We start from the raw sequence: 144,179 nt of genomic DNA on the forward strand, positions 1-144,179 counted from the left end.
CAAGAGTCAATGCTGGAAAATTTAATTCAGTGAATGCCACTCATAAAACGAATTGCAGATTTTAATGCACCTTAATTTTCAAAGGAATTTAGTCTACGATACTTAGCTAAAAATAAAAATACAATAATATAATGGTGTAATTAGTTTTCTTAAATTATTATATTTTCTGTTTGGTGCCTGACAGAGGGGAAAAATGGCATTGTTGTACTTCAAAGACATTTTTCTTCATTCTGTCTTAGCAGGCAAAAGTTGTGGAGTTTTTTTTTAATAGTATTTACACATAATGAGATGGTTATCAAAATCTAAGCTTATTTTCAACATGTAAAGAAATGTTTTTGAGTGACGTTTGTGTGTTGTAAATTTAAGCAACCTTTCCTTAACTTTGAAATTTTTCAAACCTTTTATCTTTGAAAGGTTTCTGTTAAAAGCTGGAAACATCAAAATTAAGAAGCTGAACCCCCAAATTTCTGATTTTGAAGATGGAAAGCCATCTGAACTTTTACAGGATTCCAGCAGGGGGCAGTGGAATTCCACAGACGAATTTGATGGCTGTGCTGAAAAAATAGATGCCCAGAATGTAAATCTCTGAAGAGAAATCTGTCTTAACACAGCTACCTCAGGAAAGGGGGAATTATTGCACTTAATTAAAGTGTATTGACACCATATGTGGCCCCACCTCTCCTCTCCCACTCCCCTTTTTGGATTCATTAAGAATTAAAAAAAAAAAAATCAGAGACTAGTAAAGGCAATATTCCTATAGAGCCTGTGACTTAACCCTTAATCATTAATCCTATAAAAATTACACTTAAACAAAAAGCTAGTTAGTAAACAGAAGCCTTTCAAATTAGACAATTTATGTTCATTATCTCTATAACTCAAAGTCAGTCTTTGGACTGTTTTGTAAAATATTTTTCTCTTAATGACAGTTTGTATTTTCTTCTGTAATATTTTCAACAATTTTAAATGACAGCAAAGCTCTAATTATTTTTGCCAGTGAGGTTTACATAAAGATTTGAATGTTTTTAGATCATCTGAAAAGAAATAGAAATCATATTTGTGTGGGTCTCATTCCCCATATTTTTTAAAGTTCTTGCACTTTGAATAAAATACATCCGTTAGAGTTAAAAGTGAAACCTTTTTGTTATGACTTGGATACTGATTTAAAAATTAAGCTAAATTTGACTCTTTGGAAAAATGTGGCTAAAAAGTCCAATTTTAAGAAACCTTTCAATACATTGTCTTATTTATTCTCTTTTTTTTGTCGGAACTCTTGTGTTCTTTTATTTTTTTAACTGAGTTTTTACTTTACTTCTTCAAAATGCATTTGGAGGCAGAAATATATATTATCATCACATTTGAATTAGTTCTAGAATTAAGACCTAAAACCTGAATTTTTTATATTCTAATGAAATTGGTTTCTTCCTTATGTATTTTAAGATTATAATATTTTATTTAATATATTATTTTATTTTCTGATTGAAAAATAATAAATAAGATTGTAGAACATTTAGAAAACACCGATAACCAATATAAACAGCATTTAATGACCCATACTTCTACCAGACTGCTGTCAGAATGGTAATATTTTTCCCTCCTTTTTTACATCAGTATAAGAATATTTATTTAACATCAATATACATTTATTATAACATACACCTCACATATGTTGAGATACATTTTTTACATATTAATATATATTTCATATATCTGTATATATATACATATGTAATGTTGGATTATACCAGCTATAGAATTTTATAATTTTCTTATTTCTACCAAATATTATGCTTTGTAGACTTTCCCATCTTTAGGTTATCACTATAAGATTTTAAATGGGTACAAACTATTATATCATATAGATTTACCATAATTTATTTTTTTCCTTGTAGATAAATAATACATCTGAAAATATAGTAGCCTAGAAATTGAAAATTAATTCTAAAGTCAAAAGTGTTTCATGGTATCAATTGAGTCTTTTGACTTAAAAGCTCTGTCTTCGAAATTAGGTCCGTTCACTAATCTGAGTAAACAGCTAGTAGCTACAATTTAGAAGTCTTAAAAGGGAAGGAAGAATATTGACTGTATACTCTAAGGGATGAGATACATATTTTAATGACTATATTTTAATACCATAAAGAAAGGAAGGTAGAGTTTGAGACTCCTGTGATTATTACATGTGCATGCTTTTGCTTACAATGAAATCCTCTTGGTCCTTTTGTTAAGGTGAGACAGACTTTAGAATGAATGCCATTTTTCAATATTCATATGCCCCAAAATATTTTTAGATACTTTTTCTGCTACTGTACAAAACATAAAATATAAATTCAATATTTCATTATATTATTAATAATCATACATTTAGTAACTAAATTTGAAAGCTAAGTACAAAATACTTAAAAATCTCACAAAGTTCGGGGAAGCTAATATTAACGAAACGTCTTCTTGTGAGTGGAAGAAGTTCTTGCCACACTCCCATAAATTCTAGTTTTCAATAAGCTGTATACTGATTTATTTTATCATATTGATATAAGAACTTCGGCATGGCTTATAAGTTAACTATATATTTGACACCAAGTACAGAATGAATACAGAATTGATTGCATAGAGTAATTGTCCTAACCATTTTTTGGGAAAATATTTAGTTTAGGTAGCTATATAAATATCTATTCTACATATTTATAGACCTTAATATGTGTGAAAACTTAGAATTGGCTGAAATATTGGTTAACGTTGGTAGTTATTAGATCACCATGACATAGCATGCTGAGAACTGAATCCTCTTTGCAGATGCATGCCTTAGTGCTCACTCCACTGCAACATCACATGTTATTTTAAGCTAGTAAACCCTTCATATCTGTGTCTAAGTAACTGCATACATCATGCTTAATCTGTAAATATATTGTATATAAGTATAATATATATGTATACACACATATGTGTATGTGTGCGTATGTGTGTGTATATAGAGAGAGACAGGGAATACAAAGGAAGCATATAGAAAGTGTATACAAATGAAAACACCTAACTATATATACATTGAACTATTTTCAGCTCATAATTAGCCTAAGAAAAAATAAATAGTAAATTTAAGAATCCTACATTTCTTTACACTCTGGCCTGTGGATTATTTTTAAACAAAGAAGCATTTTCAGCCTTAATCATAGCTGTGAGTAAATGAAAGCGCTCCTGCACATTTGAATTTCACAGGTTTTGTATTTCACACTGGGAGTCAGGCTTTCACAGATTTTTAACTACCTTAAAACCTTGTTAACTTTCAGCTGAAATTGCTGTTTTACAATGTCATGTTCTTGTGGGAATACAGGATCTTTTAGAAAGCGGTTTTGAGGAACTCTATTCCCAGAGCAATCTAAATCCAAAGCTGGGTGGAAACAGTACTAGTTGGTAGAAGTTACTTTGGCTTAAAGGGCAAGCTATGTTTACAGACAAATGGTAAAATAAAACAAAGGTGAGTTTTCTTTAAAATCAAAATGCATGAGAATATTCTTCTCATTGAGAACGACAAGGACTAGCTCTGTTGCGGCTGTTATATTGGGGTATACCAGATGCTTGTAATGTCTTCTTTCTGCTATTGCTGCATGAGGAAGGTGCTGCAACTTACTGGTGACTCCTAGGTAGCCGATGCTCTCCATCTGCTCCCACGTGACACTTCCCTGGATAGCCACGTGCAATAGGGAGTGCCAGTCTGAGATTATCATAGTTAGCCTGCAGCTGTGAGCTCAGTCATAGTGTTGAAGGCTTTAATTCTAAGTGAAAATGAAAAGCCAAGCTGGGAACCACCTGAGGATTTCAATAGTTAGTAGGTAAGGAAAGGGGCTCAGGATGGTGGTCCTCTTTGAAGTCTACCAAATGGAGAACAAAAGGAAAGTGAAGGCTGAGTAGGAATCAGAACCATTAAGGATTTGAGAATAGGTATTTAGATCATGTGCATAAAATATCCTAGCACATAAGGACATGGCTTACAGATTATTTATTTATTTAGAGATGGAGTCTCGCTCTGTCGCCCAGGCTGGAGTGCAGTGGCACGATCTCGGCTCACTGCAAGCTCAGCCTCCTGGGTTCACACCATTCTCCTGCCTCAGCCTCTGGAGTAGCTGGGACTACAAGTGCCCGCCACCACACCCGGCTCATTTTTTGTATTTTTAGTAGAGACGGGGTTTCAACCTGTTAGCCAGGATGGTCTCGATCTCCTGACCTCATGATCCGTCCGCTTTGGCCTCCCAAAGTGCTGGAATTACAGGCATGAGCCACCGTGCCCCGCCGCCAGACTTTTTTAAAAAAAGAATTTTGTACTCTAACTTCCTTCTAAACCAGTCGTTCTTAACCTGGGAAGATTTTGCTCCTAGATGATAGTTGGCACTGTCTGGAGACATTTTTGGCTGTCATACCTGGCGGGAGAGGTGCTGCTGGCATCTAGTGAGTAGAGGCAAAAGATGTTGGAATCATCTTAAAATGGACAGAAAAGCCTGCCCCACAGGCCCACCCCGTGACAAAGAATTGTCCAGTCGAAAATGTCATAATACACAAGTTGAGAAACCCTGGTTTAAGCCCAATTTTCTGGTGATGTAACTGTGTCTACCAATTAAGAGCAGCTAGTTAATTGGAGAAATTATATCAAAATGGAAATACATAACTGACATACAAATTCTTAGACCTACAATAAAAGCATCGCGAGTGATTTAGTTATTTAGTTTTGTGAAGAGTCACGAGCAGAGTACTTCCTGTATTTGTCATGATGGTGTGTTTTTCAGGACTTTATCATCATTTATAAATGTTCACTGTAAAGAGAAAAAAAAAGTGAGCAGGAAATAAGAATGCGAATTTCCCTAAATAATAAAGGAAACAAAATAATAGAGAAGTTTCAAATTAAGTAAGGGCCAAAAAATAGCTGTAGAAATAAAATATTAGTGTGTCTGGTAATGTAATATAGGTTCCCCCCCCCCCGCCTATTTTTAAGGCACATATTGGACTATAAAGAAAAACGCATTTGGTTTGTCTGAGTTGCGCTGCATTCCTCATTACAGGCTTTCCTCTCCTAGAAAGCTTTCTAGACCTCTATGAAACAGACATTGTGGGGTGTGAAACTGTCAAATGCAGACAAAAGGCTTCCAAGGGGCCTAGTGTTGCATTAGAAGGCACTTGTTTTCCATCTCAAAATCGAGCTTGCATGTGATGAAGTCTGTCTTTTTCTAAAACTTGGCAGCAGCTGACCAGTAAAATTTGGTCTTTGCCGGAAGTCTTAGCTACAGCAGTGGCAAGGGTTAATATTAAACCCACCACAGCATTTTGCACAGTCTCCCAGGAGATCTTTCAATGGATTTCCACTGCCACTGGAAATAATGGCTCGCAGCTGCAGCAACCCATAGTAACACTTGATATTCCCGTCGCAAGCGGACCAGTGCTTTCAGTGGAAATGAGAAAATCACCAGTGCGGTGCTATACACTGTGCCTGGGGTCAAAGTTCCCAAGCTGCAACCTAAAATGACCTCTCAGCCCAACACTCAGCCTCGGTTGCTTCTGGATGTGTCTGTTATCTCCTTATTTCATGAAATGTACATATTGGCATGCGTGTATAAAAGGTAAAAGCCAATTAAGAGCCCTAGGGAACTTGACATTCCTGATATAAAGAGAATTGATTTCTGTGTTTTCACAGAGTAGTTTTCATCTACTTAAAGGGAATCTAGAGTTATTCTTCCAAGATTGTGGAGAAAATGTCCAAATATGTCATATAATTTAAATGCAAAAGAATGTTCCTCTTTTCCCAATCCTTCTAAGTACCTCTAATCCATCGGTCCCAGTGCTAAAAGTCCATCATCATTGGATATAACATTCTCTTGGGATAAAACTTTGAACATTAGAAACAATTGGTAAAACTAGAGCCACCTTCAGAGAAATATGACAAACTATTATTTAGAGAAATTCTCAAGCATGGCAGTTCCTAAGACTCTGGTACTGTTTGTACAGCTTCCCTGCTCTCCATCATCTAAGAGATCAACATTTACTCCAGCAATCATTGACTTATGTATTTAGGTACTTCTTTATTCAATCATTCCTTCACTATTCGTACATTCACTAGATAGACTGGTTACATGCCAAGACATTGCCACGCAAGGGGAAGAGTACATGGCCTATGCCATTTGTCTGGGCAAGTTCCTTATTTAGACCAGCTGCTCTGGAGAAGTGACCTCTCAGGCTCTCCTACATACTACAGTGATTTAAATCATGCACAACCTTCACTGCCCCCCTCCGCCCTTCCTCACATTGCAAATTATGTATCTGTATGTAATGTTTTGTTTTTATATTTTGTATGATATATTTTGAAATATTACATAGTATATACATCTACATAAATAGACATATATATGTATTTGAATGTGTGTAAGGGAGCTATGTGGAGACTGCTCTAGGCATCCCACAATTCTATGCCATACTGTAAATGGGCTGTGACAGAATTTTAAAGTATCAGAAAGCACTGGAGCTGCTCTATGATGTCATGGAGGTCCCTTGAGAAAATGTCATAAAGTGAGTTGCATGTGGTGATAAGAAGCCACTAAAATAAACAGACTTCTCTATAATTACTAAATTTCTCAGGAAAACAATTAGAGTGTTTGAGACATTTTGTATCTGTCTTCCACTGAGTTCAAAGTTTCCGCTCCACCCATTTTCTAAAAAGTGCCAGTTGAAATTGTGCAGCATAACCAAAGAAAAAAGAATTAGAGGCCCCTTTGGAGCACTTGACAGAAATTTTTGCTGTGATTAATTTTCTTTTAAACAGTTGGGAGCTCTGAAATAAAATGGAATAAGTGGACTTGTTCTATATGAAAAAACACAATCACTTTCAAATTATTTTGCATGATGTAAATTTTTAGTGTTATAATAATTAAACAGCAATCTTGTATTACAGTCATATATATGGGCGTGTTATATACTATATATCTACATTGTATATCATATTATGTTATTCACACTACACATACATATGTGTGTATGTATATATGTGCACACATGTGTACACTTATTATATATAAACTCTCATAATTAATTAACTTACATCTTTCCTCACAAGCCAAGCTTTTAGCACCTAAAATTGCAGGTTAAAAGTAATTCCCATGTCATCAGATTTTAGGAAAATCTTGAAATGGAACCACTAAGCTTTCACTGGAACGTAGTTTCATGTAAATTACATATAAAGGAAAAACGATTTTGATAGATTAAAGTTGCATTTTTATATGCAAAACTAAGATGATAGGTTAAAAGTGAGACCTTGACAACATTAGGGGCAGACCCAGGAGGGAGAAAGAAGCTGAAAGAAGATATTGGGGGACACCAATACCAAGGACACAGTCCACTGACTTCACAAGTTTGCTCCAGTCCTGCCTTCCTAACTGAAGTTCAAGAGGCTCTTTGAGTTAAACCCCAATCAGCTGTTCCCTGGTGTAAAGAAATAGTGTATTCCTGGACTCTAAGCTATTTTTTTAAAAAATAATTCTGTTCTTATTTATATATATGTCCACTCTGGAGAAGCTTGAAGCTTTATTTTAATTTTAAAGGCATAATAGAAGACTAAATTATATTATGTCAAATTGAGTTACATGACAGGCTCTCAATACTTAATGGCTTTGCTTTTTTTTTTTTTTCTTTTTTTTGCTGCCTCAGCAAAACCTCCTCAGGGACAGCTGCTGTCTTCTCCTCTACCCTAAAACACTTAGCTTCTATTTCTTTCTACTCAAATAGCATCCTGTTCTTTTGCAATCATAGCATATATTTCCACTTAGGTAGATTTTTATTTACACTTGTTTTTCCTCTGCCTTTAGAGAATGCACTTCCAGGAGACAGAGGTGAGATTGCATTTATCAAAGTAGCATCAGAATCCTCCGGCACCGAGTAGACACTCAATAAAATGTTGTGGAATTAATAAGCAAAAGGATAAGCGAATGGATCATTTCACTCTGACTTGTGGAATGTACGGGCATGTGTAACACCTGACTACAAAGGAGTTTTGCTTATGCTGTCTCAGCAAATACAGTCTTTAAGAGGCATGCTTGTAGCACATTATACATCTCTAAGGATACAGAGATGAAAAGGATGACCATTATCCTAGGATGTTGGAGGGAAATGGCTGAAAAACTCTCATTTTATAAATAATCTACCAAATTTAAACCTTGTTCAAATGTTTATAACAGAGAACATGTCTTTAGTGGTTGCAAGAGAGCAATGGCCTCTTGCATCTATTAATATTCTGCCAACTCTTGGTTACTAAATTTATCATCAGGGATGAATGTTATTTTCTGCACCATATAGAATTTTCTGCTAGAATTTAAGCTAAATTTAGAGAAATAGCATACAGAATTATGTGTAGGCTTCACTCATATGTGTATAAAAATAAATACTGTGTGTGTCTGTACTCATGTACTTGGGGAATTTTTAAAAAATGGATCAGCCTCTCTTATTTTCACTAGGATAGGAGGAGCAGAAAGATAGAAAATATTAAAAGGATCTATTGTTTTCTTGGGATGCATTACTAAATTTTAGTTTTTATTAATTTTAGTTTTTAGACATTTGTGTAGCTTTTGAAACCAACTTTAAGCAGTGATGAAGTCACCTTCCAGGTGAAGCTAATATAAAGTCCCTCCCATGTTGCCACTGAGTATCTAAACTTGTTCAGTGTTGGGAATAGAGAACATCTCTTTCCCTTAGAACATTACACAGCATCAGTTTATGGCTCAGATTTTCTGTAGAATTAGGACGTTAATTAAGAGTCTTGGTTTCATGACAATGCCCTCATAACAGTAGTCAAAATAGAACTTACAACGGTAGAAAGAGATGTGGACAAAACTGGGTCATAGAGAAGGTACTTTATTACATATTTTCTATTCCTTTCTAATCTTTTTGGTCTGAAAGCAGCTGCAGACCTCCCTAGGGAGCAGGCAAGGCTGACTGGCAGCTGGTAAGCACCTGTTGAAGTGGTTGGTGTCCATTCTGATTGGACAGGGCTTCTGTTTCTGATTGGTTGTTGCTCATGCTCTAACAGTCATTAAATATCTTCAATATCACCCCTCAGCATAGGCAACCATGCTATATTCTTGATACTTATACATTTGATTTGTATAGTAAAGACAGTTATCTTTATCAAAATTGCAATATAGAGGGGAAGGGTTATAAAGCACTTTGAAACAGGCTAGATGTCTAAGTTTTAGAATAGTTTTAAGAAAAATAGAACACGAAACAATGCAAGTTACTGATTAACAAATTTATCTTAACTAAGGCAGAAAATCCATTCATTACATGACTAATAGGCAAATGGATGCATGCTGTTAATGACTTAAAAAAGTTATGATTCCAACAGGAGATTGATATCCTTATTTAACTATGGATTTTCATTTCTAAGTCTTTTTCGTAGATGATATAAGTGAAATTTTATCTGCATCTATATTTACAAAGAGTAAATGAATGGAGTATAAATTAATGAGACTCATCCTATTTTCACTTCCTACTCTTGTCAAAAATATAAAATCAGGAAAAGCAGACAAGTATTAAGTGCCAGGAGAAAGAATGGTTATATCTTGGAGCAGAGCTGAATCTTCCACAGCTACCTGACATTCGACATTCACTTAAACAACTAAACAGAAAATGGTACTCCACAGCTATATAAAAAAAAAAGTCAAGCTGTAAAGGTACGCTTAGTGGCTAGACACAGCTGGAAATAATTGAGAAGCAGAGTACAGTGCAAAAGAGTTTAAAAACCACATGGTCTCAATGATATTTTCATAGTGCTCCAAGCAATTTTCTTCCACAAGTCAAATGGTTTCAAGACTCTCCAGCTCAAAATTACCTACAAAATATAAATGCCAAAAAAGGTAAACTGCAATGCATTAGGACAAAACAACCAGTAACCCTTGGGGAAATTCCTTGTCAAATTTGTGAATAGGACACTTCGTGGTGCAGACAGCCATGGCGAAGTCTTTAATCCAAACTGTCGATGTCCCTCGTCCACCCAGTGAATAGGATAAGTAGTGATTCACACAAAATCCTGAGAAACACACCTAAATCACCTGACTCTATTTGTTTCTGTAGTATGGAGTGGGGGGTCCTAGGAAGGGGCTTCTGGCAGTGTTCATATAGGTAAATTATTGTTTACTATGAGAGTGCTTCTGCCACAATATGCAAAGTCTTACTCCAGGTGACTTTGTGGGTTAATTGACCTGTAAGTGTTAGGACATCTTTCTCAATAAAGTGTATAACCAATATCATCACGAATCAAGTAACTATTATGAACAACCTAAATACCAAGAATTCAGGAGTTAAAAGTCTTATATCTAATTTGTGTCTCTAATTTTGCTCATAATTGGTATTGATAAGAAATTTTACCTAATGAGATTCTCTAAGGGGAGGATACCATACAATTTTTACTTTTAAAATGTCTAAAGACAAATTAGGGTTATGTCACCTATCACTCAATGATATGCCAATCTTTCTCTAGCTAATTAAATATGTTAGCAACCATTTACTCAGCATACTGCATGGAAAGAACTTTTTCTAAGCACCTTACATGTAAAATTCACTGACACATTTTAAAAATAATTTATTATTTCCATCTCACAGATAAGAACAGTAAGTTTCAGAGACAGTAAACAAATAGCATATGATCATAAAAGTCGCCTTTAGCTGGCCTGGGATGTTAAATTTACATTCTCTTTCCAAATTCATGGAAGACAGGCATTTCAGAAAACAGTAAACCTGGTACAGGAGTTATTTCTAAAGTTAAAACAACAAAAACATTGCTTTGTTGCAATCTGTCACTTATTTCCATGAAGGGGAAATATAAAATTCTAAATATTTCCCAAATTGAAATATATTCAGGTTTTGATATGGTGGAAGCAAGATTGAGATTTGGGACTGGATTCAAAAATCTGGAAACTGACAGTATCAGAGGAAAAGATTATGATGCATGTACCAGAAACTAGGACATTTAAAATGTGTCAGATTACGGTGAGTTTTTGAAGTATCACAAGTAATTATATGCAGAAACTTTCTTCTGTTAGGCAGTTGCCTAAAAAAGAACAATGTTTTAGGTTTCTTTCTAATAGCTCATACACCTATAGATGGTCATAATCTACTTCCTTTAGTTTTCAAAGACAGCTAAGAGAGGTTTTAGCTCTTTTTCTGTATTCTTGACACTTTAGATAAGGATGACTTAGACCACACGTTGGCAAACTGTAAATGGGTGCCATATTGGCTGTCTGCCTGTTTTTATAAAGTTTTATTTGAAAACAGCTAGACTCGTTCATATATATATTGTCTGTTGTGACTTTCATGCTACAACAGCAAAATTGAGTACATGTGACAGAGACTGTCTGGCATAAAAAGCCAAAAATATTTACTGTCTGGCTCTTTGCAGAAAGTTTGCCAACCCCAGACCTAGACGATTATAGCCTATGTTTAAAAAAAAAAGAAAAAGAAAGAAAGTCAAGACTATTGAGGCCTTGGTAGACAAAGGGAGACAGAGTTAAAATTTCGTGCTCCTTTCCAGACAGTAGTCTGGTCCCCGTGGCTTGTCATCTGTCATTGTACCATTACGACCATTATTGCAGAGGACATCTATTTGGCCTAATAGCAGTAGTGCCATAGACAGAATTTACAGAAAAAAAAATAAAAGTTGCCAGAGCCCATTAGTTTGAGACAAGATTTTATTGAATCTTCACCTTATTACAAAATTTCACTTGCCAAACTCAGTGTTTTTAGTAAGAGGTAATTATTTGTGTAGGGTTTTAAACAAATCCCAGTGGAATTCAAATATTTTTAAAGACTATCTTAGATAATATATTTTAGTATTGAATCAGTGTTGAGTTAGCTATACCACAAAAATATGTGAAGCTAGGTTGAAATGAGAGAAAAATCAGTAGTAGAGACCTATACGTGGTTCCTGGAAGCATCGTCTTTCACTATTTGAATTGTGGTACTAAAAGGTGACATAACATGAGTATTTGGGGTGCTTTTTCCCTAGCTGTGGACACGAATTAGTGCTCTATTGTCTAAGACTTAAAATAGACCAAGGAACTTCAAAAGCAAGATTTTAAAAATGAGGATCCGTCCAGCTGTGTTCTGAGCTTGCGCAGCACTGCGATCTGTTCTGTAAAGCACCACGGGGTCTCCACTGCACTCAGTTAGAAGTCAGCCACCTCCGAAGCCCAGGCACAGCGTCAGCCACCTCCGAAGCCCAGGCACAGCGTCAGCCACCTCGGAAGCCCAGGCACAGCGTCAGCCATCTTGGAAGCCCAGGCACAGCGTCAGCCATCTTGGAAGCCCAGGCACGTCAGCCACCTCGGAAGCCCAGGCACGAACGTCAGCCACCTTGGAAGCCCAGGCACGTCAGCCACCTCGGAAGCCGAGGCACAGCGTCAGCCACCTCGGAAGCCCAGGCACGTCAGCCATCTCGGAAGCCCAGGCACAAACGTCAGCCACCTTGGAAGCACAGGCACAATGTCAGCCACTTGGAAGAACAGGCACAAGGTATCAGGGTGTTTTCTAGAAAGGACGTAATCAACATGGCTGACTAGAGGCACCCAGCACTGGCCTCTTCTATAAAGAAAGACAAAAACAACAACCAGATCACCACATGTGGAATAGTCTAAGGAACAAAACTGGAGTTTAGCAAAGTAACACAGACCTTCTGAGGCCCAGCGACTCAGGATGGCAGCATAGAGAGGGAAGCAAGGCATCTGGCGGGGATCAGCTCAGAGCTGGGAAGAATTTCTCATTGCGGGTAAAGGTAAGAGGTGATCTGTCGAAGTACGCACTCTCACTACAAACTTCTGTAATCCTAGCTGCAAGACAGCCCACAGCCTCTGCGGACCCTGAGCCCAGTAGAGGAACTGCCTGGAGACCACATGACTGCATTGATCCAGAGAGGAATCGGTTTTCCCCAACCCCCGGGACTCAGACTGCATTCCCCTGGGGCTCAGTAGCCTCTGCATCTCCACACTCCCGGGACCCTAGGGACATCCCACCTCACAGAGGGCTAAAATATCACAACACCAGCTGGACCCAGCTGTGCAGCCATGTCCCCTTCTCTTGTGCCCGCACAACACATTGCATTTTGGGCACAGGCAGTCTCACACAGCAGGTATTCTGCCCCTAGGCCAGAGGCAGTTCATGTGCATGCCCTCCTTAACCTGAAAGCTGCCTTCCCAGGCCCAGTCACCAATGCTGAGAATTTCACTTCGTCTAGCAGTAAGGCTGGCTGGCACTCTCCAGGGGCCATAAGACTGGCCTTCCTGGACCCGGGGCAACCCTGTTCACTCCAGAACAAAACCCCATCACACTCATGTGTGCCGCACGGTGTCCCAAAGACTGGCATGCCTAGGGCATACCACCACTGTTAGTGATCTTGATTCCTTCAGTGCTGAAGCAGCTGTGTGCCCATGTTCTGGCTTCGGGGCTCCAGGGTCTAGCCAAATAAAGCCTGCTGCCACCAACATTTCCACCCTTGCTAGGAATGGAGCCTCCATGCACCTGTGGCACTCCTTCCCTGACCCCCAACAAAGCCTCACCACAGCCTCTTCAAATGACTGCAGCCTAGGCCACTGAGGCACTAGGAGACGCTGCAAACATTGATTACAGATGAAGAAATCATGAGGAGACTGCGTACTACATCCACCCAGAAGCAAACCCAAAGCACCCTACCCAGCAGACACTATAGGACATGTCTATAGGAGAAAGTCTTCCCTTAAAGAGCTACTCCATAAAATTGGAAGAAGTGACTGTTCCACAAAATACACAAATATCAATGTAGGAATATACAAGGAACTCAACACAATAGAAAACAATAACAAAAATCTGATTAAAAAATAGACAAAGGATCTGAATAGACTTTTCTCAAAAGAAGACATGCAAATGGCCAACAAGTATATGATAGATGTTCAGCATCATTCATCATCAGGGAAATGAAAATCAAAACCACAACGAGATATCGACTCACCCCAGTTAAAATAACTATTATGACTATTGTCAAAAAGAAAAAAAAATAACAGATGCTGGCAAGGATGCAGAAAAAAGGGAACTCTTAAACACTGTTATTGAGAGTGTAAATTATTACAGACATTTTAATGAACGGTATGGAAGTTTCTCAAAAGCTAAAAGTAGAACCACTTGGTATTCATCCAAAGGAGCTAAAATCACCATATCGCTAGGTATTTATCCAAAAGAATGGAAGTCAGTATACTAAAGAGCACCCCCATGTTTATTGCGGTACTATTCACAATAGCCGAAATATAGAATCAACCGAAGTGTCCATCAGCAGATGGATGGATAAAGAAATTGCAGTATGTATGCACAATGCAATACTATTTAGCTATAAAAACAAAGGAAATCCTATCATTTTCAGCAACATAAATGAGCCTGGGGGACTTTATTTTAAGGAAAATAAGTCAGGCACAGAAAGATAAGTACCACATGTTATCACTCATATGTAGGAGGTATAAAAGTTGATCTCATAGAAGTAGAGAGTAAACTGTGGCTATTAGGGGCTTGGAAGTGCACAGGAGAGAGGAGGATAGAGAGAGGCTGATTATGGGATACAAAATTACAGCTAGATGGGAGGAGTAAGTTCTAATGTTCTATAGCACCATAGGGTGAAGATAGTTAACAATAATTTATTGTTTATTTTCAAATAGCTACAAGAAAGAATTTTGAATGCTCCAAACACAAATAAATGATATTTAAGGTGACTACCCTGATTTGGTTATTTTACATTATATATATATATATATATATCAAAATAACACTCTGTACTCCATAAATATATATATAATTATTATACATTAATTAAAATTTAAAAAACATAAAATGAACGTTCCAGAATCCCACGGACTTTTGCTACTCCATACCAGTACGTAGCTTAATGTTCAAATACTTTAGCTACTAAACAGCTAAGAAAATTCTTGAGGAATGATACAATTATATTGGCACTTTGTTGTGTAGCCATTTCTGTTACTACAAATGTTAAAACTTTGTATGGTTCAAATCGTATTTCCCAAAGTATAAATATTTGATATAATGTGGCATGATCTATTAAAACATTGCCAACCGTGTCTGTAATAGCTGTTAAAGCAGACCCTGTATCATGTCTATAATGAGTAAACATATCTAAGCATAATTGCCTTCCACTCTCTAATCACTGTCTTTATATAACTTGTGTACCCCAAGTTTGACCTTTTTTAAAAAACAAAGTGTACTGAGAGGTGTTGACTACATTGCATCATTCAGGGCATTATGCTGAAAAAAAAGAAATTTAGGTTATCTGCTTCAATTAATAATTATTTCCTTCACCTATTTGGGCAATAAAACTGTTCAAGCATCAATAAGATACTATGCTGTGCAAATAGGTGCAACCTATGTTCTTTAAATCTAGTTTACACCAACATGAAATCAATTTAAGTTTTTTTCTGATGATAATAAATTTACCACATATAAGGCTATCAAAACATAAACGTGAATGAATGTAAAAATATACATTCTGATAAATGTATTCAAGTATGATGCTTTCATTAATTCTTAAATTTTAATCAAATAGTATTTGTGAGACAGAGAATAGAGCAGGTGATTCCATTAACAGTTTGGGTCTTTGAAGACACACTTGCAAATCAAGCAAAAAATTCAGAATCTTTGCCTCAACGAACACAACTTAAAAATCTGTCAGTTTTCCAGAAACAATTATGATGAGCTTTGGTTAGATGTTTCACTGACCACCCAGACCAAAGGAATTTATACAAATCTGAGATACACCCATCCATTAAAAGACCACAAAATAAAATGCCAACTAGCACATCCCAGTCAGCGTGGATACAGCCATGTCCTAGAAATTATTAAATGAATCATCTATTCCTGCTTTTGTGAATGAGCTATTCTGTGTTTCAGTTGCTCCTACTCTTAAAATAGAGACAAGCTGGTTCTTGGACTGGTTATAGATTCTATTCTCTGCCCTTTTTTTTTTTTTTCTTTCTGCACCTGGAGACTAAGCTGACAGTATTGTCTTAACTGGGCTTCCTGGTGCTTGAGCTTCCCATTGGGTCTGATGAAGGGAAGCACGGAGAGGAGAAGAGAAAGCAGGAGAGAAGGGTTCTATGTCCCCAGTATGTCACCAACGGGCTGCAGTATTGGCAGTATCTATGTCCCTCTACCTATGGCCACAGCTCCTAAAGGCAGCCCCTCTGCCATGGCTACAGCTCTCACTTGGAGCGAGTAATGCCTTTCTCTTGCTTTGCCCTTTTGCTCAGGGATGCTGTGTTAGTCAGGATTCTCTAGAGGGACAGAATTAATAAGATGGAGACATATATGAGTTTATTAAGGAGTATTAATTCACACAATCAGAAGGTCCCATAATAGGCTGTTTGCAAGCTGAGGAGCAAGGAAGCCACTCCCAAAGCTGAAGAACTTGGAGTCTGATGTTTGAGGGCAGGAAGCATCCAGCATGGCAGAAAGATGTAGGCTGGGAGGCTAAGCCAGTCTAGTCTTTTCACCTTCTTTTGCCTGCTTTATGTTCTAGCCTCTCTGGCAGTTGGTTAGATGGTGCCCACCCAGATTAAGGGTTAGTCTGCCTTTCCCAGCCCACTGACCCAAATGTTAATCTCCTTTGACTACACCCTCACAGACACACCCACGATCAATACTTTGCATCCTTCATCTAATGAAGTTGACACTCAGTATTAACCATCACACATGCCTAAGTGGTGTTCATCCATGGGTATTTCACCATCCCTGATGGCTCCTTTCACTCTACCCACACCCCTAAAAACTGATGCCTGCTCTTAATCAGTTCTGACTATTATTACATGGTATCATAGACTAGGTGACTTCAAAATTTATTTCTTGCAGTTCTGGAGGCTGGAAGTTCAAAATCAGGGTGACGGCAAGGTCAGATTCTGGTGAGGGCCTTCTCGTGTGCAGACTACCAATCCTCCTTGCATCTTCATGTGGAGGAAAGAAGCTGAGAAAGCTCTCTGAGGTCGCTTTTATAAGGATATGAATCTCATTCATGAGGGCTCCACCTCCGTAGTATGCATCTTTAATCTCTCCTCACTTAACCCTTTTGAGTACATCATCACTTCCTTCAGAAATCTGCCTAAAAGAGTTATTACCCCCTCATGATCTATTACTACAGATTTGCAAATATCTACACAACTAATTTGCCTTTGGCAGGTTTTCATTGAGGATTAAATTTAAAACAAATAAAGAGATGTGGCCTGGTGCAGTGGCTCATGCCTGTAATCCCAGCACTTTGGGAGGCGGAGACAGGCAGATCACTTGAGGTCAGGAATTCAAGACCAGCTTGGGCAACATGGTGAAACCCCGTCTCTACTAAACATGCAAAAATTAGCCAGGCATGGTCATGTGTGCTTGTAATTCCAGCTACTCAGGAAGCTGGGGTAGGAGAATCACTTGAACCTGGGAGGTGGAGGTTGCAGTGAACCAAGATTGTGCCACTGTACTCCAGCCTGGGCAACAGAGCAAGACTCCATTTCAAATATATATATATATGAGATGTTGTAGCTTCATACTTAGAAGGAATTTAGTTATAATGAAAGTAGTGTGCTTAGTGTGTTGATGGGACTACTGTGTATGACATTATTTTGGGATGATGGACAGTGTAAGTTCTACTTCTTAAGTTTTGAAGTCTGCCACTCAGGATTTCGGCTTCTCAATTATTCTAATGAATCTATTAGAAAGTGAAAGGCCACAAAAGTCAGTAGCAAAGCGCTACCTGCATGCAGAAATGAAAAGGGAGAATTGTTTATTGAGTTCATTTCAAATGATAACCAATATATGAGTCATTGAGAGTGTTATTTTATGTAATTTTGTATTTTTTGCAAGTTTATCAAGTATTTATTAATGAACTCATATTACAAATGAGCAAGTTGAGTCTTGAAAAAATTAAACCACTGACAGCTGATGCCTATCAGAGGTAATGCCATCTGGTTCTCTTTGCTATGGGCTAGTATCTACTTAGTTTGCTATAACCTCTGGTAATCAGACTATACGCCATGTCGTCAATCCTTGAAGCTTGGAAATCTTAGCTATGAGGTTCTCTTGGCTGCATTCCCCTAGGTCTCCATTATTCCATTCACAATGGGCTATAAACTTCTTTCTAGAGTAGGTCTCTTCATAAACATGCTAGGATGCAAAGCCTTGGATTCCTCTGTTTTAAATCACAGAATTTCAGTATGTCTCTCAGCCCAAGGATGCCAAGGTAGTGGGACACTTTTCAGAGAATGATTGCAGAGAAAATAAGCATATCTTCCTAGATTCTCCTCAGTCAGAGATTTCATTTGGAGGAAACTTTGTCACGTAGTTTTCTATGTAAGAACAATGCTAGCTTTTGCTCTTGATTTATATAGAAAAGTTAAAAGTTTTTTTTCTCTTTCTCAGGATCAATACTCTTGAAAGTCAACAGCATCTTTAGCTTATTGACACTGCTAATATTATATGATATTGTTTGAAATGTAAAATTTAGCAAGCATTTCTTCATTCTAGGAAGAATTTGACTCTTGTTTTGAAGCTATTAAAGTCATATTAGTGAATCACAAATAGCTAAGGACCACTAAAAATTACCTGGAAGAAATGCATTATTTATTGTTTCAAAGTATCCTCTCTATACCTAGACAAGTCTGTGACCGTGTCTATATCTGCTTCACATATGTCTTTTGATATAATATCCATGCGTGCATAAATCATGTCTATGTATCTATAAAATGGAGAGCTAGTGAATGGATTGCAAATTTATTGAGAACAGCAGTACAATAATAACTTTTCTGGTGGAAATACACCAAATATGATTACATCAGAATTTTCAGCTTCCAAAGACCCTGAGAGCATCATGTGGTAATAATGCTTGTCAATATTGCAAATGATACAGATTTTCAGATGATGACCTTATAAATCAGTTTCATTAAAAGTTAGATTGATTTGCTAGTTTTTTCATAAAATTAACCTTTCTATTCACAGTAAGATATTAAAACAAAACACTATTTTAGATATTTTGCCTGCTAGAAGTGCAAATTCAATGTGATTTGAGCTATTAACCCAAAAGAATTGTGATGCATAAAAATAAACAGTGAAAGGGTCGATAGTTTTGTAGCATTAGCATTTGTCATTATCGTAAGATTATATAAAATCTTAGTGTATGTTTTGTTCTTATTACATTAGTCACTCATCCCATTGCTAAAAGTAAAATGGTTACAAATGGGCTTCATCAAATATTATACCTCCTATTATCTTTAGTCTCTACCTTTACAAAAGCTCACTTAACCGATCAATTTGTAATTTTTACATTATTAAGAACATACTGTCTTTATACCATTGAGAAAACCATCTGTATATCATGTTCTCATTCCAGAAACATTGCCTTTGGCCAAAGCTTTCTTCTTAACAACATAAAAAGTAAAAAATGCAGAAAACAGTTAGTCCCAGAAAATTTGGTTTAAATGTCTAGCATTCCTTTAATAGAAATTGTAGGTAGAATTTCATCTGTGTTAGTCAGGGTTTTAGAATAGCAGGTAGTATGTGGATAACTGTCAAATTTTCTATGAGTAATTCAATTAATGTGGAATAAATTTGGTTATGTTTTTGTCTGCTTGGTATTTCAAAGTTTTTTATTTTTTCCCTTGTGGAGATGGGCCCAAATCTAAAAATCATTTGTTGTGGCAATTTTCTCCCACTGATGAACTAACCCTCATGTCTTCCTCATATCCTGCTTTACAAATCTACCATATATTATGGTTATATATGATGAATTGAACCCATTCATTCTTGTTTTCTTCCTCCCAAAACTCCACAAATAACAGTAAATGAATAAAAAAGACATGAATCCAAGTGGCCAGCCTTCAAGATGGTTTCCAATGATCTCCACCTCCTGATATTCACAACCTGTTTATTTCTGCCACATTGTACAAGAGTTGGTCCCTTTGACCCACATATGGCAGAAGTGATGGTATATCACTTCCGATATTGGGTTGTAAAATAATATGGGTTCCATCTCTTTCCCTCTCTCCATCACTGTCTCTCTCAAAGTGGTCAAGGTGGCTAATAAATACCTACAAATGAAAACTCAGATAAATAGTTTATTGATACCCAATAATGTTTTTCTTTTTATTCAAAATGCTCAATATCCTATTTATAGTAAATTACCTCTTTCCTTGCTCAATTACATTTACTTATTATTTATAGTTTCATTTTCTTTTAAATTATTTTTCTGATTTAGTCAATATACCACTTTTCTTTAAAACTTAAGCAGGCACTGGTTGTTTTCTGGTTTTGCCACCCATGTGTTGAACACGACTGTTCAGGGTCTAGCAATATTTGCTAAGGTCCAGTTTTTCACCAGCCAAGTGGTCAGAGTTATTTTCATATTGGGGAAAATGTTGGAATATACGACATGTGATGCAAAACATCCCTTCCACTCACTTATTTATGTATTTTTTCTTCCCTAAAGTATAGTACATGCCTAATGCCGTCTCACATGTATTAATTTAATGAAATGCCTCTTTATAAGAATTTCTTGCTAATGATAGGATTTGAGTTGTGGCAGGCAATATTTAGGATATTTATTTTTAAACAGGGATGTTGTGTGTATTTATGGGCAAATGATCCCATTTCCCCTAGAGAGTCAAGGACATTTTTAAAGGTTATTTTCTTATAAGTATAAGCTTCTTCATGAGTGTAGAGTCATTAAAAGTGAATCTAATTTAACTCACATTTAACATATCAAATATTTGCATTCATAATAATCTACTTTGTTTAACCAAAGGCTGGTAGTGTGGTTGGAATTCTATAAGCTGTGCATAGGATGAAGAAAAAAATTTACGAAAAACATTTGATGTGTTTTTATTAAAATAAAGTTTGGTCATTTCAAAAGCTAGAGCAGTAGTTTATGTTCGTTAAAAATAGTGTAAGGACCAGTGACTGTGACAAAGTGTATACTCCTGCCTTGTCTCTAAGGAAAGCATAATTAATCCTTCAGAAGGGATTTATTAACCGAGATGATGATTTCTCAATGTGGATTCCACCTGATGTACCTTTGAGTTAATATGTGTTGAATTCTGACCTTGGAGACACTACCTCATAAGGAGTAGACCAACAGTGTGTAAGTGACCAAAAAAGTCTCTGAATGTTTTACTGGGGATGAGCGCCATGGGCAGAGTAAGCCATAATGTTAAGGTCGCTGATGAGACACTGACTTGGCTAACCTTACCCCAACTTAACCAAGCATGAAAGCAGATCTGCAGCCAAGGCTGTCATGGTGGGTGAAGGAAATTTGGAGAAGTCTTCCCTCCACAGTTGGCTTTGAATGAGCAACAGTTGGTTAGCGCATTGTGTTTATGAGAATAAAACCATGGGCATCATCCCAGCTCAGCCCAGTTAACATCATTTATTTCCATGACCACCAAGTACACCATGAACCTTGCCAACAATATTATAAATGCTCACATTTGGTTTCCAGGACAATTGGGCAAAAAGCATCTCATCCTAAGTATCCTCCATGCTGTAGATAAAAGAGGCTTAGATGGCATGGATCCGCTATATCATATTTGCATTTATCTACTACATATGATCTTTTCTTACCTAGAACATATAAATACTGAATTTTATAATTTAAATTGAACTTGGATGAGAATGGCCCATACATTGGCAAAGAAATATTATAGGTAAATACATGGATTTTTGCCACAGTCACTCATAAAATGGTTCCTGGAATTTAGCATATAAAATCCTGCATTCAGCTTGCTTAGCTTTTCCAGTTAATGTACAGCTGAGCTACGGTGTGTAGGAGAATTTAAATTATCTAGTGGAGGTCAGTATCTCCATAGTCTTCATAATTTTCAAAAGTGAAGTGATTTCATTTATGGGAGTCATATTCCAAGTCTTGTCTTTTCTCTATTTTCCTGATATTTAAAACATAAAATGAATGTAAGTGATAAAACTTGTTGATACTTAGGTTCTCTTTTAATTAAGGAAATAGCAACTTGGAAACTGTAAAGTAACTTTACGAGTCATGTGGAAGTGCATGTGAGTTAGGGAACACAGCTGTTCCTTCTAGTTTCTTTGCTGATAAATAATGAGTCTAGAAATGGCAGCAATGGAGCTGTTGCAGTGGTGATTGGAGGTGACAGTGGAAATGATGGTGATGGGGGTACTGATGCTGAAAGGGGAGATGGAGGTGGTGGTAGTGATTGTGAAAATGGCAGTGAGAGTGCAAAGAAGGGAGAGGATTGTGAGGTTGTGTATAAAACAGATGGTGGTCTAAGTCATGATGGTGCCATTAGAGGTAGAGATGATGGTGGTAGAGATGGCAGTGGGGGAAGTTACGGTGATATAGTTATTGGGGGTGGATATATTGATGACATACTAGTAATTATGGAGGAGTCTTTGATGATGGTGGTAGTGGTGGAAGAGGAGATAGTATTGGAGGTGGAGGTATTTGAGTTGGATGTGGTGGAAGAGTTCAGTTGCTATCTTTTTAAAAAAGTCTTTTTTCCATGTGAAAAGGAGGAAAGGAAAAATAATACTTTATATATATATATATATACACACATGCCTATGACTAGTTTTCTATTGCTGCTGTTACAGATCACTACGGACTTAACAGCTTTAAGAAATCATCTCCTAGATCTGCCATTCAGAAGTCTAGGTTGGCTCAGCAGGCTTCTCTGTTCCAGATTTCACAAGAACACAATCAAGGTGTCAGTTGCCAGGGTTCTGATGCAGGTGCTTTGGGAAGAATGTTTTTCCAAGCTCATCCAGGTCACTGATCAAATGTAGTTTCTTGCAATGGTAGGATTGCAGTGCCCATTTCCTTGCTGACTGTCAGCAGGGGCTGGTCTTTCTTTTCATGTTCTCTAAGCAGACCCCCTTTAGTAATGAGGGTTCTGTCAAATGCTTATCATACTTCTGATCTCCCTTCCACATCTCTCCGAGTGACTTTTCTGCTTTAAAGGGGACTTATACTACTATTGGGCACCCAGATAACCTATAATATCACCCTACTTTCAAATCAGCTGATTAGTAACCTTAATTACATTTGCAAACTTCTTCATAGCAGTACCTGGCTTAGGTTAGTATTTGGTTGAATAACAGGAGATGGGAACCTTGGGGGTTCATCTTTAAAATTCTGCTATATACATGAAATCTCAAGTATCTGCTCTCAGTTTGCTTCAGTTTGCAAAACTGATGAGAAATTGAATGATCTCAATTTTCAACAAAGAGATTACCTTCCAAATGGTCTCCCTAGTTGCACTTACAAAGCAATGTAGTCAACAGTCTCTCCTGATTTCTATTCCCCTAGTATCTCCCTGTAGGATGATTATTCCTAAGGATTTAATTTCAGCATTACGTGCTTATGGTCATAAATCTTCACAATGTATTTGTCCTTTTCTGATTTCCTGTAGGACTTGTCTGCCTCATTCATTTTGAAACAAGCATATGCATATTTGTATTATCTATAGTGCATATATATTTGTCATGTCATATAGATTCTAATTTTCTAGGAATTGGAGTCATATTTTCTATTGTTTTCATTTTTTACTGAAGAGGAGAAAAGGAGGCAGTGTTGTCTTAATAACATTAGTATAATATTTCAATATCATTATATCATTTAAAATGTATCTGTATCTCATTTAAAATTAAAACAAATAATAGTAAATATACAATCTATAGCTAGTCCAGAAGAAAGAAGTTAAACAACAAATAAGACTACTGTCACAGCAAACAAACAAGGAAAAACAATTCAAAACTGAAAGCCCTACGACCTTCCTTATGTTTGCTTATAAATTTGTCTCCGTGAAAATAAAGCACTACTTCTTTACATCTTCTTTTGAGTGATGCCAGTGCCTTCCAGACAAAGACCACCAGAAGCACAGCTGTAGTTAAATTAGTTAGATTTACTTTTGGTTGCAAAAAGGAAGAACATGCACCATGGGGATCTGAGGATGTCTTCAAAAGAGGATTCTAGAGAGAACGTGATACAGAATTTACACTTTGGTTGAGTAATTTGGGAGAGGGTCTAAGAAATGAGTTTGCTCTAAGTTTAATGCTTCCAGAAAGCAGGACAATGTTATGACTATCTCAAAGAATCTTAACCATACAAAGAGGGGACTAAAACAAAGATAAAGCTATAGCTGGTAAAGTAGCAGCCTATCATTTAGAAGAGAGAGAGATGTTTGGTATTTTGTAGGTGGCACTGTGATTTTCTTTTATTTTTTAATTGATTCTTAGGCAAAATTATAAAGTAGACTTGTTTTATCTCTTTTGTCAAAGACTCAGGATAACCTTGTCTAAGTCTGGTATTTTGTGAGATCAGTTAAGCTAGATATAATGGCGTGGCCCAGGAAGGGTATTATGCCAACTTTCAAATGTCAGGATGGTCTTTTTCGATTTTCTTTCTCAGTGGTGTGCTAGATTTCAGTAGTGGCTTTATTTCTGTGCACATCTAAACAGTTTTTTGTTATAATAAAATAGTTCTTAACATAAATTGAATTAATCGATCTTAATACCAAAGTTCTATTTATAAATATAATCATGATGGTAATGAAAATGATGACAATAATAATCATAGCACCAATGAATGGAAAGGAGAGGATATGAGATGGGAGATGAGGAAAGGGTGAGGAGAAGACATCAATGAATGCTAACCTTGCCCCAAGGACAACCCTATCTTATTTGGTATACAAGTACTATTTGAGGTAGATATTGTCTCAGATAAAGACACCAAGGGACCAAAAGTTAAATGATTTGAGGGAGATAGCCCATAAGAAGGGAATGTATTTAGTTGTTATTGTATATGTGTGTGTGTGTGTGTGTGTGTGTGTTTTTCTACACCAGCTAATTCTCCAGTTGTCCAGACACCAGCTGAGTGTCTTGCAATCAACTCAATTCTGACATTATCTACTTGGAGTTAGTGTTGAATTCTACAAAGTGAAGGGCTCAGTCTCACTTTAAGATTGTTCTCTACTTCATGTGCCAGGCCTCGCATATTGCTGAACAACTGGATATAAATAGTGAGTTTCCATAACCCTCTCTTCAGGTTCAGAATTTGCTAGTCTGACTCACAGAACTCAGAGAAACACTTAATTGTGCTTGCTGGTTTATTATAAAGGGTACGGTAACAGATGAACAGCCAGGTGGAAGTACACAGGGAGAGGTTCAGAAGGATCCCTGTGTGGCAGATGCATCTGACAGTGGTAACTTAAGCTTACTCTGAGAATGACCCTATATGGCAGATGCACTTGAATATGTGTTTGGAGTTCTAAGCTATGGAATCCTGGAGCAGCAAACCTGGAGATTTATTTCTTTATCTATGAGGAGCATCTGAACCCCCAGCCCATCCTGTGGAACATGGGTCATACAGGAAATTGAGACCCTTTGTTTGGGGTTAAATGAAGGCTGCCAGGTAGAGATTGTTATATAAACTGCATGGTTTTAACAAGTGGTGGTGATTCCCTTCTACTGCCTGATGGCATTGGACCTCCCTGTATGTAAGTTCCTCTCAATAAACTCTATGTCTTGTTTGCTGGCTCTGGGTTTTTGTTTTTGTTTTTGTTTTTCCATGTTTATTGGCTTGCATATATGTGTCTTCTTTTTTTTTTTTTAATTATACTTTATGTTCTAGGGCACATGTGCACAACATGCAGTTTTGTTACATATGTGTACATGTGCCATGTTGATGTGCTGCACCCATCAACTCGTCATTTATATTAGGTATATCTTCTAATGCTATCACTCCCCCCTCCCCACACCCCACAACAGGCCCCGGTGTGTGATATTCCCCTTCCTATGTCCAAGTGTTCTCATTGTTCAATTCCCACCTATGAGAACATGCAGTGTTTGGTTTTCTGTTCTTGGCGATAGTTTACTGAGAATGATGGTTTCCAGCTGCATCCATGTCCCTGCACAGGACATGAACTCATCTTTTTTATGGCTGCTTAGTATTCTATGGTGTATATATGCCACATTTTCTTAATCCAGTCTGCCATTGATGGGCATTTGGGTTGGTTCCAAGTCTTTGCTATTGTGAATAGTGCCGCAGTGAACATACGTGTGCATGTGTCTTTATAGGAGCATGATTTATAATCCTTTGGGTATACGTCCAGTAATGGGATGGCTGGGTCAAATGGTATTTCTAGTTCTAGATCCTTGAGGAATCGCCACACTGTCTTCCACAATGGTTGAACTAGTTTACAGTTCCACCAACAGTGTAAAAGTGTTCCTACTTCTCCACATCCTCTCCAGCACCTGTTGTTTCCTGACTTTTGAATGATTGACATTCTAACTGGTGTGAGATGGTATCTCATTGTGATTTTGATTTGCATTTCTCTGATGGCGAGTGATGATCAGCGTCACTAGCAGTGGTGGTTCCCTTCTACTGCCTGCTGGCACTGGACCTCCCTGTATGTAAGTTCCTCTCAATAAACTCTATGTCTTGTTTGCTGGCTGTGGGTTTTTTTTTTTTTTTTTTTTTTTTTTAAACAGTCTTGCTCTATCCCACAGGCTAGAGTGCAGTGGTGCGATCTCGGCTCACTGAAACCTTTGCTTCCTGGGTTCAAGCAATTCTTATGCCTCAGCCTCCCGAGTAGTTGGGATTGCAGGTGCTGGACTAATTTTTGTATTTTTAGTAGAGATGGGGTTTCACCGTGTTAACCGGGCTGATCTCGAACTCCTGACCTCAGGTGATCCACCCACCTTGGACTCCCAAAGTACCGGGATTATAGGCATGAACCACCGCACCCAGCCTGCTCTGGGTCTCTTATTCAGCCTCTTGAGCCTGGTGGCATTCCTGCTGGAGTTGATAGGGGTCTGTCATGACACCCAGTGCAGAAGTTTCTGTCCCTGTGGAGCTGGAATGTGCCAGCCTCCCAGCACATGGATGTGTTCCCCAACCCAGAGGATCTTGTAACTCTGTGCTTTAGAGATTTTCATGAAGGTTTCATCATGTAGGCAAGATGGATTATTATTTTAATTGTAGCTCCTCTCCCCTTTCTGAAGATGAGGTTGGGGTAGAGCTGAAAGTTGCGCAGATTCTGATCATGGCCTGATATTTCTGGTGACCAGCCCACATCCAGGAGCTATTCACGAGCCCACCCAGAGGCACCTAATTAGAACAAAAGATGATCCTATCACTCAGAAAATTCCAAGGAATTTAGAAACTCTGTGTCAGGAACCAAGGTAAAAGGCTGAATGTTAGAAAAAAAGATGTTCCTGGAATCTCTAGTACGCAGATTACAAGAGTTTAAGGAGCTCTGTGTCAGGAACTGGCACCAGATTCTCTCTCTCTCTTTCTTTCTTTCTCTCTCTTTTTTTCTCTCTCTCTCTCTCCCTCCCTTCCTTCCTTCTTCTCTTCTCTTCTCTTGTCCTTCACAGTTGAATTCCCGAGAAGCAAAGGATTCCTATAAAAGTTGATTTGTTTGCTTTTAAAAGACTATTCCCCAAGAACTACCAGTGGAAAATCGGGGAAGTAAGACAGAGAAGAAAAGAAGGTGTTCTCTATGCCAACAAACACTATGCCAACAAATGCCAAGTAAGAGGCATGTATTTAGCAAACTCCCCCAAAGCATCACCCTATAGGGAAGTTCTCAAAACTGTGTGGTTCACCCATTAACACTGTCCCAGTAAGGGACAAGAGGACTGGGCTCTTTATTCCTCCCTACCTGAGCATCATTGGTGAGGAGCTGGCAGGAGAGACAAGGGAGTGCATGAAATCCCAGGCCCCCATGAAGGGCTCTCTGTGTCCCCAAAGTGTGTGATCCAGTGGGTCTTAAACTTCAGCAAATCAGAATCACCTGGAAGGCTTGTTAAAATAGTTTCACATTCAGTAGATCTGGGGTGGGACTCAAGAATTTTTATTTTTGACACATTTCCAAGTGACTCTGAGAAGGGCTGATATAGCATGAGGAGTCTTTAGGCAAAGAGACACAGATGCTGTCTATTAGGATTATAGCAATGGGAGCTGACCCAGATGAAAACCACACAGTGATCCTAGATGGTATGCAAAGAACACTCTGGAATACAGTGGAAGCAACGGGATTAGGATCTAGATCTGTCTGAATCCAAAGCTGGTACTCTAAAACGTTTGCATGGTGACACTTCTCAAGTGTGTATTACAAGAAGCTACAGAATAAACTCATTTGAGACTTGTCAATTTCAATGGTATATAGACAGCAATCAGATTGGATAGCTAATTTAGATGATTAATTTGAAATATATATTAATTACATTTTAAAAATATGTATATAAATCCTTTGTTCTTCTTAAAGGTCAACTAGCTAGTAGGCATTTTGTGTTTTCCTTTGTGTTGAGGCCAAAGAGCTATCACTGCCCATTTTCACTCCCTTCAATTAAATGATGACAGCTGAAAAGTTTCACAAGCACTACATTCCTTTATCATATTTTCTATGCTGTGAATCTCATATTTTAGTTTTAAATTCACATAGTGTTTTATTCAGTAAAGGTGATTGTTTTGTAAGTCAGTAATCAAATACGATTTAATATGTATGATTTTATATGAGCTGCTATCAATAAGCTCACAATTTATAAAAGAAACATTTCTGAATACTTTGTTCTATGTTTTGGATTTAGATAAGAGGCTGCTGGTTTACGCAGAACCATAAAGTCTCAATTTCTCCTGTCCAAGTTGAAGCCAACTAAATAACGCCTTGTCACATTGGGTAGGCCCAGCCTAGGGATATGCTATGAGTAGAGACAGCACAGGAAAGGCAGGAATGTTCTGGAAAGATTTTAGGAGAAAGAGGGTGCCAGTGCAGTTTATCTATGTTATACTTTTTCCTATGGGCAGTAGGAGTATCATTTTATGCTTGCCTCAGATACTACAAAGGCTTTCTATATGTTTACACATAAATCTTCACTGCCCCCAAGTGAGGTAAATACATGAGGTTTTGGCAGAAGTGTGAAGGCTATTCCATGCATTTTTCATGAGAGAAATTTCAATAAAGTGAAATAACTTGGTGTCCCAAACACTATGCCAACAAATGACAAGGAAGGCTGTTTACATTTGGATTGTGCAACCAGAACAGGTTGGGTTTTCTGCATTCTGAGGCTTCCAGTCAGCACTTTCGGTTGATCCACATTAGAAAAAAATTTCAGTTAAAATAAAAAAGAGAGACCTGTTTAAAAAACTACCTGGAAAACACATGTTAGGAACTTCAACCTCTTTTTACTTAAATGGGATTCCTTGAAAAACAATTACCATCATGCATAGAATTTCAGTTTATACATGGCGAAGGTAGTTGGAGCTTTGAACCAAATTATCTCAATTATTTACAGGCCTTGATTAACTGAAATGCCCTTTAGTTGAAGCAAAGTGTTTTGTTTTTGAATTTTCTGAATGAGGACCATTTTTCCATACCAACCGAACATAGTATATAATCCTGGGACCCTCCAAACATGCTGAGTAGTCAAATTATAACAATATAATTATTAATTGGAAATAGTAAATAGAGATAACAGAAATATAAAATATTTTTCTATGTCAGCTAATAATCTCCTGTCTAGAGGAGTGATTCTCCAAGTGGGGTCTCCGGACTAGCAACAACCACATCACCTAAGAACTCAGTGTAAATTCTAGGAGCTGTAGCCTAGACCTACAGAGCTCGAAGTCTGTGACCCCATACTATGTGTTTTAACAAGGCTTCCAGGTGATTCTGATACATGCCAAAGTTGGAAGACCAGAGTTGGATAATATTTAATGACTGAATAATAGTAATAGCACTCAGAATAGTAGGTAACATAGTGTGATGCCATTATCAGAGGTAATTTTGTTTCTTCATGTATTTACATACATAAATAGAAAAAAACGAGACAGAAAGAGACAGCATGTGAAATTTTAATAGTTAGCATTACAGGCCATTTATTTTTGCCATAAGCATTTTGTTGTTTTCCAAGATTTCTTCATTGAACAAATGGTTTTGTGATTAAATCTTAAGGAGAAACACAAGAGATATCCCGAGGTGTATTGTGGCACGTGAAGAAGTGATACCTAATTCTACTGTAGCAATTTATAAAGCAATAGTCATCTAGTATGTAGCAGATGTATGTTCAAGGCATTGCTCTCTTCATAAAGTATGGGCAACTGTCATCACACAGCTTATAACCACATTTTCGCCTGCTCTTACAGTAGTTGCTTTAAACTGCTGGCACACAGCTGACTGAAATGCAGGGAATCCCTGGCTGAGAGCTGCCTTGCTGGGTGCTCCCTTATTCACATTCCTTCTGGGAATGGAACATCTCCCTGGCTCTGGTTTGTACATGTGGTTGTCAGGCTTCTTTGTTAGCTCTTATATATATTTTGTATATGTATGTATAAATATTATATATACATATAAATATATACATATATAAGTATATATGATTTTATATGTATATATAACCATATGAATATGTGATTTTATATATAAGTATATACATATAAATATGTTATATAAATATATATGTTATATGTAAAATATATAAAAGCTTCAAATGCTAACAAAGATTTACAATATATATATAAAATCTGTGTGTGTGTATGTGTGTGTGTGTGTGTGTGTGTGTGTATACATGTATAAATGAGCCAGATGGTGATGGTGAGTGCTTACTTTTGGGAAAATATCTGAAGCCATCCTTGCAGAGTTAAAGAGAAAAAAGCGCAGACAAGGTCTTTCTGCATGTCTGATACGATTTGTTAAATTAAAATTAACCTAGAGCTGCCCCTGTACATATTTTAAGTTGGGCCTAAGTGTTTCTCACATATAGTGAACTGTAACCTAACTGAGCATGTAAACAGACTATAGCCTACTCTTGTTAACAAGAAGTCACGTCTCAGCCAATCCCAGCAGCCGTCCTTCAACCACTCACAGGTGACCAGCTGTTCAAACCATGTGCAAATGAGGCAAACGCTGAGGTGTAACGACCACGGCTGTTTCTGGACCTCACTTCCTTTTCTGTGCGTCACTTTCCTTTTCCCGTCTGCAAGTCCTCTCCGAGTGTGCAGCAGCTGACATTGTCCTGAACCTATTCTGGTTGCAGGAGGGGTGGGAGGAGGCTGCCAGAATCATGAATTGTTCTTCGCTCAGTTAAACTCTGTTAAATGTAATGAGTGTTCAGTTTTTTCTTTTAAACAGATTCTATGGTGAAACTGCCAAGGAATTCAGAAGCAAGTTCTGGCTTCCAAAGCGTATTAGTTTCTTGTTGCTGCACTAACAAAGTACCACAAACTCAGTGGCCTAAGTCAACACTGATGTATTGTCTTACACTTGTGGAGGTCAAAAGTCCTAAAATCAAGGAGTTGGCAGAGTTACGTTTCTTTTAGAGGCTCCAGGGGAGAATCCATTTCCTTCCTTCCTTTATCGTCTGGAGACTGCCCACATGCCTTAGTTTATGGCCTCCATCCAGCAATCTCCTCACTCCGACCTCTGCTTCCGTCATCACATATATCACATCTCCTTCTCCAACTCTGTCCTGACCCACTTACCCCAACACACTTGAAGGATGCCTGTGATTCCACTGGGCCCACCCAGATAATCCAGGATAACCTCCCCATCTCAACACCATTAACTTAATAACATCTGCAGAATTCTTTCTGCCACATAAGGTAGCACATTCACAGGTTCTGAGAATTTGGACATGCACATTGGAGGGGGGGCAGTATTCTGCATGTCATACAAAGGAAGAAAGCTTTCAGTACTGAAACTCTATTGTTCTTTATCCATGTAATAAACTAATACTGAACTTCTGTTATTCCTGTCACATTGGTAAAAGATTGAGGGACAGATCTCAAGGGTTATATAAATGTTATCGTTGACAATGCCAGAATCCATACAATGAGCTAATGGAGAAAACCAAGCTTATTTGGCAATATTATGTTGAATTTCTGATTCGTTGTACATTAAAGAAAATAACACCAATGTTTGTATTTATTACAGTGGTTATGCATTATGCTTGTATAATATTAAAATGCAGACAGAAAACAAATGAAAGAATGACAGACCTTTGGACATTTATATGCATGTTCATTTTTATTTTTATAAAGTTGGACCACAATGCACATTCTGTTTTTAACCCTCTTTTCATTACTGTCTCATGAAATCTTTCCTTTTATTAGGATTCATTTACTAAATTTCACAAAACCATGTAATTTCTCTAATATTATAGGAGATGTAATTTGTTTTTTATTTGAATATTTAAATTTCATAAAAAATTTTACGTTGGACATTCTAATCAGTAAATCCATGCATGTCCATAATCATTTCTATAACACAAAATGACTATGACAAAGAATTATTGGCCGGGCGTGGTGGCTCAAGCCTGTAATCCCAGCACTTTGGGAGGCCAAGACAGGCAGATCACGAGGTCAAGAGATCGAGACCATCCTGGCTAACATGGTGAAACCCCTTCTCTACTAAAAAATACAAAAAACTAGCTGGGCGAGGTCACGGGCGCCTGTAGTCCCAGCTACTCGAGAGGCTGAGGCAGGAGAATGGCGTGAACCCGGGAGGCGGAGCTTGCAGTGAGCTGAGATCTGGCCACTGCACTCCAGCCTGGGTGACAGAGCAAGTCTCCTTCTCAAAAAAAAAAAAAAAAAAAAAAAAATTATTGAACATTTTAAAAATAGTTACATCCATAATTGATGATATCAGCCCCCAAAAATCACATATAGCTAAGAAGAGAAATATAACAACATGTGCGGCCATTCCATTCATTTTCAAAGAATTTTTCCTATAACTTCATTGGGGGATAGAAAGCTCAGAGTCAATAACATTAATTATAGAATAGAACATCTATTTTTTATTTACAGAGTTGGTAAGTAAACACATTTAGGATCTAGGTCTTTAAACATGCTTTGTTTAAAATGTGTGGCATGTAATTCCATATCTACAAAGAGCAACTGACCTTGCTATGGACAGAGACAGCTCACAGTAATCAGTGTGTGTAAGCAGAAATAAAACGGTGGATAACTTTGAAAGTAGTGGGAATACTAGTGAAATGCTTGGACAAGACCAATGCCAAATTAAATTTTGTTGAAGGGCAATACTTGCAGGATGATTTTTCAAAGACTCAAAAATTACAGTTGACGCTCACCAGTGTAATCTAATCATCAAATGTTCCCACTGCCCTGCTGACTTACATACCAGTGAGAAAAACTAATAGTATTATTTGATGTAACATGTATTAATGATGAATGTTGAGATCATAGAAATTAATTGGAGGACTTTTATTTTAAAATTATAGGATGCAAATAATAACAGCAAACATTAAATGTTGGCCTAGGTCTGAATATTACTAAAATCTATTATCTTATGCCCATTACTTTTCAGAAAAGTAAAAGAGAAAAAGCGCATAGAAGAGATTTTAAAATTAAGTAAATGATTAAATCACTTTTGAGCACATTAAAGATGACATGCTCTTGATATAAAATTAAGAGAGTTAAGCCAATATCTGTGTTTGTATGTAAAATCAATATAATGTAAAATCAATTTTTACATCAAAGTGAAATACATTTTGCAAAAGATAAGTACATGTGTGTACATCTTCATATAATCTTATATATAGCAGTGGTCTTGAAATGGTAGAGTCATAAATAATTTAAGTTTATTTTTATTATCTTCTTTTGTGTAATAAAGATGATAGTATATTTTCTAATAATCAACAAAAATTCATAACTACTTTAAAAACAGAAATAAAGGTGACCTATTGAAAGCTTTATTGGACCTTTACAAATAGGTCAAATACACAAAACAAAGTGATCATTTTTCCCTATTAATATTACAGGTTTGGTGGTAAACACAAATATGTTCTGTGCTCAATTTGTAAGACTAATAAAATGTATAATATCTAAGGACAATTGTAAAATATATCCATTATACTTTATCTTTTTTCAAAAAATATAGCAACGATTTAAGTAGAGGGATGAAACATTATAATGACACACTACAGTCTTATTACAAAATTCAAACAAGGCTTTTGGTTCTGCTGCCAAAGTTTTAACTTATCAGATATTTTACAGCAATCAGTATACATCAGGATCTGGTTCTCTTGATTTCAAGCATTGTATGATCACAATGACTAGGCGCAATCCTATTACTGGGTATATACCCAAAGGATTATAAATCATGCTACTATAAGGACATATGCACACGTATGTTTATTGCGGCACTGTTCACAATAGCAAAGACTTGGAACCAACCCAAATGTCCATCAATGGTAAATTGGATTAAGAAACTGTGGCACATATACACCATGGAATACTATGCAACTATAAAAAAAGGTGAGTTCATGTCCTTTGCAGGGACATGGATGAAGCTGGAAACCATCATTCTCAGCAAACTATCACAAGGACAGAAAACCAAACACCGCGTGTTCTCACTCATAGGTGGGAATTGAACAATGAGAACACTTGGACACAGGGTGGGGAACGTCACACACTGGGGACTGGGGGAGGGATAGCATTAGGAGAAATACCGAAGGTAAATGAAGAGTTGATGGGTGCAGCAAACCAACATGGGACATGTATACCTATGTAACAAACCTGCACGTTGTGCACATGTACCCTAGAACTTAAAGTATAATAATAATACTAATAATAAGAACACCTTAGTTTTAATCAAATCATAAAGACTTTGGGTCTAGCAAATGCCTGGTGCAACTAGAAAAGGCAGCATAAATTGAAGTCCCAGACTTTCCTTGAGACATAGGCTGCTTTTGAACACTATGTTGATCTCAGCTTGGGAACTGAAAATCACTTGTAAGGAATTCAATTCAATTTCTTTAATCTTCGAACTCATGAAATTAATGCAGGTGAGGTTATTTGTTTTCAGTGAGCCATTTAATATAACGAAGGAGGGTTTTGTAATCCCTAATTAATTTTTGCCCTCAACCCACCAATTGATTAATAACCCAAGGGAGTGAACAGTCAGCCACCTCCCCCTCCCAAATAATTGCTGCTGCCATTAGGAGTGTCACGTTCAAAATCACCGTTGTTAAAATAATAACAAATTTGAGTAAAAGATGATGGCATTAGTGAGTCAAACAAATTTCAATTCTTATTGATTAATTGGTAAAATTTATATCATCATAAGCCCTGTAAATCTACCTTAAATAAATGGAGAAATGGAGAAATGAGCTATGGTTTTTATGGAGACTACGTCTACTATCCAAACAATTTTTTTTTGTTTTTTTTGTTTTTTTTTTTGGTGAGCAGAGTATAATATAGAACTGTGCAAGATGACTGGCTGCTATATTTAACTCAGACAAACACATAACAAATCATTATTCTGTAGTGAGAAGGCACACCTCATAGGCTCCTTTTTCTTTCTTTTTTTTTTTTTTTTTTTCTGTCTTTTTTTTTCTTTCCTCGGGGCCTGGATATAAGACCACAGCCATCTAAATAATCCTCCAGAAATAAACCAATGAAATTGTGAGTCTGACAACAGACACAGTATTATACCTGCAGCTGGTAAATGTTTCCATAGTACAACCACCTTTCCAGTAAAAATTTTGTCCCCGGGGGGAAGTCAGCAGCAGCTAAGATTTTAACTACTTTTCTGCAACAGAAAAGTTTGGAGCAATTGAGCCTTTATAAATTTTAATATTTATGACTTTTATTTTTCTGAGAGAATTACCCACCCATCAAGTATATTGTGAAAATACTACTACTGTATTACTAAATTCCCATAATAAATTCTTTTGAAAAATCTGGATGATTAACTCTGAGGCTACCTCATAAGAAAATAAATAATTCCAAAATCATTTTGTTATTTTCCATAATTTGCTATGTTCATAATTAGTGAATGCATATTTCAATTAAATGAATATTACAGGCAAGGAAAGTTTGTAAAAGGCCAATTACCTGGAGTCTGAACCTCCACTGATTGGCCTGCTCTGTTTTGATAGGACCCCTAAATGTTGGAATGTTTGACTTTTGCATCCTACCTGTTCTCTCCTCTGTAGAAAAAATATTTACTTCTATGTAACCTTTCAGCCTGTGAACGTATTTCCAATAGATACTATGCTACTATGAGGGATATAACATAGTGAACTTAGTCTTTGCTCTCAAGGAATCTAAAATGAAATTGAAAAGAAAGGGCAGAACATGAAATAGCAAGCCACCCAGAGCTTTGGTGAGAATATAAACAGTTACAACTGTTAAAATTTGCATTATTTGTCAAAATATGAAATTCATGAATGCTTTTACCTAACACGCTAGTCCAATGAATCTAATACATATACATGTGTGTGACAAAGATTGTGTGTGTGTGTGTGTTTGTGTGTGGGGAGGTATGTATACGTGTGTACACACACGCACACACACACACATATATATAATGATGTCCCACCACATTATCTGTAATCGTAACAAATAGCAATATGTGGAAGTAGTAGTCAAAAGAAAAAAATTGTAATCTTTTCTTATCCTGAGTTCTCTCAAGAAACACAGCCTGAGGGGCTGCATTGCTTGTAGGTTTATTTTGGGAATTGATTGCAGTTGATGAGAGTAGAAGTGTGAGAACAATGTGATAGAAAAAGAGCGACTACCGCTCCTGACACATGCTATTGATCTTACCATTTCCAGGGCAATTGTGTATCAATCTTGCTTGGGGACCTTCTGAAACAATGAGTAGACTCTCCTTTGATAGTGTTTCTTAAGGGTTGGAATCTGATCTTTTGTCCCTCCAATACTCATGAGTTGCTCTATGGAACTTGTTTCCTTTCACCGTCAAGTTTCTCATCTGTAAGAATCTCTGAGCAGTTGCCACAGGCCTCTCAGATGGTGCCCGAGAAACAGAAGGACAGAAAGGAGAAGGCAGGCAGTTTTACTGAGATGAGGGGCTGCCAGAGTGCACCCTGACCATCACAAAAGTGGAGTGAGCTTTGTTTTAGCTGCAGCCCAGAAATGCTTGATGTTCATTTTAATTTTCATTCAACTAAATATTCACTTGTCGTTTGATTTTGACCCGTCAGTTCATCAGATGCAATGTTACTCAATTTCCAAACATTAAAGATTTCCCAGTTATCTTTCTGTTACTGATTTTTAGCTCAATTCCATTTTGGATAGAAAACATACTTTGCATAGTTTCAATAGTTTTAAATTGTTGAGTTTGTTTAATGACAAAAAATATGACCTGTCATTGTGAATTCGCCGTGTGTGCTTGAATGTGTTCAGTGTTGTTGGGCAGTATTCTCTATCAATTAAGCCGAGTGGGGTGACAGTCTGATTCAGGTCAGCTATGATTTCATAGGTTATCTGTCTACTTTGTTTTTAAATAGAGAGAAATGTTTAAGTTTCCAATCATAATTGTGGGTTTGTCTCTTTCTCTTGCTTTATCCATTCTTGTTCATTGTATTTTGATGTCCTGTTTTAAGGTGTATACATATTTAAATTATGTCTTTGGGTGAACTAACCTTGTTATCATTTTGTAATGTCCCTCATTATTTCTGGTATCCAGCCTAGTTTATCTGAGATGAATATAGTAATTCCAACTTTTCTGTTGTTCGTTTATGATGTGGTTCCTTTTACTTTAGTTACTCTAAGGTTTTACATTTCTAATGGTTTTTTGGTAGACAGTATATAGTTGGATCTTGCTATTTGTTTATGTAATTTCATCATCTCTATATTTTAATTCATTCTTTTTAAAATAATGATTGGGTGTTATGTCTTTAAATTTTCCCTCCTCTCTCTCTTCTGAAGGAACTTCAATTACACGTAGGTTGGGTCATTTGACATTGTCCCATGGCTCTTTAAATGATCTGTGTACTTTTCCCCATTCTTTTTACTTTCTGTTTTGTGTATGTGTGTGTGTGTGTGTGTGTGTGTGTATGTGTTATTTCTATTTACCTATCTTCAAATTCATGTATTCTTTCCCAGGATGTGTCAAGTTTACTAGCGAATATGCCTGAAGAATTCTTCCTCTCTTATATTGTTACTTTTTGTTTGTTTTTCATTTTAGCTTCTTCAATGTATTCTTTCTTAAAGCTTGCCTCTCTCTGCTGAAATCCCCATCTGTTCATGCATTTGTGTCTAGCTTTTTATAATATAGTAGCATAATTATATTAATCATATTTTAAAATATTTCTCTAGCTGTTCAACCATCTGTGTCAATTTTCATTCAGGGCCTGTTGATTGTTTTGTCTTTTACAATGCCATTTTCTAAAGTGAGTGTGTGTGTGTGTATGTGTCTCATAATTTTTAATTAAATGTCACACAATTGGCATAGAACATAATAGTATATATTGTCTGATTTACGCAATATTTACACAATATTTAAACCTGGAACTGCTTGCTCCTTGTTTACTTGCTTACCAGGCTATACTTATTAAGGAAGGGAAGGTAGGAGTCAATTTAATCAGGAGTATGGCTAGGTTTGAGTTTTAGTGTTACCGCGGTTGCCTTATTTCAGAGTTTTAGAACCTTGGGGTCACCGATATTTTTGTCTGGAGAATTCCTTGTTGGTGACGATGGTGGCAGTGGTCATGGTAGTTCTGTGTACTATAGAAGGTTCTGCAGTATCCCTGGCCTCTATCCACTCCATACCAGTGACACTTTCCCATTCCCAGGTGTGCCAATTAAAAGGATCTCCAAATATTGTCAAAATGTCCCCGTGAGTCAAATTGCCCTCATTTGAAAACCAAAAGCTTCAGATCCTCTAAAAATGCCCTGTTTTTGTAATAGTATGTTTAGAGGGATTTTCCTCAATGTTCATGCCCCGCCCAATGCTGTCAGCCAGACTGGTGTACCTGAGTCACAATCTTGTCCCTCCTCCAACACTGCTTGACATTTCTAGTGATACAGGCAGAGGCACTTGCTCTGTTTTCTTGGTCTTAGTTAGGCTCTGTGAACTCAAGCACCAGGAATGAGTCCTTCCTAGGAACCCTCTTTTTCTCTTCGTGGCTCCTAAATTCTGCCTTATCTCTATGGAGGATTTTTGTGGGAGATCATTTCCTGACCCTGCTTCAACAGTCTCAGAATTCTGAAGGTGTTTGTATAAGATCCTGGGTTATAAAATGTTTCCTTCTTTTCCTATCCCCCACTCCTAAGGTGGAGGAGAGTTTTTCTTTTATCTTTCCTCCCCTCCCACTCCCCCGAAAAGGAAACAATGCAAAAATGAGTTCTACATGTGCTTTGGAGGTGGGAGTATGACAAGATTTACTATACCTCCCCCAGTGGCCGAAGGAAAGGTGCTAATTGAGAGAGAAGTTTTATAATGTGATACATATACACCATGGAGTACTATGCAGCCATAAAAAGGAATGAGATTATGTCCCTCATAGGGACATGGATGGATCTGGAACCCATTAACCTTGGCAAACTAACACAGGAACAGAAAACCAAGCACCACATGTTCTCACTTATAAGTGGGAGCTGAACAATGAGAACACATGGACACAGGGAGGGAAGCAACACACACTGGGGCCTGTTGTGGGGAGCGAGGGTAGGGAGAGCATCAGGATAAATAGCTAATGCATATGAGGCTTAATACCTAGGTGATGGGTTGATAGGTGCAGCAAACCATCATGGCACACATTTACGTATGTAACAAGCCTGTGTGTCCAGCACAGGTATCACGGAACTTAAAATAAAACAAAATACATTAAAAAAACAAAAGGGGGGAAGTTCCATGTTGCCTGGGTGTCTTTCTCCCAGAAGATTTCTCCTTCCGTGCTGACACCACAGTGAGAACCTCTCTCTGGTCTCCTCCTTGCCACCAGTATTTCTCATGAATACTGGCTGGATATCCTTGGCAAGGAGACTGCAAGTGGATGTCAACTCCCCTCGGAGTTGTCTAGGACTTTCAAGGATTCTATAGTGTCACACTGGCCCTCATGCAATCATTAGCAATTAGTTAAAATAGTACCCAAGCTTCTTACTCGTGTGTAGTGTCTGTCACTTCTTGTGCTCTGCCACAGGTGTGCTCATTCATTTGCCCTGCCTTCCCTTAGAAGATGTGTATTTTTTAATTATTATTTCAAGCTCCCAAGCTCCTACCTATTTGTCCTTGGATCTTGTCTCTCCTCTGTTGCCTTCAAGAAAATTCCCACGCACAGTGACTCAACCTATAACCCCAGCAATTTGGGAGGCCGAGGCGGACAGTTCACTTGAGGTCAGGCGTTCGAGACCAGCCTGGCCAACACAGTGAAACCCTGTCTCTACTAAAAATACATAAATTAGCCAGACATGGTGGCATGCGCCTGTAATCCCAGCTATTTGGGAGGCCGAGGCAGGAGAATTGCTTGAACCTGGGAGGTGGAGGTTGCAGTGAGCTAAGATCATGCCATTGCACTCCAGTTTGTGACAGAGTGAGACTCTGATAAAAGAAGGAGGGAAGGTGGGAAGGCGGGAAGGCAGGAAGGCAGGAAGGTGGGAAGAAAAGAAGGAGAAGAAGGAAGGAAGGAAGGGAGGGAGGGAAGGAGGGAGGGAGGAAAAGATAGAAAGACAGAAAGAAAAACAGAAAGACAGAAAGAAGGAAAGGGAGGGAGGGAAGGAAGGAAGAAAATTCATGATTTTGATTTTTATTATCTTTAATTTTTTTATTGTTAAAATGAGTGACACTTTCTAGTTTTCTATGTCCTAGGACAGAAACAAAAATCAAATGTTGCTCTTGGTGTACTACCTTGGCAAGCAGCAGTTAAATGTAGTTCTAGGAACTTACATAATAAGGTCTCCCCTATCGGCCAAGGCACCGAGGTGTAGATTTGGCCAATTTTTTTTTTGTTTGTTTATTTATTTATTTTTTATAGAGTCTCACTCATCGCCCAGGCTGGAGTGCAGTGGCACGATCTCGGCTCACTGCAAGCTCCACCTCCCGGGTTCACACCATTCTCCTGCCTCAGCCTCCTGAGTATCTGGGACTACAGGCGCCAGCCACCATGCCCAGCTTTCTTTGTATTTTTAGTAGAGACAGGGTTTCACCGTGTGAGCCAGGATGGTCTCTATCTCTTGACCTCATGATCCACCCGCCTTGGCCTCCCAAAGCGCTGGGATTACAGGCGTGAGCCACCGCACCCAGAGATATGGCCAATTCTTAAATATGTCTATGGTAACTGTGTTACGCAGAAGCTAAACATCTCTTTCTCTGATTTTGCAATTAGTGTTAAATTAGTGATTAGTTATGAATAGCCTTTCATTGTTCTTCTCCAGTGCATCAATGGTGCACAGAAACAACCACTGGCTTGTGTTTTTCTTGTAGGTATGACTTTCCCCAACTTCTCAATTGTTTGAGTTGCTGCCCCAATTAGTGCTTTCCCTTCCATTAATATTCCATCAAGTATTCTTTAAACCCTTGGGTAATGGTGCTGGCAGAGGCACTGTGGGCAGAGAAGGAAAGCCAACATACAGCCCATTCTGATAAAAATGGCTCACAGCCCCACAGCAGTGTAGAAGGAATCTAATAGAATCAGTCTTCCACCAAATAGCTGGCTGGTCTCTTCTAGAGCGTAGCATCATCAAGAGCTCTGCATGGGCCTCTGCTGCCTATAATTTGGGCATTCAATGATGAAGTCCTCTCCATTAGGTTTAATGAAAGGGAGCCCATACTGTTTGGCTTAGGACTAATCCCATATGGCCATCTTGTTCATGGTCCTACTACACAAGCAGAGGAGTGGCCATGGAGCCATATGCCTAGCCTTATTCTCCAGCTGGATGTCAGGTCCTTTCCTATTGAGTCCTACAAATGCAACACTTGAAACAGGCAGACTGTTACTGACAGCACCTATTTTCTCCTAGTCTTCATTCAGGGTTCACCTATAGCTTCTTTCAGGTGGGACTTTTTGCCCTCTGAAAGCTGACTTTTCGGGAAGGATGCTCTTCTAAAATGTCTAAGCCCACATTTCTATGCTAATTACTCATCTGGAACCCAGATTTATGTTTCAGGCAACCATTCGAAGGGAGTGCCACGAAATTCTATAAATGACTCTGTGAGAATCATGTTGATATAAATTTGCTGACAATCTTGATTTCTGATCTGTAAGTTTCCTTACTCTCCCAACCTAGAGTATATTGGAGTTCATTTCCAAAGATATTTTGCTCAGACTCTTATTACAAGAAATGATTGTTTTCTGCATCAATTCTTGAATGTTGTCTCTTATCTAAACATAATTAAATAAAAGTAATCTATGAAAACAGGTTAATAAGAAAACATATTAAGTAAGAGCAAAAAAAAAAAAAAAAATACACATAGTACATGTACCAACTTCTTTATCTAGGCCCTGATCCATTACAGAATATATAAGAACTTAGGAATCAGTGTATTGGTAAATTTTAAGAAAATCCCATTCTGCTATCAAAAATGTAACATAACATATTATACTGATGTGATGATGTAGTTTATAAAACACTAAAAAGTATTATGCTTTAGTAATTTTCTTTCAAAAAGGATATGAAATTAAAGGATAAAATATAATATCTCATGAACTATATCTGTAAAATATGTCAATTGATGATTTCCTATAAAATAAAATCTTGGACCAGTTGGCTGCTGTACCCTCACAAGTGAATGTTTTCTAGGTGACAAACCCCCAGGAAACTGATTATAGAGAAATGTATTCTCATGGTAATACAGTAATTAAAATATGCCCTCGATGCTTAAAGATAAACCTATTAACAATCACTCTTCACCACTTCACCCACACAGTGTTTAAAATCACAGGATCATGGAATAACTTGCACAATCATTTTCAGTATTTAGAACCATCCATCCTAACAAGCATTAATTTACTACTGAAGATATTGTTGAAGCAGTAAGAACATTTGCCAAAAAACATTTTAAGTTTTCTGTTGTCATTGTTAACATGTACTTCATTTTTGTCATGTGGCCACAGATTCCATTTGACACGTCTTAGATAAGGGCTACCCACTTGCCTTTAAATGTTGACTTGGCATAAGTGAGAGGTTTTCAGACTGCTTCTGCTTCTGTGAGGTTGAAGCCATTAGTGAGAATATATAAAATGTTCAAAATATTGCCCCAAAGGTTTATATTTTTAAGCATGCTTTAGTTATAACTATTTCAATTTTTTAATAAATAAATATCACCAGTCTGATCACTATTGTTTTATGGTAAACTAAAAACATACCTATTGTGGACTCACTTGATTTATTATATATAGGCAGCAAAACAAGTATAAATGAAAGATGGCTTTCATTATCTTAATCCTCACCTTTTGCAGCTTCAAATACATTTTAGAAAAAAAAAGTAAAGTAAGAATAAATAAATAACAAAGTAATTTTCCTTTGGGTTTTGGGAAAAGATGGACTTTCATTAAATTCACATTTTGCACTTTCTCAAGTTTCTTCTTATATCTGTTTACATATTTGTGTGATGGCTGACTAGGGCTTAGAGTTAACATATTTAGCTATGGAAAATTTTTCTTTGCATATCCATATGGCCTAGTTAATACAGTTATTGAGTTGAATTTGCACACTTACTCTAGGAAAATCAAGCCTTTTTCTAAGAATTCCATTTGCGGGTATGTTTCTGTGTCCTGTGGACACATAAAAATATAATTTGGAGCTGATGCAAGCCTACTGAATAACTTTGTATGGGACCTGTCATACCTTGGAAGCTTTGCACTCTGAGCCAAGTAGTTGTGTGCATGGCCTCTGAGCTAAGTCGACAATAACTTAGGAGCTCTTCTACCCCACTGAGGTTCTATTTTGCAACTGCTTCTGTATTCTCTTTGAACCCCATGCCATGTGTATTTGTCTGTTTTCACACAGCTATAAAGAAACACTTAAGACTGGGTCATTTATAAAGAAGAGAGGTTTAATTGACTCACACTTTTGAATGTCTGGGGAGACCTGGGTAAAACTTACAATTATGGTGGAAGAGGAAGCAGGCACGTCTTACATGGCAGCAAGTGAGAGAGAAGTGCAAGCAGTGGAAATGACAAATGCTTTTAAAACCATTAGATCTCGTGAGAACTCACTCACTATCACGAGAACAGCATGGAAGACACCAGCCACATGACGCATTCAGCTCCCACGAGGTCTCTCCCCTGACACAGGGGGAGAATGGGAATTACAATAGGAGATGAGATTTGAGTGGGACACACAGCCAAACCATATCATCATCAAATTCTCAACTAAAAGGCTTCAGACTTCTCGTGTTGGTTGTCTCAAAGACTATTGTCACCAACATCATCAATAGGAAGGCCAGAAACCCACAGGCAATGCTGCTGTTGTTGATGACCTTGCCCGGACTTCACAGTTCATAGCCTAATTCCTGGAAGTCCCACAGAGATACGACCTTGTCTGATCAAGATCCCTACATTTCTCATGATCACTTAAAACTCCCCACTAAGAGTAAGCCAGGCATTGGAACCATGAGAAGTAAGCGTGCTGACAAAAGCTGACACAAATTAACCATCACCAGTATCAACAGTCGAGGTATTATCCGTGATAATTTGCTTCATGAAGAGAAAGGTATTCTGTTGTGAGATGATAGGATGCTGCTGCCACACTTTATAGAGAAAAGCAGAAAACCCTGGAAGAAAAAATTCCCTGGAGGCATGCACACCTTGTTGCTAGATGTTGCAGGGACACACCTGTTTTCTTATTTTTCCCAGGGCTGGGGTTGACTTAAGAAATATTCTAGGGACATTTAATTAAATTCCCACATTTTCTTTATTTCAATTTAAACTTGGTTTCAACGATTAGACACAAAAGGTATAAGCTAAAATACAAGTGACTAAGTCTGATTAAAAGACGACTCAATGAGGAGACAAGTAGGCTGGGTTCTATCCTGTGTGTGCCACAGATTGAGCTCAGAGAAGTCACTTACTCACTTAAAACTTCAGGTAACTCATCTATTACTCACTATCAAACGAATACATATTGAACACATATTCTGTGTCAGACACTGTGATGACACCAGGTTTACAGTGGGAAAAAAACAAACACGATCGTAATGTATAAAAGATGCAGCTGGAATTTGACCCCAGTCCTCTCTGCCTCTCATGCTTCTCAACACTCTCATACATTTAAAGCCCCATATTTTTCCACTATATCTAGCTTTTTACATACAGTAAAATAATGTATTCTCCCAAATAATACAATATGTATTCAAACATAAAAGTAGATACCTCAGTACCGTATATGTAAACAAATATAAATTAGGTATACCCACATGCCATTTAAAATATGTTTCACATTAAAATTACATTTGGGAGTCATGTTGTGAAAATAAAATAACTGTTGATTTATGAGTCTTAATAAGAGGCCGATTCTTCCTTATAATAAAAGTGTTATTTATGTCGTTCCTGTTAAGACAAGAAAGTTTCACCATGGGGGAGAAAGCCATTGATTTCCCTTTGGGGATCTTAAAAGTAATTTTCTATTTCCTAAGGTAGAAAGGAGACCCCTGTGTACTCTGTTTTATGCATCCCATGCTTATCGTCCCTTCAAAACCCACTCAATCCCCCCATGATCTGTGCCCATGAATCTCTCCCTGGCCTCTTCCACTCTGTGATATTGCACTGCTCTAAACTAATGGAACTGATTTCCCTTTCAACAGTGGGATGGGGGAACACCAGATGGAAGCAGATAGCAGCACTCCCAGAACAGGGAAACTAGTTGGAAAAGCCTTGAGGGTGAAGTTGCTGCAGGGCCAGAAATAGAGAGCAGCCTTCTGAAAAAGCAGGTCACAGATCCAAACAAAGAATGTTTATAATCTGTATAATTTCCAGGTTTTTTGGATAACAGTGACCCAGCAGATTGCTCACGCTGAGTCACCCATGCTATTCCTGGGAAGAGAATAGATTTTTTTTCTGTTCCTTTTTAAAATTTTCTTTCCTTTTACTTTTTGTTTATTTGTTTGTTTGTTTGACACAGGGTCTGGCTCTGTTGCCCAGCCTGAAGTGCAGCGGCTCAATTATGGCTCACTGCAGCCTCAACCTCCTGGGCTGAAATGATCCTCCTGCCTCAGCCTCCCAAGTAGCTGGGACCACAGGCGTGAGCCACCATGCCCAACTAATTTTTTAATCTTTTGTGGAGACAGGGTCTTACCATGTTGCCCAGGCTGGTCTCAAACTCCTGGGCTCAAGCAATCCTCCCAACTCAGCCTCCCAAAACATTAGGCTTATGTGCCCATGTGCCATCACGCCTGGCTGAGAACAGATTTTAATGTTGTCAGAATGAAATAAACAGATAGATATATGACTACTTTATTTGAGCAGATGAAGTTCTAGTGTGTGGAATGCTAACTTTCCCACCGATTCCTTTTTTTGTTATTATTATTTTTAGTTAGCATAAAATTTGTTTTGATGAATTTTCTCATGGTGTATGTATCATAAAGGTAGAGTATTAGTTAATTTGGATTAATCAACTTCGAAGTTCTCAGTGTCTTACATCACCATATTTTTCTTGGCTTATGGCAACTGCCACCATTTTCTTACTCATGGGTTGACCAACTATGGCTCCTCGGACTTGACTGGAAGAAGCTGGGCTTCACTACATGGTAAAGTTGGGTTCAAGTTGGCACCACAGGTTTCTACATTCTCCTTGGGCCAGTAGCATTCTATTCTCTTGGTGAATCTCAGAAGCACAAGTAGGCAAATAAAATACCAAAAATATGTTTAAAGCCTCTGTGTGTGTCTCATGCCCTCTACCATTCCACTGGCTAAAGAAAATTACATGGGTGTACATCCAAGTCCTGTAGCAGTGTCACGAACATTTCTCGGTAAATGAGGGGGTTCTACAGTTATGTGAGAATGTAGTTGTTACAAAGGAGTGAATAACTGACACCAGTAATCCAATCCATCTCACAAAATTGACAACAGTACCAAATGTTTCTAAGGAAAATACTATTCTTTCTGAATACCTAATCCTGCTTCTGAGAGACAAATCTTTTCTATATTTTTTGCTGTTTACCTTCATCTATTTATCTGTGTTTGTGTGTATATATTTACATATATTTGCATATATGCATATATAGCTATATACATATATTTACATATATATATTTCAAGGTGAAGTCTTGCTCTGTCACCCAAATGGGAGTGCAGTGGCATGATCTTGGCTCACTGCAACCTCCACCTCCAGGGTTCAAGCAATTCTCCTGCCTCAGCCGCCTGAGCAACTGGGATTATAGGTGCCTGCCACTGCACCTGGCTAATTTTTGTAATTTTAGTACAGACGGGGTTTCGCCATGTTGGCCAGGCTGGTCTCAAACTCCTGACCTCGTCATCCACCCGCCTCAACCTTCCAAAGTGCATGGATTACAGGCATAAGCCACTGCGCCCAGCCTGTTTATATTTTTAAATATATTTAGGAAATAGTAATGTGCTTATATTTTGTATAAATTTGTATTCATACATATTTATCAATTTCTGACATTATCAAATTCCTGTAACAGGAGAAGAAGGGTTTAACTTTGTTGTATACTCATATGTTCCCTTGTCCCACAGTGGTGTCATATAATATTATCACAATTTGGGGATTTAATCTGTTACCACTAGTGTTTATGTTATAATTCACTGCTTACATGCTACTTTTCAAATTTCCTCACTTACTGATTTTATATTTGCTTAAATATCTTTATACCTTTGTTCTAAAAATCCCATCAAGCTCCTGTCACTAAGTTTTTCTAATATTGAAAGCACAGATCCTAGCATGCTGTTAATTTCACCCCCTATCCCTAGTACACACTGAGCTTTGCCTCCTCCTTTGCACTAGCTGCCGTGGACTCCTCGTGCAAAATTATTCTACTTGGGCTTTCTTCTGTGCTTGAGATACTCTACTAGTACTCAATATTCTACTAGTATTCAAAGTTTCCACTGAGAAGTTTAATTTCAAATTCTTAGTATAGTATTCGAAATTTCCACTGAGAAGTTTAATTTCAGATTCTTAGGAGGTGATCTGTTTTATTCCTCCTCCATATGTTTTTAGTATATCCATTTTAGTTTTTGAATGTCTGAATTATGAAACAGTGCATCTTATAGACGATTGCTTTTTTAGTGGCTGTTCCAAATTGAAGACCCATTTTCAGGTTTGGGAAAATGTCCATCATTATTATCATTATCATTATTTATTTATTTATTATTTATTTATTTATTTATTTATTTATTTATTTATTTATTTATTTTGAGGCGGAGTCTCGCTCTGTCACCCAGGCTGGAGTGCAGTGGCCAAATCTCAGCTCACTGCAAGCTCCGTGTCCAGGGTTTATGCCATTCTCCTGCCTCAGCCTCCTGAGTAGCTGGGACCACAGGCGCCCGCCACCTCACCCGGCTAGTTTTTTTTTTGTATTTTTTTTTTTTTTTTAAGTAGAGATGGGGTTTCACCGTGTTAGCCAGGATGGTCTCGATCTCCTGACCTCGTGATCCGCCCGTCTCGGCCTCCCAAAGTGCTGGGATTACAGGCTTGAGCCACCGCGCCCGGCCTTATGATTTATTTTATCCTCTCTCTGAACCTCCTAGAATTATTCCTATTTTCATGATTTCTTCCTCTTATTTTTCATCCATTTTATATTTGTTGTGATTTCCAGAAGATGTTTTCTCTTACTGATTGTTCCATAGTTATCATCATCTCTTGACTCAATTAATAAAATAGCCTTTGAACTCATTTTCCTGACTTTACCTTTGCCTCATTGGTGTTCAGGCACAAAACACCAAACATAGAGACCCTTTTAAATATGATGTCAGCACAAATGTTCTCTGCTTCAGACTCGGTAATGGTTTGGATGTGCAGTTCACTCAGAATGAAAGCTGACATCTTTGCAACAGTCGACAGGCCACTTCTCCATCTGGACTATGGTCAGCCCTCCGTTGTGCTCTCTGGCCTTTCTTCCTTTCTCGCAGTCTGTCCTAGACACACCAGTGGCTTTGCTAGTTTTCTACATAGTGCTGGTTGTATGAAAATCAAACGTGTCAGACGTGAAAGCCACATGTGTGATTTTACATTTTTAGTAGCCAGTTTTTTGTGTTTTTTTTGTTTTTGTTTTTTTTTAACAAAAAAGGACATTTTAGGCTGGGCGGTGGCTCATGCCTGTAATCCCAGCACTTTGGGAGGCCGAAGTGGATGGGTCACTTGAGGTCAGGAGTTGGAGATTAGCCAGACCAACATGATGAAACACCGTCTCTACTAAAAATACAAAAAATTAGCTGGGCACGGTGTTGCGTGCCTGTAATCCCAGCTCCTCCAGGGGCTGAGGTGGGAGAATCGCTTGAACCCGGGAGGCAGAGGTTGCTGTGAGCCAAGATCGCACCACTACACTCCAGCTTGAGTGACAGAACAAGACTCTGTCTCAAGTAAAGCTAAAAACAAAAAACAAACAAACAACAAAACACATTTATTTATAACTAACATCTCTCTCTCTCTTTTTTTTTTTTTTTTGTCTGAGACCCCACTGTTAATTGAAGACCAGTGATTGCTCATTAGTACTAAGGGTCAAGAGTTTTCAGTAAGTCACAGAAACAGAGAGCAAAATTGTGTTTACCAGAGGCTGGTGAGGTGGTCTGGGGACTGGGGATATGTGAATTCAAAGGACACATAGTATATCCATTAGATATGAGGCATAAGCTCAAGAGATCAATTGTACATCATAGTGACCACAGTTAATAGTATATATTTAATATTTGAAAATTGCTAAGAGTACATTTAAAGTCTTCTCATTAAAAAAGAAAACGATACATATTTGAAGTAAGGCATATGTTAAATGGCTTGACATAGCCACATAGCCATTCTACAAGGTGTACATGTAACATCGCATCATGCTGTATACCATTAAGTACTGTATATGTAATTTTTCCTTGTCAATTGAAATAAATTTCTTAAAACAGTGTTTTTAAAAAGTCAGTAATTTGAACACAGATGCCTAAATAATGCCAGGTTCAAAACTTAGATTTGAACATTTGAAATATGCAAGGAGATTATCTTACTCTCTCTGCTTTGCTTTATTGTAAGAGATAGAATTCATATCTCACCGGGGCCTTCTAAGTTTACTTTCTTTGGCCAGGCGCAGTGGCTCATGCCTGAAATCCCAGCACTTTGGGAGGTCAAGGCTGTCTGATCACTGCAGGTCAGGAGTTTAAGACCAGCAAGGCCAAGGTGGTAAAACCCCATCTCTACTGAAAATACAAAAATTATCCAGGTGTGGTAGCACATGCCTATAGTTTTAGCTACTCAGGAGGCTGAGGCAGGAGAATTGCTTGAACCCAGCAGGCGGTGGTTGCAGTGAGCCAAGTCTGTGCCACTGCACTCCAGCCTGGGCGACAGAGAGAGAATCCATAAAAAAAAAAAAAAAGAGAGAGAGAGAGAAAACGAAATACTATCTGCATGTAAAACTTTCCCATGAAAACTGGATAAAGATATGATGAGATTAAAGGAAGATCCTAAATTACTAAATCTTTCTTCTGAAAAAATAGTTTAGACAAGATTAATTTGGAAAAAATTGTGGTAAAATCTTTCTAACATGCCCAACTCAGACAGAGCGTGGTGGAGACTTATGGCCAAAATAGGGCTTGGGATTGAGATCAAGTGCTCCAAATGAGTTTTCCTTTGTGTCCCAGATGAGAAACATATTTGGAAGAATCTGTGAGAGAAATATGCCAGGCAGAAAGTCTGAAAGACAATGAACTTTCTTCTTGATCAGGCAGACCCTGTCACTGATATTTCAGACAGCAGCACCAAAAAGAATATCAGAGACAGACATACTGTGTACTGGGAGTGAAGGCAAGCAAAACGGAACAGGGACCATTGATAGCTGTCCCCAGTAAGGCATTTTCCCCAAGCAAGAAGAGATAAACTGCCACTGTTGAAAACGCCAACTTGTCTTACGCTTTGTGCTGCTGAAGTGGTACTGAAAATGTATATCATATCTATTCATATTAGGTTGGGTTGCTCTAACGAAAAAATCCAATTTAGAATGTCTTAACTAAGATATGTTAAGTAGTAGTGATAGAAAGTAGAGAGGAGTATATGGAATACTGGAATTCCAGAAAATGAGACTGGAAAATATGGAGCAGAAGCAATAATAAAGATAGAATAAGATATAATCCTGAGTAAAAGACCCAAATCTGAAGAATATATAGGTAGGCTATATATCAGGCAAAATTAATCAAAATAGACTAATACATACAACTGCATCTCAAAAGAATAAGAATCCAAAAATGTCAAGTAAACAACGTAAATAAAGCAAAATTTGCTACTAATAGTAACAAAAATTCAGGCTGTCTTCAATGCCTTCTCCTCAGCATTAAACACAATAATTCAGGATTTAAAGGAAATAGGTTATTTCAAAAGACACCTATTATCAAACAAAGTACAATTCAAATATGAATATAATGACAAGACAGGCTCCTATACTTTCTCTGAAAGCACGAATTGAAGATATCCTTTAGCTAACTGCATCACAATAAAGACTTCAAAAGTGGGCAGTTTCTAGAAAGCATTATAGGTGGAAAGCACAAAAACTATTTAAACTAGTTATGGAAAAACAAGCATTATAAGTGTAATTATAAAACAAAATGCAACTAATTCTTATAAAAGCAGACACATACAACGTTAATCATATAAAGAGATTCTAAATTGCTGGGTGATATCCCTGAAACTGGGCGACTGAAATTTAAAGAAGAAATAAAAATGTGCTACTTTCCTCATTTTAAATAGGGAGGAATAAATAAATACTACTTTATCATTGACACTGGTAAAGAGAAAAAATTAAGTTCAACTGTGCTTTATTCAACAAAATAAAAGGTGACCATTCGTGTAATTAAAAATCGTACTTGTTAAATATTCAAGGCAAACAAATTATAGCCCATACTAAAAAATAAAAAGAAAACAGAAACATAAGATAGGAATGATGAAACTTGATATCCAAACAGTAAATTTATTAGTGATGACAATAAATACAAATAGGATAAAACGCCTCATTAAAAGTATAAGTCAATTAAAAGTATAAGTTAAACAATGCACTCCTCATATAAGTAAAAAAATGCAATCCAGAAACTTGCAAGAAATGAGACAACATGGGAGTTTAAATTTTTAAAACCTCCTCTTCAAAAATAAAATGAGATTTATGAAGTAAATATAGCAACAATGTATTTGTACAGTCAATGGCAAGTACAGTCAATGAGTACAGTCAATAAAACAAGTTAAGGGCCCTTAACCAAACATAAATAAGTGTAGAACGAATTGCACCCAATTGAAAGAATTAGCAAGAAGTCCACAATTGGCTCCCTACAAGAAAGAGCAGAAGAGAGCAAAGTAGTAAAGGTGGAGAACGATATCTTAAAATGTTTGCTGCTATTCCTTTAAATTAGTGAGGTCACCAGTGGAGGTATTTGCAGCCATTTGGAATGTTCTCTGAGCCTTTCTTCTTTCATATGGTTTGGCTGTGTCCCCACTCAAATCTCATCTTGAATTCTCACATGTTGTGTGAGGGAGCCAATGGGAGGTGACTGAATTTTGGCGTTGGATTTCTCCTGCCCTGTTCTCCCGATAGTGAGTGAGTATCAGGAGATCTGATGATTTCAAATATGGGATTTTCCCTTCACAAGCCTTCTTCTCTTGTCTGCCACCATGTGGGACATGCCTTTCACATCCCACCAGATTGTGAGTCCTCCCCAGCCACATGGAACTGTAAATCCAATGAACCTCTTTCTTTTGTAAATTGTCCAGTCTTGGGTATGCCTTTACTAGCAGTGTGAAAAAGGACTAACACATTCCTCTTGGTGGAGAAACATCAACAACATAAAAGCACATTGGCTAGAGTTAGAAGAAGCAGTCTAGTTTAGCCTTCTCATGCTAACCTCGTCACCCTCTTGCAAAATAATAGTCTCAAGCAGACCAATGTATAATCTCCTAATTCTAATTCTTTGGGAGGAAACAAATAAATGTGATCGGAAAAAAACAATTGTGGAGCCCCTCTAAGTGAAATATTTAAAACCACAAGACCTCCTTACCTCTGAGGCAAGAAAGGTGAAGATTGATCCAAATGGGAGGAGATGGTGGCTGGTTCCACAAGAGTGGACCTCAGTGCATGATGCATAACACAGCTGAAGACCAGCAACCTCCTGGGACTTCCCACATACTCAGAGCACTTGCCCATCTCTTTTTATTTTCCTTTCAGTCAACTAACATATAACATCTTAATACTCATGCTTCAACTTGTCATTCTGTCAAGAAGCATTTGATCTGTGTCTAGATTAAAGGAATTACAAAAAGTAAGCAATATAAATAAAATCTAAAATGAGGTTTGGATAACAAACAGGGGAGAAGAGTTAGGTTTGAGGGATACAGGAATGTTTAAGTATTATAGAGTTGCAGTAAGTAGAAGTTTGATGCTGTAGAAGAAATAACATATTAGTGAAATTAAAAATAAATTTCTCAGTTTCTGAGCTAGGTGTTTTAGTCAGGGTTCTCTAGAGGGACAGAACTAATGGAAGATAGATAGATAGATAGATAGATAGATAGATAGATAGATAGATAGATAGATGATAGATTAGATACATAGATAGATAGTAGAGATATAGATAGGTATAGATCTATATAAAGGGGAGTTTATTGAGTATTAGCTCACATGATCACAAGGTCCCACAATAGGCCATCTGCAGGCTGAAGAGCAAGGAGAACCAGTCTGAGTTCCAAAACTGAAGAACCTGGACTCCAGTGTTTGAAGGCAGGAAGCATCCAGCATGGGAGAAACATGTAGGCTGGGAGGCTAAACAAATCTAGGCTTTTCTCATTTGTCTGCCTACTTTATATTCTGGCTGAGCTGGCAGCTGATTAGATGGTGTCCACACAGATTAAGGGTGGATCTGCCTTTCCCAGCCCACTGACTCAAATGTTCATCTCCTTTGGCCACACCCTTACAGACACACCCAGGATGAATACTTTGTATCCTTCAATCCAATTAAGTTGACACTCAGTATTAACCATCACAAGTCTACCCCTTGTTAACTTGAACCCATACACATCTCCTGAGATCATACATAATCTTCAAATGAAGAAAATAATAAGGTCATAATTATGCCTAACATAATACAACTATCCTTCCTACAACCAGAAAGGCACCAATCCCCAACCCAAATATTAGTACATAGTTAACAATACTTAAATGCTGATGTGAAGTCAATAAACTTTACGTCACAGGATAAAGGAGAAAGGAAATAAAACGAAGATATTTTCTTGGTGAAAGTGTGTACATGCACAAATATGTTTACCAAAAGAAGGAGGAAATATGACAATTACAGTCCTCATTTCTGCAGCTGGTCATGTGGTCATAGGTGGTATTGATGACTACCTTCTTCTACCACCCATTCTGTATTCCCTTTGCCTTCAGCAAGCACCTCACTCAGCAGGTCATGGATTTTTTTTTTCCTGGTGGTGTGACCCAAACCTTTATTCCTGAAGGGTCTGGGTAATTTGTAGTCCTGCCTGGATTGGACTATTATAGTTTCCCATTGACCTTAATCATAGGACATGGTCATACTAAGAGATGCCCTAATGGATTCCAATGCATACTTTTCCTACCTCCATTGTGGAGTAGTAGACCCATTTCATCTTGACAGTCTAGGTCAGTCACTCCAGCCAACACTGTAACTCCCTTCTTAACCTGTTGACTTCAAGGTAGGAGGAGCACAAAGTGTCCAGGTGGCAATCATAAATTCCAGTTTAATGGCATCATTGTTGTGTCTCCTGGTGTCAGTGTTCCTCCCTCCGGAACTAACACCTTTAGGCCAGCAGAATGTAATGTCACGGGAACAGGAAGCAAAATCTTTGCTAATGGATCACTAGGGGTGATGGTGAGTAGTGCCACTTCCACCCCTTGATTTCTAGACCCGTGAATTCTGGCTATGGAAGAAATAGTACCATACATTACATGCTGAATCAGAGCATACATGGCCTTCTGGAGAACTTTGTCCCAGCCCTCCAAAGTATTGTCACCTAGTTGGGTTGTAATTGTGACTTCAAAAGGTCATTCCACCATCTATCAATCCAGCTGCTTCAGGATGATGGAGAACATGGTAAGGCCAGTGAATTTCATAAGCACGAGCCCAGTGTCGCACTTCTTTAGCCATAAAGTGAGTTCCTTGGTCAGAGGCAATGCTGTATGGAATACCGTGATGGTGAATAGGCATTCCATGAGTTCACAGATGGTAGGCTTGGCAGAAGCACTGCGTGCAGGATAGGAAAACCCATATTTGGAGTCAGTGTCTATTCCAGTGAGGACAAACCTCTGCTCTTTCCATGTTGGTAGAGGTCCAATATAATCGATCAGCCACCAGGTAGCTAGCAGATCACCCTGAGGAATGGTGCCATATCAAGGGCTCAGTGTTGGTCTCTGCTGCTGGCAAATTGGGCACTCAGCAGTGGCTGTAGCCAGGTCAGCCTTGGTGAGTGGAAGTCCATGTTGCTGAGCACGTGTGTAACCTCCATCCCTGCCACCATAGCACTTGATTCATGGGCCCATTGGGTGATGACAGGGGTGGCTTGGGAAAGAGACTGAGTGGTGTCCACAAAACAAGTCATCCCATCTCTTTGATTATTAAAATCCTCCTCTGCTGAGGCCACCTGTTGGTGAGCACTCACATGGGATACAAATATCTTCACATTTTTTGACCACTCAGAGAGGTCCATCCACATACCTCTTCCCCAAATTTCTTTGTCACTAATTTTCCAATCATGCTTCTTCCAAGTCCTGACCATCCAGCCAAACCCATTGGCTACAGCCTATGAATGAATTTATAATTGCACATCTGGCCATTTCTTCTTCCATGCAAAGTGTACAACCAGGTGTACTGCTCAAATTTCTGCCCACTGGGGAGATTTCCCTTCACTGCTGTCCTTCAAGAATGTCCTAGAAAGGGGCTGTAGTGCTGTAGCTATCTACTTTTGGGTGATGCCTGCATTTCGTGCAGAACCATCTGTGAATCGGGCCCTAGTCTTCTCTTCCTCTGTCAGCTGATCATAGGGAGCTCCCCTGAGGCCATCAGTGTAGGATGGGGGAGAGGAGGCAGGGTGGCAAGAGTGGAGACCATGGGCATTTGAGACACTTCCTCATGTAACTTACTTGTGCCTTCAGGACCTGTTTGAGCCTCATGTATATACCACTTCCATTTGATGATGGAATGCTGCTGTGCACAACCCACTTAATGGCTAGACGGGTCAGAAAGCACTCAGTTCATGATAGGCAGTGCAGGTCACATGGTGACTTGATGACCCATAGTCAAATGTTCAGTTTCCACCAAAGCCCAGTAATGGGCCAAGTGCTGTTCCAGTAGTAATCTGCAGAAGATGGCAGGGCCTTGCTCCATAAAGATTCACTGCATAAATTATCAGTAATGTAGTGGTGTCCTCCCTAAATTAAAGGGGTTCTGGGTCTGTAAATTGTCTCAAGTCTGGAAATTGATTGAGGGGACGTGATTCTCTGTTTTTATAATTCAAATTAGTCTTTTGTCCTTTCGACCTCTAAGTTTTTTATTTATATAAATTAAGTAGGAATGCAGTAGGCTTCCTATCAATTTCACTTCTAGGAACACAGTGATTAATTAGCCAATGCCACAGCTCTACATGAGTCAGACTATTCTGATTGCCGCTTTGCCTCTGCTGTCCATTATGGTAGCTATGCCCAGCTTGCCTCTGATGTTTGAGTGCTGTCACTTGGCCTCTGCCACCTTGGCATCCAATTATTCCCATTGTTTTTAAATTTTGTGGTTGAGTGACTGTGGTTCCCACTGTTAGATCTGACATACAAAGACGAGCAATTACAGGGCTCTCCAAAGATGCAGGTGCTGCCCTCACAAATCTATTTTGCAAGGCATTGGTCAAGGGTATATCTTCTGGACCCTCCCAGCTGGGATGAGTAGGTCTAAAGTGGCTAATCCACTCCACCATTCCAATCTCCCTAAGCCTTTGGATCCCTTCCTCTACATTAAGCCAAGGGAGATCAGGCATTTCCACCTCACTCACAGTGGGCGAACTTTTAATCCATATTTCAGCTAACCAAACAAACTATTAGAACCTTTTTTAGCTCCCCGAGCTGCAACATTAAATGCAGAGTCCCTACTTAGTGGGCCCAAATCAATAAATTCAGCCTGATCCAACTCTATGTTCCTTCCACCATTATCCCACACCCTTGATATCTATTCCCATGCCTGTTCTCCAGATTCCTGTTTATATAAATTAGAAAACTCAAGCAGTTCTTTTCAAGTGTAGTGCATCTCCCCATGGGTCACACTCTCAGTCCCATCTCTATGGGCCCACCAGGACTTTAGTCTAATTATAGGTCTAGAAGCAAACAGGAGTGTTGGGGGTGACTCCTGAGGAGAATCAACATTGCCTTGCCTGGCAACTGCCTCATGGGAGGCCACCACTGTTGCCTCAGGCAGCTCAGGGTTTATCTCCTCAGACAAAGGCAGAAAGATGGCAGCATGGGTAGGGGAGGGGATGTTGCCACTAATGGGGAATGGGGAAACTGTTTCTTCTGGCAAAAAAGATTCATCCAAGTTTACCAACTCAGTGTCCTCAGCTTCATCAGCGTCCTCCCACACATCCCCATTCCAAGTTTCAGGGTCCCATTCTTTTCCAATCAATGCCCTCACTTTAACAGTAGACACCTGGCGAGTCTGTGCATGCACTTCTCCTTGCAGGTCAGCCACTTTCATGATAAGAGCTTATGTTTGTTTTTCCACAATTTCAGCTCTTTCTCTACAGGAAATAAGACTCACTTGGGGCAATCTTAGCAGATTTGAAGCTCAGTATCTGCTTCTGAAGCTGGGAGATAGAATCCCTGAGTTCATCATTTTCTTTCATCACTTTGTCCACTGAACTTACGGGCAACCAACCAGCTTCATTATGTTCCTTGGTTCTCCACATATAGTCAGAGGTATTATATACAGAATCACTGAACTCCTTGGCTGTCACGAGCGATGAATCAGGAGTGTCAAATGCATTTATTTTGCATAACTCTCTAAACAGGTCATGCCAAGGACTATCAGTGTTCTCAATACTATTAGAAGTAGAGTCCTTAGCATTTTTGGGTCTAATCATATTAAGCAGCCAACTCCAGAAACCCCAAAATCAGTGAAAGAACTTCATCCTTAATATTCTTTTCCTCTAGAACCACTCCTGGTACCAAAATTTGTATTAGCCAGGGTTCTCTAGCTGGACAGAACTAATGGAATATATATTCATATATATATATATATATATGAGTTTATTACGTATTAACTCACATGATCACAAGGTCCTACCAAAGGCGGTCTGCAGGCTGAGGAGCAAGGAGAGCCAGTCCGAGTTCCAAAACTGAAGAACTTGGAATCTGATGCTCAAGAGCAGGAAGCATCCAGCACAGGAGAAAGATGTAGGCTGGGAGGCTAGACCAGTCTCTCTTTTCACATTTTTCTGCCTGCTTATATTCTAGCTGTGCTGGCAGGGTGCCCACCCAGGTTAAGGATGAGTCTGCCTCTCCCATCCCACTGACTCAAATATTAATCTCCTTTGACAACACCCTCACAGACGCACCCAATACTTTGTATCCTTCGATCCAATCAAGTTGACACTCAATATTAACCATCACACTAGGTCTACAAAACTTTAGTATTTAATAAAGGTATAAATAGTATGTAATAAAAATAAGCCCTTTCAGACCCTTTGAAAAGGGAACGTTTTATTCAATAAACAGTCACAATTAATGACTTATAGAAAAAATTAGTTTTACTCCTCTTTGAAATCAGGTATCAAGATAAATTTCAGACTGTCAAAATCATAAGGTAATTTTTTAAATTAGAATAAACTATTGGTGAATATTTATCTGGTCTTCAGAGTGGTCTTTCCAGTATTTCCTCCTTTTCCACAAAAGCAAAAGGAGAAACATAAATCATAATAGAAATAATTTTAAATGTTTCAATTTTACATATTTTTTCATGTTTCAAAAAATACCATAAAAAAAGGGCAAGGTATCAACTGGAAAATATATTTCATGAAAGAGTAAAGAAAAATATTTATGCATAATCTTATGTGCAAATAAAATTTTTCACTAAAAATAGAGCATTTGAACTAAATTTTGTGAACAGTTCTGGGTCCTGATTATTTCCCAAACATGTATTTTCTTAAGCACATGTCTGTAGAGGCATGGGAATTTTAGAAAACACATCTTTTTAAAGTAAGCATCCTTAATTACTTTCTGATTTGCCTATCAAATTTTGACCAATTACTTGAAGACAGTAGCAGGATGAACTTATAAAAGTACAGATTTTGGAGTTTGACAAATCATGCTGGAATCCAGCTTTAAACATTTACTAGCTCTTTCACCACGTGTATGCCACTCAATTTTTTTGAGATTTGATTTGAAAATTGTAAAGTTTGGATCTTTGTCAATATGCAAAAAAAAATTACTTTACTTTCCTCCTTGTATGTCAAAGGCTTGCAGATTCCGAATTTCTAAATAATGCATGATAAAGGCAATTACCTAAACCAGGGTTGGCAGATGACTGCATGCATGTCAAATTGGTCTGGCCATTTTTAAATAAAGTTTTATTGAAACACAATCACACCATTTTTTTTAAAAAAACATGTTATCTGTAGTTGCTTTTGCCCTATACAAGCAAAGTGGTATCATTGTGAAAGAGACTGTCTGGCCTGGACATCCTAAAATATCATCATCCCCTTTGCAGAAAAAGTTTGCCTACTCCTGGACTGAACTATATTGCTACTTAGCACTTGTGAGAAAAGAACAATCTAACTGTCAAATACAATTACTAGGTGAAAGTGAGATTTTAATCTAGAAGTATTAAAATGAAGATTTTGTAGTTAGCATAGTTTTCATGCGTTCTGAGTCATTCTAGCCAAACGATGCTTTTAAATATGTTTTAAATATGTTTTATGCATCTGATTTTTTTTCTCTTCTCTTTTCTTCTCTTCCTCTATGATTTCTTTCTTTCTTTATCAGCAAATCCAATGAGTGATCTAAGCAGGAAAACTACTGAATGCGAGCACTGCCCCCACTGCACCTCTTTTTGATTTTACTACAATACAGAATATAGTTAAGCAGATGTTCAGTGCATTACAGGCCCTGGCTAAGGTACAATCAAAATGGACTGAGTGCCAGAAATCAGGCAGGGGAGTCTGGACTGGCTGTCTTTGCTCCGATTCAATCATGTCTTGTGTTAATCCTGCCCTAGCTGAATCTGAATTTATCTACATGTCTTTGGCCTGGAGATCAAACTGAGAGTTTATGGCTGCTTTGTCTCTTGTGAACTTCTGAGCATTTCCTCTTTTCATTCAAACAAAAACAAAAAAAAAAAAAAAAAAAAGAGAGAGAGAAAGAGAGAGACAAGATTAGGCCGTCCTTTTTGTTATTGCCCTACCATTGTAGAAATAAAGAGATGCTTGACTGGGACATCAGTTTGGCAGTTTTAGATAATCCTGTATATCTACTTGCTCAAATAAGTATCTAAATACTATAAAAATGTGGTTTTATCTAACTTTTACTTATAAAATAGAAGAACCAAGATAACTCATCTCAGAGTGCTTCCTCCTTTTATTCAGACCACATTTCTTATTTTGTTAATGATCACATAATCTCTTTTATTGTAACATGTTTTTTATTCTTCTGTAATGCTTATATAATTCAAATGGTTACACATAGTTATCACATCTAATTTTGAGTCATTGCTTGGACGAGAAAAGCCTATGGACTAATTCCTTTCTATTTTCTCCTTTCTTCCTTTAGGATTCAACTGGCTAATAATTTCATTTTCTTCTTATAAGTACATTCTTCATTCCATGTTTTGAATTGAGCCTGAATCAGAATGCTTTCTCTTTTTGGATACATGTATCCAAAGACTGATCCTTTGTGTGCCAAAGAAACATTTTGATTGATTTTTAAAAATTATTTGTATTAATTACTTTTTTAGACATCATTATTTATTACTTAAATAATATGAACCTTTTAGCATAAAATTCAATTCATTCTTAATTGAGAAACATACTGGGAAATCTCAATTTTAAGTTAAAAAATGCCTTCTTCAGGTGGAACTTCTTTTTGATCACTCATTCCTTCTGTGCAATGCAAAATTTCTGAATGAAATTTGAAAATGAACTTTCTGGAATATTTGAGGGCATGTAGATTTTCAGTTTCTTAGATTTTCTCTGAGAATGAAAGGAAGTGATTTTCTTGGGCACTGAAGGGGAAAAGGTTAGAAAGAAAATGGCAGAGCCTGTACCACCGAGTTTGGGCAATATTCCCCAGTTGGCGGTATGAATGATTTCTTTTCTTTCTTTTTTTTTTTTTTGAGACGGAGTCTCGCTCTGTCGCCCAGGCTGGACTGCAGTGGCCGGATCTCAGCTCACTGCAAGCTCCGCCTCCCGGGTTTACGCCATTCTCCTGCCTCAGCCTCCCAAGTAGCTGGGACTACAGGTGCCCGCCACCTTGCCCGGCTAGTTTTTTGTATTTTTTTTAGTAGAGACGGGGTTTCACTGTGTTAGCCAGGATGGTCTCGATCTCCTGACCTCGTGACCCACTTGTCTCGGCCTCCCAAAGTGCTGGGATTACAGGCTTGAGCCACCGCGCCCGGCCGAATGATTTCTATTCAGGTAAGATAGTGCTCTAATTTGAGGAGTCTGTACATTATGTTGTCCTCCACCAATTGTTCTTAACTATAAGGAATATCAAGGGAATAAGTCGCAAATCATATTTAGGTTCATTAATACAATGAATAGGAACCCGGGAAGGAGAGGCATTTTTTTTTTTATATATATTGCACCTAAAATTCGTACTTAAGCTTTACTTACATTTCTGCTTTATCTTTCATTGCTGCAATTCTGGAAAGTCACTTACTTGCCACCCTAGAATATGCTTTGTGCATTTCTGTTTGTGGCAAAATTTTGGCCATTCTGTAGACATTGCCAGAGAGCTATGTGTCTCATCCGTTTCTTCATATTGGAAGCAATCCATATGCTTTATTTTCTGAATCTCTTATGTTAGGTTTATCAAGAACAACACACCATGAGGAGGAACTAGTGTATGCCAGGCACCATGGTGAGTGCTAAGGAGATGGTTGCAAACGAGCCATAGAAAATCCCTGGTCTAACAGTAGTCACTGGCTGTTGTGGGGAAAGGCTATAGGCCATGAGATCATTGAGTAGAGTTCCCAGCTGAAGAAGTAGCATCTTAGCTGATTCCTAAAGCATGTGTGGGCTATAAATATTTCCTAGAAGGGGTGGAAAAGAAACGATATTCTACAACAGAGAACTGCTTATACAGAACTTCATAGAGAACGTCATCATGTTGAAAATGTAAACATTGGCCAGGCGCGGTGGCTCAAGCCTGTAATCCCAGCACTTTGGGAGGCCGAGACAAGTGGATCACGAGGTCAGGAGATCGAGACCATCCTGGCTAACACGGTGAAACCCCGTCTCTACTAAAAAAAATACAAAAAAACTAGCAGGGCGAGGTGGCGGGCGCCTGTAGTCTCAGCTACTGGGGAGACTGAGGCAGGAGAATGGCGTAAACCTGGGAGGCGGAGCTTGCAGTGAGCTGAGATCCGGCACTGCACTCCAGTCTGGGCGACAGACCAAGACTCTGTCTCAAAAAAAAAAAAAAAAAAAAGAAAAGAAAATGTAAACATTTAGAGGTCATAGGGCAGGTGAAGATGTAGAGTGTGATACAATGAAGAGGATCTGGGCTGGAAGACCAAGAGAATGAGTCAGGTTTAGGAATGAGTGTTAACTCAGTTGAGTAAGAGATCCATCACATTTTATCTGGGTATTTGGGCAGGCATCTTCTCTCTAAAAGCAAACACTAAAAATCAAAGCTTTGAACCAGACTCTGTAACAACTTTTCTCTAAATCAAATAGCAAAGAATAAGGAATATCTACAAGTAATTGTCTAAGTCCGGGATGATGCATTTTAGTTATGATTGGGATTTTATATATGCATTCATGTGAGAGCTCTGTGATTTTAAGGTGGCTCTGGCTAGAGGACTTTTGTTAAAATAAAATCCTTCAGTACACTTGACACAGAGAAACCCCATATCCATTTGTCAAGTGCTCTAATTTTGTGGTGCAAAAGTAAGATATCTAAATGGTCAGCCTGCTGATCTGTTGATAATTTGACATCCTTGAAGTCAAGTTTTAAGATCATATTGTCAAGAGCTAATGGTATTATCTGAAGACATCAAAACACAGAAGGCACCAGACAATGGGAGTCATTTGATACATTCCTTCTTTCATTTTTGTATTTTATTCAGGTGGATGAAAAAATGTAAATGTGAGTTTAGATATCAGGATGTTAGCACAACCCAACAAAGAGTAGTTTTCTTTGAAACTCGGCAGGCTCGGAATGACTGCTTCTGACATCATGGGTATTTTTAATGAAATATTAATGACTCTGATTTTAATAGGAATTTCAGCACAACCTAAATTAAGCTATTGGAAAAGGGATATGGTCCCGTTAAGAACAGTAAAACCGTAAGCCCCCTTCCTGAAGAGTAGATGTGGGCAGTTAAAGTGACAATCAATTTAACCAGGCCATATTGCTTTGTAAGTCTCTGAAGTGTGAAGTCCCAGCATGCCTTATGTATTTCATTTTAATTTCCTTTTGGACAGAGCTATGGTTAGTGGGGAACCTCACACACAAAATGAAAAAAATAAATGTGCAGAAGAGAAGGAAATTATTTAACCCTTTCAAAATACCATGCCATATAGTTAGCTAAGTCAAGAAAAATAAGGAAGATTAAATTTCTTTTGTTTTCAAAGAAAAATAAATGGGCAGCACATGTAGTAAATAATGATGACAGATCATATTGATAATTTCTATTTAAAAACCTAAAATGCTCCCTCGACATGTATTTTGAGTTTTTTTTTGGTTAAGAAACTAGGTGGTTTAGTAATAAATCTTCCTTTGCTATTTCTATGTAGAAAGATAAAAATCATGTAATTTCCTATGATTTTTCATCTGTCATTGGAATTAGATATCTAAATGGCCAGTTTGCTGATCTGTTGATAATTTTACAACCTAGAAGGCAGGTTTCAAGATACAGTTTTTGGAGTCAGATTAGGTTAGATGTTTTTAAGATGATGTCCTTCTCAATTTTTACAGAATTTGGATAAATAAAATGCAAAAGGAATATAAGAGACTATTCTTAAATTATAAAAGAATGTTCGGTTACCTGCAGCAATTTCTATGAGATTGTTTTTGTCCCAGAGCAGCCAGGAAAGAAGACAGCAGTTGTGTGGTAAAATAAGACATAATTGGAATTGAGTGTCCAGAGTGCTAAATTAGATGTTTATTTTAGCTTTGCCACTAATTTATAATTTGATGTCTTTAATGTCATTCTATCTTCCTTGGTTTCATTCCTTATTCTCTAAATAAAATATTAGGTCTACATTAAACATAAAGCATCCTTAGAAATTTTTATATGTTCAACTACCATTTTCAATTTAATTTTTTTTTATTATACTTTAAGTTCTAGGGTACATGTGCATAACGTGCAGGTTTGTTACATATGTATACTTGTGCCATGTTGGTGTGCTGCACCCATCAACTCGTCAGCACCCATCAATTCATCATTTATATCAGGTATACCTCCCCAATGCAATCCCTCCCCCCTCCCTCCTCCCCATGATAGGCCCCAGTGTGTGATGTTCCCCTTCCCGATTTAAATAAAATGTTAGCTATTCAAAAAGCAAATATTGCTATATGTGTGATTTTTTTTACCTTAATACGAGTGGAAAGGTGGCTATTTATATTAAAGTTATCCACGGGAAGAGTTTTCCTTCAAGATTATTTCAGTACAAAACATATAAGGTACATTGTTTTGTGTCTTTGAATAAAGAGTGGAAAGCGCCAGCCACATCCTTTTAATAAGATTAATGTATATTGACTAGTAATTTCATAAAAATTTTGTCAAATTAGTGTTCCTGAAGCATAGTTCTAATAGTATTACCCATGCTATCCAAGATTACCTAGTGGTTCCCAGAAATGCTCAGAGTCAAGACCAAATTCTTTTCTTAGACTACCCTTACAAAGTTTCTAAAACTTAGTCTTAACCTCAATCTGTGTTCTCAATATTTTTCCCAAGACTTTCCCAAGACTTCCAAACTTTACTCCTTCTTCTATCCTTGCTCATGTTATTCCCTCTCTCTGATATTCTCCTTCCCTATTGGTAGATGTCAAAACTTTTACTCAACTTTCAAGGTTTGAAGTAAATGTCATCCGTTGAGTCAATCCATCCATTGCATATAATTTCTTCTTTCTGGATTCCCACAGCAGCTGAATTTCATGGTTATAAAGACTTAGATTTAAACCTTGGCCTTACTAATTTCACATGAGCAACCTGACTTATTCTCCTGAATTGTGAGATTATGTGGAAGGTAACAAGAGTATCTTTCATGAAGAGTTTGGAGATGTGAGGATTAAATGATGACACATATGAGATGTCTTGTATCCTGTACATAGCAGGCATGGAACTTCTTCTGTTTTCTTCTGGTGTCTTCTATTATTTATTGCTTTTTGATTAACAAATTGCACAGTGAATGTGTGTTAGCTTTTTGGTATTGGCATAAGGCATTGCCTTCTCCATTTTACAGAATCAGGAAGTACAAGAGCCTCCCTTGTTTTAACCACTCTCCTAGAGAAACGTATGTGCACGTGACCTCTAGGCTCAAAAATTTAGATGCTTATGTCAAGGATTTGAATCTTGAACAGGTATGACATAGATGGAGAGAGGTTAAAATTCATATGCAGAAGCAGAAGCAGCAGTGGCAGGGTCCCAGAGCCTCAGAATCCTGGCCAGAATGTGACTCCAAAAAGTTAGTTGAATGACTTCCTGCTTCTTGGATGTCTGAAGTAGCCTGGGTTATTTTCTAAGCCTGGTTTTCCAACTTTCCATCAATTATTGCAACCTCTAATCTCCTACTTGTTTTATCTTTGCTCAAGAAAACCACTGTTGGTTCTGTTCCTCACAACTGAAAGTCCTTTACCTGATATACTTCTCAAACTCCTTCAAGGTACACAAGTGACTGATTTGACTTTCTGATTTTATTTCTTTAATTAGCGGGAATACTCCTACATAAAAATATGTCAGCTATTAGCTACCCCAAGTATACTTTATACAGAAGTGTCAAGATAAATGTTTGATGCTTTTCTTTATTTACTAGTTTTCAAACTAATGCATCCTTTCTATAGATTTTTTATTAAAAATCATTTATGTGATTTTTTTTAGTATTATTAAAAACTAGTTTCTGAAGTATTTCTGTTAATTACATTTATTGTCTTTACTGAAGTGCAATCATAGTATCTTTGTACAGTTGTTTTGTTTTGTTTTTGAGATGGAGCTTTGATTTTGTTGCCCAGACTGGTGTTCAATGGCACAATCTTGGCTCACTGCAACCTCCGCCTCTCAGGTTCAAGCGATTCTCCTGTCTCATCCTCCCAAGTAGCTGGGTTTACAGGCATGTGCCACCATGCTCAGCTAATTTTGTATTTTTAGTAGAGACAGGGTTTCATCATGTTGATCAGGCTGGTCTTGATCTCCTGACCTAGGTGATCCACCCACCTCTGCCTCGCCTCCCAAAGTGCTGGGATTATAGGCATAAGCCACTGCGCCCGGCCTATATACAGTTGTTAATTTTGCTTTCTCGCATAAATTATGTACGCATTTTCCTATCACTAAAGCTGTTAATTATTATTCCATTAGTGGTCACATAAAATATCATTAAGTAAAAGCACTATTCTGTTACTTAATTACATTACCTGGCTTTTGAATTATTCTACGTTTGCAAACAAGATTGATTCTCATTTATTTCCAAGTAATGTTGCAATCAATGTCTTCATATGTATAACTTATTTTGCTTTTAAGTTGTTTCCTTAGGATCCATTCATAGAATGTTTACCAAATCACAACAATTAATGCTGTTAGTCTTACTGCATGCTGTCAAATTACTTTCCACAAAACTACACCAATTTATACTCTTCAAATAATGTAGGAAGATACTGTATAAATGTAACTTTGCCTGGTTGCTATTTACTTTTTAAATTGGTCACTTTAATAAGGGTAAAATGTCACCTCATTATTGGTGCCATTTATATTTTTTATATAAGGAAATAAAACTTGCCATGTATGCAATTATTTTTTGTCAAACAATTATTTGCTTTATTCCCAGAATTTTGACATTTTCTCACCAAAATTTTTAGTTATTTTAAAAATATAATCTATTTTCATTATGTTTTTTCCATATAGTGTTTTCAAAGCCAATCTCAAAGCTTAGAAAGCTACTGATGAATATATTGACTAACTGGTCATTTTAATTTACTTTTAGTTTTTCATTTTTATGTGTGTGTGTGTGTATACACACACACACACACACACACACACACACACACATTATCATTTATCCTTTTAGAATAACCTTGGATATCCTAAATTACTTATTTTTCCACATTAGTAAAATTTAGTAAAAATATATGACATTATGTGAAAAATCCCACTGAGTTTCAAATAAGATTGCATTTGATACACCACTTGTTGTTAAAACTGACAACATTATGACATTTCATCTTCCTTTCCAAAGATAAGTTTTAAATATCTATTTTTATTTTTTTTTTTTTTTTTTTGCCTCTCAATTACAAAAAGTAGATCCCAAAAGACTAAAAGTAATTCTAAAGGATGTACTATTTTCTCTTTTCCACCCTGGACAAAAACTCTAAGCACCGTTCTGTGGAAACAGACATACAGTGGCCAAGAGCACAATGGATATTTTGAATTGCTTTGGAAGATGTTAATTAGCACTGCATTATCTTTCTCCGTAAAGCAGATTTAAATTTCCTGGTATAAATCTTGATAAATCTTGGTGTCTATTTTATATATCCATTTCTAAGCAACAGTGTTATTGATTAATATTTGAATACATTGTTTCATTCATTATTTTATTCATTTTGTGCAACCATCCTGAAGTTGGTAATAAATGTTTTCATTCTTTTTGTCGTATCAGGTAGGTGACTGAAAAGAAGCTTCAGTTGAGACAGGACTGAAGGGTAGGGGATGATCTTGGAGTCATGCATACCCCACCCTTATTTTAAAACTATTATTCTCTCCCCAAATGATTCTGAAATGCCTAGATTATTACCCTGCAATGACTTCCCAAGATCTTTCTTCTGGAACTAGAGCTCAGATCCTCTGACTCTCAGTCTGGTTCTCTCACCTGTATGACAGAATAATTCTCAAGAATACAGGAAATCTCTCCATTCTTTGCTTTTGTTTACATGTAAGCAACACCAGATTATTTATGCTCAATCTGTACAATCTTGCCATTTCTATCCTTTCTTTAATCTTTGCTCAATTCTCCCCTGGGCCAGGATTTCCCTACCTATGCTGCCCTTGGCCAAGCCTGCCTCTCCATGGTTGAGATGTAGGTATAATTTTCTGTAATTAAAAGTCTCTCATCTCTTACTACACTTTTGTCTCCTTCGGGCAAGAACTATGTGCATGTTATTTGTTATTGAATTCCCAACACCTTTGTTGAACAAAAATATATGCCTTCCACTGCAAAGCACATTAGACTAAAATTTCATTCAGGCTCCTAGCACATGGTAGGTGCCAAAAAATTAATTCACATCAGGTGCTTTATTTTCTTAGAAGACTTCCCTCAGCTAACCATGTGTCTAAGCCTATCATAATAATAAACACAAGACCCTAACCCATAACTATCACTTCCCCAACTAGAGTGAGAGTTGTGAGACTTGTCTTCTTTAATTTTTATTTTTTTAATTTTATTTTTATTTATTTTTATTTTTTTGAGATAGTCTCGCTTTGTCACCAGGCTGGAGTGCGGTGGTGCAATCTTAACTCACTACAACCTCCGCATCCTGGGTTCAAGCGATTCTCCTGCCTCAGCCTCCCAAGTAGCTGGGACTACAGGTGCCCGCCACCATGACCAGCTAATTTTTCTATTTTTAGTAGAGACGGGGCTTCACCGTGTTGGCCAGGATCATCTCGATCTCCTGACTTTGTGATCCACCCACCTCGGCCTCCCAAAGTGCTGGGATTACAGGCATGAGCCACCGCACCCAGCCCTTTTATTTTTTTAATAACTTTGGCAACTAACACAGTGCCTGATGTGTAGTTAAGTGCTCTCTCTCTGTCTGTCTCTCTCTGTCTCTCTACACACACACACACTCTCTCTCTGTATACATGTGTACATATGTGTATGTGTATATACAGAGAGAGAATGTATATACAGGTGACCCTTGAATAACATGGGTTTGAACTGCATGGGTTCACTTATACACAGATTTTCTTCTGCCTCTGCCTCCCCTAAAACAACAAGACCAACCTCTCCTCTTTTCTTTCTCATCCTTCTCAACGTGAAGAAAATGAAGACAAAGACTTTTATGATCATCCACTTCCGCTTAATGAATAATAAATATATTTTCTCTTCCTTAGAGTTTTTTAGTAACATTTTCTTTTCTCTAACTTACTTCATGTAAGAATATAGTATATAACATACAAAATATGTGTTAATTGATTGTTTATATTATCAGTAAGGCTTCCATTTAACAGTAGGCTACTAGTAGTCAAGGTTTTGGAGAGTCAAAAGTTACATGCAGGTTTTTGACTGTGTAGGGGATTGAGTCCTTTAACCCCTAGTTTGTGTAATAATCAATTGTGTTAATATACATGCTGACTTATATATATAAACACTGACTTGCCACAGTGACTTAGATTATGTATATTTGTGTATACATGCATATGTATCCATGTGTATGCATATGTGTGTACATATGAATATATATGCATACACACATATGCATACATTTATACATATATGCACACACACACATAATCTAAGTCACTGTGACAAGCCATAGTTTTCTGACAGCTTATTATATTTTCAGGAATCCCGAAAAATGTAGCAAAGTTTGAACCGCCAAGAAGCATCCTGTCCCAGCACTCTGCTACTAGTTAAGGCCTCCAATATACTGCTGTTTGGAGCTACTGAGCTGACACACTTATTTTTCTAGAGCACATATCTCCTCCTGTCTCTGACCTGCGTCTTGGGGACAGTGTAGCACGTGATAGAGTACACTTAGGGAGAAGCATTTAGATACCTCAACCTTCACTGCTTATCTTCATGTTTCTAGGACAATCAAAATACTTTAATTTTTAATGTACAAAATGATTTTTTCTTTGAAAGGAGGGATATGTCAAACAAACCAGAATGGGAATCACGTGTTTTGGACTTCGACCATTGTGAAATTTACCTTCATCACGAAGGGAAAGACACATATAAACATATATTAGAGGGTGATGCAAAACATTAAAAAGCAGGTAAGCGCCCTGAGGACAGCAGCTTGTGTCTGCTTTATTCTCCACTGTATTTCAGTGATTTTTAAGCTGTGCCTGGCACATAACGCTTAATAAATATTTGTTTAATGGTCGAAGAATATATTAGGAAAAACGTCTTATATGTGCTCAATATTTTTGAAAAAAACTCCAGTATATTGTGAAGGGATTACTCAACTTTACACTGTATTTAAGTTAGACTAATATATTTTTGAAAAACATGACATAGTGAATTTTAAATAAAATATATGATTAGAAGCTAATTTTCCTCAGACGCTTTACTTTATGACTTAAAAACTAATTATGAAATGAACGATTCTTAATAATAATGACCACACAGTCTCAGGTTTTGTGTTTTCTTTCTTTGTTAACCCTAAACCCTGTTATTGACATGGAAAGTTAAACTGACGTTTCTGCAAGTTTTTTTTCCCTTGTTTTATAGTCTAAAGGTTAATGAGCTGTGGTGTGGTTTAGTGCTGCGTGTGCTAAGCTAGCACCTAATATGTTAAGTTGGGTGCGATTCAAGCCTTCCAAGAAAAGTGGTCTCAGACATTACAGGCGTGGGAGGGAAGACAGAAGCGAAGACACTGATGCTATTGCTATTGTGTTTGTGTTATTGCTTAAGAACGGTGGTCCTGGTCAGCACACACTGCTGTTTGGGACTTTGTATAAAAGCTGTTCTCAGGGGGAGCGTAAATATCCCACATTCCATTTCAAAAGGTGCTGGGTTATAGGTTATCGACCAGTTTAGGGATTTATAGCTGGAGTCAGTAATTGTTAACGAAAAATGGCTTGACAATTTTATTATTGTGGAGGCCTGCTGGGAAAGTTAAACACAGACTTAGCTAAGAACTAACTTGATCTTGACAATAATAGATATGTGTATGCATATACATTTACACACACCTATAATTATGTATAAATGCTTTATATATAATAGTACATACAAATATTTTACATACAATTATGTACAAATACTTCATTACAGACAATGCTTTCATTTTCATAAAGATGTTAAATATAAATTTATTTCTTCAACATGGATAAGTATACTAAATATTGCTTCACAAGAATATATAGATTATTATAAATAACTGAAATACTGACAAATGAATTCTTTCTGAACAATCAGAAAATTGTTAATTTGTGTCAAATATCGCAGGAACAAATAAAAGGAAAAGAACACAATAGTCATGGGAGCAAACTACTCTTTAATAACAGGCATCCTATCCCCTGCCACTTTGCCCATCCCCTGAAAATACACCAGTGCAATTGTGGATCCCTACAGTCTCAACAAGTTAAACACTTAAGTTTTTTAAAACATAAAACGTTTTAAAATTAAAATTAGAGACTTAATTATCATCCTGATGCTTTCTGATGCTTAAACTCAAAATTGCTCATAGATTAGGAGCTAGTTCTAAGAGTTAGTTTGATGTTTCTCTAGTGATATAGAATACTGTGATGTTAATATTAGGTGTCAACTTGATTGGATTGAAGGAGGCCTAGATGGCTGGTAAAGTATTGTTCCTGGGTGTATCTGTGAGGGTGTTGTCAGAGTGGATTAACATTTGAGTCAGTGGACTGGGAGAGGGAGACTCACCTTCAGTGTGAGTGGGCACCATCCAATGGGCTGCCAGCAGGGCTAGAACAAAGCAGGTACAAGAAGGCGAGATAAGCTGGTTTGCGGAGACTCCTGGCTTTCATCTTTCTCCTGTGCTGAATGCTTTCTGCGCTTGGACATCAGACTCCGGGTTCTTCAGTCTTTGGACTCTTGAACTTACACCAGTGGTTTGCCAGGGGCTCTTGGCCTATGGACTGAAGGCTGCACTGTCATTTTCCTACTTTTGAGGCTTTTGGACTCAGACTGAGCCACTATTGGCTTCTTTCTTCCTCAGTTTGCAGACAGGCTATCGTGGGACTTTGCCTTGTGATAATGTGAGTGAATTCTCCTTAATAAACTCCCTTCCATATATACATATATCCTATGAGTTCTGTCCCTCTGGAGAACACTGACTAATACAAATACTAAAAAATTGTCAAACAAAACCTCCCAAAAGCATGTGCCACAGAAAATATCTGGGTTAAGTTTTAAGTAAGAATACCAATTTCTGTCCATTTGAATTTTGCAAACAACTATTGAGTAAACAACTATTGAGTGGCCAGTGTTCATATTCCAGATGAATTACGGGGTTATAACTTCAGCAGAGAGGCCTATAAACCCTTTCAGATACCCATAGATGAAACCAATAGAACAGAAAAATAGAAAAAATAATGTCTTCAGGGTTCTAAGCTAAGAGAGGGAACTATATTTATACTTGATACATCAAGGGATTTCTGCAATGTTTAATTCTTTACCTGTAAAGGAACAACCTGGGAAAAATCCCAGAAGAACTCCACAGTAGTCTCTGCTTGCCCACTTCCCATCTGTATGAGTCTGTTTTCACACTGCTGATAAAGATACCCAAGACTGGGACATTTACAAAAGAAAGAGGTTTACTGCAAGATACTTAGAAAAACCTACAGTGGTCTGTTTCCTTAAGTTGATGTCAATTCGACATTTACTCAAGCAATAAAACAATAGCATATTACATTAAAAAAAAAAAAAGAGGTTTAATGGACCTACAGTTCCACGTGGCCTCACAATCATGGCAGAAGGTGAAAAGCACGTCTCACTTGGTGGCAGACAAGATACGAGTCAGAGCCAAGCCAAAGGGGTTACCCCTTATACAACCATTATATCTCATGAGACTTATTCACTACCATGAGAACAGTATGGGGGAAACTGCTGCCATGATTTAATTATCTCCCACCAGTTTCCTCACACCACAATGGGAATTATGGGAGTTACAATTCAAGATGAGATTTGGGTGAGGATACAGTGAAACTGTATCACCATCCTCACCCCCAAATCAGCATCTGGAGCTGGAAGCAGGAACAGTAAGCATAGCTGTAAGTAACAGACCTTAGGGAACACCGTGGTTATGGAAAAATTCAAGTAGAGAGAATCAGTAATGATTTCTGCCTAACAAATACTTTCACTGAAGAGAGATATATGCCTTTCATTGCAAAGTACATTATACTCGAATTTCACTCAAGAAACAGGTATTGAGTGCCATCTATTAGTCGAAGTTTGTTTTGTGAGACTACGATGGTCAACCCCAATAGCAAGATTATTGCATGAATGAAGCTTATATTGTCATTAGGGAAGACCATCACTAAATAAGTGAAAAATGATTATGGTTGTTATGTAATATCATAAATGAAATGAAATAAGATGATGATATAATCAAAAGTAATTGGGGTGGTCAACTTAAGATGTTCAGAAAGATCTTCAGCAGCAGTGATTACTGGGCAGAGACCTGAAGGATGAGAATGAGCTAATTTGGAAAGAAACAGAGAAGAGCATTCTAGGAAGTAGTAATAGCAAGGATGAACTTTTCTTCATTAAGAAAAGTTTCAGTGTGTTTAAGGAAATGGCAGAAAAACAAAATCATTGGAAAATAGAAACCAAGATGGAAAGTGGGATGAGATGTTGGAGATATAATCAGGAGCAGATTTTGCCAGGTTTTAAGACCAGGATGAGGCCTTTAAATGGTGGCAGTGAGAGTCTGGAAAGGTGGATGAGTCCAATCTGGTTGCACTTTGTAGACATGGTTTGTGGTGTGTATGTTATTCCAAGTTTAATGGAAGTCAGTGGAAGGCTTTAAGCTTGTGTGTGATTTATGGCTGCTGGGTGAAGAACAAAGGCAACCAAAGTGTGATTGTATACTCCATAACATTTAATTGCGGAGAGTACTGTTGCTACTTACACCTAGGAGTGGTTACTAGAATATAGAGAAGGCATCCACATGGAGAGACCCACCACTGCTATGGCTTTCAGTAGAGTAAGGGAGCCAACCCAATGGCGTGACCAAAGGGTGATGGAGTCAAAGGAATAAATGCACTGACTTCCCCTTTCTCTGAGTCTTTAATTTCTTGCTGTCTCTCCCGTTGCATAAACCCAACCAGAGGGAATCTGTTGATTTCCTTCCTAATGGAGTTCTAACAAGGCAGCCTATAAGGGTGTAGCCTACTGGCCAGCCACAAACAATAAAGCAGTGTATTCCTAGGCTGCACAAACAACAGAAGTGTATGCAAATAATTTCCCAATTTAATGCAATTTCTAGGAAAATCTCAAGTGGTTTTGTTTTAAGTTTTAGCCATATGGAATAAGTGAGTCTTTTTGAGCAGTGGAGGGATTGTATGGCATGTGAAGACATTGACGTTCCCCCATGTTCTTGACACCCTGCAGGAACATACGCATACTGGGAGAATCGGTTATACGTGATTGAAATGAAAGAGTGGTGCCTTTATGCTATGCAGAGGCCTGGCAACACTAATCCAGGGCATCTTTGACTTCATCCAAAAGAGAGAAATAAAGTATTCTCTTCCTTATTCTGCAAAAGCTGTATTGTCAATGGAAAAGTAACAATGATGGCAACACCAAGGCAATAAGCCAGAGGAAGTAGAAGAGCCCTTAGAAATGGACACTTATCATATATTAGAGGAAAAATGGTTATAGTTCTGATCTGGAGGCATAATAGCCAAGTTCTGGCTCCACTATTCATACTGTTAGTGAGGAATGGTCATGTCTAATTTAGAGACATATGTAACTACCTCTAAAGTTTCAAGAAAATGCACTGAATTTGGAACTCTCAAAAACAAAGTCTGTTATTAATAAAGAAGGATACCTAAAAACAAAGAAAAAACATATGTAATAGTTTAGGAATTACATGACAGTGATGACATAAGATGGGGTAACCCTTGACATTCAAAATATCGAGTTTGAAGATACATACATTACAGTTGAACAAGGTGAGGATTAGAACAATTAATGGATACATAAAACTACATAATTCATAGCCTCTAGTTGTGTTTTACCTTAACAATGAGATGGGCTTGGTCTACCAGGTGCTTTTCATGTAGGGTTCAAAATCTAAGTCATCTTCCTAGATGTATATTTTCAATGTATATTTGTTGGTGCTGGAGTAAAATATAATACACCGTATCTCATGAGTAGGCAAGCCTTCACACTGAGATTCATATCTGTCACCATAAGTCCTTGATTTTGCACCCATGTAGCATGTAGCACCCTGCCAGGGAATACATGGCACCACAGGAAAAACACTCTTCATCTTTCTGGGAAAATTACTTGGATCAATATTAATTTCCTGATACAGTTGTACTCAATCCAAAATTTAGCTCCCAAACGTGCAGTTACCCTAAATTCAGCAACCTACTACTTGAGAGGCAAATGACAATTAAAAACAGCCAGTTTTTTTCTTATTTTACTGTTTTTTTTATTTTCCTAAATGTATTAATTTTAAAATTAAATCTTCAGTTGGACATACACAATATTATTATTATTATTATTATTATTATTATTATTATTGAGACTGAGTTTCGCTCTTGTTGCCCAGGCTGGAGTACAATGACACGATCTTGGCTCACTGCAACCTCCGCCTCCCAGGCTCAAGCGATTCTCCTGCCTCAGCCTCCAGAGTAGCTGGGATTACATGTACCTGCCATCACGCCCAGCTAATTTTTGTATTTTTAGTAGAGACGGGGTTTCACCATGTTAGCCAGGCTGGTCTCAAGCTTCTGACCTCAGGAGATCTACCCACCTCAGCCTCCCAAAGTGCTGGGATTACAGGTGTGAACCACCACGCCCAATTATGAAACAAAGTTAATTGTTCACGTATAAGCTGTCATGAATAGTCATGACACAGTGTGCCATTTACTGGGCTAATGCCTTTCACCCAGGTCTATAATTCTCTACTTCATTTGGCAATGGAAAGGTAGATCTCTGCCACCCACTTTCCTTCTCTGCAGCTGGCTCCTTAAAAGGCTCTGTCAATACACATGGACTAGAAGATTGGAAGATGAAGAGAGACTTGCCTTTTTATACTAGCATCCTGTTAGCTTTCTCTCTGTTTTCTCTACCTGTCAGCTTCACCCTGGCTTTGCTCCTGCAACCATTCCACCAGCAGAAGTTGAATCCAGTTTTCAGTCTTCCGGCACTTCCAGATCAGCTTCAATGTGTCTCCTTCTCATTAACTGTCCAGCTCCTCCTCCCATAAGGTCTCAGGTCAGTCCCACAAAGGCACTGAACTCACTAATCTAAGTTTAGTGGCATCCTTACCAGCAGAGTGGCAACCCATCCTCAGAGGTCTCCAGGTCCCATTCTTCAAGTGTTAAGTGGGAACACATCTAATGCTCCCCTAGTCATAGAGGTGGCAACTCCTTACTGCTGTTAATACACCCATGATTTCTTAGTGTGTTCTTTGTGTCGTTTCTATTCTTCAACAGTTAATATCCAATTCTTTATTTTCTCTGTTTAAATAACATGTGCAATTTCTACTTCTCATCTGGGTGCTGATTGATACAGAAATTTATATGGGGATTGATCCCAGGAAACAAATGACCAAAAATGGTATTTGGAGGTTAATGAGATAAATATTTTGGATTAGCATACTCAAGTGTGTTGTATGTTGCTCTTTTATCCCACTCCAAACTGTTCCACAATATAGTACCCATCTTTTTGAGTGGTAGGCAGTAAAACTTCAGAAAACTTTCCTTTACCTTTGAGGGGATATTTTGATATACTCAGACACTTGGACCCTTAAACTTCACCCAGAATATGAGTCCCTAAAGTTTTGTACTGTTTACCTTCCACTTTCCGATTGTCATATTTTTAAGCTGTATTTGTCCATTTGCATTGCTATGAAGAAATACCAGAGGCTGGGTAATTTGTAAAGAAAACAGGTTTATTCAGCTCAGAGTTCTGCAGGCTGCCCACGAAGCGTGGCACCAGCATCTGCTTCTGATGAGGCCTCAGGAAGCTTCCAACCATAATGGAAAATAACGGGGAGCCAGCATGTCACATGACGAGTGAGGGAGCAAGAGAGAGGGAAGAGGTGCCAGGCTCTTCTAAACTGCTAGATCTCATGTGAACTCATAGAATGAGAACTCACTCATTACCACAAGGACAACACCAAGCCATTCAGGAGGGATCCGCCCCCATGACCCAAACACTTCCCACTAATCCTACCTCCAACATTGGAGGTCACATTTCACCATGAGACTTGGAGGGGACGAAACATCCAAACCATATCAGCATCTCAATGTTTAGTGCTGCAAGTCAAACCAACATAATCAAAATTAAATATTCACTGGATAGACTCGATGGTAACATTAAAACGACAGAATAAAGAGTCAGTGAACTGAAAGATACATCAATGGAGATCATCCAATCAGAACTAAAATATGGAAAAATAACTGAAAGGCATTAATAAAATCTCAAGAATGTGGAGATAATACTAAAAAGACTCAGATTTCTTTCTAGTTGGTATACACGTGGGAAACAACTGAAGAGTCCTGTAGAGGTTTTAGAAACTGAACCGATACTGAAGGATAGGTTACAGCTCATGATGTGAACCCAACTGATTGTTTGAGCTGATTGTTTGCTAAAACAATCGGTAGAGTTTTTAAAAGATTCAAAATTTCCTACCACGATATTAACATTTTTAAGGATACAATCCACTATTACTTGACATATAAAGAAGCAGGAAAATCTCAATAACTTTGAGGAAAATAAGCAGATAACACCAATGTTGAAATCATTAGAAAAATAATTTAAAGCAACTATTATAACCATGCTCCAGGAAGTAGAGAAAATACTCTTAAAATGAATGGAAAGATAGTCTCAGCAAAGACATAGAAGATGTGAAAAACAGAGACATTAGAATCTAAAAGTAAATAACTGAAATTTTAAAATTAATAGCAAAATGGAGTTTATCGTGAAACGAGTCAGTGAAATACATCAATAAAAATTATCCAGTCTGAGAAACAGAGAGAAAAAGATTTGGAAAAAAAAAAAAGACAGCCTTGGGTGCCTGTGAGACAATTCTAAGAGTCTAGTATTTATGACACCAAAGTTAAAAAAGAAAGGAGAAAGAATATAGTACAAAAATAACTAAAGAATTAATGGCTGATAGTTTTGCAAACTTGGTAAAATAAAGTTTACAGAATGAAGAAGTTTAGTGAACCCCAAATAAGATGTACTTTAAAAATCTATACCCAGGTAAATCATAACCAAACTGCTGAAAACCAAAAACAAAGAAAAAAAATTAAAAGTAGCTAAAGGGTGATTGAGGGGAATTAGATGACAAATTACATATAAGAAAGCAGCTATTTGAGAGACTGCAGATTTCTCGTCAGAAAACAAAAATAAACAGACAAAAGACTAAAGAAGATGTATTTTCATGTTATTTTCTAAAATGATGGATCAATATATATTACAATGATGAAAGATAAATTTTTGTGTATGAGGCAAAGAAAACCAAACCAAAATTCCCTCTATGTTAGAAACCTTAGAGTTTTTACTATTCTTTGAGATCAGCAGTCAGATGGAATAAATATAGAACATGTGAAACTTTTATGTTTTTCAATCTGATATAAAATCTTATCTCTCAATGAGATCTGTAGAATTTTATTTTTCTTGCCTAAAACTGCATGAATATGTACTACATATAATAGTCTAGTATACTCAATGCCTACTAAGCTTTTAGTAAGGTTTTTATATTTGGTGACTTTATTGAAGAGATGCCACTTCATATTTTATTAATAGTTTCTAATGAAAAAAGGGTTATGTATGCAGAGATCTACTGAATCACAGAAAGAATGAAGTCCTAATAAACTTGCAATGTAGATTATATTACTTTTCAATACTCTTAGCACTTACTGTGTTAAAAGTAGCAGTTGACCAAAAAACTGATTAGAAGATAAGAAATATGAAGTATGAAATTCATGTATTTTCATATAGCTCAAGAGTGGCATAAGAAAAAGTACTTTGATTTAAAGTAGCCTTACACCTCATAACCACATGACATAAAAATCTCAGACTAATGCATTAAGCTGGCAAAAGTTTCCTTGGATATTTTCCTCTAAGGGAATGTAAACCAATCTTCTCTTTAGTGTCCAGATAAAGAAAACTGATATATATATATTTTTTTGTCTGAAGAAGAAAACAGAAAGAATTGAAATAATTTCATTGAAAAAGAGTTTTTTTTAAACATTTAAAGAGAGACTGGTCAGTCTTTTTAAAAATATCTGTATCTTTAATTATTTCCTTACAAAAACAAATTGAGAAAGGGCACGAATATTGTGAGGAAACAACAGAGGAAGCAGCATGTTTTTCCAAGTCCCCCAGCCATGTGGCTGCTGCTGGGTGTCTTTTGTCTCAATGGTTTCCTGAACATGAGTGGAAAACACGACTCTCATAATATTACTTGAGCCTTTTCTCTTCCCGGTCCTCTTTTAGCTTGGTCATTGGGGGAATCACCAGATGGGAAGAAACCTTTCAAGTCCATTTCTCCTTTCCTATCCATTCAACACCTTCTCATGTCCAGTGGGGTTTTCACAGGTTCTAATATTACTGCAATGATTCAGCAAGCCCTTTGAATTATGTGCAGGAAGGGAATAGTATTCTATTCCTAATTCTTTAAGGAATTCACCTTTCCTTTCTAAGAATGCAAAGGATGAAAATATGACTCCTACTGGATTAAATAAAATAATCACTATGGAGTTAAATGCTATATTTTCAAAGTCTAGGTTGGTAACAATAGAATAGGAGGGAACAAGCAGGTCATCCACTAGTATTGCTTTCTTGAGACAAAACACTAACCTAAAAGTCACTGGTGTACAACCACAGAAATGTGGAGGAAACTAAAATTAATAGCAGGTATAAAAGATACCAACACTGACATTAATAGCACCTGGCATTCAAAATACTCCTCCTTGCTCAACTAGAATAAATTTTAACTAGAAAAAAAAGAAGCTCCTTGAGTCTTTTTCTATTTATAATTCTCTCTATCACAGGGCCAGAAAGGGTCCAGGTAACAATTGTTAACAAATTCTAGTCTAATAGGTAAAAGTCCCCTGTATTGTATTAGTCCATTTTCACGCTGCTGATAAAGACATACCTGAGACTGGGTAATTTGGGAAGTAAAAGAGGTTTAATGGACTCACAGTTCCACATGGCTGGGGAGGCCTCACAATCATGGCAGAAGGCGAAAGGCACATCTTACATGGCAGCAGACAAGAGAGAAAATGAGAACCAAGTGAAGGGGGTTTCCCTTTATAAAACCATCAGATCTCATGAGACTTATTCACTACCATGAGAACAGTATGGGGGAAACTGCCCCCATGATTCAATTATCTCTCACCGGCTCCTTTCCACAACACATAGAAATTATGGGAGTTACAATTCAAGATGAGATTTGGGTGGGGACACAGTCAAACCATCTCACATATATATCGTATTGACTATATCTGCCTTCCTTTACCCCAGGCCCTTTTATCTTCTCTTTCCTGATCTCTACCACAAGGTATTATATCAGACAGAATACAGCACATTCTTTTCTCTTAACTCCTGGCTTCCAGTTGGGTCTAGCCAATGGGAGGTTGTTTTCAGTGCCTAGATTATCTTCTCCCTGACACAGGCAACAACAAATCCTTCTGCTGACAGAGTTTCTTTACTCATTTTGTTCTTAGAGGTTCTACTGACTTACTGTTTATGTTTTGTGTGACTCCAGCACTGATCATAATTATCTGACATAAGGTACAATCTGACTCCAGTTGACTTGATGAGTCACTTCAGTGGAATTTTGGAACTTGGAAATAAGAAACTTCTTTATAACACATAAAACTGAGGACCTCTTGGTTAACATGTCTACCAGAGAGAGAAAGTTAGTCTAGGGAGAAAGGTCAACACAACTGATACTTAGAGATGAACAGTGAGTATTTTGACAGTACTTAAGCACTTCGACCTATGTTTTTTTTTCTGAGGTGCAACAGCTGAATGCTTCTCTTTATTTTGGCTTGATGGTCAATGCTTGCTTAGAATATTGAGTTTCCTCAGTAACTTTTAAATAAATCTAATACATTTCTTTTTATGTTAAAGCTGTAATTTATTCAAATTCTATCTTCTATAATCAACTTGTTGTAATTAATATAACAAATGGGCTTGAAAAGTGGACCCTGCTGCAATGCTCATTTTAGGTTGTAGAAACAATGTAACCAAAGACATTCTGTGGGGGAATTTTCTTTTTCTGGTAACTAGTTTATCCAGTATGATACTTAAAGTCTACAGAACTCTGGAGTGTAGCTATATGATACACTATTTCTGAATTTAAAACTTCAATGCCCACGCTATGTTTAAAATGTACATAAGACATGAAAGGTTCCTGGTGTGGTTTTTAAAGTGTTTCGCAGTGTCCAGCCACCCTTAAGTGCTTTGGGAAACACATTTTTAAATATTTCCTTATCATTGATGTAATTAGTTTGTGGAGCCAGAAAGAGTGAGAACTGTGTTCAGGAGGTCTTCAAAGAAAAAGGTCCCAATGTCTGAACTTCTAAGACAGCCCTAAGTGAAAACGCAAGACATATGCTATGGCCATAAAGTGCTGCTGTTACAGTTGCTGAAACCCACTCACAGAAGTCAGGTCCTCGTCTGTCGAGAGGAAACGGGAACCATCTTTCTAAACATATGACTCTTCCTCTGCCAGGCTATGTGCTGCTCCATCCTGCCAGTCACGGGGATGAGCAACCCACCACTTCCCCCTCTCCTCTATTCATTCTCAAAAGAATGGGAGGTAACAGTAAAGCTGATTTGGGCTTAAGCATGTTCTGTGCCTATGCATATAACCATTTATTTTGCGGAGAATGAATGTTCATTACTTTCACTGAAAAATAAAGGACTAATTCTTATTCAGCCTGACACACCAATGCAGTCCCAATAGAAAAGGACAATGAAAATGTTTTAAACTGCTCAATTTTTGTTAAGGTACAGTGGAAAGAAAATCTTGCTTCTTGTGCCCATACCATTCTTTCTGTATTCTGGATATTGTATGTCACAGGAAAATCCACTTCGTGCCATTTCGCAGTGGCTAGTAAGTATGCATTCTTGTTTTTCTCTGTGAGGCATATTGAAGACCTCACCCTATTCAACCCAGAAGAAAGTCATTTAAACTCACTGAAAGCAGGGACTGTCCTTTATCCTATATGTTGGAAAATTCTTAGCTAGTGTTACAGTGCTAAGGATAGAGTAAATGATAAATATTTATTTATTTATTTATTTATTTATTTATTTATTCATTTATTTATTTATCTGAGACTGAGTCTTGCTGTGTCACACAGGCTGGAATGCAGTGATGCAATCTCGGCTCACTGTAACCTCTGCCTCCTGGGTTCAAGCAATTCTCCTGCCTCAGCCTCCTGAGTATCTGGGATTATAGGTGCCTGCTACCACGCCTAGCTAATTTTTGTACTTTTAGCAGAGATGGGGTTTCACCGTGTTGGACAGGCTGGTGTCAAACTCCTGACCTCGTGATCTGCCCACCTTGACCTTCCAAAGTGCTGGGATTACAGGCATGAGCCACCATACCCGGCCAATAAGTATTTATTGAATAAATTATTAAATGGATAGCTATTATTATGTATTAATATAATGTAAGGACTCTCCCAATAATTATGTATTCATATAATATAATTTAAAGACTCTCCCAACTCTTATAGTAAAGTCTAATAGACAAACAATTTGCTAAGGTGATGGGATGTAATGATTTGAATGTAAGAAATTTATCAACAGAAATTTTCTTAATTCAAAGGAAATATAAGAAGCTATTGCCAGAAACAGGAGGGTCAAATAACATGTATTTTAGAGCAAATGTTGCATGTAGGTCCATAATTAGGACTAGGCATGCCTGTGAGTTTTAAGCCCTATATTGTATTTTTAAATGTATATTTCATGCAATAGCATGTGTATAGGATATGAATAATACAATGTAAAATTTAATTTTGCATTATTTTAAATTATATAAGATTATTTGATATATATTATCTGGGTGATGAATACACAAAAGACCCAGACTTCATCTCTGTGCAATATTTCCATGTAACAAAATCGCACTTGTACCCCTTAAATTTAGACAAACTAAAATAAAAGTTTTATAGACAGAAGGAGAAAAGAATAATGTCATGCATATATAATTAAATGTCTTTCAAATTTAGTAAGTGCATGCTTTGAAGCTAGTATAATACAAATTCTTCACCTGTATTTTTTTAAGAAATAAAATGAATATATAATCCTCAGCAAAACTACCTAATATCAAATTTATTTTTCTTTCAACAAACAATTTTTCTTGCACAATGCAGCTGTGTTTTGTGCAATTTTCTCCTCAGCTTCACTTTTCTCTTCAACTTCACTAAAATAAAACATCTGTGTTTCACATTCAGAGAGGTGTTTTTGTTTTTTCTCTTCTTTCGCTCCCATTTCTCTCCTTATTCTCTATCACAGAAGCCCTGAACTTTCTCGAGAGCAAATAGTGATTCAAGACAGAGTCCTCTGTAGTCAGAAGAGGGGAAAGGAAAATCAAGGAACTCTCAAAAGCTGATACATTTTATCTTGTAACAGCAACAACAAAAGAAGAACCAAGGAAGAAGGCAATATGCCTGTATGACAGAATTACTTTAATTATTTTTAACCATATAAATTGTCATTTTAGTTAATTAAAAATGATTGAATATTGGTTCTTTTGTATAATGCAGCCTAATACAACAAGTTACATGAAATAAAAAACTATTCACATCTTTGGTCTTCTATAGTAAAAGAAGAAAAAAGATAGGCAAAATAAGTATCAAATAATCCAATCATTTGTGTTACCTCTATTCTGATTCTTGCATGTGCTACCATTTGCCATCACAAGAAATGCGGAGGCAGTTATCTCCACTATTAAATTTCTTATAACCCAAACCTTCCAGTGTCTCTCCATGTCAGGTAGAGACCTCCCCTGTTGCCTGTCCTATCAAGTCCACAATAAATATCTTGCTAATTCTGCAAACCCACAGAGGTCCCCAACCAACACCCACACTGATCTAACTACTCTAAACCATAATCCTACTTCTAACATTTTCTACTACATTTCTAAAACCTTTATTTGTATTATTCCCTACATTTTAATCATTTTTGAAAACAAAAAAAGTGCATGTTTTGCTGCCTAAGTCAAATGGTTGATCAATTTCTATTGTGTTTTCACGTTAAGTCATTCCATGCCAATATACTATGATATTATTTTAACGCCATTGCATAATGTCAGTGCTTAAGATCAGAAATTAAACAAGTTGATGTTGTGAACTTTATCAGCTGGAATAAAACAGGTTGATTGCAATTTGCAGCTTAAAATTGGTTAATAATAGCAACTGAAGCCCTTGGAAACATGTGTAAAACTCCTTTCACACGTGCCTAATAATTCTAGTGAGTTATTCCACAGGGGGAAAAATTACCTTCATCATTGGGCTTGCATAAAAACAAACAGAAGTGGATTAAAGTAATTGCTTAATCAACAACATTCAGCCACAAGTCTACAAGAGTGTAGAATTAATCATCTTATTGTAAGATTCATTAAAATGTAATGGGTAGAGTGAGAACACTGCACAGCTGGCAGTAATTTTGTTTCATTAAAAATAAAAATAAATACACCTTGAAAAACACTATTTTGACAATATTTTGCTCCATACCTTGTCTTAAAAACAAGTATTTTTTTTTTCACTCATGTACCGCAGAGTGCCAGTTACCTGAAATTTGTGAACTACAAAAGTCACAGGCGGCATGATCTTTTACAGTAACACTCCTTATCCCAAAAGAACTACTTTCCTCTGGTTAATGGTCAGTAAAAGTGTATTTTTTTTTTTTTTTATTATTCTTGACTCTACAAAGACTACATTTTCAATACACTATTTTACAGTTTTTAGAACCTAAAATCTAGTTAGCAATTTATGAAATAAAAGTTTTAAAATTGCATGCAAAACTTATTTTTAAATATAATTAAATAGTTCAAAGTGGAATATCAATCACTGGGGAAAAACAGAAAGGAAAGTAGCAATATTCAAAGGGGGTAAATTATTATATCCCTTGACATTTAAGAAAGCATTATTAAATTACCATTAACTCTAGCTTCCTGAAGACAATTCAAGTATGAAATCATTTCTTTTGGAATGTCTGCTTGCATTTCCAAAGATCTATCATTGTTTTGGGGTATATTGGACGGTTTTGATGCAACTTTAAATCGACAAAGACATTTGGCTGTTCCAATAGATTGTTTAAAGAAATGCTTTTGTTTTATTCTTTCTTTATGGTACATGTGCATGGTCAGTGGCCACTGAGTTTAAGGATCCTTGAACTTTGCTAGTCATTAGATCAATCCCTTTGAGGACATCTTTAGACCCTAATATGTTACTGACTTTTGTTATCTACATATGATGTTAGGGGTAATAATACTAACAACAACAATCATTACTAAATTTAGCAAATATGTAGATATAGGGCACTAAACTAAGAACATTTTCCTTTTACTCCTATTTTCTTCCCATTTGCAACCTTTAAAAAATTTCCTCTTTTGTCCATAATAATTTATCTCATGCTGTGAGTTTATGTACTCTACCCAGCAAGAATAAGCTTAGAATGTAGCCCAGGACCGTCTTTTTTTCCTCAAAAATTTCCCATGAGCATTTCTCCCACCCTTGCCAAGTAATGTAGCAAATATTTCTCCAACATTAAAGAAAAAATATATTCTCCTGCAAAGGAATATTTTTCCATATTGTTACATTACTAATGAGTCTGGAAGGTTAATGTGAATTGTTACTACAACGGTCTCCAGCTCTCATTTGAATCACCTGATAAACATTGAAAATCCTGGCACCCCACTGGGACATAGTGCTTCAGAGTCTCCAAAGGTAGACAAGAAACCCCGAATATGTTTTATCTGTTTCAGGTGATCCTTGGGATGAGCCAAGTTTGGGAACCAGTAATGTAGGCACATAGCTTTATTTCCCAGTATTTTACCAAAATATTTTGGCAAGATACCAGAATTTGGCCATACTGAAGAGATATTGATGATCTGTCTCTTAGTCAGCCATACAGTGTCATTTGATTATCTTCTGTTTGAGCCTAATTCTTTGAAAACAAATACTGTATTTGTAAATACAACTTGGGTGCTTAACAAAAACCAGGACCAAATATTATAGGATGAGTTTGATCAATAGTTTACTCACCAAATGTGTGTTGGGTTGAAATGGAATCAGGTTGAGGTTTTCAGGGTATGTTTGTTACGCTGATATTTACTTGCATTCTGATGAAGTAAAATTTGTAAAAGGTTTATTTTCTATTATTTTCATTTTTAGTATGCATGAGTTGAAGACCACTAAGATCTTAAGTTTATGCTGTTTATGATGTGTTTCTGTTTGTGTGTGTGAAGACATTGTGTTATTGAAGGCGACGGTCCACAGCAAGAAGGATACTAATAATTCCATACTATTAACATGTTCACATTAAGACTGAATTGTTGGTAATATCTTTCATGTGTCTAGCACTTTGTGGTTTATCAAATATTTTCATGTAGATCTTGCAATGTGTACCTTTTATTCACATTTTAATAGTTTTTAAAGAATGAGATTAATTTTAAAATCAATACGTTTACTTAATGTGCAAAAAGGTGTTATTTCTTCAAAAACTTTCAGTGAGTCTTATAATCCATGACATCTTGAAATCAAGTGTATGTGGTATTATTTCACTTATTTCAAGACAATACTATCGACTTCGTAGGGCTTCTGTTTTCCTCAATTAAGCAACAAGGAAATTACACCACAATTAGAATTTAAGCATTTAAACTTGAGATTGCTTCCCAGTGGATTGCATGGCTGCTGAAGTTATTACATGCCAACATGTATACTTATTTTAGCAAGGAAAAAGTATCCAGCCTGTCTCTGAACACAAAAATACTGACAGTGGTGCACAGTATGGATTTCTCTAGTAAGCATTTCCAAGAGGAAACATGATATGTTTAGTTTCCAGTATCCTTTATACCAGGTGGATCATGTGATAAGTATTGCTTATGAGATATGTGGCCCAGGCAAAGCAAACTCCATTCTTTCCATTTCTTTGTTTGCCGAAGAACACTGACTACCTAAGAGCCCATGATAATCTCTGGCCCGTGAAACATGCCAAACTCTGCCTGTTTCTCTCAACCTGGTGGTGACAGCTTCCAGCTGGTCACCTGATCAATCATACCTGTCATTGGCCTCCGTGTCTAGGACGTGATTGCTTTTGTTTGTTTGTTTTCTTAGTTTGCTTCGCTGCTTTACTGGCAGGCTTTCTTGCTTGTCCATTAAAAGCCAAATGTGAAAGTCGCAAACGACACCATCTGGGAGAAAGGAAAAAGGCCTGGCACATCTCACGGGTCTTGATTCTATCAAAGCTCCTAGAGGCTGCAGGTATTTTCCTCACTGCACTGTTTTGGCTGCAGTTGGTAGTGATGAAGGAAGAGAGGAGGGTTTTGTTGTTGTTCTGTTTGGTTTTCTTTCGTTTTTCAGGTTTCTTTATAACTTTAGCATGAATTGGAAAACAGGAGAAAATAGAGGATATCTTTGAGAAGCTCCCTTTGCAATGAAATATTTGTCTACTTTGACCATGCAAATGAAACTTGAATCCTACAGGCATGTGACTCTTAAAAAGGCTTTTTGAGAATGTAAAATGTAAAAGGCCTTTTTAGGCTCCTGGAAGGAAAGTATTACAGTTTATATTTATTTATTCATTGATCTACGGGAGATGTGACATAGAACACTCCTCCATTTAGCCTTTTCTTCCAGATTCAAAATGTGAAGTTTAATGGCAAGTCAGATCTACAACAGCTTATCAGTCAGTACTCAGGGTGAATGTAATACATAAACACAGCCATCTCCCTCAAGCATGGAATTTTACATCTTTAGATCATCTTTAGTAAAGAATTCTAAAACAGTCATTCACAGATAAACCTTTTTTTAATGTTTCTCTTTCTTTCCTCATCTGTTTGTACATCCAACCAAGTTACCAGCTAAGAGTTATGTTTCATTTTTCCAGTGCTACTACAGCATGCTACCTGATTTGATTTCTGTTTCTGCAGAAACAAAGGAGAAAGATGAGTTAGTGTTCATGGAGTGCCTGACACCTTTTTTGAAGACTGAAAAAGACATGCCATGTGCCTAGGAAATAAGGACATTTTGAAACAGTGTTTACTTGGTTACACAAGTTTAGGAATGGTCCAGAGTAGATACAAAGACAAGGATCAAGTCCCTAAGGAATCATCCTGGAGGAGCAGTACTCCTATATATATATGTAAATGCAATCCTGAAAACAGTGTTTTAAAGAAGCGGGAGTGAGTCAGCCAGGCACAGTGGCTCATGCCTGTAACCTGAACACCTTGGAAGGCCAAGGCAGGAGGATCTCTTGAGCTCAGGAGGATTTTTGTTTTGTTTTGTTTTTGAGACAGGGTCTTGCTCTGTTGCTCAGGCTGGAGTGCAGTGGTGGAATCATGGCTCACTGCAGCCTCCGCCTCCCTGGTTCAAGAGATTCTCCTGCCTCAGCCTCTGGAGTAGCTGGGATTACAGGTGTGTGCCACCATGCCTGGCTAATTTTTGTATTTTTAGTAGAGAAGGGGTTTCATCATGTTGGCTAAGCTGAGCCCAGGAGTTTGAGACTAGACTGGGCAACATAGCGAGATCCCAGTCTCTATAAAAAAAATAAAAAATTTAGCCTAATGTGGTGGCACATTCTTGTAGTCCCAGCTACTTGGGAGGCTAAGGTGGGAGGACTGCTTGAGCCCAGGAGTTTGAGGCTGCAGTGAGCCGTGATCACATCACTGCACTTCAGCCTGGGTGACAGGGTGAGACTCTGTCTCAAAAATAATAATAATTTTTATAATAAAGAAGGGGCAAAGGCATATATAAATAGATAAGACCTCTATTCCAGAGAGACAAACAGAAAATTCCAGGAAACAAATTTCTTAGTACCGCCTCTAACACTATCTGTAGTACTGGTAATGTTCAGAGAAATAGGGCTGAGGGATGAGGCATGCCCAGACACTGTCCTACCTGCCATACCTGGGGAAAAAATCAAATTGAATCATAAGCATATGTTCAATTCCCCTCAGAGCAAAGACAGCCTTTGGAAAAAGAATACCCAAAGAAGCTACTTGAATTCCTATGTCCTCTTCTCCCCAGTCGGCACTACCATTTAAAAAATTTTTCTTCTTTTTATACTGATTTCATTCTGAAGCGTAATTCAATGTAATGTTGTTATTGCTTACATCATGGGGTTGGATAGGTGGGAGGTAGGGAGAGGAGGCAAGTGTGTAAGTGATGAACTGAAGTGGTAAATTGTTTGATTGCTTGGCGAGAGAATGTTGCCAGTGTATTATAGCTGGAGTACATTAGAGTTAAACAAGGTGATGTGTCATGTTGCAACAAAAAAATCGAACATTTCTGAACCTATTATTACCTATGATTGAAGCTTCCTTTATGTAAGTAATATAAGATATATTTCACCATTCCTACAGAAAACTGTATTCTTGCTTTCAGTGGTTCCTATAACCACCAGATATTCTATCTAATAGGACCTGGAAATGAGATTTAAAATATAACATGATACAAAAACTGAAAGGTTTACATAGGATGATTAAGCTTGAGTTGCACAGAATTTCTTTCTTACTCGTTAGCTCACTGTTATCTTATTATAGGCATATTCAAAATAGGTATATTACATAAGTTAGTTGCAGATATACATATATACGTGTATATATTTGTGTATTTGTATATACATATATACATATATATATACACACACACACATGTATATGTAATAAATAGAATCATGGCATTTCAATCAATATCTTTTTTTGTTTACTGAGATGGAGCCTCACTCTGTTGCCCAGGCTGGAGAGCAGTGGCACGATCTCAGCTCATTGCAGCCTCTGCCTCCCTGGTTCAAGCAGTTCTCTTCCTCAGCCTCCCGAGTAGCTGGGATTACAGGTGCTTGCCACCACGTCTAGCTAATTTTTGTATTTTTAGTAGAGATGAGGGTTCACCATCTTGGCCAGGCTGGTCTTGAACTCCTGACCTCGTGATCCACCTGCCTCGGCCTCCCAAAGTGCTGGGATTACAGGCATAAGCCACCGTGCCTGGCCTCAATCAATACTTTTAAAGAGACTATATGATTTATTCATAGCATAAGTTTTGAGAGAAATTGGAAGGAAAATAGCTTCAATGATGACTCCATCACTGCACCAAATCTTTATTTCCCGTGTCACTGCTACTATAACAATGTAATCATTACCACAGGTTTTATATAGAATGGTGCGACTAGTCAGGGTCTAGGGAGAATTTTGTCTCGCATCTTCAATTGTAGATGATGGAATTCAGCAACAGTAAGAACTTATATTTTTGATGGATTATGTGTCATGTGACTTACATCTACATTGCATTGAAACCTTACAACTGGGCGATGTGGCATAGCGGCCATACATGCCATCTTTGTAAGCATACTGCCTGGGTTTGCCCCTCAGCTCTTGAGCTCGGGCAAGTCATTTCACCTGCTTGAGCCTCCGTGTTTTATATGTAAATGTAGATTTAAAAGATAGCACTTACACCTTAGGACTTATACAGACATCAGGTAAGTTAATATGCGTAAAGTACCAAGAATGATCTCAGACTTATGATCAACACGTAGGCAGTCAATATGACTCATACTACACTCTCTCAATTTGCAGATGAGGAGCCCGACGTTTAGCTAGCATAAGTGACTTGCCATGTGTATTAGTCCTTTCTTACACTGCTATAAAGATACCACCTGAGACTAAGTAATTTATAAACAAAAGAGCTTTCATTGACTCACAGTTTGGCATGGCTGGGGAGGCCTCTGTAAGCTTACAATCATGGTGGAAGACAAAGGAAAAGAAAGGCACATCTTACATGGCTGCAGGAGGGAGAAAAGGAGGAAAGGAGAAGTGCCACAGTTTAAAATCATCAGAACTCGTGAAAATTCCCTCACTATCATGAAAACAGCATGGGGACCACCACCCCCATGATCCAATCTCCTCCCACCAGATCCCTCACTCAACATGTGAGGATTCCAATTCTAGAGGAGATTTGCATGGAGATGCAAAGCCAAACCATATCATTCAGAGTTTGGGGCATTGCTCTAAAGACACTTGAAAATGTGTAAGCAGCATTGGAACTGGGTAACAGGCAGAGGTTCAAACAGTTTGGAAGGCTCAGAAGAAGACAGGAAGATGCTGGAAAGTTTGGAACTTCCTAGAGACCTGTTGAATGGTTTTGACCAAAATGCTGATAGTGATATGAATAATGAAGTCCAGGTTGAGGTGGTCTCAGTTGGAGATGAGAAATTTATTGGAAAGTGGATCAAAGGTAACTTACCCCTTCCCTAGAGATATGTGGAAGTTTGAACTTGAAAGAGATGATTTAGGGTATCTGGCATAAGAAATTTCTAAGCAGAAAAGCATTCAAGAGGTTACCTGGCTTATTCTGAAAGCATTCAGTTATAGGCGTTCACAAAGAGAGGGTTTGATATTGAAACTTACATTTAAAAGGAAAGCAGAGCATAAAGATTTTGAAAATTTGTAGCCTAACCATGTGGTAGAAAATAAAAACCTATTTTCTGGGGAGGAAATCAAGCCATCAAATTATGCAGAAATTTGCATAAGTAACAAGAGCCAAATGTTAATGGCCAAGACAATGGGGAAAATGTCTCCAAGGCATGTCAGAGATCTTCATGGCAGCCCCTCCCATCAGAGGCCTGTAGGCTTAGGAGAAAAAAATGGTTTTGTTCTCCCATGGCCTCACTGCCCTGTGCAGCCTCCAGAGTTGGTGTCCTGTGTCCCAGCCATTCCAGCTAAAGCCATGGCTAAAGGGGGCCAAGGTGCAGCTTGGCCATTGCTTCAGAGGGTGCAAGCCCCAAGCGTTGGTGTCTTACATGTGGTGTTAGGTCTGTAGGTGTGCAGAAGACAAGAGTTAAGCTTTGGGAATCTCTGCTTAGATTTCAGAGGATACAGGGAAATGCCTAGATGTCCAGGCAGAAGTCTGCTGAAGGGGCATAGCCCTCATGGAACACCTCTGCTAGGGCAGTGTGGAAGGGAAATTGGGGTCGGAGCCCCCACACTCAGCTGTGAGAAGAAGGCCACTGCCCTCCAGTCCCCAGAAAGGTAGATACACAAACAGCTTATACCATGCACCTGAAAAAGCCACAGACATTCAATGCCAACCTGTGAAAGCAGCTTCAGGGTCTGAATCCTGCAGAGTCACAGGGGCAGAGCTGCTCCAGGCCATGAGAGCACACCCTTTGCATCACTGTGCCCTGGATGTGAGACATGGAGTCAAAGGAGATGATTTTGGAGCTTTAAGAAATGCCTGCTAGGTTTTGGACTTGCCTGGGGTCCATGACCCCTTTGTTTTGGCCAATTTCTCCCATTTGGAATGGGAACATTTACCCAACACCTGTACCCCCATTGCATCTTGGAAGTAACTAACTTGCTTTTGATTTTACAGGATCCTAGGCGGAAGGGACTTGCCTTGTCTCAGATGAGACTTTGGATTTGGTCTTTGGGTTAATGCTGGAATGAGTTTAGACTTTGGGGGACTGTTGTAAAGGCATGATTTTGTTTTGAAATGTGAGAAGAACATGACATTTGGGAGGGGCCGGGGTGAAAAAATATGGTTTTACCTTGTGCCCCCTCCCAAATCTCATCTCTAATTGCAATCCCCATGTGTGCAGGGAGAGATGTGGTGGGAGGTGATTCGATCATGGGAGCAGTTTCCCTCATTCTGCTCTCGTGATAGTGAGGGAATTCTCACAAGAACTGATGGTTTTAAAGTGTGGCACTTCTCCTTGGCTCCTTCTCTCTTTCTCTCCTGCTGCCATATGAGACGTGCTTTTCTTCCTCTTTGCTTTCCACCATGATTGTGAGTTTCCTGAGGCCTCCCCAGCTATGTGGAACTATGAATTAATCAAACCTCTTTTGTTTACAAATTACTCAGTCTCCGGTAGCATCTGTATAGCTGTGTGAGAATGTACTAATATACCTTGTGTCACAGAAGTTGTAAATGTATCAGCCTGTTCAGACTAAAGCCAGAACCTTCCCACTTAAATACAACATGAAAATGCCAATTCAGCATTCTTTTCACAAACATTTACTAGGTCGTGAATATGTGCCAAGCACTATAGTAGGCACCCAAAATGTGAAGATGATTACGGTGTATTTAAAAATCTAATGTAGAAAATAAAATCTTGGCAGTCACACAGCTCCAAAGTGGATACCAATTATTTCTCTACTCCCACCTGTCCAGCACCTCCTCTTGCTTGTAATGCTTCTGTCATTACAAAACCCTGCTCTGACCGTAGGGAGTGAGGGGAGGAACGTAACAATGCAAATCATGATAGAACATGAAACACAGCAACATGTTAACTCAGTTATATAAACCATGAAGCCTAAATCTCAATAGAGTTTATCCTGTGATAGTAGGAAGATCTCATCTTTTATACCTAGTTATAAATTTTAAACTTTAGGAACAAAGACAAGGAGTAAGCCCCTATCCAGAGAGTTTAATCACTGACAGTCTTCTGATAAAGCCGCATTGCTTGTGATGTCAAGAGTGAATTATCCTAACATAGGCTTGTTAAACAGGTTGTGAAAAGTGTGCATAACTTTGCCAGGTGTACACCATCACAGGATGGAAGGAGAAATCCACACAGAAATAAAAAAAATAAAAAAAAGACCTGATTTATTTTTTCTTTTTTTTCCTTTTTTTTTTGAGATGGAGTCTCGCTCTGTTGCCTAGGCTGGAGTGCAGTGGCACAATCTCGGCTCACTGCAAGCTCTGCCTCCTCCTGGGTTCACGCCATTCTCCTGCCTCAGCCTCCTGAGTAGCTGGGGCTACAGGTGCCCACCACCACGCCTGGCTAATTTTTTTGTGTTTTTAATAGAGACGGGGTTCCATCTTGTTAGCCAGGATGGTCTCGATCTCCTGACCTCATGATCCTCCCGCCTCAGCCTCCCAAAGTGCTGGGATTACAGGCGTGAGCCACCACGCCTGGCCAACACCTGATTTTCTTCATGCATAAATTTCTACTCAATTAAGTGGGTGGCAACAACAGTCTTACTAATGTTAAGTCAGATAGTAACATGTTCAAAGACATGGAATAGCACCTACACAGCAGGATGGAAGGGAGGCATAGATGGGTAGAGGTTTGGGCATAGCATGAATTTGCTTAGGAATAAATTCACAATGCCTGATGCAAGCGACTTGCCCTCTGGCAGTGATAATCTAATGAATATAATGAGATATATCTTTAAAAAATAGCTAATATTTACTCTAAGTGAAATGTGTTATTACTAAAATTCCTTCCAGTTTTTTAAAGAAAGAATAGATGATACTTATGGTCTCTTGTAAAGCTTTCTCTGAACACATTTAGGTTTTGTTTTGTTTTGTTTTGGACATGATTTTATTCTCCAAGTTCTCAGCCAGACAAATCGTGCTTTATCTTCTTGTTTTGGTATAATGCCTGAACAAGGCCTTACAAAATAGCTTCCTGTCTGGCTTGTTTAAAACATACCTCTTTACTGTCTCTGAACTGAGCTGTGAGGAGGATGTGAAGTCCACAAGTATAAGGTGAAAATAAATAACCATCCAATTCAAACAAACCACTTGCCTTAGTCAACGGTTCTGGCCCATGTTCATTTGTACCCAACAAAGTCGCTCAGCTATCTTATTATCACAATTCTTTAAGGTTAACCCTTCAAAGATGATCTTGTTTTGAAGTTCTAAACATCGCGCTGCATGCAAAATGACTCAGGTATTATCATATATTGATGATTCATGATGTTCTTCTGGAAAATGAAAGCTTAGTCATCTAATCAATAAAATCATTTTAAGTCTTTGAACTGGTTCCAGGTCAATTTTTCTTGGCAGTTTTTTGGCTTCCTGAATTATACTGACCCAAACCATGAATAATGATCTAAAATTGCACAATATACAGAAACCATCTGTTCGATAGGAACAAGAGGGTGATGTCATGGGGCCACTTCTAATCTCAATTTTATGTCCTGCCAGTGCTGATGTCACTGGCTTGGCAACACATTGGCAGAGTCCAACTTGTTAAAGATGAGTACGTTCAAGAAGGAAATTGTATCACTGCATGGAGAGGGACTTCTTATGTTTTCTGGATTGCAGATGGACTAACAAGAAATGGCAAGAGCTGACAGTAAAATGGCTAGTATATATTTCACTGCAGTGATTAACGTATTGTAGTTGACAAATATAGTGTCTTTTCCTCATTTGCATTTGCATTTGCCAAGAAACAAAGTCCTTCATCTTCTAAAAAGGAAAATGCTGCAGAACTTTTCACAGGAGTAAAATATAGTTGCACCACAAGAAGATGGTAGGGACTAGTCTTAATGTTTAAGTGTCCAGAAGAAAATTGGGGTGTCACACTGAATGAGTCTGTAAGACAGATTAACACTGTATAAACTACCAAGTTATTGATATATATGTAAGTGTTGTACATAGGAACCTTGAGGTAATTGTCTATCTATCTATGCTCAACCCTGGCAGGTTTATCCACTTTGGGGTCCAACTACTACCACCACCACAACAGAATGATATGGAGAATTTTGAGAGGATTGAGAGAAATACAACAAAAATGATTAAAGAGTTAGATTATCATTTCTGGGTAAAAACGTTAAGAAACTTGGGGCATTGTTGAGAGATGGATAGTAAAGACATGAAGGGCACAGACTACAGGATTCCTTGCTGCAAGAACTATTGCTTATGCACCCCCTACTGCTGCAGCTTTAAGGAGTTATCATAGAAAGCAATAATTAATTATCTTGTCCTTTGATGGTATAATTTTTTTGTCTGAATTACCAGTATACAGAAAATTGGATTTTCTATTTAAACCTGTGTCAGAGGTCTCAATTTTCAAATCAAATTGAGTGAATAAAGTTCAACCCAGTTATGATTTGAAAGCTTCTGTAATGAGTTTTTGAAACACATTTAAATTAATAAATGTTTAAGTGTATATGTGCTATCTGATCAAAATAAAGGTAACTTACAGAAGCTGGTGCCAATTATGACTGCACTTAAATAACATAGTGATATAGTAAATAATCGTGAGCTCTTAGGGACACCTTGGAAGTGAACATATTAATAATTTTAAATTAAGTATATACAACATTTTAACAGATTGTTGTCACTCAAATAAAAGAAAGTAAAAAAGCCAGTAAGGAAAGTTCTGGAGAGGTTGAGCTTGGGTCTTCATTCTAGGTAGGATGATGGTGGAAAAAAATAAAAGTGCTTAGGACACGGCAATCTATGCTTTCTTTTAAAGTATGATTAAAACACATTAAATTTTAATCTGTTCTACTTAATTTGAAGTAAAAAATGTATAATTGTACAAACACATAAATCATATTTCATGTTATTTTAAGATAATTTAGTTTCTATTGTGTTAAATGGAAAGAGTTTGCATGCCTGAAGAAGGAGACACAGAAACCGATTCTAGTCACATATCTCAAACTTTTTCTTCAGAAATATTACAATTTATTAGTAATTAGAGAAGTTTCCTAAAGTAGATCATATTCTTTTGAACTTTGGAGAGCAGAAATTGAGGGACTTAAAACATTTTCTTATGAGAACATAGAAAAAAAAAAAAAAACATATCTGAGGCAAGATTAAGAAGAATTGCTAAACAATCATAACCTAATACCAAGACCCAGAGGGGATGGCTCAAGGAAAGAAAGTTTTCTTGATTACAGCCCAGTTAAGCAATGTAATTAAAATGGCTGCTTAAAAAATATGTGCAATTTTGCCAATGGTAAATGTGTTTTCTGGTGACATATAGAAACACTGATGAGTCCCAGCCAGGATACCATTACAAAGACAAAAGGTCACTGGGCTCTCCTTACAACAAACACATGTTTTCCATTGGCTGTCTCCCCCATGGTGAATTTCCTTGCCACTCATTAGAATTTATTGATGCATAATTCCCCTGCAAAATAGATTATGGAAAATGTAGTCTTACATAATCTTTGTCTTCCTTCTTTCTCTGAAGAACTGAGTGAAAGGTGTATCACAGTGGCCATTTTTGAGGTGACGATGAGGTTGAGGAAAGAGGAAAGGCGGTGAGCTGTGCGTGCAAAATGTCCATTTCCCATTTTGAAGCACACACAGGCCTTTAAATGCTTCACTTATCTCATATTGTAAACTCCAACATGGGGAGAAATATTCACCAGACAGGTCATAAATCATGCCCAAAGACAGGTGCAATAAATACCAATGTCAAAAAGTTACAGAGTAAAATTAGATTGTTTTGACAAGGCCTCCAGATGCGCTGACCACAGGGCAAGTAAATGGCCTCTTTTCTGAGAGCCCACATCACTGGTACATGGGTGGGGAGAGGGACCCCAAGCCATCATAAGAAAAAGTATCTCAGAATTTTAACACTTGTCACCCTTACTATACTATCCTCAAGGAAATGGCCAGCAAAGGTTCCTCTACCTGTGCTATAAAGTCATCACATGTTAAAATGTTACTGATGAAAACACCGTATCAACATAAAGTCAAATACCACAGGGAAGACATTTAACGTGTATATAATGCCCAAGTGGAAAATACGCTTGCAAATCAAATTGTTGTAAATTTCATATGTAAATATTTTTGTATAATAGTTATAATATACATAATATTTTATATGTAATATATACTATTTAATGGTTAGAGTGATACTCATAAATGAATTATATATGCTTATTTGTTTAAATCTAGATTTTTAACATACTTAAATGAAAATACTTTTAAGTTAATTATATTGCTGCTTAAACAACACACTTTGATTGAATAAATTTAACTTGACAGAAATTCAGGCATCCTAGTTTTCTAAGTAAAGGTACCAGTTGTAATAGAAATTGAATTAGAATGACACACATTATGTAGTTTTACATGATGTTAGGTATGTATAGATATAATGGCATGCCAAAAACACCTTCCTCTTTTGTTGTATATTTCTCACTCAGTCAAAGTTGTATGAAAAGTACAATTATTTCATGTAGCAATTGACAAAAATTTTCATTTATGTTCATACTATAGATACGTCTAGCTATACGAAATGTATTAAGAGCCTTATATAATTAACTGAATATTTCAACTTCCTAAAACAGTTTCATTTGAAATCAATAAATAATTGTGATAAATTTACCAAAACTTTGAGGGCTAGCAATAATGGTTAAAATAATATGGCCCTGTGCATAGAAATGTTTAGTTTGTTTCTGAATGATTCAATTTTATAGTTGTGTTTTAATAGCAATCTCTATTTGGTCAGTTTGTCTCAATCCATTCAGTATTCAGATCCTGAAAACCAAGCTGTGCTGAATTCAACAATTTGACAAATATACAACTGAAAGAGTTTCAATCTTGTATTATGTCTGAGGTAAATGAAAGATAGGTACGACATCATCTCAACAACCTTTTACCCCAATACACTTAGATTAACGTGGAATCTCACTTCCATCCTCTGATGTCATTGCCAGTTTAGAATCACGCAAAACTGAGATTGTAAGTTTCAAAACAGTTTATAAACTTCCAATCTGCAGACTGTTTAAAAAGTCAACTCAAATGTTATTTCTATAATCCCTGTAGAAATGGCTCCACAATGGTAATTCAATTATAAATTCCTAGGCTGAATTTTTATTTTCTCTCTTTTAGGAAATAAACAAATCACCAAAGTATTTCTATATTGATATGGTTGATATTCCAAAGAGGGATATATTATTTTGCATTATTTTAGTCACATATAATTAGTCATATTATTTTGTCTTATTTCTCAGGATGCAATTGAGTTATCTCCCTCTGCTGAAAAAGTGGATTATTTTGCTGGGTTGTATGTGGTGAATTAGACTTATGACCTAGGGAAGTAGAAGTCAGGAGGGAAGGCCTGGTAGCAGCATCCTATAAACCAGGCCAATGTGTTGCCCTGAAAAGGAATGCACTGCCATAAATGAAGGCACTTGGAGGGCAAGGGTCATGGTATGTAATTAGCACAGGCCATTTAAGGAAGAATAAGAAAATAATGTTTTACAAGCTGGTAGGAAGAGAAGCAAATAATCATTTAAATGTTCCAATTGTGAGTTCCGTCAGTGTGTGTGGTTTATTTTATAAGCAACTTTCTTTACTAGTAAGAGGCAAAGCAATACTGGAAAATGACGTGCTCACTGGTACCGTGCAGTATGCACTCCAGGGCCCTTCCTTTCAGCTTCTTTGGATAAGGTTTATTTCCGGCATTCTGTTTTGTTCTCTTACTCTAAGACTCATGGTGACACTGGACAAATGGTAAACAAAAGCACATAAAATATGAAAATCTCTTTAAGCTATGATAGATATTTTTGTCCAGTTTCTTGAAGGAAAGGAACAATAGATTATGGTTTATAAAAATGAGGCATTCACAAAAGAAGCCATGCTGAAACGCTTTTTCTAAGCAGCCAGGCCACCTAATGTTTAAGTGACCCATTAATATCACTCTTGGGAATCCCCAGTTGCCCATTTCATTTAAAATAAATGAAATGAATTTTCAGCTGTACATTCAGTATTGCAGCTGACCTATTGTTTGGTGTAGGAAATGACTTCTGTATAAGCAAAGGTAAATTAAAGGTCATGTTAAAGGGGCATTATTGCCTTCCGTGCATGTTTATAATCACACATTGTTTATGCATAGGAAAACAGAAGCATTAAACAGGTTTTTGTTGTTTCTTGTTATTAAGATACTGGGTAGCCAAATCACCATATATACACCCACACACACATATATGTGTGTATATATATGTATATATGTGTGTATATATGTGTGTGTGTAAAAACAAGCATTAAACTAAGTTTTATGTTGTTTCTTGTTATTAAGATATTGGGCAGCCAAATCACCATATATATACACACACACACATATATATGTGTATATACACACACATATATATATGTGTGTATATAATGTGTGTGTAAAAACAGAAGCATTAAACTAAGTTTTTTGTTGTTTCTTGTTATTAAGATATTGGGCAGCCAGATCACCACATATAAACACACACACACACGTGTATATATGTGTATATGTGTGTATATAAAATCTCCATATATGTATGTAAAATATATAACTATATATGTAAAGTATATACATAAAAATATCCATATATACATATACATCTCCATAAATATACATATATATGTAAAATCAGAGTAAAATGTGACAACTCAGCAAAGATTAAGACACCTATTTAATTTATAATGGGTGCTAAATATATGTACTATCATTCCCTTTGAAATCCTATGCAGAGTAACATGGATGATATCTTATGATAAAATTGTTATAAGGCAATTATTCTTTGCTATACTCTACACAGCTGGTCAATCCATAGTTGTTTTTTTTCAATTCCAGGTGCAAGTTACATTGTATTGTTTATTGTTTTATTTTGAAATATTTCTTCTTGGCACCCTTACCAGGAAAAGTTGCCATCTTTGGTTGAAATTTGATAATGGAAGATTATTTTACTGGTCAGGCTATTATGGATTAATTAAGATGGAAATCTGGAAACTGGTTTTCATTCTTTGTTTCCTACAGTGAGCAGTAAAAGAACAAATTAATGGAGTGAAACGTGATCTCTTGGCTGCTAAATTCCAAAGAACGAATGTGATATTTAATTACTTACAGATATTGAGCCTTTTTTTCCGCCACTAATTTTAATTTTGTCTCCCTGTTGATAAATTATTTGGTGTTTTTGTTTGTTTGCGTCATTTTGTTTTTAAGTTAGAACTCCTACAGAGGTAATATATCACGATAAGACTTGAGGGCATGATACAGAAGATTCACTTACAAAGGACAGACACTCGTGGGCCACAGCATTCCTCTGATGGATACAAGTCACCAAACATTCAACAATAGGCTGTTTGAAAGGGCTCTCATCTGAGCTTTAATCCTTATTTGATTTAACATTTTATCTACCTTGAAATATCTTAAACATTTGTTGAATGATAGAATCAGGATGTTTTTATTTGTATTCCCTGAGAGCTAAAATTAAATAGAAGATGCACATATTTCACTTCTCATATTTTAGAGAAATTAATTTGAGTGACACTAAACACAACATCAATAAATTCAGGAACCTCACCGCACAATTGGTTAGGACCACACAAATTGTTCATTAATTCTTCTGTAAATACTTCATAGAGCAGGTCTGTTTTCTCCAGCAAGATTATAAACTCCTTGAGGACAAGAATTATAAACTCCTAAAATTCCTATCACTATCTGAAGCCAAAAATAACTGTATATTATGTATCAGTCAAAAAAATTTAAGCTAAATCTTTTTAAAAACGACAATCTATCATAGACGTTTATTAATACTTTTGTTTTAAGTAGTTAAGGTTTGCTATCTTGGTAGTGGGAAACCCCAAAAGGTAGTAAACGAGTAGGGAATTCATTGTCATATGCCTCGTCAGATTCTATAAAAGATGTAAAATCTTAATAAGTTCAATAGCATTTCCTTTTTGTGCCTAAAAATATGTATCAGCAGCATAGCACCCATTTTAATAATTACTTCTTAATTGCAAAAATAGTGCTTACATTTTGATGAAACATTTAAAAAATAAAAATGTATAATAAGGAAAATAAGAAATATAGGCCCAACTCCAGAAAAAGCTCATTAATTTTGTATCTTTTCTTCCAGGCTTATTTGCATATTTTAAATCTATATAAAATTTGAAGATTTTACAAATGATGAATCACCTTGGGTATGCAGTTTTAGTAACTTGGTTTTCTCACGTATCTGCATACAATGATAGTTTTCTCAGTTAATGAAATATCCCATAAAATATTTTAAGCTGATTCATTAAATTCTGTGGAAAATGAAAAACATCATTTAGTTGTTTTTCTTTTTTTCTTTTTCTTTTATTATTTCTCTAAGAACTAAAGTGTCAACAGCACTAAAGATAACATATTTGGGTGCGTATTTGATTGTCTTATTTTGTGGTGAATTTCAAGACTTAAAGTAGTTAATGCAAAAAGATGATAATTTGTATTAATTTTGGCACACTATGCCAACAGTTTTGAATAATATGTATGTCAGAAGGCCTTAAGAAATAGAGCATTATGTCTGTTGTAATTATTCTCTCCCCTTTTCTGCCACACATAGCCGCATGGCTCAGTCATTATCTTCTGTGATTTAGTATATTTAATACCAAAGGAATTCCTGCTAGCCATCTGCTTTTCTATGTTAATTCTTGCCCTTTGCAGTTTTCTTTACAAGATATAATCATCTAGAACAGCAGGTCCCTACAGAGAACTTGAACATTTGCTTTTAATCAAAAGGCATAGTTTATATTAAACTCAGTAAACAAAATCAGGGGACTTGTTTAAATAACAATTTGTGCATATCATTTTCATTTTTGCTGACACTTTTGACTCTGGTATTGATCTTTCTCCAGGTTGTGAAACTCAGAGGGCAAAGTGCAAAGTTCAAAAGTGGCTATTTGCCTCAAGGTTTATTGAAAATAAAACATCAACGGAAGTCCTCTGAAGTAATTTGAGGAAACTTTTTTTCTTCTAGGAAGGATGTCATTATTCAGTTTCTAAGGTTAAGTCTGCTTAGAGAAAAATAATAGAGTAAAAATAGGCTTGAAACATTAGAAAGCTGGCAGAAAACATCTATATAATTATGAGACTGAATGCAAGTATGTAAAATTTCCAAAAGCGAACACTGCTTTCTATATGGAACACCTCTTTATCTGTTCATCATCCAAACACAGAAACTATAGCTCCATCTTGCCAAGTCCATAGTACATGGACCAAAAGAAAAAAAAACAACAACAACAACAAAAAAAAAACAAAACAGATGCGAAATCAATAAGGAAAGAGTACATTTTAAAAATACATTGTTTTAAACTGATTTAATAAGAAAATTAATTTTTAAAAATCAGTACAATTGGATTGTCATCAAGCAGCTAAAAGACACAGTTCATTTTTTAAATTGCCATGTTCCAAATGATTATTTTGTTTCATGCAAGCACTTGCTGGGAATATTTCTATGCTGAAACAAGACAAGTGCAGGCAGAGCTGTTTTTAATTTTTAAAGATAACTAAAAACATACAGAAAAGGCTTCCAAGCTTGACTTGAAATTGTTGTATCTAAAGATTCTCAATGCATTTATTAGGAAGTGTCCATCCAACTTAAGAGAATTGTAACAGGCGTCCTAAGGTCAGACTGCAAATCAGGCCAGGAGTCAAGAGCTTCAGTAATCTTTTCCCAGCGTCATGCAGTAGATCCTGGTTATTTTCAACCAAATTAGACATCATTTTGGATGTTTATTCTCCCAATTATCTCCTTACCCCCCCCCCCCCCCCAGTCCCCCTAAGTTTCTTTATGGTTTTTTTTAAAAATTCTCTTAGTTTTTTATTACGAGAGTAACTTAAGAATGGTCTATTTGAAATCTTCATCACATATAGAGGTGGAACACAAAATCATTTATGTAATAAGACTCCAGCTAACAGACACCCTCCAGCAATCTGAATGCTTATGAAATGGCATGAAAATAAATCCAGAAAATTAAACTAAGAGCTAGACAAAATATAAACTTCTTCGAGCTGTGCTTTTACAAGACAGATATGTCTAGGTATATGAGCTCCTAGTTTTCCTGGAGCTTACACTCTAATGGTTGAAGACATATAATATAACAAATAACTAGAAAAGAAACTTTCAGGTACAGTTAAGAGCCATGAGGCAATAAAGCAGTGTTTTGAATAATGATGAGGGGTGATTGAGAAAGGGTGGTCAAGAAATAAGAAAGATCTTATTGAGAAGACGGTGACTGAGGTCAGTTCTGAATTAGGAAGATGATTATATAAAGCTTTTTGGGAAAACAGGACAGAGGGAAAGAATAAGAAGCATAAACTCCTAGAGTGGGGATGATATTTCTTTTCTTTTCTTTTTTTTCTTTTCTTTTTTCTCTTCTCTTTTCTCTTCCCTCTTCTCTCTTATCCCTTCCTTTCCCTTCCCTTCCCTTCCTTTCCCTTCCCCCCCCCCCCCTCCCCTCCCCTCCCTTCCCCTCTCCTCCCGTTCCCTTTTCTTCCCTTTTCTTTTTGCTTTCTTTCCTGGAGAACAGAAAGAAGGTCAGGATTGACAAGATGCAGTAAGAGTCAAGGGGTTGGTAGGACATGTATAGAAAGTAAGCAGGGGACAGATTATGGATTCTAAGTGCAGTCAAAATGGTGGCAGCCATTGAACAGTGGAATTAATTGATTTCTACTTAAGCCTTTTTTTTTTTTTTTTTTTTTTTTTTTTTGAAACGGAGTCTTCCTCTGTTGCGCAGGCTGGAGTGCAGTGGCGCGATCTTGGCTCACCACAACCTCCCCCTCCTGGGTCCAAGCAATTCTCCTGCCTCAGCCTCCTGAGTAGCTGGGATTACAGGCGTGTGCCACCATGCCTGGCTAAATTTTTTTTGTATTTTTAATAGAGATGGGGTTTCACCATATTGGCCAGGCTGGTCTCGAACTCCTGACCTTGTGATCCGTCTGCCTTGGCCTCCCAAAGTGCTGGAATTACAGGCATGAGCCACCGCACCCGGCCTTAAGTCATTATTCTAATTGCAATACTGACTGTGGATTATTGGGGAAACTAGCAGAGATACTATCATCAGTGGAATATTGACTGAGATTCAAATGGAAGAGAATCCAAGTAGCAGTTGCTTAAATGAGATTAAAATGTCACTTTCTTTCATATAATAATAAGCAATTTAGTGTTGACATAGTAGATCCTGTCATGATGAATGTGGGCTGTTTCCTGATTTCTATTCTGCCATCCCTCAAGGGTAGAAAAAGCAGTAAGGAGGAAAGTAGAAAGAAAAGGCCCTTCTGAAAAACACACATTCCACTTTCATATAGCAGTGGTAAGAAATTAGTCCTACATCTAAGCTGGTTTTAAGGGGGGGTCATGAGCTCAGTTAAAAATCGAGCTCAGGCTGGGTGCAATGGCTCACACCTGTAATCTCAGCACTTTGGGAGACTGAGGCAGGAGGATCACTTGAACTCAGGAGTTCAAGACCAGCCTGGGCAACAGAATGAGACCCTTGTCTCTACAAAAATTTTAAAAATTAGCTGAGTGTGGTTGTGCATGCCTGTAATCCTAGCTGCTTGGGAGGCTGAGGCGGGAGGATGGCTTGAGCCCAGGAATTCAAGGTTGGAGTGAGCTGTGATCAGGTCACTGTACTCCAGTCTGAGAAATAGAGCAAGGCCCTGTTTAAAAAAAAAAAAAAAAATCAAGCTGATGTTATAGCCATCATGCCACATATGAAGACAAGGCTGGAGATAAGAGGAAATAAGCTACATGTGATGAGGGGAAAGGATGAAAATAACATCCTTGTGTTACTGAATCACCTGAACTCTGGAAACATCTGCTCTTACAAATTCTTGACATGTGAGATAGTGAACACTTTATCATCAATACATTGTTATGAGTTGGGTCTTCTGTAACTTGTAGCCAATAAAATTCAATATGATAAATCTCAGGAGAAGCAGGGTAATGATGATATAGTATCCACCTTTCCTAGTTGGTCCTTCCATGGGATGAGATCAATGCTCCATTCTTTGGGTACTTAGATATTAGTGCCTTTGCAAAACTGATGGCATTTTTTTTTTCAGATGGTGTCTCGCTCTGTCTCCCAGGCTGGAGTACAGTGGTGAGATCTCAGCTCACTGCAAGCTCTGCACCCCTGGTTTCAACAATTCTCCTGCCTTAGCCTTCCAAGTAGCTGAGATTACAGGTGTATGCCACCACGCCTGGCTAACTTTTGTAGTTTTAGTAGAGATGGGGTTTCACTATGTTGGCCAGGTTGGTCTCGAACTCCTGACTCAGGCGATCCACCCACCTCAGCTTCCCAGCATGCTGAGATTACAGGTGTAAACCACCAGACCTGGCCCTGACATCATTTCGATTCCTCAGATCCTAGGGTCCTAATAGCAGTTATGCCTTCATGTAGCAAATAGAAATCTGAGGGGAAATCTGTAGAATTCATATTCAAATCTGTGAAGGTAAAATATCAAGACTAGGGGCTGAATTATATATTTGCCCAACATGTAGAAATCACAGTGGTGTTCATAGGTTGGTGGCATCTCCATTTTGACTTTGCCTTGAAAGTTCTGTATGGCATCATGGTTAAGTATTTGGGGCTGTGGAATCCAACAGATGAGGGCTGTGATTCCAGTAATGCATAATAATTCCCATGTGACCTAACCTCGCTGAGATTTAGTTCTTCATATAAAATATGAGGATTGATAACACTACCTATTTCATTGTATATAATAAGATGAACAGTCTATTCATATTGAGGGTTTACAATAGGCAGATACTGTTTTTAGCAATTTTTAAATATTAACTCTTTTAATCCATTCAAGACCCTTAAGAGGGTGGTAAAAGTATTGTTATTCTCCTTGCACAGGTAAGGAAACTGAGACAAAAACAACTCGAGTAACTTGCTCAAGGTTACTCAGCTAGTAAGCACTAATGCTAGGATTTGACTCCAGGCCATCAGGCCTTAGAATATGAGCTTTCTCCCTGTTTAAATGAAATATTGCCTGCAGAGTGTTTGGCACATACCCATGTAATAAATGTCACTTATTATTTTTATTTTGCATTTTCCCATCACTTTATTTTGACTTCAATGTGGGAGAGGTGATTATCCAAAGATGTGAATTATCCAAGGATTGTGATAGTCAGAAGCAGAGGAAATATTAGATTTTTCTTAGTGGGAGTAGGAATAAAGATTCCCAGCACTTGAACCAGTCCAAAGCAAGAAACAAATGTCCATAAGCCTTCTTTGCTCCACATCTGTTTTTATTTTTCAGTTTATCAGCCTGCTCTTTCATGACAGGATTTTGCAATATTTAGCTCCCCTGGTGACTTATAGAATATCAAGGCAAGAGAGAATAAAGAAAAGCTTTTAGCCAACTTCAGCTTTTCCTTCCTTAAAACTGAAGATAAGCTCTGGCTGGACACCATGAGATTGGCTGAAAAGACCAATTCATGCATCTCCCTGTTATCAGTCAAGAGGGGAATGCTGGCTTTACCAGTGCCCAGCACTGTTGATAGTCCTTGTCTCACAGGGTCAGGATGGTGGTGTGTGAAGATAAGACAAGCTTGTAGCCGAGGACTGCCCAGATAGAGCATGGTTTTTGTCTACTGGAGAGCAGGTGTGGGCATCTTTGGTAGATGATGTCTATGTCATCACATGAGGTTGGGGTTTGACGAGAACATGAAGAGGAGTGAGTAGAAGTATAGAGATGTTGGGTTTATCTCCTGCAAAACCAACTGTTCTTTCATAAGCTACAAGAAGGAAATGACCTCCAGTCCTTTGATTTCTTATAAGAATTCATATAAACCATAGCAAAAGCCAGGCCAGTACATTTAAGTACATCTAAGTACAAGTGCTCATTGGAGATGAACAGCCCATTACATAGAACTCATGTTACATATAACTTTTATGAGTGGTTGTGAATTGACAATATTTCTCTAAACTGAGAAAGATCAAGTATTGTTTACCATCTTCTGGATACCAAACCAGTGTCTCCTATACTGAAAAAACCATCATGGCAGAATAAAAACTGACTCTAGCAATGGTTCTCCTGAACTACTTCTGGAGTTCAGAAACACAATTTGTCTTCCTTTGGACACTCTTTCATGTAAGGAGTCCAAGTACAGATTTTAAAGAATGGAAAATACTTAGGTGTCTTAAAGAAGTCCACGTAGCCAGTGATGGATTGGAAAGGGACTGCTAAGAAACACTATGTCAAGATTGAGGCTGGATTTTGGCTTGCTCTGTTATGATGAAGAGGCAATTAGCTGGCTAATTCTAACCTTAGAATACAAGTGTACCTAAGTAACTCAGATATTTTGGGATATCTGAGTTTGATATTCCAAACTTGAATAAGGTCAATTTGAATACAAAATGGTCAAAATACTTGCTCGCTTGTCTCCATTTAGTATGTAAATAGGAAAATGAGTGTTCAAGGAAGTTCACAATCTAATGAGGACTTTCTGTCGCCAGGCTGGAGTGCAGTGGCATGATCCTAGCTCACTGCAACCACCAACAACTCCTTGGTTCAAGTGATTCTCCTGTCTTAGCCTCCCGAGTAGCTGGGATTATAGGTGCCCACCACCATGCCTGGCTAATTTTTGTATTTTTAGTAGAGATGGGGTTTCACCATGTTGATTTAGTACAATGAGTAAAATATACAGTTTTTCACAAGAATAAGCATTTAACATCACAAAAGTGGCTACTTCTAAATCAACCATTCAGATTTGCTTCTACTTCCTTTTTTAAAGATGTTATTTTATCACACTATATTAGATTCACTATTCCTTGAATTCCTTCTTCTTTTAAAACTGTTTTTTAAAACAAATATTCTTTTAAAACTGTACATTTAGAACTTCTAATGAATAGCTTCCTTAAAATAATGTAGAATCTTGTCTGGCATACTGTTTCTCTTTCAATTTCGAAATGTCTTAAGATAGCCTCATTTTATCACCATTTTTGAGGAATTTTTTTTTCTAGAGTTGTAGGATTTTTTGCTTTTTGTATTCTTTCGGACATTTAAAGTTGTTATTCCATTATCTTTTTGCTTTCATAGTGTCCTTTATAGAGCAAAATAGTCCACTTTATGGTTTGATCCTTGAATGCAATGTGCTTGTTTTGCTCCTTCTTTTAAGATTGTTTTTCAGACATTTCACAATGATGTGCCTAGATGTTGTTTTGTACTATATTCAGAATTCATTCAGCTTCTTGGATCTTTGAGATGAGGAGTTTAAAGAGTGTTGGGAAATTCTTTACCAAAGCCAATTTAACCAGTGATGGATACACTAATAGCCCTGACTTCACCAAGATACAATATATCCATGCAACAGAATTATACTTATATCCCATACATCTATACAAATAAAATAACATTAAAAAATAACTGTCTCTTCTTTTTCTGTTTGTTTCCTCTGGATCTTCAATTACATGTGTGTTATACTGTTTATTATTATCCTATATGTGTCTCCCACTTGGTTCTGGTATTTTTGTTTTTTGTTTATTTTTTGTTCTTAATACATTTTCTCCCTATTTTCACCTTAAGGGATCATTTTCTATTTACTCATTTTTAAGTTCACTGGTCCTTCTTATGCTGTATGTTGTCTGTTAAGTTTATTCTATAATGTTTAATTTAAGGATTATATTTTTCAGTTCTAGAGTTTTCACTTGATCTTTTTTATAAATGAATTTCTTTTCTCTATTGGACATTTCCAGCCATCCTTTCCTTCATTTTGTATATATTTTTTCTCTATTTTCTTTAACATACTAGTGCTAGTTATTTAATGCCTTACCAGTATTAGCAATGTCTGACTGAGATTGCAATGTCTCAATGTCAGGCAGCATCTTTTCGCTGTTTTTTAAAAATCTGTTTCTCATGGTCTTACAGGATAAGATGGAAATATCTGTACATCTTTCCAGTCCGACTCTAGGCTTGCTCTCCATATACACCATAATGCACAAAAGTTCCATGGCTGAGATTTAGTGGGTAAAGAGAAGTGGCTTTGATTTCAAGGCTTCCAAAGTTCTAGCAGGTCATGGCAGTCTGCATGGCTGTTGAAATATCTATTGTTCTCTCCTTGATCTAGCAGACATCCTTTGCCTTTGTCAGGCCCAGCAGTCTAGCAGTATTTACCCAGTTCTTGGACAATGGCTTCACGTGGGTGAGCAGCTTTTGATCTTTGCTTATCCTGGAAGAGAGCTTCCAGTAATATTTAGTTCCATCACATTTCTGTGCATGTACAGAGAGAAGACACCTGTAGTTTATAGTGTTGTTGTTGTTGTTGTTGTTGTTTGGCAGGAGAAAAGCTTGTGTAATTCTCCATATCAGCAGTTGTCAAATTACTGCCCAATCAGGGCCAAATCTGGTCGGTAACGTATTTGTTTATAGCCGGTAATCTAAAAACAGTTTTACCTTTTTAAAGGATTGTAAAGATAAGCAAACCACTAAACAAAGAATATACAACAGATGGAATATGTCTCATAAACCCTAATATATTTAGTATCTGGTCCTTTACAGAAAAGGTTTACTGGCCTCAGTCTATGTCTTCTTCGAAATGCTAACATTCTCTGTTTCATGATTTTTCATTCTGAAATTCCCACTATCTAGCAGCTGGAACTATAGATTATTGCTATAACTTTATTTACTTCATTCTCCTCTTATTCAGCACTTGTATTTCCTACTTTCTGGTTGCTTTCTTCAATTTTGTTGTCTATTGAAGTTTTCACTATGTAACCATATTTTTAATTCACAGAAGATGTCTTTGCTTTCTGAAAATTTAAAATAACACCACATTTGTCTTGCATACATTCTACATGTTTTCTCGAAAGAACTGCCCAGCTGACCCACAGAATCATAAGTAAAATACAATGACTGTTCTAACCAACTACATTTTGGGTCATTTGCTATGTAGCTGAATCTGACTGATGTTGCCAGAATTCTGGAAGTAGAGTAGAAATCTGGGAATCTAAACATTCATGTCACAAACGTGTAATCAATGCCTGTTTTCCACATGATGCTCTCATTGCTATTAGCTTTTCTTGTTGTTTCCTAGGCTAGAGGCCATTTGGTTTACTCTCTCCAGCGAATGAATCTCTAATATTTAGCTGAAATACTGACTCCACAATCTCTAGGCTGTGCATACTGGCAAGAGGATCTGGTTAACAAACTATTTCTTCCTTTTCAAACGGTCGACCAATTCCCCTGTGATAATGTTTCCTTTACCCTCTTCTCCAGAATTTTTTTGTTTCCAATTTCAGATTTGAGGAGAAGTTCTGCAATGAACATGAGATTACTTCATAGCTCTTCCCAGTAGCAAACTAAAATTCAGCTTTTTTTATCTTGCTAAGTCATTTATCACTACTCTATCTTACTTTTATGCCCTGACATTCTATCTCTGTTGTCTGCTGACCCATTCTCTTTATTCTTATGGGGTTTTTTTTGGTTTTGTTTTCTCCTCTACTCCCTTTAATTATTATACTGGGACTTATGGAAGACAGTAGCTGCCTGTGAATGTGTTCTTCCATCTTTAATAGACTTAGCCTCCATTTTTCACAGTTTCATCCAAAGGAAACTTACACAGATGAAAACATTTGGAATCTGAACAAACATAGGCCATAGCAGGGCAGCCATAGCTGTGTCTAAATATTTCTTGTGCAGACATTTGTATAGGCAGTCCCAAGTGAATTAAGAAAGCTGTAAACAAAATGCCCCCTGACAAAACAATAATGCAAACCACATTTTCATCAAAATTAAATGACAGCGGTAATTATGTATTTCTTTGCTATGTTGATTTTATCCCAAATTGTGAATGATAGCTAAAATGAAGTCAAATTAAATGTTGGCGTTCATTCAGAAGCAATGTAACCATATAAAACAAACACTGATCTACTGTTTCTGCCCTAACTGCCCCTCTGTGATATTAGGCAAGACACATAACTTTCTGAGGCTCACTTAATAGAAAAAAATAAAGTCTTTTATTTCATTAACTTCAAGGGCAACCCCAGTTTTATAAATTTACCATTTGTCAAAAGAAAATGCAAGCTTGTTTCATATCTGTCAGTCAGTAGAAGGAAATCATCTTCCATCTTTGCTAATAGACACTATGACCTTTATATCTTTGTAAGTATAAAAAATGATTTGAGGCATATATGAATCCCCTTTAGCAGTTAAGTAGAAAAAGAAATGTGAATCTGCCAATTATATCAACTCAGGCAAATCATAAGTGAAATCAGTAAGAATCACAGAGATCCAAAGTATCAGTGATTCTAATCCTATGATAATCCTCTGATGGCGGTATAATCAGGTGTTTCTTTTAAAAAAAAAAAATTGTTACAGTTGAAATCATTGGATAATCTTAGCAAACAAATCTACAAATCCTACTACAGAGCTTTTCATGCACAATTCTAAATAAGAAATGCCTGATTACATTTTGTCCAACGGAGCAAAGTTGATTGGTAGTAGATTTGCAAGGTTTTGAAATAAGAGAATAGAGGGAGGAAGGAAGTAATTTAAGGACATGATTTCTAATTTGTAACATCCATTTATAATATTCTTTGGGGTAATTTGCTGATGACAGTACAGCTTAGGAGATAGATCAAGCTAATTCATTAACTGCTCTATCTTCTTGGAGAGGATTAGAGATGGGGGAGAAATTGGTCTGTAGAATTTTAAGTACCAAGGGATTTATTCAGACTCAGTCTGCAGACAAAACTAACAAACCCAGATGATGGATCATTTGGCTAAATCTTACTTTTCTGTCCCAGTAGGGTAATCACAGACACCATCCCAGGAGCAGAATTTTTAAAATGCCTTAATAATAATAATAGTAATAATAATAATAACTACACACATGCATTAATCACTTGCCATGTGTTAGTTAATTTTTTAAGTGTTTTAGAGGTTTAACTTCATTTCATCACAGTCTATGAGAAGGTTTTATCACTGCTTTACATTTTATGCGAAAATTGAGGCACAGAGAAGTTAAGTAATTTGATCACACATTAGGAGGTAAAGTCATAATTCCAACCTCATCAATCTGACCTCAGAATGTGATTATATTTTAATTTATTGGCATCTTGTCTAGTTAAAATCTTTGTTTACTGTATTTCTATTTTTTAGAGAAACTGAAAATAATTTGTTCTCTTTAAAAACAAAAGAGTTAATTTCTAAAACCAAGTCACATTATTCAAGGGAAATAGGGGAGGAAGGTAACAAATAAAAGGGGAACTGGAGTATAAATTTAAAATATTTTAAGACATGGATTCTTATTACTATAACAAATAGTTATGCAAACCATGTTTATTTTTTGTTAGTTTGACCCACTGTTTAACCTCTTTAAAGCCCACTTTGTTCATTTAGATAAATGAAATGCCATAGCACCTAGTAAGTTGTCAGGAAAATTATGGTGATTGCTTTATCCGTATTAGGATTAAAACATTCTCTCAATGTAATTGGATATAACTTATGAAAAATATATGTGTGTTATTCTTTTGAAAATTGCTCTCAACATCTTATAAAGTATTTTGGAGGCATCTGTCTTTCTTTTATCCCCACCACAAGGGTGATATGTAGAGTAGTAGTGGCTGCAGTGCTTGGGAATGTCTTAGCAATGCAGAAACACGGCCACACATCAGACCAAGCAAATCAGGATCTGCTTTCCAGCAAAATCTCCAACTAAATCAAAAGCACTTTGAACTTTAAAAAGCACTGGTTTATAGAACTGGAAAAATAATGATGTGGATAAAGAAGCACAAGAATCCAGTGACAATGCTAGATTCTTAGCTCAATCAGGGACTGCAAGCGTAAAGAGGTAAAAGAGGTAGGGGGCAGGAGCTTGGTTTCATTCTTTTGTTTTGTTTTTGTTTTTAAGCTAATAGAGGCCAAAAGGCTAAGGAAGGAGAGAAAGCATGTAGGAATGAGACACTTTACTAAAGAAACTCAGTTTCTGAGTTTTTTTCTGATTCAGAAAGGAATGGAATGGAAAGCAAATGTGGATGTATCAGCCTAATTTTGCAGAAAGGAACTGACTTCTTCCAAGAGGGAGGAGGAGGGGCACAGAGCAATTCATTCTGGTGATTGATTAGTAGGGCAGGAAGCTGAAGAGGTGACTGAGCAAAGGGCAGGATACCTGGTGAGAGAAAGGGGTGGAGTTTTCTCAAGGAAGGTGGTAGAAGTTTGGAGGAGTTGGTGCAGAGGACAGGAGGGAAAGGCAATAGCAGATGGGCTGAAGAAGGTAGTGAGGGCTAGGACATTTGCCATAGTGTTTCTCAGTCCCATGGCGTGTGAGGCCTGAAAGAATGAGTAGCCTTCACAAAAGAGGACAATAAAAGAGAAGTGATGTTGCTACTATTATGTAAGTTAAGGAGTGGAAACTGGGCATAGTGGCTTGTGCCTGTAATCCCAGCACTTGGGGAGGTCAAAGTAAGAGGATCCCTTGGGGCTAGGAGTACAAGACAAGCCTGGTCAACAAAGTGAGATCTTTTCTCTATGGAAATAAATAAGTAAATGGGAAATGTAAAAAGTAGGGCACTCTTTCTTTAGAATTTTGAAGATGCAGGGCAATTGTAGATGATGGAATGAGGTTTCCAAGGGTGCAGTGTAATGGTTAGAAGGTGCAGTAGCCAGGGTGAGTGGGATAGAAATGGAGCCTGCTGGAAGGGATTATGCACATGAGAATAAGTAAACAGCTAAAGGAGAGCAGAAATAACCAAAAGCAGAGTGCGTCCGGCTCATGACTCAAAGCAGTAGCCATGAAAGTTGTTCGGCTGAATTCCCAGATGCGGTGGAGATTCAAATTGTCATCTGCGTTTGGTATAAACTAATTTTGAGACTAGGAATCGGAGCAGAATTCTGAAAAGAGAGGAAAATGATTCGCTTTCTGCAATGATACTTTTAAGTCTAAGGTCAGGAAAGTGCATCCTAAAACATTACACGAAGTTTTTTTGGTTTTTTTGTTTTTGAGATGGAGTCGCACTCTGTTGCCCCGTCTGGAGTGCAGTGGCACAATCTCAGCTCACTGCAACCACCGCCTCCCAGGTTCAAGCAACTCTCCTGCCTCAGCCTCCCGAGCAGCTGGGATAGTTAGACATCTATGTTCTCATTACAGAGAAACTTGCTCAATTCACTCTTGCTAGCCATCCAGTGGACACAGCCTTCATGAAAAACAGTGGTATTTATGGGAGGTTGGCCCTTCTTTTTTCAAAGTTCTCTTGTTCCCTTTTTATAATGAAGCAAGATGATAATGCTCACTGGGTCAAAGTAGAAAACTAACAGAACAGGATAAATAGATCTGTGGTTAAATCCTCTTTCTTAATAGGGTGGTTAAATCCTCTTTCTTAATAGGAAAAGAGCTGGAGGGAAGGAGGAAGGAAGAAATCAAAATCAATAGCAAAAATAAAAAGTGAGAATCAAAACGTCTATCTCTTCACCATCACGATTTTTAGAGGCAAGCAGCAGAATACAGCAAGTGCAGAAATTCCCCTCTTACCAAGAAGATACATCATTTCCTATAACTTAAATTTCTACCAGTTAGAGACTAATTTGCTCTTAGATATAAATTTCTTACCAACCAGATTTGAGAGAATAGGAAATTGCCCAGTTATTGGTCATCAGGATCTCATGGCAACTCTTTTTGATCGGATTCCTTTCTTCCTAAACTTTAGGTGAATTGTACGTAGATAAATTGTATGCCAGCACGGTTTCTCCAAATTTTTCTTAATACTGAGCACTGTAGAAAAGGGAATTTTAAAATGGTCGTTTCAACAGGCAAGGACCTGTGTCAAGCACAGACCCTTACAGAAACATAAAGATATTTTGAATTTTGAAAAACAATATGACTGCATCATTAGACAGAATTTAACATACGTAAGGGGGCACAAACTCAGAGGGCACTATACACTTAGATAAACTGGGTGACATGTGACTTGTTGTCTGGAACACACCAGCCCCGTTCCCTCCAAATTCTTGGTTGGCCTCTGTTGAGCCAGCCTCATTTTAGCATGCCCACGCCTCCTGCTTTTAGGAGAGTACTTATTTCCGGTGATGTTTACAAAACGGGGCATACAAGCATTAATTGTGAACAATGATTTCAGTCTTCATCTAGCTTAACTGCAAAACATGAAAAGACTTTCACAAATTTTTCTCCAACTACGGTTTCTGAGAATGCTTAAATGAAGCCACCACATTTGTAACTTTATCAGGTTACTGCTTGTCATCTCTACCACCATGTGACTGAATTTCTGGTCTTTGTCCTGCCGATTGAATTCTGTTCTCTTAAGAGCTACTGTAGCTGAAAGGTATTTCCACATGCTTCTGATTCTCTTCCCTGTATCACGTTATTCCCGGCATGAATCAGACACTTTGTGATACCTTCAAATGACACCATGGAAAAGGCTGAGAGTGTTTTATTTTATATGTATTTTAATAATTGCATATTATATAAATTTATAATAAATATGCACTATATTAATATACAAAATTTTAAAAATATGCATTGTACATGTATATTTCAATATTTTGAAAGGTTACATGAATACGTGCAAAAGTGAAAATTTTTATTTTTATTTTCTTTCTGCCAATGACTTCTGGCACCTTGCTTCTGCACCCAAGATGTAGTCACACTACTACCAAGTTTTTGTGTAAACATCCATTGGATAATATGGGCATATGCTAAAATTGGTAATAACTTCCCTTTTTAATGCAAAGTGAATCTTATACACACTATTCTCTATTTTGCATTTTTTACCTTATCGTGGAAGTCAGTTTGTCTTGGTACGTACAGAGCCTCCTTATTCTTTTTGACAGCTGTAACTGCATACTATTTCATTCAATGGAGTTACCATTATTTAAATCCCCTATTGCTGGATGTTCAGGTTGTTTCTTAGTCTTTTAAACTCATAAGCAATAATACATATACATTCTTGTACATATGTTTCCATGCACATCTAATCTATAGCCAAATGGAATTCTTTACCAAAATGTGTCTATTTAAATTTTTATAACTTTTGACAAATTGTACCTCATAAAGGTTTATACTCCCTGCAACATGTGAGTATAGTTCTACACCTTCTAACACTACACTTTGTGATCCTTACTAATTTATAAGAAAATACAAATTTATAGTTTTAATTTTGATTTGGGACATTTTCCTCTTTGAGTTCAATTTATCTTTAAATCCATGGGAGCCATCTGTTCCTGTGCCTTGACTATATTTCTACTGGATGATTTTGTTTTATTTCAGTGACTTGTATGAGTTTTTTAAATTAAGAAAATTAGCTCTTTCCCTCCCATAAGTGTTGCAAAATCTATTGCCTGTCATTTGACTGTGTTCATATATTTATAATTTTTTCAGGCTCAACCCAAGGGAGGCAAAAATAAGAGAATAATTTACAACTATTATTACAGGGGACACTGTGGGAGAACCAATGACACCTCTATTTCCAGCTCTGTGCTGCTGACATCTTTTGAGAGCCAACAAACCCTTTCATCATGGGAGAGCCCTATCATCTCAGACTCTCACTTGCCATAGTGTTTATCTATATAGACATATGGCTTAAGTCTTCATTCAGCTGAATTGCAAACAAGAGACTTATACCATGATGCTCTCTAACAAGAATGTTTAAATAAATATACCATATGTAATGTTGATTAAGCCCCTGATTATGAAGACCTGACCTGGAACGAAACCAGAGAATAGAAATGAGAGGCACTATTCATAAATAATTGACAATGCCCAGGGACTGACCAGGTAAACCCACAGGGATAATGTGAAGAGTCAGGGATGGCTCCATTGCGGGGCTCTGAGATAATGCTGTGGCAGAGCTATTTCTTGCAGAGAGTTAAGGCTCACAGTGAGAAAGGAAGAACCAAATTTTTTACATAAAATGTATTTTATGCTTATTTATGTGGTCAGTTTGGTGATAGTTTACTTAAGGCATATGTCGAAAAAACAACTAAAAGATAACCCTGTAGGTGAAGTGAGGCCACTTAGCCTGAACTGTAAAGACCTATTGTATTGCAAACATCATAGTAACCATGTTTCAATAGTGTTGAGATCTCTTATCTAATTAGATCACTTTGTGAGGCCAAATGATTGTGCCCTGATGGTTTGAAAGCCAGATATCATTCTGTTGCCTCTGCCAAGTAGTTTGCACCAGATGTTAAGACCTGACTGCACAGAGAAAGCGACCTAACATCTGTGACAAACTCATATTGTACCAGCTTCATGTGAGATCTTACTAGCTTGAGCCCTTCTTTATTTCTGTGGAATTGTTGTGTGGCTGGAAGAAATGCCTCCTCAGCCATGCTCTGAGAAGTCCATGATGTTAACAGAGTTGCTAGAGAATGAATGGAAAGCTAAGAACAGTAATCCATATATTTTTTCTAAAAGAAAAGAATTTTGACACAGAGCATTTCTGAAGGCAATATGCTGTTCACTAGGGCATGCAGCAAAGCACCTGCTACTGAGCCATCTGCCAGTAAAAACTAATGAATAATGAGTGGGGATGAACACAGTGATGAGGAGAGAGAGAGGCTTGTCTATGATAGGATCTGGCTAATGAGTTAGCACTCATGAAATTTCAATGAATAACTGGGGGTTTCAAGTATTTACCGGTTACCCATCCTCTTCTTGACCTCTGTAATAAGAAATATGTCAGATTCTAGTCTCCATAAGTTTGTTAACCACGAGACTCCAAAATAGTCATTAATCTCTAATAGATGGTGGGCCTAATTTTGTCTCCATGCTTATTTACTATGGTTAACACATGTATTTACAAGAGCCCATACCAGAGTGAATAAGAGTGTCAGGATCTATTCAAGAACCATCTCTCAGCCAGACGCAGTGGCTCACTGCTGTTAATCCCAGCACTTTGGGAGGCCAAGGCAGGCAGATTACGAGGTGAGGAGATCGAGACCATCCTGGCAAACACAGTGAAACCCTGCCTCTACTAAAAATACAAAAAATTTAGGGGCACGCACCTATAGTTCCAGCTACTGGGGAGGCTGAGACAGGAGAATCACTTGAACCCAGGAAGCGGACGTTGCAGTAAGCCGAGATCTCGCCACTGTACTCCAGCCTGGGCAACAAAGGGAAATTCTGTCTCAAAATAAAAATAGAAATAAAAGTAAATTAAAAGAACCATCTCTCAGTCACCTATCTCAGTTGATTTAATTAAAATTATCTGAGTCTTAGCTCCAAAGTGAGTCCATTTATAAATAATATCATTTTTTTTGCAAGCTAACTAATTTTATTGCCCTTCAAAATTGATGTTGGTGGATTTCTTGGTTTAGAAAGAAAAAGTGAACTCCTCATCCGTCTAATCACTTGGCTCCTTTAGCCATGGTTTCACTATTTAATGTTATCCAAAGACACATCACAAAATTATCTACTTACCTATTTCATCTGACATGGTGTCTGCAGCTGTTTATTATTAAATTATAAATGAAATCAGAGTTATACCTGTAAAAAATATGGACAGTATTCTCTGTTGAGCTCATCTATCCCTAAAACCCCCAGTCCCTCAGTACATACAATGGAATTCCCATTTTACTCTGAGTGCCATGCTCCATTAATCTGCAAATCTCAAAGTGTATCTGACAGGAGTGATGTTGCACATTATAAAATAAGATTTCTCAAATGCTGCCCATCTGTTAGTGATACAGGCAATCTACGTGTCCTATATATAGAACATACATACATTTCCTGCATTGCATATTCTTTCAAATATTTGCTCTTGGCATTGCTAGGTGTCCTACTGTCATAACAGACAAGTCATTCATTAAGCTGTCAGCACCTTGCTACCCTGCTCCCAAAGAAGGTCCATTTCTGTGTTTTCTGTTTCTTGCTGGATGACCTATTCACTCATCATGAGCTGAGCAGTTACTCTCACAACGGGTGCAACTGAGTTGTTCACGTCAACATATGTAAACCAAAGCTCTACTTCTTCATTTCCTGCGGTCCAACACTTGACTTGTGGAGGGCACTAATGGATTGGAAAGCCAGCCTGCAGTCATGAGTTAAGTTGGTGTCAATGTGATACACTTCTTGGCTAAGACATCTAAGGAAGGGACATTAAAAGCAAAAAAGTGGAACAAACAAGTAACAAGAAAAATATGATTAATTGTAAACACTGTTTGAAAATCTGAAAGGGAATCAAGAAAGGCAATTAGCTACACAGACCTATACATTGAAACTATTTGGAACCGAGTATATGGGAAATTACAAAATTATATTAAAATCTAAAGCATCTAGTATAGCACATATTTGTAAGATGAAAAATAATAAAAATTAATTTTTAGAGAATTAGAGCTAAGCCCTAATGGTTTTTATCTTTGATTTTGCTGTTTATATTTTAAGAGGTCTTGCATTTATGAGAAATTTAGTATTCACTAGAAAAGTAGAAAGATAATCAATTTTTAACTAATTGAAAAATATAGTTTCCTAAACATCTAAGCCCTTATCTTTCTTTTTGACCTCTTGCCTAGTCCATGATTATTTTTATTCTAGAGAGTAGAAAATGGAAAGAAAGAAAGAGGGAGAGAGAGAGAAGGAAGGAAGGAGGGAAGGAAGGGAAAGATTGGTTTAAATTGGCCAATTTGGCTTATAATTAACAACTTCGATTTGTGCTTGACAGAAAGAAGATTAAAATCATTAATTTTGGCCAGGTGTGGTGGTTCATGCCCGTAATCTCAGCCCTTTGGGAGGTTGAGGCAGATGGATTTCTTGAAGCCAGGAGTCTGAGACCAGTCTGAGCAACATAGATGAACTGATAATCTATATATCCCAGTTAAATATGAATCCCATATTATCAACTCTAATAGAGATGAAAAGGTTGATGATAAAATATGGTAACAGAAAAACACTCTCTCAACCATCTTTCTACTGTATAAATGCTTGGTTTTACCACAGAAAACCAAAATAAAGCTTGTGATGCATGATGTTACATAGGATTTATTATTCTGAATATATATTGGCACAGAACTAGGAAAGATCACCTCACTAATCAGTTAAGTCATTGCATATTTTATGACATATACTTTATCCTACTTGCTTCAAGTTTGGTTGTAAAGAAAGTGATATGTCCTAGAGGAATGGAGACAAAAAGCTAATTTATATCAGGGACAGCCATCCAAATCCCACAAACACCAATGAAAAAAAGTGAGAGACTCAAAGAAAATCATATTAATTCATCTAAGTAGTATTGCTTTTCTGTAGCACAATGCATGTAGAATATCATGGTCCATGTAATTTTAAATTACATTTTCTTTTTCATCCTTTCCAAATGAGACCATTTTATTTTTTGAGAAAAACGGGGCAAAATCATTGTTCCATTGTGTTACTATATATTGCCTCCATTTGTTAAGGTATAGAAACTTAGTGTCACACAGCCATTGACCACCAAAATGACACCCCACCTTGATTTAAAGATTTAGTCATAGCAATGTGACAGACCCCAAAGCCCCAAGAAAGGAGTCAGTCACAGCAAGTTTTTGTTGTATGTGTGTATGCATGTGTATATGTAAAAATATCATGTATCAGGTTAAGTTGCATTTCTTATTTTGTGATGAAATGTATATGCATCTGATCATATATGTTAATATAATTATCTGTTGATTAAAATGCTGGTCAGAAATTCTATATGTAGACGGCATTTGGTTGAGCTAAGACCTTGAAATCATTTTCTCCATAAAGATGGTGTTGTGTTCTATCATATAGCTAATATAGCTAATGGTTTCTGGAGTTTAGATAAGAATATGAACAAAGGTAAGAAAGGCATTAGAATTGTTTAAGAAATATTAGTTTCAAAATGACCATTTAAATAACAATGATTAAAATAAAGTATTTGAAAAATTACGTGTTTGGGATAGAATTAAAAAATCAAACGAGGGAGGAAAAGAAAGAGCGGAGAAAGCTAGCCACAAACTTTATCTGTCTGTTTGCTTTCAGGTAATCCTTACAAATGCCAACAGAATGGAGAGGGATTGCTATTTCTAGAAAAAAACAAGAGACTCAGAAACAATCTATGGTTGATCTTGTCTATTATCCAAGTGATGTTTGATGTAGCATTTTTCTGTTTTATTGAATTTCTGATATATTATTTATATGTTGTGGGGTTTTTTTAGATTTATGGTACTCTTTTAAGTCTGTTAGAATTATATATACTTTTTAACATATGTGTTATTTCTGATGGAAATCGTTAAGTTCCAAACATTATCTTCTACAACTTGTCTTTCTCACTTCCAGTAAATTATTCTAAAACTACCTACTCTTAGACATAATTTCATGATAAGTATGGAATTCAGAGATATTTTTTTGTCTTCCATTTTTTTTCTATAAAGAAATTCAAGACCAAAGAATTTTAATGACACGTGGTAAGTTAGTGCCTTCTTTAGGGAAGGGATATCTGTTTTCTCCATCATCAAATCTCCAGTACCCAGCAAATTACATAGAACATGGTAAGTGCCCAAAAACTGTTTGATTAGATGAGTAAAAATAGGAAGGGCAAGAGTTTGAAACATTTCTACAGCTCAAGAATTACCCATAAAAATTTACTTTTTGTTCTAAGATAAACTCCACATTGAAAATTAGTTCTTCCAGGAGTTGTAGCCTCTCTCACCAGATTCCAAACAGTAACCAACACAAATAATACGAAGGTTTAAAAGCTTTTTGGCCAGTCGGTCTCTTTGGTCTGTTTGACCAAACCCTATAATTACGTGAGTACATGGTATAGATTTCCCAACACATTCCAATCTCAGATATCTATCTCCCTTATTGTTCCCAGAAATACACATATGGTTTCCAAACTATGTAAATGCATTTTTTACAGAAAATATGAATACTGTCAAAAAAATTTTCCATGGCAAAATATAATCTAAAATAAACTTTCAAAACTATGCTGTAATTCATGGAAATTAGGATCATTCCTGGAAAATGTGATAACACTAAGCAATAATAATTTAAGTAGCAATGTAGTAAAGGTAATTAATGAGAGTGAAATTTCATATAAGAGACAAACTTTAAGTAATTATTATAAAGGAGAGAGAGACAAAGACAATTCTATTTGAGAAGAACAGAAACTTTGAATGTATATAAAGATGGATTAACAATTTTTCTGTTGAAGCGAGAAATAATAGTAGCAAATTAACCCCACGTAATAGAGACCTGACTGAAGATGCTCCCAGAATACAGTCTAGTGAGCATAGTTCTCACCCAGAAAAATATTCATGGGATGAATAAATAAATAAGTGGGCTTTTCCAAACTCCAAAACTACTTTAATCATTTTCATTACCAGTAAATGTACGCAAGTATAGCCTTTAAGAAAATAAAACTGTTAGATCCTGTCCAATTAGTTCGATTAAGCTGCCTGTGTCAGGGAGTTTTTATAATGTTGAACCAAGTCATAAAGAGTTAAAATTTATTTTCCCATCGGGTTACTTTTCATTGATGGTGGTCGTGGTTTCATTGGTGGTGATGGTATTGTTTTTAGTCAATTTTATATGTAGTTGATTTGATAAATATGACTAAAAAGCTCTCTGAATTTGGTTGGACTCATTCCATCAGCATTTGTTTGTCTACATGAAAATGAGCGGGTTTCTATTTTTTCAGGTTTATCAGTTTGCAACAAGGAAATACTGGTAGCCAGAACCACCAAATAGATTTCTTAATAGGCAAGAATCTATACTGTATTATTCATTTAAATGCAAATGTTAGAATTAACTTTGGCTCTAATTTCTTTAAGGGTTAAGCAACTTATGAACATTTTTTGCAGATGTATTTCTCTCTATAAAGTTACCTCTTCCTGTGTAGTTTAATAAGTACAGAGTCAGCATAAACAGTATTCCAAAGAAATCTGTCAAATAACATTTCGAAAAATCAACATTTCGTAAAATACAACTTTTTCATAAATAACAGCCAGCCACACACAAAAATGATTCCCGTATTAGTGACAGATTTAGAAACTAAAAACTGCACAAGTTAAAAATATCCATTTTAGAATTTTTCTTTTCAACCAGAAAGATACATTTCTTTACCTCTTGTTTGAATCAACCCCCAATTCCCCCTGTAAAAAGGGGGGCAAAAACCATAATTCAGAGACGTGCAAATATTTAATATTACTTGTGCTACAAGAGTCTTATACCTACAATATTTAAAATTCTTAAACAAAAATAATACCCAACTATCACCACTGACATCTTAGAGTTTGTTTTCATTAGGGGGTCACAAGTCACTTACTTACCCCTAAAAGAAAACTCCATGAGAGGGTAACCTGTTTTCTGGAAACCTTAGAATTCTTAGTTTAAAATTCTGTGTGCTTCTTATTCAATAACATACTATATTTACTTAAGAAGGAGTTATTCCTGGGTAATGTTCACATCCAAATTTTTAGGTTGAATAAAAACAAGAGCCAAATAAACTTGACAATTAGGTGAACAAAGTTTCTGGTTTAAAAATGGCCTCTGTCTGGAAGCCTTGGACAAAGCCTCTCCCGAACTCTCACTAAAAGAACTATGTAAGGGCAGAAAAGATGTAAATTTATGACCCTATAAACTAAGATTGACAGACAACCCAAGGCCTGAATCTGGAAGGAATTTTCAATAATTGGAAGTCAGACAGGGCTGAGTGTATTAACCAATTGGTGCCCTGTGTGCATGCCATCTTATGACATAGAACAACCTTGACAGAATGAGAGATGATAGAAGGCCACCAAACCTGATCCACATTCCCCTGGCAGAGAAGCAGGACCTGCTTCTGATCAAGGATCTCTGTAGGTGATGCTCTTCCCCCTTGCTCCTCTTTGATGCCTTCATCCTATATATTCTAGTATCTGAAAGTCCCAAAGCAATCTGCATAAAAGAGAACCAGGGCAAGAGAGACCTGCATTCGAGGTGAAATGCTGCAGCCTTGACAGTGTAGACCCAGTAACAAAACTCCCAAGAAGAGACAGCCCAAGGTGAATGGGAATTGATCATAAAAAGATGCTGGGATCTCTGCACAGTATCTAGCTCGGCAGTCCCCAGCCTGTTTGGCACCAGGGACCAATTTCATGGGAGACAATTTCTCCACGAACCGGGGGTGGGCGGATGGTTTCGCGATGATTCCAGTGCATTACATTTATTATGCACTTTACTTCTATAATTGTTACATTGTACTACAGAATGAAATAATGCTACAACTCACCATAATGTAGAATCAGTGGGAGCCGTGGGAGCCCTGAGCTTGTTTTCCTACAAGTAGATGGTCCCATCTGGGGGTGATGGGAAGCAGTGACAGATCATCAGGTGTTAGATTCTCGTAAGAAACGCACAACCTAGATTCCTCACATGCGCAGTTCACAATAGGGTTTGCGCTCCTATGAGACTCCAATGTGGCTGCTGATCTAACAGGAGGCAGAGCTCAGGCAGTAATGTGAGCGACAGGGAGGGCTGTAAATACAGATGAAGCTTCGAGCCACCTCTCACCTTCCCACCACTCACCTCCTGCTGTGCAGCCTGGTTTCTAAAACAGACTGGTACCAGTCTGTGGCCCTGGAGTTTAGATCCCCGATCTAGTTCTTCAGCTCTGCAGATCTGAGAAGTTTGCTCACTAAAAAAAATAAAATAAAAAAAGGCAAGTCAAAGGCCAATCCACTCAATCAAAGCACTGAGTCTGGAAACATTCTTGTTCATTTAAAGATTGATAAAATAATGACAATAATCATAATAACAGTTACTGAAAATTACTATGTGACAGGTACTATTTTTAGTGCTTATAAATAGTTAATCATCGTTTCACCTTCATAAAACATGATGAGGTGGTTATTATTTCCATCTTACTGATGAGGAGACTGAGACAAAGAGAATTTAAGTCAAAGTAATTTGCTGAAAGTGACACAGGTAGTAAGTGGTGAAGGTATGATTTGAACACAGGCAGTTTAATTCTAATTAAACTCTACTCTTCGCCTGGATCAGTGGCGCACGGCCGTTATCCCGGCACTTTGGGAGGCCGAGGCAGGCGAATCACGAGGTCAGGAGCTTGAGACCAGCCTGCTCAACACGGTGAAACCCCGACACTAAAAAAAGTACAAAAAATGAGCTGGGCGTGGTGCTGGGCGCCTGTAATCCTGGCTGCTCAATGAGACCGAAATAAGAGAATTGCCTGAACCTGGGAGGCAGAGGTTGCAGTGAGAGGAGATTATGCCACTACACTCCAGCCTGGGCAACAGTGAGAAACTGTCTCAAAATAAACAAATACATACATACATACATACTCTACTCTTAACCAATATTATAAACGAACAAAAAAAAGCATATTTAAAGAAGTAATAAAGACAAAGTGTAAACATTGTGGGATAAAATAAAAGAAACATCATCCTGAAGATATTAGCAGGTGTACGTATCTTAAAAAGATTTATTATAAAAAAGAAAAATAACTGGAAAACTTTTAGCTTCCTGGAGAGAATCCGAGAAGACATAGCCCCTCTGAAAGAAGAAGAGAAAAATAAAGAGATAATAGCTTGGGGTTTAATGATAAATGGATGAGGTAAATAAAGATGCAAGTGTTACAGATTATTGCATTGGTGACACAAATGAATGACTTCCCTCTAGCCACAACACCCTTTGTGATGTCATTTTGCAGCCCCTCCCATGAAGAAGTGGAATCTATTTCTCCAAGCTGGAATTACAGCTGGCCTGGAGATGGGTTTGACCAATGAAATGCTCGAATTAGAGTTGGCCTGGGGTTATGTTTTGACCAATGAAATGCTCGAATTAGAGCTGGACTGGAGATACGCTTTGACCAATGAAATGCTTGAATTAGAACTGGCCTAGAGCTATGCTTTGACCAATAAAATGCTCGAATTAGAGCTGGCCTGGAGATAGGCTTTGACCAATGAAATGCTCTGAAACATTATCACGCGAGTTCTGAAACTAGGCCTCAAGATGCTGTGCTTTGTTTTACTCTCTCTTTCTGTGCCTTCCGCCATGAGTGTAAGCTCAGGTAGTCTGGTGAAGAATGAGGGGCCACCTGAGTAGAAAATGAGTGGATCCACTGTGAGGGTATCCTAGACCTGCAAGTCCCCAGTCAACTGGCCAACTAGCAGCAGCTTCATGAATGAGCCCAGGCAAGATCGGCCAAGCCTGGCCCAGAACAGCAAAACTGCCCTGACTGACCCATGGACACAGGAAAAATTAACAATTGTAGTTGTATGCTGTATGTTTTGGAGCTGTTTATTACTCAGCAAAAGCTAAGGTAATGAAACATGTAGCTAGAAAAAGATGAAATGCACCAGAAATATCAGTTATTTCTTCCATCAATTATAGTTTTTTCCTACTCTATGTTACCTTTAGAAAAATATCTGCCCAAAGTTCTTCATCTGACCATCTGCCTTCCCACTGAAGGGGCATCAGGTCATGTGGCCCTATTCCCCCATAACCACAGCTATGGGGACCAAGAGTAGAAATCTGGCTCAAGTTGGACCCATCAGAATCTCATTTATGAGAATTTAAAATTAACTTCCAAAAGCTCCAATCACCATTTAAGAGGAGGGAAGGCTCTTTTGAGGAGATAAATAAAACCATGAAGCAGAGAAGAGAGTATATAAGGCCTCAGAGACAGAAATAGAGAAAATTGACTGTGCTACAGGTTACTTCCTGGGAGCCCATAAGATACCTGTGTCCATATTGAATCCTTTTTCCCACTGTAGAATATGTTTCCATTTTGCATGCCTTGGAGGGTCACCTGCTCATTCTTCAAGACTAGACAACTTAATAGGATAGGATGACCATGTTTTCATTTACTGAAACCAAATTTAGCAAAGATATAGAAATACTATAATATACAAAGGATTTTTGGCTTTTCTAACTTCTACTATCATATCTCCTTTATATAGTTACTTTCTTTTTAGGAAGGGCAAGAAGAAAAGGTAGATTTTCATGAGAAAATTTCAAAAGTAGATCTTTCCTCTTCGGTTTTTTAAAATGTCAAATGTTTACACATGGAGAGTAAAATGGAGAACAGACGCACTTCTCTAGAAACATCAGGCTTCCAGTATTAATTAGGAAATAATGTGAATTCCACTTTCATTTTAATTTCCATATGGTGGTTTCTGCTGTGAAGATCCTAACTCTGTTTCTTCCAGGGTGCTGGACTGTTCTTCCCATCAGATAAAGATGTGCACAGCAGGAACCACTAGATGGAGATGGAGATGAAAATGAAATTCACGTTATTTCCCGGTATTCTTTGCCTGAATAGTCTCTGCAATGGTCCAAAGTGTTAAATAGAGAGATCTTGGAGCCATTCCTCCTCTGTGTGTGTGTGTGTGTGTGTGTGTGTGTGTGTGTGTATGTGCACACGCACGCACACGCGTGCACACAAATTACAGAGAAAATGAAGTGCAGTGTTGAAGAGCCTTAGTATTCAAATCAAAATCCAGATTAACTACAGAGAAAATGCAGTGTTGAAGAGCCTTACTATTCAAATCAAAATCCACTGGAGGATTGTGTAAGTCTCCACTTCACTTTGTCTTAAATTCCAAGTCCGAAGTGGATTTCCTAAAAGGGTTGTCAGTTCGCAATATTTTCTTTTCTGTGTCTTTTGAAAAATGATACGTGTGACTTTCCTGAATCTGAGTGAGCATAACCACAGATGCAAAGAGATTGAGATGGTGCTACAAAGCTGCCGGAAAGATTTTTTCTTTAACAAAAAAGAGAAGAGGGACAAAAAAAAAAAAAAAAAAAAAAAAAAAGAAAAAAAGAAATAATGCTCCCTTGACAGTTTACATTCCTTCTTCTTTCCTCCTTTGTTATTTATGTTCACTGACTTGTCCCTGGCCTCCGCATTGATCACCTGTTCACTTTTCCTTTTCTACTCAAGCAGAAGCTGCCAGTGCTGGTCCCACAAGTAGCAACCCAGATCCTGAAGGCATCTTTCCTGGAAGTTTTACTAAAAGATGATCCAAACCTAACTATACTGATTTAAAACCGCACCACCAATAACAACAACAAACCTAAGGCCCAGAGGTCAGAACTATTACAAATATAATGTCATATCCATAAATTCCTAAATCTTAATGCGTCATGCTGCACTTATATAATCAGTGGGGTGGGGGGGAAAGGGGAAAAATGATGAAGAGAAAAAACAGTACACAGATATTCAACTCTCAGTTTTCTGGGTTAAGGATGAGAAATAAACATTAATTGAAAACTATGTGTGCATCATAAGGGAAGGGTTTATAATTTTGACATACGGAGGAGGCAAAAGTAGGTAAAGAGTGAGTTGGAAAACTGAGACCAAAATGGACATTATACTGAAGTACTATATTTCGCTGTCTGACATTTGCAGGTGCTTAGTAAATATTTGTTTTTTCTGGTCAACTGCTTTCCTCATATTCTTCCTTTATAATCCAAGAGACTTTTATAATATTCTCTAGGGAAAGTGGAGCAAACTCAGACTGAGTATAGATAAGCCCACATTTATAGCCTACTTCTTAATGTTTCTAAATCTCATATCCTTGGGTTTAAACATAATATATATTTTATGAAGTTGTTGAATAAAGCTAATGCATGAAAAGAAATTGGCACATAAAAGGCAACGAGAAAAGGTTGCTGTTTCATAGTAGGAGGAGGAAGGGGAGGAACAAGAGGAATAATAGTAGTAGATGGGCTCAGATGAAAATTTCGTAGAGCAGCAGAGTGTTAACACCTACAGATTTGAGCAAAAAGAGTCACAGTGAAGTGATGGAAAGGATTCAAGAATAAGAAGTGAATTTGTACTAGATATCACCTTATTACCTTCACTTTCCTAAAACTCTACAATCCTACATATGTGAATGATATGTTGAAGTCAACCAATCAGGAAATTATTTTCATTTTCAAAATTAATCAGGGCCAGTTGTGTCACTGGTCTAGAATCTCACAGTTAATTTTAAAAAGTAATATTTCAAAAAGTTAACTAAGCCAGGGGTGGTGGCTTACGCCTGTAATCTTAGCACTTTGGGAGGTGAGGAGGGTAGATTGCTGGAGCTCAGGAGTTTGAGACCACCCTGGGCAACATGTCAAGATTCTGTATCTACAAACAATACAGAAATTAGCCAGGCATAGTAATGGTGTGCACCGGTAGTCCCAGCTACTTGGGAGGAATTGGTGGGAGGATGGCTTGAGCTCAGGAGGTGGAAGTTGCAGTAAGCCAGGATCAAGCCACTGCACTCCAGCCCCCAGCCCCCAGCCCAGGTGACAGCTAGAACCTGTCTCAAAAAATAAAATAAAATAAATAAAAATGGATCATAGACGTAAATGTAAAATACACTATAAAACTCCTAGAGGTTAGCATAGGAAAAAGCCTAGATGACCTTAGATAGGGTGATGACTTTTTAGATAGAACACAAAAGAAAGACGCAACCCATGAAAGAAATAATTGATAAGCTTGACTTCATTAAAATTAACACCTCCTCCTCTGCAAAAGGCAATTGTCAAGGGAAGGGGAAGACAATCCACAGACTGGGAAAAAATATCTACAAAAGACACATCTGATGAAGGACCTCTATTCAAAATATACAAAGAATTCTTACCAACTCAACAATAAAAACAAATGACTCAATTAATTAAAAACTGGGCCAAAGGTTTTAACAGACACCTCACCAAGAAAATGAGACACCTCTCATTTTATACAGATGGCAAAAAAAAAAAAAAAAAAAAAAAGCATATGAAAAGATGTTCTACATCACATACCATCAAGAAAATGTAAATTAAAACGACAAAAAGACACCATTACACATCCATTAGATTGCCCCAAATCTACAGTACTGACAATATAAAATGCAGGCAAGGATGTGGAGCAAGAGGAACTCATATTCATTGCTGATGGCAATGCGAAATGGCGCAGGCACTTTGGAATAGAGTTTGGCAGTTTCTTAAAAAAATTAAACATGCTCACCCAATAATCCAGCAATTACACCTCTTGGTATTTACCCAATAACCTTGGCATATGCATTATTGTAAATGTAGGTCCACAAGAAAATTTGCACGTGAATATTTACAACAACTTCATTCATAATTGCCAAAAACTTGGAAGCAACCAAGATGTCCTTAATGGATAAATAAACTGTGGTACACTCAGGCAATGGTATATTATTATAATTCAATGCTATAAAGAAATTAGTTATCAATCCATGAATAAACATGGAGGAAACTTAAATACATATTACTGTGTGGAAGAAGCCTTCGTTCAGGATAATTCAGACTATATGACATTCTGAAGAAGACAAGGCTATGAAGAGAGTAAAAAGATCAGTGTTTGCCAGGGCTTAGGATGGAGGAGGTGATAAATAGGCAAAGCACAAAGGATTTTTAGGGCAGGGGAAATACTTTGCATGGTACCATAATGATGGATACTTGTCATTATTCATTTATTCAAATTCGTAGAATGTACAACACAAAAAATTTTCCCTAATGTAAACCATGGACTTTGGGTAATTATGATGTGTCATTGTAGGTTCACCAACTGTAACCGACGTTCCACTTTGGTGATGGATATTAATAGTGGGGGAGGGTATGCATGTTTGAGGGCAGGGGAGTCTCTGTATCGTTCTCTCAGTTTTGTTCTCAATCTAAAACTGCTCTAAAAATGCAGTCTTTAAAAAAGTATTCATAATTTCATACACTTTCAGAGGTGCTTTGAAGGAGAAAAGGTAGAGTGACAGATTGTTATAGTCATGACCTCTAAGGAATACCATCTTCATGTACCCAGAACCTTCGTAATGTGACATAGTATCTGAGTTGTATTTTATCATCCCCTTCACTGGCTTTGTGATTTGCTTTACCCATTATAATGTGGCAGAAGTCTTGTGGGAATCTCAACAGATTTTGCAGGTCTGTCCCTTACTGTCTTAAAACCCTGAAACCACCATAAGGTGAAATTTAATCCAAGCCTAATAGAGAATGGAAGGTTAACTATGGAAAAACCAAGGAGCCCCAGCTCATAGCCAAATGAAGTAGCAAAAACTTTGACTGATACCATCTCAGAACCTCCAGCTTGAGTGTAGTCATCAAAAGACTTAAGCCACATGAGCGATCTCAGGAAGAACCAGCAGAAGAACTTCCCACATTGCTAAGGTGGAATCACGAGAAAGAAAATATTAGTATTGTTTTAAGTTACTCAGTTTTGAGGTGATCGCTTATGCAGCAAAAGGTAACTGAAACAGAAATTAATACCTGGAAGTGGCTTTCTCCCTTTAAAAAAACCGAAAATGTTTGGCATTATCTTTTAGCTCAGGTGGCAAGTGGAGAGTGGAAGAGAAGCAGGAAGACTGCTACTGGGGCAAGAAAAGCACTGAGAAAATTGTTATCTTAGGCTACAGAAATGGCAGCCTGTGTCCTACACCAGCAGAACAATTAACATCATTTTATCCTACATTAAAGCAGAAGATAGAAAATAACCTAATGAACTTGTAAATCTTACCAAGGAAAATTTCAGGCTAAATGAAGTGTCAGTTGGTTCCTTTAACATTTAAAAAAAAAGCTCTAAAAAAAGAAGTTTGGTTTATATGCATAATTTAGAAGAAATATAGACATCCCAGGGTATTCCCTCCAGCCAGTAAAATACTGTCAGTCAATTAAGAAATGCCTAAGAAAAAGATTGGCTCAAGGGTATGTCCATAATACCACTTGTGAAAATCTCAGAAAAGTTTAAGGTGGGGCTCACTAGAACCTCTCAGGTAGAAAAAGGGGCTTCTATTTCAAGGCTATTTCCCAACAACTCCCAAATTTAAAATGGCATGCTATAGGGTGAATTTGGCATGACTTTATGTAATGGAGTGGTACATAATTTCATACATAGGAAACCCACAAAGTTTAAGCATGCCGTATTGTTTTAGACTAAATGGTAGTTCAAAATGAGAAGAGGCTTCTGGGCTGTCAACTTTCTATAAAGGAAACAGGCTGAGAGGACAGAGCCAAGAATAAAGAATAATAATAGATTAGAGAATTGATTCCAGTGAGAATAATTCAGCTTTAATCAAAGACTATTCCCTGACTTCGGAAGAGGAGAATTGTTATCAACCATATCAACCAGTGTTTACTATGCACCTCCTGGTTCTGTTTTCAGAGTGGGATTGTCTATTGCAGTTACTTGTCTCCATCTCATTGTTGTAGGTTGAGTGTGTGGGGCATGTGATCCACATCTGGACCTTATTTAGTTGATGAGATCCCAGACTCAGAGCCTGAATCTGGTGTTGATTAGATGATATTTGAAAGGGTCTTGAGAAGCAGGAGTGAGTGCATTTTACGTGTGAGAAACTATGACTCATTGAGGCCAGAGATGGCACTGCTGTAGATAATCATCACAATGATCCTCAGTAAACCATAACTCACTTTTTTATACCCGTTACCCCTTTTCCTATCATGAGGTAGAGTCTATTTTACCGACTCCTTGAGTCTAAACTGGTCTGGTGACTTGTTTTACTAAATAAATGTGGTAGAAGTAAAGTAATAAGAGTTCTAGAGTCCAGAATTTAGCTGATGGAACCCTGACATCATAAGGCTGTGAAGAATCCCAGTTCAGTCTATTAGAAGATGAGAGGTCACATAGAGAACAACCAGAGACCCACAATGGTAGCACGTACAACCAGACAGCTGATTGAGACCATCTTGGACAGTGGAGTGCCAGCATAGCTGTCAGATGACCTCAGCATCATGAGCAACCCCGAAGGATGCCAACAAAAGACCGTCTAGATTGTCAATAAATGGAATAATGAAAAATTATAAAGTGCTGTTGCTATAATCCACTAAATTTGGGGATGATTTACTACGCAGCAAAAGAGTTATGAAATGGGTAGGTTACATACTATATTGGCTGCTGGAAAATTAGGTAAACTCAGTATATAGCAGATGCATAAAAAATTAGCAAGTACACACATTTTAGTTTCAAATAATGCTTATGATATCCTTGTACCCCTTAGGTGTTATTAATAGCTAGAAACACATTTAATTTTTCAAGTCATAGTTCTTTAAATTTTGGGGGTTTGAATATTTACCTGCAGCCCCTCCTCCTCTATACCTCTATCTCTTCCATTTTTTGAAAATGTACACAGCCATGTACAGTATTCTCTGCTGAGGAAGAGAAGAAAGCAAGGCAAGATCTTAAGTCAAATTTATATGATGTGTCATTGACTATTTGAAGACTTGGGAGAAATAAAATATACTTATGAAGGGATACTATTGATATAATTCTAAGCAGATATCTAATATTTAAAGAAATATGTTTCAAGGACTTGACAGATACTATGTTAACTAATCAGATATAAATATACTTCTGACTTTAATCAAGGTCCATAATAAAATAAAATTTATACTCTCATTTCTTTTTCTGTAGAACACATAACCTAAAAAATTGTTTTATTAAAATGTGTTATTTGATTGAATATTCTTTAATATTCCTAATTTTAAAAATTCTATGTTCTTAATAATGAGTGAAACAAAATAAGGTACTATCAAGATGTTTTTCTAATAGCCTTTGCTTTCACTGTAATCTGTTTTATTAACTTCCCACTTCCATAAGCATTTGCTATGAAAAATATTAGCAAATAAAAGTAAAAACAATACCATAAAGAAATACAATTTATTTGTTGAGAAAGATTAAAAGGAACAGTGAAGATTTACAGTATTCCTTGGGGGAACTGTTTTATTTAATAAGGACTCATTCTAATTAGCAAAAATCAATACTAGAAAATAAAAGATATAATTCATAGACTGAAACTCAAACTTTAATTACTTTCTCTGGTTTTTTTTGTTTGTTTGTTTTTGAGACAGAGTCGCTCTCTGTTACCCAGGCTGGAGTGCAGTGGCATGCTCTCAGCTCACTGCAAGCTCTGCCTCCTGGGTTCAAGTGATTCTCCTGCCTCAGCCTCCAGAGTAGCTGGGACTACAGGTGCACGCCACCACGCCCAGCTAATTTTTTGTATTTTTAGTAGAGATGGTATTTCACCATGTTGGCCAGGATGGTCTCGATCTCCTGACCTCATGATCCACCTACCTTGGCCTCCCAAAGTCCTCAGATTACAGGCATGAGCCACCACACCAGCCTGTTTGCTTTTTTTTTTTTTTTTTTGGAAGGGGGGTATCTTACATGTTAGGCACTGTGCTAGGTGCTTTTCTTTTTTATTTCAATAGTTTTTGGGATACAGGTGGTGTTTGGTTACGTGGATAAGTTCTTCAGTGTAGATTTCTGAGATTTTGGTGCACCCATCACCTGAGCAGTGAACACTGTACCCAATGTGTAGTCTTTTATCCCTCACCCCCTCCCACCCTTCCCCCGAGTCACTGTATCATTCTTAATGCCTTTGCATCTTCATAGGTTAGTTCCCACTTTTATAAAAATGTTCAACATCACTAATTATCAGGAAAATGCAAATCAAAACTGCAATGAGATACCACGTTACTCCGGCAAGAATGGCCATAATCAAAAAAATTAAAAAATAATAGATGTTAGCATGGATGTGATAAAAAGGGAAGACTTTTTTATTGCTGGTGGAACTGTAAACTAGTACAACCACTATAGAAAGCAATATGAAGATTTCTTAAAGAATTAAAAGTAGATTTACCATTTGATCCAGCAATTACACTACTGGGTATCTAGCCAGAGGAAAAGAAGTCATTATATGAAAAAGACACTTGTACACATATGTTTATAGCAGCACAATTCACAATGGCAAAAACATGGAACCAGCCCAAATGTCCATCAGTCAACAAGTGAATTTAAAAAATGTGATATATACATCCACACCATGGAATACTACTCAGTCATAAAAAGAAACTAAATAGGCTGGGTGCAGTGGTTCACACCTGTAATCCCAACACTTTGGGAAGCTGAGGCAGGTGGCTCACTTGAGGTCAGAGTTTAAGACTAGCCTGACTGACGTGGTGAAAACCTGTCTCTACTTAAAAATACAAAAATTAGCCAGGCGTGGTCGTTGTAGTGGGCGCCTGTAATCCTAGCTACTCGGGAAGCTGAGGCAGGAGAATCACTTGAACCCGGGAGGTAGAGGTTGCAGTGAGCCGAGATCTGTCTCAAAGAAAAAAAATAATCCCACTCCCCCAGACATCCTCCATTTAGTATGGCGATGGAGATTATTCCAGTATTTTGTGTGTAGAAAAATGCACAGGACTCCAATTCTGCCAGGCCATTTCCAGTGAATAATAGGCAAAACTTCACATCATGTGGTCAAGAGATTGTTCCTTAAATATAGTGAGCACCAGTATTTTAAGCATGGGTTGGACAACCATTTTATAAGACTTGGGAAGAAGGAGGTGGATGATTATCCTAGGTTTTTTTTCATGTTCCTTCAATCTGAAGAGTCTATATTAAAATATATTTAATTGATTGAAAGCATACATTATGGTATAAACTTCAGTTTATGCACCAAAGAATAGTGTTCAGCGCAGGTAGGTAAAAAGTATTTTTAGGGACACTGGATGAAGCTTGCAGTGATTCTGCCATGAAATATATGCAAAATATGCACCATGGAACAAACCATTTTTATGGTTATCCTGAAAAATGTATAAGTGAGCCCTAGTAGACTATTATTAAAAAGCAATTAGAGAACATACTGTGTTTGGTTTTTCATTCCTGAGTTACTTCACTTAGAATAATGGTCTCCAACGCCATCCAGGTTCCTGCGAATGCCATTATTTCCTTCCTTCCTTCCTTCCTCCTTCTCACCCTCCCTCCCTCCCTCCCTCCCTCCCTCCCTTCCTCCCTCCCTTCCTTCCTTCCTCTCTCTTTCTTTCTTTCTTTTGACAGAGTTTCACTCTTGTCGTCCAGGCTGGAGTGCAATGGCGCAATCTCAGCTCACTACAACCTCCGCCTCCCGGGTTCAAGTGATTCTCCTGCCTCAGCCTCCTGAGTAGCTGGGATTACGGGCGTCCGCCACCACGCCTGGCTAATGTTTGTATTTTTAAGTAGGGACAGGGTTTCACCATGTTGGTGAATTATTGCTATGAAAGAACCACAAACAATTCTATGATAATATGAAAGAACCACAAACAAGTCTACGATAAAATAAAGAAGAAGAAAGCAGGGTTGTGGCAAACTTCATGAAGGACCGGGCAATGGAGTTGGATGCTAAGAATAGCCAGGATTGTAACAGACAAAATGGGGCTGATGAGTACTCCATCTGTGGAGACATTCTGAGCAAAGGTGCTGAGGTAGAAGAGCACAGGGTAGGTTCTGCAAAGAAGAAATGACAGTCCCGCGTGACATGTGTGTGATGTGTATGTGACTAGACAGACTGGAAGGAACAGGAAGTTGGACTGGAGGCAGAGTGCCAGGTCTTGAGGTCTCACTAAGTAGACTGGACTTCTCAGCATGAGAAAAACACAAGAGTGTGGCCTGAGGAAGTGAGTCAGCCTTATTTCATCAATAGAGCACCAAGCAGCGAGGTCCAAAAACATAGTTAAGGATCCAGTATGTGCAATTGTCAAGTTATCTTAACGATTTTGGACTCAAGATACTTTATAATGTATTATATCTACTTGCCCTTATGCTATTTTAGAAAGCAAAATATTCTGAAATAATTATTGCTTTTTTCTCTTAAAAAAAGGTTGAACTATAATATAAATAATGCTACAAGTTCAGATAACTGTAGCACACTTTTACTCCTGTGCATATCTATTCTATCCCCCAAATTAAGAAGATATTTACATGAAGTCAAAAAAAAAAAAAAAAAAAAACTAAGAAAATACTTTATGACTTTAATGGCCAACCACTGGCTTATTTGATTTTTTTTTTTTTTAAGGGAGCTGCCTTAATTTACTTGCTGCTTAGAGCAAATCACTATTACTTCTTATTAAAAATTGACCAAATATAATTTAGCATACTCCAGTTAGTCTACCTTTCTTTCTTATCATCAAATAGTATACTGTTTGCAGATGCTACTACTAATTGACTTTATATTTAAAAATAAACACACTAAACCAAAACACTTGATCTCATTACCTACATTAGAAAATTAAACATGAAGGTTAGATTTATCAGTAAAGGAGACACTTTCATTAGGCTGTGATATTGTGATACAACCAAACATTAGTTTGACCTTAGAAATTACCATGATTATAATAAAAGATGGCACATATCCCCTGTGTAACCAGTGGCTTATTATCTAATAAATAATTTAATCTGATGTGTATATATCCAGACACCACCATGAAGAGGCCTTCCATTGTCCGTTATGACACTGTGTGCTAGAATGCAATATTCCTTTAAAACCTCCAAAATAAAAGAAGCAAATACCAGCTTGAGGCCAGACAAGAAGCCTGTGAAACATCAGACAGTTTTCATCACAGCTGGCCAGGCCTGGGCAGTTTCAGACAAAGGACTTCCGCCTTTATCTGGCCCTTATTTTGATGTCTCATTCAGCTGAAGATAAAAGGAAAGATGTGCTTTGAAATTTAACCATTAGGGCGGCAAAGAAATCAACATGCAAATGTCACCCATACATGAATTTGAGATGAAGTCTACATTTGTCACTGAAAACTTAGAGCTTGTTGGTATTTTTTCCTCCCAAAACAGTAAGATTTTAAAAAGCAAACAAAAACAACTGTAAATAGATGAGTGCTGAATTTAGTTCAACTGGAATTCTTTAACTACTTAGGCATTTTGTTCACAATAAGCACAGAAAACAAACATATCCATGTTAAGGTTACATGGAAAGACTGAAAAGAGATGAAATAAAAATGAAAAGTGGAGAATGATATTATGATACATTAGGTTTAGGCAATTAACAGAAGGATAGAGAGACTCCACATTGGTGGTTTCAAATATTTTATCAATTTCTATCATGAAAATGAGCTAACTTCTTGGGAAAACTAAAGTACATTTTCAAAGAAGGTTGCACACCTACATATGGTGATAGTGACCTGAGAGATATGGACAAGGTTATGATTTTTGCTCTACGCATATCTAAAATAAAAATTTACGAACTATGAGATGTTAGTTGGGTTCATTTAAAACATTCAAAGAATTGCAGATGCATCTTTTGTATATGGATTCTCGTTCTCTTGGTTCAGAAGTAATTTTCTAAATTTGTGACTTCAAATAGTTTGTGTGAATTTTTCAGAATTTTATGTTTGTTTCTGTATTTTTAATGTTAAAAATTCCAAGGAAAATAACTTGTCACTCCCCCCAGCTCTGAACATACAAATCCATAAGACAATTACAGGGTTGATTAAGAGCCTGGAAAGGATCTGAAGACATTTGTTTTGGAATTGAAGATCTGACACTGGGAAAGACCAAAATAGTTGTGTTAAAATAATTGGAAAGCTCTTACAAAGAAGATGAACTTTATATCATCTGTGTAGGTATCTAAGAGAGAATGAGGAATATTATGTTAACTAAAGAGAATACTTTTTTTAATAATTTAACTGAGTCAAAAATTGAATTTTACACTTTATAAGTATGGCATCTAGAAGGTCACCATCATGCATTTTTTGGGGGTTGTGAACTCTGGAATAGAATTGGGGAATAAAAAGATAAGTAAGATATAATCTTTGCCTAAAGGTTTAATATTTTTAGGAAGGCAAAGAGGATTCAAGGTATAGTATATGAAATCTACATTAAAAAAATGAATTTAGACACAGATCTTGTTCGGTTTACACAAATTAACTCAAGCATATCATGGGCCTAAATGTAAAATGCAACACTGTAAAACTCCTGGAAGATAACTTAGGTGAAAACCTAGATGACCTTGGCTATGGCGATGACATTTTAGATGTGACACCAAAGGCAGAACCCATGAAAGCAATAATTGATAAGAGGCACCCCATTAAAATTAAAAACTCCTCCTTTGGAAAAGATAATGTCAAGAGAATGAGAAGACAAGCCACAAACTGTGAGAAAATATTTCAAAAGACGTATCTGACAAAGGTAGACAAATAACTCTAAAAACCCAACAATAAGAAACAAACCGATGAAACAATTCGCCAAAAATTTTAACAGATATTTCACCAAAGAAGCTACACAGATGACAAGAAGCATATGAAAAGGTGCTCTACATCACATGTCGTTAGGAAATGAAAATTAAAACAACAATTTGATACCGCTGTATACCTATTAACATGGTTAACACTGACAGCACTAAATACTTTTGAGATGTGGCGCACCAGGGGCTCTCATTCACTGCTGGTGGGAATGAAAATTGTGTAGCCATTTTGGCAAACACTTTGACAGTTCCTTCCTTCCTTCCTTCCTTCCTTCCTTCCTTCCTTCCTTCCTTCCTTCCTTCCTTCCTCCCTTCCTCCCTTCCTCCCTTCCTTCCCTTCCTTCCTTCCTTCCTTCCGACAGGGTCTCACTCTATTGCCTAGGCTGGAGTGCAGTGGCATAATTATGGCTCACTGCAGCCTTGACTTCCCGGCTCAAGCTATCCTCCCACCTCAGCCTCCCAAGCAGTTGTAACTACAGGCATATGTCACCACAGCAGGCTATTTTTTTTATTTTTATTTTTATTTTTAGTATAGATGGCATTTCACTATGTTGCCCATGCTAGTCTTAAACTCCTGAGTTCAAATGATCCTCTTGCCTCAGCTTTCCAAAGTACTGTGATTACAGGCATGAGCCACTGTGCCCTGCCAGTTTGACAATTTCTTACAAAACTAAACAAACTCTTACTATATGATCCAGCAAGTGTGCTTGTTGGTATTTACTCAAAGGAGTTGAAAACGTATGGTCACACAAAAACTTGTGCATGTATGTTTATAGCAGCCTTATTCCTAATTTCCAAAACGTGTATGCAACCAAAATATCCTTCGGTAAGTAAGTAGATAAATAAGCTGTCGACAATTAAAATTATTCAGCACTAAAAAGACATGAGTTATCAAACCATAAGGACATAGAGGAACCTTAAATATGTATTATTACATGAAGGAAGCAAGTCTAAAAAGGTTACATACTGGATTATTCAGACTATATGACATTCTGGAAAAGAAGAAACTATAGAGACAGTGAAAAGAATAGTGGTTTCCAGAGGTTGGGGGGTGGTAATGAACAGGTGAAGCAGGAGGATTTGGGGGGCAGTGAAAATACTTGCACAATAATATAATGGTAGATACATGTTATCATACATTTTTCCAAATCCATAGAATGTACAACACCAATAGTGAATCCTAATTTAAACAGTGGACTTTGAGTGATTATGGTATGCCAATTTAGGCTCATCACTTGTAACCAATGTACCACTCTGGTGAAGGATGTTGATAATGGGGATAATATAAGCCGTGCATGTAAGGGACAGAGGTATATGAGAAATCTCTGTACCTTCCTCCTCTCAATCTTGCTGTTAACCTAAAGCTGCTCTAAAAAATAAAATCATCTAAAAAACACGGTACATTATGATTGAAAATTTAGAAGAGCTCAGAGGCGTTTGGGCATTTCCTCGTGAGATGAGTATTTGTTGGAGGGTAAGATGTCCTGGAATACTTACAGAATAGATAATACTTAAATTGAATTTTGAAGAAAAAGTAGGACATAGCCAGAGTTGAAAGAATGTTCTAAGATTGTTTTAGAAGGAATTTAGTTGTTACTTCATGTATTAAGCTAAATAATGTTTAAATCCAATCCATCTGTGAACTAAATGATTTTAAATGTCAATTCAAATTCATGATTTAAAAATTTTGACTTTATACTACATAGAAAAATGAATTCAAAATAAATTCATGACTTAAATGTAAGATTGAAAAGCATAAAACTTGTGGAAGAAACAAAAGGGAAAAGCTTCATACATTGGGTTTAGTAATGATATCTTGGATATGACAGCAAAAGCATGGACAACAGAAGGAAACAGATGAACTGGACTACATAAAAATTTTAAACTTCTGTGCATTAAAGGATACAATCAACAGAATTGAAAGGCAACACATAGAATGGGAAAACTATTGGCCAGGCACAGTGGCTCATGCCTATAATCCCAGCACTTTGGGAAGCCGAGGCAGGTGGATCACGAAGTCAGGAGATTGAGACCATCCTGGCTAACAAAGAGAAATCCCATCTCTACTAAATATACAAAAAATTAGCCGGGCGTGGTGGCAGGTATCTGTAGTCCCAGCTACTCGGGAGGCTGGAAGCAGGAGAATGGCATGAACCCAGGAGGCGGAGCTTGCAGTGAGGCGAGATTGCGCTACTGCATTCCAGCCTGGGCAACAGAGTGAAACTCCATCTCAGTAAAAAAAAAAAAAAAAAGAATGGGAAAACTATTTACAAATGATATATCTGATAAAGGATTAATATCCAGAACATATAAAGAACCCCTACAAATCAACAACAGCAAATAACTGAATTAATAAATGGACAAAGGATTTGCATAAACACTTCTCCAAAGAAGACATACAAATGGCCAATGTGCACATGAAAAGATGATCAACATCACTAATCACTAAGGAAATGCAAATCAAAACCACAATGGGATATCATCTCACACCCATTAGGATGTCTACTATAAAATAAAACACAAAATAATGAGTGTTGGAGAGGATGCAGAAATATCAGAAATCTTATGACTGTTGGTGGGAATGTAAAACGGTGAAGCTACTATAAAAACCAGAATGGTGGTTCTTCAATTATTAATAATGAAATTACCAATATAATCCAGCAATTCCACTTCTGGGTGTATGCCCAAAAGAATTGAAAGCAAGTACTCAGTATCCAGAACAGATGGATGGATAAACAAAATGTGGTATATACATACAATGGAGTATTATTCAGCCTTCAAAAAGAAGTTAATTCTGATACAAACTATAACATGGATGAACCTTTAGGGGTCTATGCTAAGTGAAAAAAGCCAGTTGCAAAAGGACAGACTCCACTTAAATTAGGTACTTAAAATAGTCAAATTCATAGGGACAGAAAGTAGAATGGTAGTTGCCAGCAGGAGGAGGTAAGAGGGAATTGTCCTATAACAGGCACAGAGTTTCAGTTTTGCAGGATGAAAGTGTTCTGTGGATGAAGAGTGGTCATAGTAGCCCAAGAGTGTGAATGTACTTAAGGCCAAGTGCACTTAAAAATGGTTAACATGGGCCAGGTGCCATCACTCACAATTGTACTCCCAACACTTTGGGAGGCTAAGGTGGGTGGATCATGAGGTCAAGAGATTGAGACCATCCTGGCCAACATGATGAAACCCAATCTCTGCTAAAAATACAAAAATTAGCCAGGTGTGGTGGTGCACACCTGTAGTCCCAGCTACTCAGGAGGCTGAGGCAGGAGAACCTTTTGAACTTAAGAAGTGAAGGTTGCAGGAAGCCGAGATTGTGCAGCTGCACTTCAGCCTGGTGACAGAGCGAGACTCCATCTCAAGAAAAAAGGTTAACATGGCAAATTTTATGTTACATGTACTATACCTTAATTTTAAAGGTTTTGAGAAATTGTCTTTAAAATAGAATAAATTAAGACATTTTTATTTGAAATATTTTTAGAAGTTATGTTGTTGTTTTGTTTTACTATTTCAATAGAATAGGTTAGAAAAAAGGTATTGAGAAGTCAGGTATAAGCCTTCCATCGGGTAATCTGCAGCTACAATTAACAATGAGAGGTTTTACATGCCTTTATACGTTCTTTTCCACTTAGTTAACTTCCCTAACTACACGTTCTTTTCCACTTAGTTAACTTCCCTAACTACATTGTGGACATGCAATTGATAGTAGCTATTACATTCATATGTCCTTAAAATTATTTCAAAGTAGATTGGGAGGAAAAGGGATCATCTTTATGTACATATTCCACCTGAGGCATCAGATTCCAACCAGATAATGTAGAGCAAGCTTGTCCAACCCATAGCCCTCAGGATGCATGGGGTCCAGAGTAGCCCAACACAAATTTGTAAACTTTCTTAAAACATTATGAGATTTTTTTTTGCTATACACACACACACACACACACACACACACACATATATATATATATATTTAGCTCATCAGCAGCTATTGTTAGTGTTAGTGTATTTCATGTGTGGCCCAAGACAATTCTTCTTCCCATGTGGCCCAGGGAAGCCAAAAGATTGGACACCCCTGAAGGATGTGAAACAGATTCCTACACGTTTTGAGCAGAAGCCAGCAATAGATTGCTCTCTGGGAATCGGCATCTATAGCTAGCTCATGAATCTGTCTCAAGTATATGCTGTATTTTCTAGGGAACATCATCACTTCATTTCATGCTGTGAAATGAATGAGGTTTGGGTGGTCAATCAGTTACATTGAGGTAATGGCCATATTTGAAACAAATCCCAACAGATCAAAAACATATTTTCACAAATTAGATCATTTATA

This window comes from Piliocolobus tephrosceles, chromosome 16 (assembly GCF_002776525.5).
Source record: "Piliocolobus tephrosceles isolate RC106 chromosome 16, ASM277652v3, whole genome shotgun sequence".
NCBI classification, from domain to species: Eukaryota; Metazoa; Chordata; class Mammalia; order Primates; family Cercopithecidae; genus Piliocolobus; species Piliocolobus tephrosceles.